Raw genomic sequence first — 144179 nt, 5'->3', positions numbered from 1 at the left:
GAATTAACCAGAAAACTCAATATAGTCAGGTATTTTGTACCCTGGGAAATTTAGGTTGTTCAGATTTTGCCATCTATGGAGTTGCTTAGCTGTGATATTGTCAAAATGTTTTGATGATAATGTAATTACCTGGGTACAGTAGGCACATTTAGCTCCCATAATTTCATATTCAGGTTTACATGTCATATCGTACTTAAACTCCAGATCAATATCAAAGGAAAATGTGAGATTATTGGGGATACAGTCCTTGAGATGCTTTTTCTCTAGCAGTGAAGCCATTTCACTTCCACCAAGCCTATTCAGTAGCATTTCCAAAAGTGTGTTCTTCAGACCACTGGGACCCATAGATACTCCAAGAAAAGAGGCATTCCATTGTAAAATAAATTTGGAAAATACACTGCAAGTTAGAGTTCCCTCTTGGAGACTCACAATGTTATGCATAAATAAGTCTCTGAGGCATTCTGCTGAAATGAAATATTTCACAACTGTTGAACATTGTTTAATCCTGAGTTTCCCCCACAGTTCACATTTTGGAAAATGCTGTGTACATGTACCTATTAGCATCGGGAAGGACAAATTCAGTGATGAAGCTGTGGATAGAACTGTAAGAAACAGAGCTCTGAGTAGCGTGATCAGAGGTGACATTGCTCAAGAAAGACAACATTTTCATGCTTTGAAGCTGTGAAGGGCTATAGACAGGTCTAAAAAGAACAAAAGTTGTGAAGAGGTGTATATTAATCTTTACCACCAGAGTTATGTCCATGCATAACAACACAGCCATTTGTATTATACTTGATCATTTATAAGGCAATTATGTATGTATATAAACTTTTACTTTATCTTCATATTAACCCCAAGATATAAAGTGTTACTCCATTATGAAAATGAGAAATATGAATGTCTGAGTGTTTAATGACTGGACCGAAAACAAGAGGACACACAGCAAGGAAAAGATGAAGGTGAGATACTCTGCAAAAGAAAAAAAACAGGTGATCTTCAAATAAGTTTGGAGAGGCACAATACACAATAGACCACTGAACATTCTAAAATATCACCAGTAGAAAAACTCACCTTCGATTTCACCTGGCATTTGCCAAACCTCTTTGCCTGCAAGACCCTTTTTAAAAGTTACTTTTTCCCATATTAATTGCCTACCAACTTTCTGTGGAATGCAACTTAGAGAATGGCTGTTCATTTTCATGAACATTGCTTTCTTACCGGCCAAAGACAAGAATCATCATGGCCACAGACGTCACATAAATCATGGCTTGTTAGCCCACACTACATAAAAATCTATGAGAATTCCTGGAACTGGATTAAAGTTTACCTTTGTGGTTTATATAAAGGACTTATCAGTCCTTGCTAAGTAATTAGCATCAACCTGATCTCCCTCCCAACTGCAATTTGCCCAAATTATTCGGGTGTGACTAAGCTCATAGAGGTTTCTGTTGTAAGTCCTTTCCAAGAACTGAGCCATGTTGGCAGCTACCATGGGTTGCTTCAAGTATTTGGAATCTTATATACCTTCTGAAAAATAAATGGGAAGCATGGGCCAAACCTTAAAAATGAATATTCCAAATGAAAACAAACTGATAACCATACCCAGATGTTAATTCAGTGAATGCATCTCATGTGATGCCATTGTAACAGCAAATTCCAAGTTTTGGGGAGGCTTCAAGTCTTCCTGACTCCAGTTAAAAGTCATGTGCCCTTTGTTGGGGAGGAGCTGTCTTTCAGGTGCCATATTTCATTAGATCAGTCTCCAAGCAGACTATGAGGAGGATAATTCCACACTGAAAGATAATTCCAGGAATGGTACCCAATAGTGTACTGTGCAAAAGCAAATACAACAAGGCATATAAGCCACAAACTAAACCCTGAAAGCATTTTTTGGGGAGAAAAAGTTAATGCTACTTCACTTCTTTTGATTCAAACTTTCCTTTAATTCATATTCATTCTAAGTGACTGAACAGAATAGCAGTAACTCGGAAGGAATGTTCACATGTCTGATCTTTTAAGTACTTTTTTCAAGCTTTACTGAGATATAATTGACATATAACACTAGGTGTATAACATGTTGATTTGATACACTTATACATTATGAAATGATGACCACAGTAGCGTTAGTTAACACCTCTATCACCTCACATAATCACCATTTTTTTTCCTGTGGTGAGAACTTTTAAGATCTGCTCTCTTAGCAACTTTCAACTATATAATACAGTATTGTTAACTATAATCACCAAGTTGTACATTAGATCCCTAGAACTTATTCACTGAATACAAAATTGTGTAAGTTCAAGTCGTACAATGTGATGATTTGATACACATATATATTGTAAAATGTTTTCCACAATAAGGTTGGTTAACACATCCATCACCTCACATAATTACCATTTTGTCGTTGTTACTATGGTGATAATATTAAAGCTCTACCATCATAGCAACTTTCAAGAACCCAATCTAGTGACCATGCTTTACCCTTAGGTCTCTGGAACTTATTAATTTTATAACAAAGGGTATAAGTTTATACTTTTTGACCAACATCTCTACATTTTCCTAATCTCTCAGCCCCTGGAAACCACCATTCTGCTCTCCGTTTCTATGAGTTCAATGATTTTAGATTTCACATATAAGAGATCATACAGTATTTGTCTTTCTCTGTCTTACTTATTTCACTTAGCATAATACCCTCTATGTCCATACATATTGTCACAAATGGAAAAATTTCCTTCTTTCTCATGGCTGTGCATCTTCTTTATACACCATTCATCCTTTGACAGACACTTGTATTGCTTTCATATCTTGACTATTGTAAATAATACTGCAGTGAACGTGGGAGTGCAGATATCTCTTCAAGATAGAGATTTCACTTCCTTTCAATTTATACCTAGAAGTAGGATTACTGGATCATATGGCAGTTCTATTTTCAATTTTTGAGGAACTGTCATACTGATTTTCATAGTGGTTGCACCAATTTACATTTCCACAAATGGTACACAAGGGTTCCCTTTTCTCCACATCTTCACCAGCATTTGTTATCTCTTCTCTTTTGGACAGTAACCATTCTAGCAGGTATGAGGTGATATCTCATTGTGGTTTTGCTCTGCATTTCCCTGATGATTCGTTATGTTCAGCACCTTTTCATGTGTCTGTTGGCCATTTGTACACCTTCTTTGGAAATATGTCTACTAAAGTCCTCTGCCCATTTTTTAATTGGATTGTCTGATTTTTTTTCTCTTGAGTTGTCTGAGTTTATTATATATTTTGGATATTAACCGCTCACCAGATACATGATTTACAAATATTTTCTGTCATTCTGTAGGTTGCCTTTTCATTTTATTTTTCCTTTTGCTATATGGAAGTTTTCTAGGTTGATGTAGTCTCACCTGATAATTTTTGCTTTTGCTGCTTGTACTTTTGGTGTCATATCTAAAATATCATTGCCAAGATAAATGTCAAGGCGATTTTTTCCCCTTTTTTTTCTTGGAGTTTTATAGTTTGAGGTCCTATGTTTAAGTCCTTAAAACATCTTGAGATACTTTTTGTGAGTGGTGTAAGATAGAGGTCCAATTTCACTTTTTTGCATGGGAATATCCAGTTTTTCCAGCACCATCTATTGAAGAGACTGTTCTTTCCCCCATTGTATATTCTTAGCTCCCTTGTCAATTATCAGTTGTGTATATGCAAGGGAACTGTGTGTGCCAGGGTTTATTTCTAGGCTCTCTATTCTGTTCTATTGGTCTATGTTTTTATGCCAGTGCCATACTGTTTTGATTACTATAGCTTTGTAGTATAGTTTGAAATTAGCACGTGTGATGCCTCAGCTTTCTTCTTTCTCAGAATTGCTTTGGCTTTCAGATTCTTTTGTAGTTCTATATGAATTTTAGATTTTTTTTCCTATTTGTGTGAAAACTACCACTGGAATTTTGATAGGGATTGCACTGAATTTGTAGACTGCTTTTAATAGTATGGACAATTTAACATTAATTCTTCCAATTCATGAACATGGGATATCTTTCTACTTATTTGTGTCTTCTTCAATTTGTTTCACCAATGTCTTACAGCTTAGTTCTTTGGTTAAACTTATTCCTAAGTATTTTATTGTTTTTAGTGCTATTGTAAATGGAATTGTTTTCTTTCTTTTTCAGAAACTTCAGTGTTAGTGTATAAAAATGTAACTAAAAAAAAACTAAAAAAAAAAAAAAAAAAAAAGGGCTTCCCTGGTGGCGCAGTGGTTGAGAGTCCGCCTGCCGATGCAGGGGACACGGGTTCGTGCCCCGGTCCGGGAAGATTCCACGTGCCGCATAGCGGCTGGGCCCGTGAGCCACGGCCGCTGGGCCTGCGCGTCCGGAGCCTGTGCTCCGCAACGGGAGAGGCCGCGGCAGTGAGAGGCCCGCGTACCGCAAAAAAAAAAAAAGAAAAAAAGAAAAAAAAATGTAACTGATTTTCATGTGTTGATTTTATACCCTGAAACTTTACTCAATTTGTTTATTGGTTTTAACAGTTTTTTGGTGGAGTTTTTAGGATTTGGTATACATAAGATCATGTCATCAGCAGAGACAATTTTACTTCTTCCTTTCTGAATCTGATTTGGGTGCCCTGGAAGCTGCAGAGGTGGTGGCTGTCAGCATGCACTCCTGTACTGGATCTCCCCGTGGGTATGGACACAGCAGTGGAGGCTGGTGTCAGGAGTCAGGCCAGGGGTACACAGCCAGAGAGGCTAGCTTCAAGCTCACGCATGGTGGTAGAGTCAGTCACAGGGTTTCTAAGCTTGCATTTTGCACTCCTAAAGCTGCAGAGGCCTGGGCATGCCGGCTGCTGGTGGGGATCCTGGGCTCTTGTGGGGGTAGGAGCCCTGGAGGGAGTGGGGAGCAATTCATTGGCTGCTGTCTGCTAAGGCAGGTACTTGGGGGGTGAAAACCCATTGAAATCTGAAGGGGGGCGCTGCAGGAACTGTGCTGACCTTTGCTTTCTTCAGTGGTGTAAGCTGCTGGGCTCCTCTGCAAAGTAGGTCACTGGGGACGACAGTTGCTCCTACTGTGTGGCTGATAATGGTAGCCCTGCTCTCTCCCTCGTTCCTATTGTTTCTATCTCAGCTTTGCTTGTCTCAGGGTGGGGTGAAACCCAAGACAGTTCCTTGAAAGGCTGGAGAAGCTACTGGATCTCTCTGCCCGCACTGTCCCCACAAGGGGAACTCTTTGCAGCTGGGGAGTTCCTTCTGGGCGCTGAGCAATGTTGGCCTGGGGGGTGGGGTGATGCAGGCAAAATGATGCTGTTCTTCCTCACTCTTCCTTCCCTTTATGTGTGGTAATTTTTAGCTGTTTTGTTCCTCTGTGTTTCTGAGGTTTCTTAAGTGGACCCTGAGCTCTCCTGGAGCTGCTTTTGCTTGTGGATAGCTGTCTCATTGTTGATCTTTGTGGGGGCACTGTAGGCTGAGGTTTACTACTTTGCCATCTTGGTGATGTCACCACTTAAATATTTTAAAATAAAAATCCATAGACCTATAATTTCTTCTGTTTTCTTAGCTTTGTCTCCCCTATATAACTGACAAAGATAGAATGGCACTTTATTATAAAGTCCCTCAACTTTTGTGAGCCTCAGTTTTTGCAAACCTAAAATGAGAGGATTGGACCAGAAGCATTTAAAGCCCCCTTGTTTTATAATGTTAGTGTAGTACCTGGCCGTGGTGGGTACTGGATAAATACTCATTGAATAATTCCAGTTATTCAATCACATATTCTGACCTCTACCAAGTACAATAGTTCTGCCATCTAGCAGATCCAGGCTAATGCCATGGCTCCACAATTTATTAGTTCTGTGAACTTGAGCAAATTATCCTCTCCAAGTCTCCGTGGATATATATGTTATACATTAACAAATGCCCACACCATTATGTTAGTAGAGGGTGAGGTGAGGCATCCTCCACAGCCCTCAGTGCAATGCTCCATCCAGAGCAAGCACGCAACAAATAGTTACAGCTATTATCATGTTAATAGGTACTTATGAGAAATAATTGTCCCTAAAGGCTCTGTGGGAATTCTCTGAAAGTTTTGCAAGAATAGTTCTCTTTATGGATGCTTTTCTGCCTCACATGGCATCCATTACCCTGGGGAATGTGTTCGCAGTCAGAAACTTCTGACATCTCCATGTTCGTGGTACCTAGAAAATCATTTGCCTCATTATGAATGCTCCCAAGTTCTTCATCTCCACCTTGCCTTCTTCATCTCCACACACTGTCTCTGCCCCACTTTCACCTGATCAACTCCTGTGCATCCCAGTCTTGACAGCTTTGTATCTTGCCCTTTCCTGACGACGGCACTTTACCTCTCTCCTGGCTCTGAGTCTGAATGTGAGCTACTTGACCATTATGATTTTGACTATATTATTTACTACCTAAGCACATAATAGGTATACAACAAATATTTGTTAAATAAACAGATTAACAGTGTATCCACTGCTATTCTTTATTTTAGGAAAGTTTGGTCCTAGACGTTTTAAAATACAAAGACAGCCACCAGGTCTAAGCTCTTAGAGAAATTCATGGATGTGGATTATCCAAAGATCACAAGGTTGACTCAGAGATTAATTTTTTAATTTAGTCTTTCCATTTTCCCACTCTTTTCTCCAGCTTCTATTGGATATGGCACAGTGATAGTTCTGTCTGATTAACACACAGCCTATCTGTTTTATCTTTCCATTAAAGAACCTGAGGTTGGATAAGCATTTGAGCTCCAAAGCTTGCCTTCTCTGTTGTAAAGTGACACAGAGGAAATCTAGAAGTCGTTAAGTAATCACTTAGGTGAAACTTATGTTGATTTGGTACCATTTGTACAATTTGTTAACAGTCAGGAAGACTGAATGTGCTTGTCTGCAGAAAGTAGCTGAAGTAAACTGCAAGACTAATTTGTTTTAAAACACAGAATCTTCCTTTGCTTTAAGAAGAAGAGATTTCACCTGTCTTTAGGTCAGACTTTATTGGTTGTTAAGGCTGATGATTTCTGAGAAAGAGGACCATCTCTTTTAATATCTGTGTCTAATAAATCTCCATTCTTTGGAAATTACATTAGGAAGTCAATTTATCTGAAAGCTAATTCCAAAGGAACATGTTTTGGCTTGGTTCATCTTTAATATAATAAATAACCTAAAAAGAATATTACCTCTACTAATGTCTTGTTTTCAGATGCTTTTACCTGGATATATAATACGCAAATAGAGTTTATCAAAACCACTAACATGGTTAAGATAATGTTTATGCAGTGGTGAAACTTAATTTAAGCTAGAGGTCTGTGCAGCAGTCTGAATGGCATTGCGAACTTAGAAATAAGAGGAGGGGTCTTGTCAAGGAACAAGGTCACTTATTCGCTCTTTGTTAAGCAGCTACTTTGTGTTGGATATGGCACTATGCTCATGATATACAATTCATTCATTCACTTATACATTTCCTCAAAAGTTATGCATTGAGGGCTTCCCTGGTGGTGCAGTGGTTGAGAGTCCGCCTGCCGATGCAGGGGACATGGGTTTGTGCCCCCTTCCGGGAAGATCCCACATGCCGCGGAGCGGCTGGGCCCGTGAGCCATGGCTGCTGAGCCTGCGCGTCCAGAGCCTGTGCTCTGCAACGGGAGAGGCCACAACAGTGAGAGGCCTGCGTACCGCAAAAAAAAAAAAAAAAAGTTATGCATTGAATATAGAGGTTCTATGTGCAATTCTAGATGCTGGGAATAAATAAGTCACATGTGGTCCCTGCCATCAGGAAACTTATGTGATGGAGGGAGATGGAAAATATAGATGTGTAAGAACCTATGTGCTACAGAGTAGATCGTCAAAGAGCAACATGAAGACAAAAGCTAATCTTTCAACAAAAAATATGTAAGTAGAAGTCACTTAAAGCAAAAACAATAGTAATGTCTTATGGGGGGCTTATAACATTTGTAAAAATAAAATATTAGAAAACAATAGCACAAAAGCAGGAGGAAGGTAAATGAGATTAAACTGTTTTTGCATTATTCATGAAGTGGTGAAAATATTAATTTAAGGTAGATTGTACTTAGTCAAGAATGAGATGCACGTTATAATCTTTAATTTAATACAAAATGCTTAACTGAAAGCTAACAGAAGAGAGAAAATGGAATACCGAAAAATACTCGATTCATTAAACAGGAGTTTAGAAAGCAGGAACAAAGGAGCAACAACAAAATAAATGGTGGTTAACTGAAACAAAAAGCAATATAGTAGACTTATACTCAAATATGTTAGTAATTACATTAAACATTAGTGGACTAAATACTTTGATTGAGAGACCAAGATTGCCAGACTAGATTTTAAAAATTATCCCAAATATTTCCTGTTTGTAATTTACACATTAAATATAAAGACACAGGGTGAAAGGAAAAGGACGGTAAAAATATACTATGCTGACACTGACCAGGAGAAAGCTGGTATGGCTATGCCTATCAGAGAAAGTACACTTTAAGACAAGGCATATTACTAGAGCTATAAAGAAGAGCATTTCATAATGATACAAGGGCCAATTCAACAGGAATGTATGTATCTAATAATATATACTTAAAATATATAAAACAAAATAAAAGAACTATACAAATCCACAATTATAGATGTAGATTTTAAAATACCTCTCTCAGTAACTGCTAAAATAAGAAGACAAAAAGCCAGTATTCCAAAACTGTAGGAAACATATTCTTTATAAATGCCCATGGTGGAACAGTCACCAAAATAGACCATATGCTGGAACAAAAAGCAAGTTTAAACCAATTACAAAGGAAGAGGGGAAAGCGGAGTAGGGTGAGGGTGGGGCGGGGGGAGGAGGAGGAGGAGGAAAGAGAAAGAAAAAGAAAGAAAACATTATTTACCAAAATTGCCCAATTAGAAAGTGCCAGCCTAAATAATCCTATGTATATTAAAGTAGTTGAATCTGTAATTTAAAATATTCTCACAAACTCCAAGTCAAAACAACTTTGCTGATGAATTCTTAAATATATTTTAGGAAGGAATAATACCAATCTTAACTGTAATCTTTTAGAAAACATAGGAAGAGGGAACACTTCCCAACTTACTTTATGAAGATAGTGTAACAATGAGACCACAAGCTGACAAGGAGATAAAAGAAAGGAAAACTATAGGCCAACATAGCTCATAAACATAGAGAAAAAATCCTAAACAGAATATATATATATATATATATATATATATATATATATATATATATATATATATATATATATATATATATACCATGCTCATACATCAAAAGTTAAATACGGTTATTAAGTCATTTCTCCCCAACTGATATATAGATTCAATGCAATCCTAATCAAAATCCCAACAGAGGTTTTTTGTTTTTGTTTTGGTAGAAATGTACAAGTTGAAGCTAAAATTTATATGGAAATGCAAAAGACTTAGAATCCCAAGGGAGTCTGAAGAACAGAATTGGAGGACTTGTACAGTACCGAATTTTAAAACTTATGAAACTATAAAACTATTGTAATGAATTCAGTAATGTATTGACAGAAGATAATCAAATATACCAAAGGAACAGAATAGAGAGTCCAGAAACAGACTGTCATGTAGAAGGTCAACTGATTTTTAGCAAAGGTACCTCTGCAACCAGTGGGGAAATGACAGTCTTTTCAATAAATTGTAATGAAGCAATTATATATATATATATATATATATAAAACTTTGACTTGTAGTTCACTCCATACACAAAAAATATACTTGAAATGGATCACAGACTTAAGCATGGAAAGTAAAACAAGAAATCTCCCAGAAAAGAAGCATAGAAAAATATCTTTATGAAGTTCAAAAATTCACAAAGTTAATTGATAGTGATAGAAGTTGGAAAGCAGTTACCTTTAAGGAGACTGTGGTTTGGGAGGGGGCAGGGGACCCTCTGGGGTGCTGGAGTGTTTGTTCCAGATTGTGATCTCATGGTTGTAAGCATCTATGTGTATATACCACTCATCACCCTGTACACTTAGATTAGGTAACTTTACTCAATAAACAAGTAGAAATAAAAATTACCAAATGCAGCAAAAAATAAATCTCCATGGAAATGAGAAATTATTTTGATATGTGTTTTCCTCTTCCCACCGCCCACTCCCACACTCCCACCCAAGGTGGACCCTTGTCAGTTCCTTTTCTCTAGACTGACCAAAACACTTTAAAAAAGGATTTAAGGTACTAAGTCTAAGTTTCTGTGAGATTTCCCCTTGGTTCTAACTCTAAATAAACTCAAAAAATGTTCTCAGATAATCTAGTGACTTGGGAAAAACCCAAAATTATATCAACATTGATGAGAGAGCTCCTTGAATAAAATATTGACATCAAACCAAGGCAAAATTGCTTGGGAGTTAAGTCACCGAGACATATTCTGGGAGTTACATAGGCACTAGGCTAAGCCCAGGGAAAGCCATAAAGATGAGCTGTGGCCTCTTCCTTGTAGGGGTTCACATTCTAAGAACAACAACCAAGGTTTATATAGCACTTCTTGTGAGCAAGGGATTATTCTAAGTCCTTTACCTGTATTGATTTACTTCATTTTCCCAAGAACCTAATATGGTGGGTCATCAACCCCCATTTTACAGATTACAGTACTGAAGTACTGAGGGGTGAAGTAATTGATCTAAGATCCCACCGCTAAAAAAGGGGTAGGGCTAGGGTTTGAACCCTGGCAGGCTGGTGCTAATCCATGTTTGTTACTCCCTTTTGTCCTGTATCAGAGTGAGTGCTTCCTCTCCCTGAGGGTTGGGTAGGAGTATTTTGGGGGATAAGGACCCCTCCTTGAACTCCTTCAACGCCCAAGAGCAGCCCATGCTGAGGGCCCTGTGTAGCCAGGAAAGGGCTGCCATCTCTCCCCTCTCTGGACTGGTCTGCAGGGTTGGGCTCTGGGTCCATATTCAACCTCTAAAATGGGGGGACGAACCCGCGTCCCCTGCATCGGCAGACGGACTCTCAACCACTGCATCACCAGGGAAGCCCTTGACAGCCTTTTTTAATTCCTTCGGTATTTTCAGTATCTCCTTTTTGAAATTGGTGTCTTTTAGACTGAAGAAGTCTGTTTCATTGTTTGTTCTTTCAGGGGAATTCTCTTGGTCTTTTAACTGGGAATGGTTCCTCTGCTTCTTCATCTTGCTTATATTTCTCTTACTCTGTGAGTTTAGGAGAAACAGTTATCTACTGTAGCATTGGAGGGCTATTTATATGTGGGAGCATCGCTGTGTAGCTTGTGTGGGTTTAATGTTTTTGGTGCGAGGGCTGTTTTTAGTATGGATGTCTGCCGCCTCTTTCCTCAGTGTGTGCTGGCCATTATCCCCTTGATGGGGGTTGTGCAGATGTGGCGGCTGGCACCCTCCCCCAGAGCCTATGATGGCGGTGGCTCACGCCTGCCCTCAGAGCCCACAGTGGTGGTGGTGGCTGGCTCACACTACCGGAGCCCACCTCTGCAGAGCTCATGTAGGCGGTATACCGTCCCCTGAGAGTGCACACATGCAGGGAAAGAGGCTGCATTGGCGGTTCCCACCCCTCCCCTTGTGTGCCCCCCAACAATGGTGTCTCACCTCTATGGCGGGCCTGGGCTTCCTCCTTGTACACTGTTGGCTGTGGCAGCACCCACACTCCAGCCCTTCAGGCTGTCTCCATGCAGCCAACACCAGTCCTTTCCCTTAGTCCGACTTCCAAGCCCAAGCTTCAGCACCCAGCTCCTCCCTGCCCTGCCCCGCACTGGCAGACACAAGTCTCAGGCCTGGGAGTGCTGGGCAGCACTGACTGTGTAGTTCTCCCTCTGCTCTGGCTGCAGCAAACTAGTTGCTGCACTCTGCTCCAAGGCTCTGAAGCTCCCCCCTCCATCCCAGCTGATCTCCCCACCAGTGAGGGGACTCCCCAGGGTGCAGGAACCTTTCCTTTTTCACAGCTCCCTCCCAGGGACTCAGGTCCCATCTCGATTCCTTTCTCTTTTTTTTCTTTTTTCTTTTGTCCTACTCAGTTACATGGACATTTTCTTGCCGTTTCAGAAGTCTGAGGTCTTCTGCCAGCGTTCAGTAGATATTCTCTGAGAACCATTCCATAAGTAGGTCTATTTTTTATGTATTTGTGGGAGGAAGTGAGCTCCATGTTCTACTACTCTACCATCTTGATCACTTCCCCTATATAGTTTACTTATACTAATTCTCATAACAATTCTGTGAGGTAGGCATTATTTTTCCATTTTAAGGTTAGAAATCTGAATCTTGAAGAAGTTTCATGATGTGCCTGGGACCAAGCTGCAAGTAACAAAAGTGGGGCCTGGGTTTCAGACTTTTCACTGCTGTGTCATGAAGAACAAACTGAATCTCACGCAAAACCCTCCATCAGGCCTACCCTGTGTTATCAGTCTTATCTCCCGTCACCTCCCCAGAGTTGACTCAACAGGACCACCAGGATTCCCTCCCCATGTGCCCACGACTTGGCTCTGCTATTGTTCCTCCTGAGAACCACCCCTGGCCTGGCTTCCCATCTTACCCACCCATCCCCAGAGGCCCAAGTCAAATGTCTCCACATCACGAAGCCACCCCTTCTTTCTCCATCCTCCACTGGTGTGATCGTGCTTCTCTCTCACATTTAGTGTGATCCTCTTTTATAACACGTATTATATTCTGCCTCAAATGAGAGAAGTCCTGATGCACATCTTTGTACCTCATCCCTCTTTACCTTCCCGATGAGGCACAGTAACAGCAAACACATATAGGGCTTACTTATTGGGTATCTGAGAATAGTCTAAACAGTGTACATGTATTCAGTAGCTGAATCCTTATATTAACTCCATAAGGTATATGCCATGGCACAGAGAGGGCAGGAAATTTGCCTGGGGTCCCAAAACCCACATGTAGCAGTGTCAGGGTTAGACAATCCAGCACCAGTGCCTGGCCAGGAACCAACAAGCCAGGCTGCCTACACATAGCAGGATCTCAAGAAGTGTTTTCTGAGTCAAAGAACGAATGAATACACAACAAAATGAATTCAAGGCAACAAATTTAGTGTGAAATTAACCAAGCCAGTCATAGTTTGGGGCTTATTTGACATCCAGTTGCCTCAAATTCATGGCATTATAAAGAATTTTTTTGTATTCATCAGTCACTTTTTTCATTCATCCAACAAATATTCTCTACAGACTATGTGCCAGGCCCAGGGCTAAAAGCACATGAGTTTTTGCTCTTGACAGCCCACAACCATCCATGAGAAGAGCTTGCAGGTGCCCACCATTTGCACTGGGGGAGAGGGTTGTATAGAAATGTGCTATCGGGACTTTGTACGTGGCTTTCGTTCTGCAGTGAACCATGACTGAAGCAGCGGTTCAATCCAGGGTGATTCTCCCCTCCCCGGTTGACACTTTTGGTGTCATAACTAGGGGTGGGGTGATACTGCATCAGGTGGGTAGAGTCTATGGATGCTGCCAAGCATCCTGCGGTGCCCAGGACAGGCCCCATGACAAAGACTTACACTGCCCCAAATGTCATTAGTGCCAAGGTTGAGAAACCCTGTACCAAAAATGTAAAGACAATGCCCTGTGCCAAAAGTCAAAGATGCATCTAGTATATAAATAAATCCTGGAAACCTAATACCGAGTACAGTGATTACAGACAACAAAATTGCATTATAAACATTAAACTTGTTAAGATACTAGACCTTAATTGTTCCCAACACTAGAAGAAATGCTAACTATATGACATGATAGGGGTATTAGGCAATGCTACAACTGCAATGTAAATGCAGCAAATCAGTATGTTGTACACTTTGAAGTTACACAGTGTTGTGTCTCAAATATAACTCAATTTTTAAAAATCGAAGATGAACAAAAAAGCTCACATTTAGTGGGCGCCTCTCGGACCCCTCAGGGAAAAGACCTGTGTAATTTTGAGAAAAATAAAAACTACAGCACTGATAAGGAAATAAGCAAAGCATATATAGCAAAATAAAATCAAGTTCAAAATAAGCCTTGAATCGGTAGTACTGGCAAATTAATCTAATTACCGGGAATTTGGCCAATGCCATCTGCAGTGCCTGTGTGCTGGCAAGAGGAAGATTCCGTTTCCAGCCTACCCCAGAAATACCCTTAGGAAGATGTTAGTCAGTGATGTTAGTCAGTGATCCTGCGTGCCATGGGGCTGAGGTTCTAGAATGAGAAACTGCTTCATCTGAGGTAAAATATGACTTCTAAACCTGAGGTGTACAGGACACCTGGCTCAGAACATCCAACAGGGGACGCGGGTTCGTGCCCCGGACTGAGAAGATCCCACATGCTGTGGAGCGGCTGGGCCCGTGAGCCATGGCTGCTGAGCCTACATGTCCGGAGCCTGTGCTCTGCAATGGGAGAGGCCACAACAGTGAGAGGCCTGCGCACAGGAAAAAAAAAAAGGCTATCAACAGAAATGCAGAGTACTGTAAAAAGGAACTAGAAACTCTAAAGAGGAGCCAAGAAAAATTAGAAAACTCATTTGCTGAGATGAAAGCAGAGCTAAAGGCAATGAATAGCAGAATAAATAATGCAGAAGAACGAATAAGTGATCTGGAAAATAGAATAATGGAAATCACTCAATCAGAACAGCAGACAGAAAGACAAATGAAAAAAAAAGATGAAAGCAATAAGAGGCCTGTAGGATAATATAAAGTGTGCCAATCTACGCATAATAGGGATTCCAGAAGGAGAAGAAAGAGAAAAGGGGATTGAAAATGTATTTAAAGAAATTATGGCTGAGAAATTCCCAAACATAATGAAGGAAACAGATATCCAGGTGCAGGATGCACAGAGAGTCCCAAACAAGATGAATCCAAACAGACCTACATCAAGACATAGTATAATAAAAATGGCAAAAGCTAAAGAGAGGATTTTCAAGGCAGCAAGAGAAAAAGAGTTAATTACAAGGGAACCCCCACCAGGCTATCAGCTAATTTCTCTACAGAAACATTGCAGCAAGGTAGCAGGACACAAGATTAACATACAGAAATTGGTTGCATTTCTTTACATTAACAATAAAATATCAGAAAGGAAACCTAAAAAAACAATACCTTATAAAATCACACATACACACACACACACAAAGAAAACCTCAGGAATAAACCTGACCAAGGAGATGAAAGACATGTGCTGAGAACTATAAAATATTAATAAAGGAAACTGAAGATGATTTGAATAAATGGAAAGATATCCCCTGCTCTTGGATTGGAAGAATGCATATTTTTGAAATGGCCATACTACCCAAAGCATTCTACAGATTCAATGTGATCCCTATCAAATTACCCAAGACATTTTTCACAGAACTAGAATGAATCATCCTAAAATTGATATGCAACCATAAAAGACCCAGAATTGCCAAAGCAATCTGAGGAAAAAGAGTAAAGCAGGAGGCAGAACCCTCCCAGACTTCAGACAATACTACAAAGCTGCAGTAATCAAAACAGAATGGTATTAGCATAAAAACAGACATATGGATCAATAGAACAGAATAGAGAGCCCAGAAATAAACCCATACACCTACAGTCAATTAATCTTCAACAAAGGAGTCAAGAATATACAATGGGAAAAAGATAGTCTCTTCAGCAAGTGGTGCTGGGAAAGTTGAACAGCCGCATGTAAATCCTGAAGTTAGAACATGCACAAAAATAAACTCAAAATGGCTTAAAGACTTAAACATAAGACATGACACTGTAAAACTCCTAGAAGAGATCATAGGCATAACATTCTTTGACATAAATCTTACCAATGTTTTCTTAGGTCAGTCTCCCAAGGCAATAGAAATAAAAACAAAAATAAACAAATGGGACCTAATCAAACTTACAAGCTTTTGCACAGCAAAGGAAACCATAAACAAAACAAAAAGACAACCTATGGAATGGGAGAAAATATTTTCAAACGGTGCAACTGACAAGGGCTTAATTTCCAAAATATACAAACAGCTCATACAACTCAACAACAAAAAACCAAACTACCCAATTGAAAAATGGTCAGAAGACCTTAATATAAACATTTCTCCAAAGAAGACACACAGTTGGCCAATAGGCACATGAGAAAATGCTTAACATGGTTAATTGTTAGAGAAATGCAAATCAAAACTACAGTGAGGTACCTCCTCACACCAGTCAGAATGGCCATTACTAAAAAGTCTACAAATAACAAATGCTGGCGAGGTTGTGGAGAAAGGGAACCTTCCAACACTGTTGGTGGGAATGTAAGTTGGTGTAGCCACTGTGGAAAACATTATGGAGGTTCCTCAAAAAACTAAAAAGAGAATTACCATATGATCTAGCAATCCTACTCCTGGGCATATATCCAGACAAAACTGTAATTCAAAAAGACACATACACCCCGATGTTCATAGCAGCACTATTCACAATAGCCAAGACATGGAAACAACCTAAATGTCCATCAACAGGTGAATAGATAAAGAAGATGTGGTACATATATACAATGGAATACTACTCGGCCATAAAAAGAATGAAATAATGCCATTTGCGGCAACATGGATGGACCCAGAGATTATCATACTAAGTGAAGTAAGTCAGAAAGAGAAAGACAAATACCATATGATATCACTTATATGTGGAATCTAAAGTATGACACAAATGAACATATCTACAAAACAGAAACAGACATAGAGAACAGACTTTTGGTTGCCAAGGGGGAAGGGGGCTGGGGGAGGGATGGAGTGGGAGTTTGGGATTAGCAGATGCAAATTATTATATATAGAATGGACAAACAACAAGGTCCTACTGTATAGCACAGGGAACTATATTCAATATCCTGTTATAAACCAAAATGGAAAAGAAGATAAAAAAGAATGTATAAAAAAAGAATATAAAGGGCCTAGCACAGGGTCTGTAAGCAGCATTAATTATTACTATTCTACAATAGGGTCTGGATTGGAAAAGAAAAGAAAGAGACGAGAGAGGCAGAAGTATTCAGGAGGAGACAATGCCAGCTGACTTACGTGGGTCTCTCCCAAGCCTTGTTGCTAACAGAGCTAGTGGTGATGGCTGGAACAGGAGACCGGATGACACTTACTTAACAAAACAAAGTATGCTGACTGAGTACCTCATGCTAGGCACCTCTGTACACAGGGGATTAAATAAGTAGGGTCCAGGCCCTGCCTTCAAGGAACCCACATTTCAGTAGGGGAGACAGACCTGACAATTAGAAATAATGATTCTGTAGGCCATTCTGCCTCACCCTCTGTGAGTGCTATATAAACACAGGAAGGTGGGGTGGGCTCAGGAGAGGGCTGGGATGTGGGCAAAATCTAGGTACCGTTGAGCTGACATTTTTGGCTCAGCTGTCATATGGCTCAGTCACTGGGGGGAGGGAGAACATTGAAAAAAAGACCATCGACAAGAGATAATGAAAAGAAATCGAAATCTTTCCCACCTTCTGTCCCCAAAGACCAAGGTGAACAGGGGAGAGAGGGTGGAGGGGCGTGTGGTACTTTTATAAAGCACAGGAAGGTTTTTTTTTAAATTGGAGTCTAGGTGATTTACAATGTTGCATTACTTTCTGCTGGAAAGCACAGTGAATCAGTTATACATATACATAGATCCACTCTTTTTTAGATTCTTTTCCCATATAGGTCATTATAAAGTATTGAGTAGAGTTCCCTGTGCTATACAGTTGGTCCTTATTAGTTATCTGTTTTATATATAGTAGTGAGGAACATTTCTGTAAACTTCTTTTCCCTCCTCGTATCCACATCCAAGTTCTCTACTACTTCTCTTTCCTGACTCTGACCTCATCTCCAAAATGGGCCCCTCTAAACCCAGCTGATGCACTCTCTTCCCTCCTGTACTTCCCCAGCGCAGCCCTTGTCACATGGGCTGGTTTCACCTCCCATGAGTCTTTCATGTGCTTTCGTTCTCACCACTGCCCAGATGTGATACCAGCAACGGCCCAGAGCTGATCAAGCCAGTCAGTATCATTGCTAGTTGGGAAGGTGGCCAAGGAGAGTGGAAGGATGACCTAGAATTCTCCTTAGAGGTAGAGACAATGAAAGAGGCTACAAATATGTATTGACTAGTGATTTTTGATACTGTTTTAAAGAATGATTGAGTGACTTTTAAAAGAGAGAAATTTGAATTTTCCACATTAGCTACCTTTTTGGATGATATGTATTGACACAGCACAAGGGAGCTGCCTGCCTCTGATTGAACTGTAAGATGGTACCAGCACTTTCTTCTGTTATTACACTGACAATGACCTCTGGACAGAGATGGCCAGGAATCCACCTGCAGTGGAAGAAAGTTTGGGTTTATCAATGCGTTCAACGAAGGCAAACTTCACTCCATGGGGAACTGTGGGGCATCTCAGTAAGTGGAGATTAGAAAGAATTTCTTACAGGGTTTGGGCTGGTGGTAGGTGATTTTGGTGAGGGTTCAAGGAAGCAGGGTTTTATTCTGGATCAGATGCTGTCAGAAAGCAGAGGTAACTATGATTGGGTGGAATTTTCTCTAGAAGGCACAGAAACATACCTCCCAGGGCTTCAGTCACTATCCTGCTAGCGCCTTGGTGCATAAAGCCAGGGTCTGAAAACAGCAGAGGAAAGAGTCTCTCAACTCGCTTATTTTTGGAGGTCCTTTAGCTAACCCTCATTTCATCTCTAGTTCTATAACTAGAAAGTTAAATGGAGTTATTTTCTTAGTCGCAATGAGACTTGTCCCACAATGAAGCCTTTCTTATTTTTAATTTTTATGGAGTCTTTCCTATTTTTAATTTTTAAAAGTCATCCCAGAGGGGCTTCCCTGGTGGTGCAGTGGTTGAGAGTCCGCCTGCCGATGCAGAGAACGCGGGTTCGTGCCCTGGTCCGGGAAGATCCCACATGCCGCGGAGCGGCTGGGCCCGTGAGCCATGGCCGCTGAGCCTGCGCGTCCAGAGCCTGTGCTCCGCAGAGGGAGAGGCCACAACAGTGAGAGGTCCGCGTACTGAAAAAAAAAAAAAGTCATCCCAGAAAGTGATAGATGGTCTTCCTGGGCTTGGCCACAGTTTGCCTCCAGATGCAATTTCATGGCTTACTGGGTAGGTTTGTGGTCGGCAGGACAGTAAATGAATCGCTGTAGCAGGCTGTGACTGTTCTGTTACCTTGGGCACAGTCTCCTCTTAATGTTCCATGGAAAACATTTTCCTCTGTCATCTCAGCACATCTCCCTTTGAGTTAAATATTTGTTTGTGAAATTCCCCTTTTGCACTTACTCTATTTGTGATACTGATTCTTTATTTTATTTTATTTTATTTTTTTGCGGTACGCGGGCCTCTCACTGTTGTGGCCTCTCCCGCTGCAGGGCACAGGCTCCGGACGCGCAGGCTCAGTGGCCATGGCCCACGGGCCCAGCCACTCCGCGGCATGTGGGATTTTTCCGGACCGGGGCACGAACCCGTGTCCCCTGCATCGGCAGGTGAACTCTCAACCACTGCGCCACCAGGGAAGCCCCTATGATACAGATTCTTTAAACACCAGACTGCCAGCTTCATCTCCTCACCATACGGTCGTCCTTTAAGGAAAATACACGAGGCTTTCCACAAATAGCCTGTAATGCGTGGTGTGCACTGCACAATTCTTGACCTCCTCTTGAACTCAACGACCAGCGTGACTGTATGCCTTTGCCAAGGTTACCGCGCACAACTCTGTTATTCCATGGCTCAGGGCTGCTGGGGGACGGTGATTCTCAAGGAGGGTTCAGTGCATCTGTCACCTCGTGTCCCCAGAGGATCAGTCAGACATAGCTCTCTCAAGGGTTCAGAGCCTTCCCTGGGCTCATGAGTGGACTTACAGACAGAGGGCAACAGAATCTCTTAAACTTATGTTTATGCGTTTATCATTTGAAGGACGCTAAATGCTTTTGTATCTTTTAAATAACAGACTGAGAATATTTCATAATTCTCTTATCATTAGGCTTTTGACCAATAAATCTACCCCATGTGATACCAGATGATTCCTTCTGGCCTTGGAATGAGATTCCTTTCTAAAACGGTAAGGATTGCAGTTGCAACCAGGTCCTTGATGAAGTCTGCGGGTCCGAGCGGCTTGGCACCCGTGCTTGGCTTTCTAGCGTCCTTTGGGTTTTGTAACTGAAGCCAGAGCTTATCTAGCATCCAGATTTCAGAGAAATAGAAACAGCCTCCAAGCAGCGGAAGGAGCAGAGGGGTGAGGCTTCAGTGCTCTGAGGGCTCTGACGGCCCCTCCAGAGTTAAGGCAAGAGACCGAACGGACCATGGTCAGATCACATACACAGATGGAACTCTGATCCTCAATCTGCCATTGAGGACTGGACCAATGAGGACCATTCCAGAAGGCCCGCCGATGCTCTAATGGCCCCTCCAAGGTGAAGGGATTCTATCAGCCCCAAGGAAGCAGTAGGACTTCTCAGTTTAGAGTCATTTCCAACGGCAACCCCGGAACCTTGTACACAAGGAAGATATTCTCCCAATAGGCCTTATCGGGGCGGGGGAGGGGGTGGTTGTAGTGCAGAGGGCGTCGGCAAACGTGCGCATGCTCCGTCCTCGGAGCATCCGGGGAACACCCTAGTACTGAGCGTCGGAAAGGATACCTTTAAACGAAAATACAACCCCCCCGCACTAAAAGTTCCCTGTGTGATCTAGCAGGGTCAGTCTAAAGAAGTCGTCATGCTAACCAACCATGCCTCTATCACACTGGGTAAATGTTTTAGTAATTAAAGTGAACCTGGGAGAATGGAACTTGTACAGAATCAGCAATTTTGACAAAAGTTTTGCTGTGTGGAGGCATCCGAGGGGTAAGAACAGTACTAAAGTAGATTAATTATTTTAGATTACTAGTTTGAACTGACGCAGAGAAGGACAGGTTTTCCCCTGAAGAGAGGACGCTTATTTTTTCTCCTTTGCCAGCTGTGCCCATCCCCACAGGACGAGCCCCTAGAGGGGTTAGGTCCCTCTTCAATCACCAACCAACTTTGCCCCTTGGGCAAGTTGCCTCTCTGGGCCTGGGTTTTCTCATCTTTAAACGTGGTGAAATAGTACTAATAGGTAACATTTATCGAACGCTTGCTCTTTGCCAGGCAGTTTTAAGCATATCATATCTATTAACTTACAGAAGCCTGACAACAAAGTTAACTTCACTTTGCTTTTCCAAGATGTATGTATGTGTGTGTTTAATCTTGAAATTTTAAATAATTTTACTAACATCGAGGAACTGATGTATGTATTCAAGTGAAAACAAATGTACTATGCCCTGCACATAATGAATCTGCGTGTGATAAATGGGTGTAAGAAGTACTGTGATGTTCCTTGTTGTTCGCTGGATTTATAGTGAGTGGAAATCTTACTTGAGAAATACTTCAAAGAAGCCTGATTTTTTCCCATTGTGAATTAATAAACTTTCCCCATACTGTTGAGTAGTAACCTGTCTCAATGTATTAGTTTTTGGGTCTTGCTCCTTCAAAAAGTTATTTAAACCTCCTTGCATACTTAATGCAGCACAGAGAAAAACTAAGCTGTTTGCTAATGATGGGCCCATAACCAGTTGGAAATATGTAAAACAGTTATATTGTGTTTATGAAGATGTTAGTGACAGGAGGACAGGGATTTTGTCCATTTCTTTTCCCACTGCTGTGCTCCCATAGTTTAGAACAGTGTCTGGCACATTGTAGGCAATGAACATTTATTGAACGAATGAATGAATGAATGGGACAGCAGACAGGAATGCACACTCTGTCTTTGTAGAATTGCTTTAAGCAGAGCTGCAAGAAGCTTAAGTCTGTTTTTTTTTATCAAATGAATTAATGCAAATGAATGAACGAATGTTGTTTATCGAGTGAATGCCCATTAAAGAATTTTGAAAATTGTGAAACACTATAGAAATAGAGGGTGTCACTTTTATTTCCTGCTGGGTAAGTGGTTGGAAAAAAAGGTTCTATAGGGAACAGTATCCGGCTAAGTTTGTTCTGAGTTTATTTAAGGAAAATAATCAGAGCACTGTATTCTATTTGAAAATTGAAAAGGGTCCAGGAAGTAAAATGTGAGGAAAATCTGGCTTCTCTGATCGTTTGCTGAGTGTGTGGCAGATGTCTTTGTAATTCAGCATAATTGTTTTTCCACCCAAAGCCAATGCTAATCTTTTAACAGCTTCTTACCACATTAGACTCAGTCTTTCACTCTATCAATTCCATCTGAAGAGTCAGTTTCATCTGTTTGAAAGAAAGCAGAATGACATTCACCCAGATGCTCCAGGAAGTGCAGGGAAGCTAGTTAGGTCACAGTCCTCTATTCCTAACTTGATGCATTGAATGTTATCCCAGCAACTAGCTGAAACCCATGACGTCCCAATACCACCTCTGACTGTTGGGCCCCTACTCCATGGTTTTTAAAAAAATTTATTTTATTGAAGTATAGTTGATTTACAATGTTGTGTTAATTTCTGCTGTACAGCAAAGTGATTCAGTTTTATATATATATATATTTTTCATATTCTTTTCCATTATGTTTTATCAGCATATTGAATATAGTTCCCTGTGGTATACAGTAGGACCTTGTTGTTTATCCATTCTATACATAATAGTTTGTGAGCCTTGTTGCCAGTGTCAACAAGTTGATCCAGTTCTCTGTAGACACCCCCACCATGTTCAGTAGTCCACTTAAAGAAGCATACATTGTAGATCTCAATGTTGATAATACACAACTGGTGATTAAGTTGTTTATTGCCCTTTTCCACCGGTGATTGTAAAATGTGATTTATTTAGAATTGAAATCTCTTAAGCAAACTCTGTGAAGTTCTCTTGGTTGGGGAGAACTCTATCCTTTTGTTACATTTGCTTTTTTTCTTTTTAAATTTATGCCTCCCTACTTTATCCTTAATTCTATCACTTCTGGATAGTTCTTTTTAAAAAAAGTATTAATTGTCACTTTTTTTTCTTTAAGCCCTCAACATGAATGGAAGTAATTAATCAAATGGTTATTGCCCACAAGCTCACTCTGCAGGAGTGCTACTTGACGTCATTGGTAATTATTATAACTTAGTTTCCCAACTTTTCCCAAAGATATATCTTGAGATTTTTTTCAAGAAATCTGGCCCTATTTCAGATGATGTTAAGGGAAATTTTATGAGTGTTGTGGCCTAGGGATGTTTTCCCCTTTGGTTTAGCTACTTATTATACCCTGGTGGTGGGATTGTGAAAATACTAGCAAAGAACAAAGACTCAAAGAGGAATATCCCCTGGGTAAAGGTCCTCTGGATTACCCTCTGAACACGTCAGGCTGCTGTCTGCTGCAAGGATCAGAAAACCCCAACCTAATTGTCTCGAAGAATAAGGGAATTCCTTAATTCACATCACAAGGTGTCCTGAGGGAGGGCAGGTTTCAGACACTGTTTGTTAGGTTCTGTCTGTGACACTCTTGGCCCCACCATCCATTGAGGGTAACAAGAGCCTACAACAATCCTAGGCATCACCTCCAGACATTGCCCAGAGAAAATGTGGGTCTTTTTTTCTGTATGTCTTTTGAAGAGCACGTCTTCCCATGCAAACTCCAGCAGACGTCTCTTGGTGAGTGAGTGGCCAAAATTGCATGATAAGACCATTCCTAAAGCAATCAATAGCAAGGGGACGGGATTGCCATGGAAGGTTGGTGAAGCCTTTGGCTTTCTGGCAGAAGCAGATTATTCCGATAAAATTGGGGTTTAGTGTAGGCAACCAAGAGCTTCAGCTGTGCCCTTGGAGGACCATCAAGGGAAGAGAAGAAATTTAAATAGAGTTCTTGACGTGTTCCAGGTGTATGTGTGTAGGTCTGAAAGAGACAAAACAGTCTGTTAAACATTTGAAGTTGAGGAGCATTAGGCAAGACACTAAAACACTGGGATTACAGAGCTGAAGTAAATGTATATCTTGGTCCTGCCATCCAGGAGAGAGTTCTAACTCTAAAAGGTTTGGTAGCCTCAATTCATCTTTCAGTTAGCAAACCAGTAAATAAGACAAGTAGAGAAAGAGCTTCGGGGGAAGGGGGTGCTAATGACATTAGTGTAAATAGAGCTTCTGAATGGATGGAAGATTTCATTTATTTTTCCAATTGCCCTTCCCCACTATTTAAAAAGTATTATTAAATACCCTCTTGCAAATTATCCTGTCCTGGGTACTGAGATAGATCAGTTAAAAGATGACTGATGGAATTAAAAATGCACTTCTACTTTGCCTCTGATTAATGGCTTGTTGGCTGCGAGGTGGGCTGGCTGGGTTCTGACCCATAATTCTGAAGGTCATGGTGATTACAGGTATGGGGTGGCTTACAGCCCTCTCCTCTAAATGGCTGTTACAGAAGTACCTCTTAAGTGCTAAACCATTTGACATGCCTTTTATCATATCCTTATGACTCTGCATGTGACTAATATGTGCTTTTTCTGATTTTATTCTTACTTATTTTTTAATTCCTTTGGGAGTCTTTGTTTTTATTTAATGTGGAAAAACATTAAAGGAAGCTTCTTAACTAATAGTGAAAAATAATTTCACAGTATATTCCTGCTTACAAGGGCTTTTATTGAAAAGAGCAAAGAAACTGAGAGGGCTTTGGTGAAATTCAATTGACTACAGGCTCAAGTATGGAAAGTAGTACTTTCTGAGGTAGCGTTTTACCTTTTTCAAAGTATAATTGGGGAGGAGAGGGTAGTTTTGCAATTGACCAGTTCTAGAAAGGCTGAAAAATAAAAAAAAAATTCTTCTCTGTTGTGCGTCTGGCAAAATCTTACTTAATTTCTTTCTTTTAGGTAGGGATGCCTGCCAACGTGCAAAAAAGAGCACCTTAAATATTCTTCTGCATTTTATAACTAATGTGATTTGGCATCCCTTGATTTTGGCAGCAGGTTATGTGAATTGCAGATGACCAAAGAGAGCGATTGGTGGCTTACTCAACAGCCAGTTAATGTACAACTGTGAAAACTCACTGGTTCAAAGCCACTCCGGACTAGAACTTCACCTAATGCTTCTTAATTTAGTGGGTTTTTTTGTCTGTGTGTGTCTTTAATATGTCTCACAACCCTAACATGGACCCTTGCAAATGACTCAAAATCTGGGGAAAATGCTAAGAGCAAACATTCATGTACCAGATTCCATGGGGCCTTCATCATTTTTAATGTGAAAAGAATCTGGTTTTGGTTTCTTTCATCTTTTATGGCCAAATTGGGTCCAGAAGATGAAACCATGCACCAACACTTTCTGACTCAACAGCATTGGTAATGGAGAGGAAATGCGTAGAGATCAGATCTGTGTGATCAGATGTCCAAGGTAGAGGTGAATTGTTTTCCTTCATTCTTGAAACAAAGAGAGGAACACTGTCTTCAGGTCTCAGAACCACTGAGGGCAGGAAATAACTTCAGAGGCTCAGAGTCTGGCTGTCTTTGAGATCTGCTTGGAAGGGTGACCTGCATGAGAAGGTGTAATGGCATACCCCATGCCCACAGTCCCCACCAAGGAAGGCCCCTTGGGGGAGCAGTAAAGCCCTTTCAGGTGTCTGCGTATTTATTACCTTTCCTTCAAAGGAAGCGTTCTTTTTCTTTTGCGGTACGTGGGCCTCTTACTGTTGTGGCCTCTCCCATTACGGAGCACAGGCTCCGGACGTGCAGGCTCAGTGGCCATGGCTCACGGGCCCAGCCGCTCGGCGGCATGTGGGATCTTCCCAGACCGGGGCACGAACCCGTGTCCCCTGCATCGGCAGGCGGACTCTCAACCACTGCGCCACCAGGGAAGCCCAAAGGAAGGGTTCTTAAATTGTGATATGTGGATGTCCAGAAGATCCATAAATGGGCTTCAGGAAGTCTGTGGAACTCTCTGGAATTTTGAGTTCATTTTTTCTTGGTAGAGAGATCTTCATTTACATCAGATTCTGAAAGGAGTCCCTGTTCATTCTCAAAATAAAGACATAGTCAAGACATTCTGAGCTTCTGTTTTAAGGTTTCTCTCTTCTTGTGTAAAGTTGAATATTGAATAGTGGCTAGAATTAAGTGAATTCTGAATATATATATGTATACACACATACATGTGTGTATATATTTATCTATTTATGTTTCTTTTAAAAATTTATATTTTAATCAAAGTTGTACCTATTTTCAAAGTCAAACAGCTCCACAATGTTCATTATAAAAATAAAGCACTGCCTCTCACCCCCCCCATCTCTGCTTCACAGGGGCAAGGACTTTCAACTTTCTTAGCTATTTCTTTTGGAGTTTACCTCCATATTTCTAAATAAAATGACTATACTGCGAGTCTTGGTTTTCGCAGTGTTAGCTGTTACCTATTGACGGTCCACTTACAGAAGAGGATATAGGTGTTATAGCTCTCCCCACCCCCAGATAGGCAGGGGTCTTGCAGGTGTTTGCACACACAAGTATACACACACTCGCACAACCACCCACCCCCATTCCTCCAATATACTTATAGAACAATATTTGGTTAGCTCAATATTCTTTGCTTCCATTATTATTCCCATGTAAATTTTATTCATACCTGGGTCACATAGTATACTGTGATCACATTTCTTATTTTGTACAAATTTGTTTCTCTTGGAGCTAATAAATTTGTTAGTGTTCGAGAAAAACATCCTCAAAATAATTTTTTAGTGTGTTTTTTTCTAATTTATCCCCAAAACTCGCTTCCAGAGACATGGATCTTCTCTCAAAATGTCCTTACCTATCACGTCGTCCATCACGATTATCATTTCTTGGAGAAAAGCTCCCAGAGCCTGTGTCCATGGCCAATCTCTGGGTCTGTTGCCCTTGGGTCTGTTTTCGTCATCACCTTGCACTCCTCTCATCTCTCTTCTGATTGGACCACCTACTGGACAGAGTTAGGCTTTCCATTATCTTGGTTTGCTCCCTTGGTTTATTATAACATATTTTTTGATAATGTTCCAAGAAAAGTTGCATGCATAATAAATGTTTTGAGAGTTTGCATGTTTGAAAATATTTTAATCCTGCCCTTACAATTGTTAGGCTTATTTTAGAATTCCAGGTTTAAAATGATTTTCCTTCAGTACTTTTGAAAATATATAAACAACAGTACTTTATTGATTAAGAAGTTTAGTAGATATACATTTGTGTAAAATAAGTAGTTTCCAACGTACATTTTTATAGGTAGATATTAGTAATATCTTGGTAAAATAATGTAATATAATGAACAAAATCATTTTTCTAAATCTAGGCAGCAAAACAATGACATAAAAACTATAGCTTCCTTCACCCTCATAAACATGATTAAATGTTAACTTCTGCTGAGTAGTAATTTTACTGGAGCATCACAAGGCTTAGTTTATAGTGGTCATTTACAAATAGATAAAACAATTTAGTATAATTAACAAATGTCAAAATAATTTTAAAAATTGACCTATGTAATCTACTGAAGTCATAGAATACTTCCTCTTGTAAGAACATGCATAATAACTCAAATATAACATATTGATATAGTTCCTAAAGGTAAATGCTAAAAAGTTCCTTAAAAGGAAACCATATCACATTTGACCATTCATAGTTACTCGAGGAAAAATGTGCAGTATTAATGAGAAACGTGAGTATTTTTGAAGTAGTATACCTTCAAAGCTAATATTTTTAACTTATCCTTTTTTTAGTTTTGGTTTGACCAAATATAAAACAAAACTCCCACCCTCTCCTTAAATTGAACTTCTTTTCAATCTCTATACCTCCCATTGATGAAAATGCAAATCAAATAAACCAACACCCACTGCTGTCTTTACTCCCATTAGTTCCCTTATCATATCAATTTTGGGGGACTAACTTGAAAATATCAGTAGAAATGTTGAAAGAAAGCAAACACTTCGAATTTCAACTCCCATATTAGTGTACTACACAGTAAGGTACACTAAAAAGGAAAAAGGCCACATTTTGCCCACAGTAGGTGAACATCAGTACCTTTGACCTTTGGCACCTGAAATCTACTGGCGTTGATTTCAGATACATCTTATTCTTGGACAACATATGGAAAAATTTGTATTACTCAGAATGAAGGAAATAACAGCGGATGACAACGGGTGTGACCATCCAAACACGACACAGTGATCACTACTAATCTCATTCCATCAGAAAACTATCCAAAAAGGGAACAAAGTCCCTTTTTGTAGGTACCAGGGCTCCATTTGGCCAAACCCAGAAGAGCATCCTGGGTCTGGGATCTTGAAGACTAACCCCCAAATGAACCTAATGAATAATGCTGAGACTGATCTTTAAAATGGTTTTGCAACAGGCCTATTAAGGCTTTTAAAATTCTTTTAAAAGAGAGAACATTATATTCAAATTTAGTTAATGAAAATATAGTTTACTGACTCTCTCATTTTGTAGGTAAGAATCCTAATTTAAAATCCAATAATTGGAGCTTATAAGCTATTTTGACTTTTTTCTGTAACACAATGTAACCAATATTAACTTTCGAGGAATAAACATTTTAGAAGATTATAAACTAAAAATGGCTTAGAATGAGTTTACTCCAATTGCTTTAACTTTTAAAATTATTTGGCATCAGAATCCAGAGTACTTTTAAAATTACCCCATGGAAGCCTCTTTTTTTTTCTCCAAAGCTATTTAAGTATGATTTTTCTCATTATATTGTTTTCCATTGTTTTACTTGGTAAGCAGATAAGTGTATAGGTAAATTATCTGTGTTGAATGGTAACTGCAAGCTGGCTTTAAGTGTTGTGCTCAAACTTACACAGTAAGAACCAAGAAAGAGACAAAGTGGGACTGCATGCTCAGTGATGGCCTCATCCCAGGTCCCATCAGCTAGTCTTTCTGTATCAGTAGATAGACATCTTGCCACTCAAAAACAACTTAAAATGAATTTTTTTTAATTAAAAAATTTTTTTTAAATTTTTAATTGAAGTATAGTTGATTTATAATGTATTAGTTTCAGGTGTACAGCAAAGTGATTCAGTTATATATATATATAGATATAGATATAGATATCTATATATATTCTTTTTTGGATTTTTTTCCATTATATTACAAAATAATGAATACAGAGCAAGAAAAAGACATTGAAGAACTAAAGAAGCAGCCAAGTCTCCTCTCTCAGGTCAAAGGGGTTAAGGATGACCTGAAAGATGGGGGTGTGCCCATCTAGCTTTAATAGGCTCTATAGATATGGAAGTGGACTTAAACTCTTTAAGCTAAATAGTAAACTGAAATGTAAATTTTCAATCTTTATTAGGGTATAGACAGTATAACTCTTAATTGTATTTAGTAAGCCTGTACAAGCCTGTACAAGTCTTGTTGTTTATCTATTTTATATACAGTAGTGTTTATATGTTAATCCCAAACTCCTAATTTATCCCTCCCCCACCCTGTTTCCCCCTTGGTAACCATAAGTTTGTCTTCTATGTCTGTGAATCTATACCTGTTTTGTAAATAAGTTCATTTGTATCATTTTTTTAGATTCCACATATAAACAATGTCATATGGTATCTGTCTTTCTCTGTCTGACTTAATGAATTTCTTTTCTTGATATAAATCAATAGTTCTAATCAACGATTAGCTAGTTAGGTCTATTGACCTCAAAGAAGTTAATTATTAATGATACTGTCTGAGCAGTTATTGAAAACCAATTCCAGCATTCATGGTTAAATAGGAAGAAAAATGAAAAGAAATTTACAGCACAATTAAAAAACATAACAATGATGAATAATGTTAAAGTACTTTTTTAGAAAAAAAAGATGCTTTTATCTTTCATCTAAAAATGAAAGCAAAATTAAATTCCACAGGAACTGTTAAAAGGATGAACATTCTTCCAACAACTGCATGAATAACAACATTCCTGCTCTGGCGGTTCCCTTACACAGATGCTCAGGAGCACAACCATCTCCGTTTCCACCCTGCATTTGCTTTTGCATCTGTGTCTGCATTCATGAAATTCACTTGCATTCATCTCTTGCATGCAACTAGCATTTCCAGCAAGGTGTGGTCTTTATTCAGATCCTTGCTTTTTTGTTGTTTCTCTTAAGGCTTTCATAGTGAAAGTCCTGGGTTAGCCCCTTGAGGTCTGCGGGTGGGCGATGAGTTCTGTGCTCAGCTACTGTCATGTTGTCCTGGGATCTTCATGCCCACAAAGCCCCACGGAGAGCAATGACTTCTAACCCCTCGCCATACATGTCTATCTGCACAAATTGGAATCCGAGACTCAAGGGAGCCTAGTCTGATCTTTAAACTCTTCATCTTCATCTGATTCTTCTCCTAGGAAGTGGTAAACTTTGATGTTATGTTTTTCAATTTTATCAAGAATCTATTTCTTCAATGGCGATCATTTTATCACTAAGGTTGTCAACTTTTGCAATTACAGATACAATAGTTCATGTGTATTATCTTCATAAATTTAGCTTCAAGTAATTTAAGTTCATGATCAGAAGATGAAAGTATAAAAACAACAATGCATCGTGTTCTCTGTGATATGACCGTCTGTTCAATACATGTTCATCACACAGATAACATTTGAACTGCTCATCAATGTAAGAGATAATATTCAACCCTGCAGTTGGCTATATCACCATATCTTGGTGTAACCACTGCTGTAAGTCACAGTTTGACCCCTTCTCTCTCTTTGATCTTAACTCTTTAAGCCTCGATTTGGAAAGTTTTTTCAATTGTCTCTGTTCCATGTAAAATTATTTTGTGTTGGAGATCAGTCAGGGGTAGTCTATGAGCATGGATTTTTAATCGTCAGTATGAACTAAAAAAGCACTTTCACTGGACTTGATTGGGAAGATTTACAAATGCAAAATAGTCAAAAAATTCTGGATTAGTAAGTAAACTGAGCAGCCTGCTTGAACATCTTTTAAAAAGTTTGGTGGGTCAGCAGAGAAGTCAAAGAGTGGATGCCAACTGACTGAGCCACAGACCCCACTGGCATCTGTGGTCATGCTTTCAAAAATATTAAAATAACAGATTTATTGAGATATAACTCACACATCCATTTAAAGTACACAATCAAGTGGTTTTTAGTATATTCATAGGGTTGTGTGGTCATGACCACTATCTAATTCCTGAATATTTCCATTACCCTCAAAAGAAATCTTGAATCATTCACAGTCATTTGCCACTTCCCCCAGCCCCTAGCAAACACTAATCATCCTTACGTTTGTATGAATTTGCCTATTCTGGACATTTCATGTAAATGGAATCATAAAATATGTGCTTCTTTTCTGACTGGCTTCTTTCACTTAGCATATGTTAGCAAAGGTTCATTCATGTTGTAGTATCAATAATTCTTTCCTTTTTATGGCTAAATAATATTCCATTGTGAGGATATTGCAATTTTGTTTACTCATTTATCATTTAATAAACATTTGAATTGTTTCCACTTTGGGGCTATTACAGATAGTGCTTCTATGAACATTCAAGTACACGTTTTTATGTGGATGTATGTTTTCAGTTCTTTTGGGTCTATGCCTAGGAGTGAAATTGCAGGTCATATGGAAACTCCATGTTTAGCAGTTTGAGGACCCACCAAACTGTTTTCCAAAGGGGTTGTACCATTTTACAGTCCTGCCAATAATGTATGTGGGTTCCATTTTCTCCACAGCCTTGCTAACACTTGTTATGGTCTTTTTCATTATAGCTAACCTAGTGGATGTGAAGTGGTATCTCAAGTAGTTTTGATTTGCATCCCCTAATGACTAATGATGTTGGGCATCTTTTCATGTACTTATTTTCAAATTTGTACATCTTCTTTGGAGAAATGCCTATTTAAATTCTTTGCTGGTATTTTAATTGGGTTATATGTCTTTATATTGTTGAATTGTAGAAATTCTTTTTATATTTTGAGCACGTCTCTTATCAGTTATATGATTTGCAAATATTTTCTCCATTCTGCGAGTTGTTTCCTCAGAATTTTGAAGGCACTTCTTCATTGTCTTCTGGGGTCAAGTTTGCTATTGAGGAGCCCAGTGCCATTGTAATTCTTTTTTTTTAATGGATTGAATTTTTTTTTAATTCTTGATGCTTTTTATGTGATATGTTCTCTCTTTCTCTCTCCTCCCCCACCTTCTCTCTCTCTCTCTCTTCCTCTCAGCTTTTAGGACTTTCATTTTGTCTCTAGTATATACTAATTTTTGGATAATGTACATTAATGGTGGTAATAAAAAATCCATTGCGTTTGGAGACAAATATTTTTATTACAGTAATTTCCAAATATATGCAAAAGTAAAGATAATAGTATAATGAATGTCTACATACAATCATGTTTAATCATATAGATTAAACAAGTACAACATTTTGCCTGTCATGTTTTATCCATCCCCTTCTTTTAAATTTTTTTGTGGAATATTTTAAGGGTAATGCAAGATATCCATTATTTCACCCATAAATTCTTTAATATGCCTCTCTAAGAGATGAGTTTTCTTTTAACATATTTATGATTTCATTATTACCTGTATAAAACTAAATAATACTGCCTTAATATTATCCAATTTTCCATTCATATTTGCATTTCTTCTAATGATCAAAATTTTTACTTACAACTGGATAACATAGCTTATTCAATCATTCTCCTATTGATAAACATCTGGATTGTCATCAGTCTTTTATTACTACAAATAACTCTATAATAATTATCCTTGTGCGTATGTCATTTGGCATATTTGCAAGTATCTCTTTTGGATACAGCCCTGGAGTGGGATTGCTTGGTCTAATGGTAAATGTATATATATTTTGTTGGATATAGACCAATATCTTTACATGAGTGTTGTGTAATTTTGTATTCCCTTGATGCAAAAATTATTCTGGAAACACATGTCCTTCAATTCTGGGAAATTTATTGAATTCTTTCTTTGATCATCTTCTCCTTCTCTTCTCTTATCTCATTTTCTGGAATTCCCAGTATTGGGTATTTTCCTTTCTATCCAGCTCATTTTATTTTGTCATCTTTTCTCTCCTATTTCCTGTCTCTTTTTTTTCCTGGGAAAATTTTCTCCACTCGATCTTCAAATTTGTCTACTAGATTTTAATTCCATCAGTCATATTTTAACTTTCAACAGCATTTTGATTCCATTTTCTAGATGTTTTCTTTTGTTCTCATTTTGGTGATTCAACTTAATTTCAATCAACCATTTTCATTCAACAAATATTAATTGAGCATCAGTTATTATGTCCTAGGTATTATTCTCGGCACTACAGAATTGGCAATGAATAAACAAACAAAATCTCTGTCTTAAGGAGCTTACAATCGAAAAGGAGCTCACAATCAAAAACATTCAATGTGTCAATCAGGTAGTGATAAGTCTCTGAAGAAAAATGCAGAGTCAAGGAAGGCTGAGAGTGACTGGCAAGAGGGGAAGTCAAAACAGGTTTCAAAGGCAAGGTGAGATTTGTGAATAGACTAGAAAGAAGTGAGGAAGTAAGATGTGATATTGGGGAAGAGTTTTTCAGGCAGAGGAAACTGAAAGTACAAATGTCTTGAGGTGGGGATATGGGAAATTTAAGGAAAGTCAAGGAGACCAGTGTGGCTGGATCGGGATGAGTAAGGGGGTGAGTGATCAGAGGTGAAGTCAGAGAGGAATCAGGGGTGTGAAATCATGGAGGATTTTGAGTACAGGGAAGGCATGGTCTGACTTTTACACTTGGAAATTATTGCTCTGAACAGACTTGTGGTTGCCAAGGGGGAGGAGAGGTAGGGGAGGGAAGGACTGGGAGTTTGCAATTAGCTGTTCAACATATTATATAAGGATGGATAAACAACAAGGTTTTATTGTATAGCACAGGGAACTATATTCAATATCCTGTGATAAACCATAATGGAAAAGAATATGAAAAAGAATGTATATATATATATATATATATATATGTGTAACTGAATCACTGTGCTGTACACCTGAAACTAACACAACATTGGAAATCAACTATACTTCAATTTAAAAAAAAAAAACCTAAAAAAACAAAAAACTATGGCTCTGACTGCCTGGTGGAGAAGGGACAATAGGAGAGCAATGGTGAAATAGAAGGAATGCTTGGGAGGCTGTTGCAATAGTGCAGGTAAGAGTTGATGGTAAATTGGACCCGACTAATAGAGCAAGAAGTGGCCAGATTCTGAATATACTTCAGAGGAAGAGCTGACAATAGTTGCTGAGGAAATTGAGGGCTCAAGAATGGATCCAAGGTTTTAGGACCAAGCATAGGAAGGGAATTGTTGCCATTTACTGTGACGAGGACGATATAGGAAGAGCCAGGTTGAGAGGGAGATAAAAAACTCGGTTTCAATCATGTTAAGTTTGAAATACATATTAGAGATCCAAGTACATTTATCAATAAGGCAGTTGGATAGATGAGTCTGGATTTCAAAGGAAAGGTCTGGACTAGAGATATAAATTAGGAGTGATCAATAGCCCATGCCATTTAGCGAGAAGGAAAGAAAAGAGCTCATGCCATTTAGAGAGAAGGAAAGAAAAGAGCTCCAAGGACTGCATCCTGGACATTCCAACATTCAGAGATTGGGAAGGTGAGGAGGAACCAGTAAAGGAGACTGATGAGGAGTGGTTGGCAAGGTTAGGAGGAAAACTAAGAGAGAGTCCTAGAAACCAAGAGAAGAATGCTCCTGGGGAGAGGGAGGGATTAACTGTGTCAATGCTGCAATTAGAGGGAGTAAAATGAGGACTGAGTACTATTTCACTGACAACAGAAAAAGCTGTTCTGATTGAGTAACAAGGGCCAAAGTCTAACTGTAGTGGATTCAAGGGAGGATGAAGGAAAAGAATTGGACACAACTAGTATAGATGCTGTTTTGTGAGTTTGCTGAAAGGGTGGCAGAACGATGCAGTGACCGCTAGGGACAGATAGGAGTTCAAGCGTGTTTGTACCTCCTCTCCCTCTCCCCCTGACCCACCCTCATTTTTAATTTGAGGGAAAATTGATGATGCAGAATAGAGAGAGGGCAGTTGCAGCACATCTGTTCTTGAGTAAGTGGGGGTGTGGAATTCATAAATACGGAAGGAATTGGCCTTGGAGTGGAGCTAGGACCACTCATCCGTTTTTCATGAGCGTAAAGGCAGAGTGGATGGGCACAGATGCAGGAGGCCAGGAGATTTGGTGGTAGTAGCTTGTAGACACCTTCTTCTGACTATATCTCTTTATTTGATGAAATAAGAAGCAAGGACATCAATTGAGGATAAGGATGGGGATGGAGATGTTGTAAGTTTGAGGAGAAAGGAAAATGTGTGAAATTTTTATTTATTTATTTATTGGAGTATCATTGATTTATAATATTGTGTCACTTTCTGGTGTGCAGCAAAGTGATTCAGTTATACATAAATATATACACATTCTTTTATATTTTCTTTTAAATTATGGTTTATTACAAGATATTGAATACAGTTCTCTGTGCTATACAGTAAGACCTTGTTGTTTATCCATTCTATATATAATAGTTTGCACCTGCTAATCAATCCCAAACTCCCAATCCATTCATCCCCCACCACCCCACCCCTTGGAAACCACAAGTCTGTTCTCTGTGTCTGTGAGTCTGTTTCTGTTTCATAGATAAGTGCATTTGTGTTGTCTTTTAGATTCCACATATAAGCAATATCATGTGATATTTGTCTTTCTCTATCTGACTTACTTCACTTAGTATGATAATCTCTACGTCCATCCATGTTGCTGCAAATGGCATTGTTCCATTCTTTTTAACGGTTGAGTAATATTACACTGTATATAAGTGTCATATCTTCTTCTTCTTTTTTATTTAACATCATTATTGTAGTATAATTGCTTTACAATGGTGTGTTAGTTTCTGCTTTATAACAAAGTGAATCAGTTATACATATACATATATCCCTATACCTCTTCCCTCTTGTGTCTCCCTCCCTCCCACCCTCCCTATCCCACCCCTCTAGGTGGTCACAAAGCACTGAGCTGATCTCCCTGTGCTATGCAGCTGCTTCCCACTAGCTATCTATTTCACATTTGGTAGTGTATATATGTCCATGCCACTCTCTCACTTTGTCCCAGCTTACACTACCCCCTCCCCATAACTTCAAGTCCATTCTCTAGTAGGTCTGTGTCTTTATTCCCATCTTGCCCCTAGGTTCTCCAAGACCTTTTTTTTTTTAGATTCCATATATATCTGTTAGCATATGGTATTTGTTTTTCTCTTTCTGACTTACTTCACTCTGTATGACAGACTCTAGTTCCATCCATCTCACTACAAATAACTCAATTTTGTTTCTTTTTACGACTGAGTAATATTCTATTGTATATATAAGCCTCATCTTCTTTATCCATTCATCTGTTGGTGGACACTTAGGTTGCTTCTGTGTCCTGGCTATTGTAAATAGAGCTGCAATGAACATTGTGGTACTGGATACTTTTTGAATTATGGTTTTCTCAGGGTATATGCCCAGTAGTGGGATTGCTGGGCCATATGGTAGTTCTATTTTTAATTTTTTAAGTACCCTCCGTACTGTTCTCCATCATGGCTGTATCAATTTACATTCCCACCAACAGTGCAAGAGGGTTCCCTTTTCTCCACACCCTCTCCAGTATTTATTGTTTGTAGATTTTTTTGATGATGACCATTCTGACTGGTGTGAGATGATATCTCATTGTAGTTTTGATTTGCATTTCTCTAATGATTAATGATGTTGAGCATTCCTTCATGTGTTTGTTGGCAGTCTGTATATCTTCTTTGGTGAAATGTCTATTTAGGTCTTCTGCCCATTTTTGGATTGGGTTGTTTGTTTTCTTGATATTGAACTGCATGAGCTGCTTGTAAATTTTGGAGATGAATCCTTTGTCAGTTGTTTCATTTGCAAATATTTTCTCCCATTCTGAGGGTTGTCTTTTCATCTTGTTCATGGTTTTCTTTGCTTTGCAAAAATTTTTAAGTTTCATTAGGTCCCATTTGTTTATTTGTGTTTTTATCTCCATTTCTCTAGGAGGTGGGTCAAAAAGGATCTTGCTGTGATTTATGTCATGGAGTGTTCTGCCTATGTTTTCCTCTAAGAGTTTAATAGTGTCTGGCCTTACATTTAGGTCTTTAATCCATTTTGAGTTTATTTTTGTGTATGGTGTTAGGGAGTATTCTAATTTCATTCTTTTACATGTAGCTGTCCAGTTTTCCCAGCACCACATATTGAAGAGGCTGTCTTTTCTCCACTGTATATTCTTGACTCTTTTATCAAAGATAAGGTGACCATATGTGTGTGTGTTTATCTCTGGTCTTTCTATCCTGTTCCACTGGTCTATAATTCTGTTTTTGTGCCAGTACCATACTTTCTTGATTACTGTAGCTTTGTAGTATATTCTGAAGTCCAGGAACCTGATTCCTCCAGCTCCATTTTTCTTTCTCAAGATTGCTTTGGCTATTCAGGGTCTTTTGTGTTCCCATACAAATTGTGAAATTTTTGTTCTAGTTCTGTGAAAAATGCCAGTGGTAGTTTGATAGGGATTGCATTGAATCTGTAGATTGCTTTAGGTAGCATAGTCATTTTCAAAATGTTGATTCTTCCAATCCAAGAACATGGTATATCTCTCCATCTATTTGTATCATCTTTAATTTGTTTAATCACTGTCTTATAATTTTATGCATACAGGTCTTTTGTCTTCTTAGGTAGATTTATTCCTAGATATTTTATTCTTTTAGCGGCAATGATAAATGGGAGTGTTTCTGTAATTTCACTTTCAGATATTTCCTCATTAGTGTATAGGAAAACAAGAGATTTCTGTTCATTAATTTTGTATCCTGCTACTTTACCAAATTCATTGATTAGCTCTAGTAGTTTTCTGGTAGTGTCTTTAGGATTCTGTATGCATAGTATCATGTCATCTGTAAACAGTGACAGCTTTACTTCTTCTTTTCCAACTTGGATTCCTGTTATTTCTTTTTCTTCTCTGATTGCTGTGGCTAAAACTTCCAAAACTATGTTGAATAAGAGTGGTGAGAGTGGGCAAACTTGTCTTCTTTCTGGACTTATTGGAAATGGTTTCAGTTTTTCACCATTGAGGATGATGTTGGCTGTGGGTTTGTCATATATCACCTTTATTATGTTGAGGTAAGTTCCCTCTATGCCTACTTTCTGGAGGGTTTTTATCATAAATGGGTGTAAAATTTTGTCAAAAGGTTTTTCTGCATCTACTGAGATGACCATATGGTTTTTCACCTTCAATTTGTTAATATGGTGTATCACATTGATTGATTTACATTTACAGAAGAATCCTTGCATTCCTGGGATAAACCCCACTTGATCATGGTGTATGATCCTTTTAATGTGCTGTTGGATTCTGTTTGCTAGTATTTTGTTGAGGATTTTTGCATCTATGTTCATCAGTGATATTGGCCTGTAGTTTTCTTTCTTTGTGACATCTTTGTCTGGTTTTGGTATCAGGGTGATGGTGGCCTGGTAGAATGAGTTTGGGAGTGTTCCTCCCTCTGCTATATTTTGGAAAAGTTTGAGAAGGATAGGTGTTAGCTCTTCTCCAAATGTTTGATAGAATTCACCTGTGAAGCCATCTGGTCCTGGGCTTTTGTTTGTTGGAAGATTTTTAATCACAGTTCCAATTTCAGTGCTTCTGATTGGACTGTTCATATTTTCTATTTGTTCCTGGTTCAGTCTCGGAAGGTTGTGCATTTCTAAGAATTTGTCCATTTCTTCCAGGTTGTCCATTTTATTGGCATATAGTTGCTTGTAGTAATCTTTCATGATCCTTTGTATTTCTGCAGTGTCAGTTTTTACTTCTCCTTTTTCATTTCTAAATCTATTGATTTGAGTCTTCTCCCTTTTTTCCTGGCGAGTCTGGCTACTGGTTTATCAATTTTGCTTATCTTCTCAAAGAACCAGCTTTTAGTTTTATTGATCTTTGCTAGTTTCCTTCATTTCTTTTTCATTTATTTCTGATCTGATCTTTATGATTCCTTTCCTTCTGCTAACTTTGGGGTTTTTTTGTTCTTCTTTCTCTAATTGCTTTAGGTGTAAAGTTAGGTTGTTTATTTGAGATGTTTCTTGTTTCTTAATGTAGGATTGTATTGCTCTAAACTTTCCTCTTAGAACTGCTTTTGCTGCATTCCATAGGTTTTGGGTCATCCTGTTTTCATTGTCATTTTTTTCTACATATTTTTTGGTTTCCTCTTTGATTTCTTCAGTGATCTCTTGGTTATTAAGTAGTGTATTGTTTAGCCTCCATGTGTTTGTGTTTTTTACAGATTTTTTCCTGTGATTGATATCTGGTCTCATAGCATTGTGGTTGGAAAAGATACTTGATACAATGTCAATTTTCTTAAATTTACCAAGGCTTGATTTGTGACCCAAGATATGATCTATCCCGGAGGATGTTCCATGAGCACTTGAGAAGAAAGTGTATTCTGTTGTTTTTGGATGGAATGTCCTATAAATATCAATTAAATACATCTTTTTTAATGTATCATTTAAGGCTTGTGTGTCCTTATTTATTTTCATTTTGGATGATGTGTCCATTGGTGAAAGTGGGGTGTTAAAGTCCCCTACTATTGTGTTACTGTTGATTGCCCCTGTTATTGCCCTTAGTATTTGCCTTATGTATTGAGGTGCTCCTATGTTGGGTGCATAAATATTTACAGTTGTTATGTCTTCTTCTTGGATCAATCCCTTGATCATTATGTAGTGTCCTTCTTTGTGTTTTGTAATAGTTTTTGTTTTAAAGTCTATTTTGTCTGATATTAGAATTGCTACTCCAGCTTTCTTTTGATTTCCATTTGCATGGAATATCTTTTTCCATCCCCTCACTTTCAGTCTGTATGTTTCTCTAAGTCTGAAGTGGGTCTCTTGTAGACAGCATATATACGGGTCTTGTTTTTGTATCCATTCAGCCCATCTATGTCTTTTGGTGGGAGCATTTAATCCATTTACATTTAAGGTAATTATTGATATGTATGTTCCTATTACCATTTTCTTAATTGTTTTGGGTTTGTTATTCTAGGTGTTTTCCTTCTCTTGTGTTTCCTGCCTAGAGAAGTTCCTTTAGTATTTGTTGTAAAGCTGGTTTGGTGGTGCTGAATTCTCTTAGCTTTTGCTTCTCTGTAAAGATTTTAATTTCTCTGTCAAATCTGAATGAGATCCTTGATGGGTAGAGTAATCTTGCTTGTAGGTTTTTCTCCTTCATCACTTTAAATATGTCCTTCCACTCCCTTCTGGCTTGGGGTGTTTCCACTGAAAGATCAGCTGTTAACCTTATGGGGATTCCCTTGTATGTTATTTGTTGTTTTTCCGTTGCTGCTTTTAATATTTTTTCTTTGTACTTAATTTTTGATAGCTTGATTAATATGTGTGTTAGCATGCTTCCCCCTGGATTTATCCTGTATGGGACTCTCTGTGCTTCCTGGACTTGATTAACTATTTCCTTTCCAATATTAGGGAAGTTTTCAACCATAATCTCTTCAAATATTTTTTCAGTCCCTTTCTTTTTTTCCTCTTCTTCTGGGATGCTTATAATTCAAATGTTCGTGCATTAATTGTTGTCCCAGAGGTCTCTGAGACTGTCCTCAATTCTTTTCATTTTTTTTTCTTTATTCTTCTCTGCAGTAGTTATTTCCACTATTTTATCTTCCAGGTCACTTACCCGTTCTTCTGCTTCAGTTATTCTGCTATTGATCCCTTCTAGAGAATTTTTAATTTCATTTATTGTGTTGTTCATCACTGTTTGTTTGCTCATTAATTCTTCTAGGTCTTGTTAAACGTTTCCTGTATCTTCTCCATTCTATTTCCAGGATTTTGGATCCTCTTTACTATCATTATTCTGAATTCTTTTTCAGGTAGACTGCCTATTTCCTCTTCATTTGTTAGGTCTGGTCAGTTTTTCCCTTGTTCCTTCATCTGCTGTGTGTTTCTCTGTCTTCTCATTTTGCTTACCTTACTGTGTTTGGGGTCTCCTTTTCATAGGTTGCAGGTTCGTAGGTCCCGTTGTTTTCGGTGTCTGCCCCCAGTGGCTAAGGTTGGTTCAGTGGGTTGTGTAGGCTTCCTGCTGGAGGGGACTAGTGCCCATGTTGTGGTGGATGAGGCTGGATCTTGCCTTTCTGGTGGGCAGGTCCACATCTGGTGGTGTGTTTTGGGGTGTCTCTGGCCTTATTATGATTTTAGGCAGCCTCTCTGCTAATGGGTGGGGTTGTGTTCCTGTCTTGCTAGTTGTTTGGCATAGGGTGTCCAGCACTGGAGCTTGCTAATCATTGAGTGGAGCTGGGTCTTGGTGTTGAGATGGAGATCTCTGGGAGGTTTTTGCCATTTGATATTTCGTGGAGCTGGGAGGTCTCTTGTGGATCAATTTCCTGAACTTGTCTCTCCCACCTCAGAAGCACAGCCCAGACACCTGGCTGGAGCACCAAGAGCCTTTTAGAAGCTCTGAGGTCTTCTTGTACTCACACATTTTATAATAAAGGACAGGGACTTCCCTGCAGTCCAGTGCTTTGGAATTCGCGGTTTCAGTGCAGGTGGTGTGAATTCAATCCCTAGTCGGGGAACTAGGGTCCCCCATGCTGTGCGGTGTGGCATGGCTGTAGGTAGGAGTCCTCAGTTCCTTGTCACATGGATGTCTCCTTAGGGCTGCTTGAGTGTCCTCATGACATGGCAGCTGGCTCACCCCAGGATGAGTGATCTGGCCTGCAGTCCCCAGAACTGTCATGGCTTCGGCTGCTGGGGCCCCTCCAGAGCTGGCAGCCTCAGTGAGGCCACCCTCCCCTCGGGCTCTGGGCAGTTCAGTGATGGTGGAGGGAAGAGACCCCAAGCCAAGAGTTCCAGCTCTGTGGAAATGCAGGCTCCATTCTCCATATCTTCTTTATCCATTCATCTGTTGATGGACATTTAGGTTGTTTCCATGTCTTGGCTATTATAAACAGTGCTGCTATGAACATAGGGGTGCATGTATCTTTTTGAATTAGAGGTTTATCTTGGTATATTCCCAGGAAGGGGATTGCTGGATCATATGGTAACTTTATTTTTAGTTTTTTGAGGAACCTCCTTACTATTTTCCATAGTAGCTGCACCAATTTACATTCTTACCAACAGTGTACAAGGGTTTGAAAAGGTGAAATATTAACCTAGGAAAGTAGGCGAGGAAAAGGAAGAAAGAAGGGTGTTCGTTCCGCTAATCAGCACTAAAGGCCCAAGTGTGGTTACTGATACCAAATTTAAATAAGGTCAGTCAGCCTGGTTACCTCATTTTCTTCCAGCCATGGTCAACTGCATAGGTGCACATGTGGAATGAGTGGAAATGGGGTTTGGCTGAGAGAGCTGGCAAAGTGAGAGAGCAGGGCATGGATGCAGAGTTGTGATGAAGTGTTCTGGGGGCAGGGGAGCTGAGGAAATTGTTGCTTGGAGGAGGGAAACTTAAGGAGCCAAGCAGCCAGGGTGTTGGGTAGACGATCTCCATACTGACATGCCAAATGTTACAGCTGGTTTAGTGCTGGAGAAAGGGACCACAAGCCAGGTGCTAAGATCTTCATGGAATGAGGGGAAGTGACCTTGAGATAGTCTAATAAAGGTGGTGGCTGACGGAGTGTGAACACTTGAGCTTCAGAGGAACTTCAGAGAGGTGTTAGGCAGGAGCAGACAGAAATGGAAATGGTTAGGAGGCCCCGTGGTGCAGGGGATGTGGGAGGGAAAACGGATACCACCTGCATCAGGCATGTGGAAAGCTATAGCTTTAGGAGAAGCCAGGTCTCTTTGAGGGTCAGAAAGTGAAGGGAATTTTCAGAGAAGAAATTGACGATGTAGGGGTTTTGCTGGTGATGGAATTTGTATCTAATCCCTTATTCCAGAGGTCAGAGTGGAGGTTCACAGCTAGGAAACAAAGGGTGGGAGAAGCAGTTTAGGGAATTCAATGCCATTGGGCTGAGTTTCTTGTGCTGTTCTTCTCAGTGACTGAGGGACACAGGCTCAGGCCTAACAGTAGTGGAATGTCGGTGGAGGGGGGGATAGTTTCTGCCATGAGCACAAGAGCTCTATGGGATCCCCTAAGGTGCATGGAAGGTGGTGCCAATCGTTCATGTGGGATCTCTCCAGAAAGGGATGTTCTTACAGGCAGCACAGGATGCTCTGAGGGACCTCTGTTCACTCAAGCCAGTGGCTCTGCCCAGGCCAGGGAGAAGCAGCCACTGGAAGGGGCTCAGGCTCCTTCCACCTCTTGGACAGCATCTCTTCCTATCACTATGAGTATGTCATTTACAGTGTGGCTTGTTGTTGTTTGTTTGTTTCTGTTCCCTACACTGTCTGTGTTCCTCAAGGTTCTTTTATCCTGTTTGTTTTGAACTCTGTTTGTAGGACCTGAGGCAAGAGTACCCATGGAAGCCCACATACTACATTTCTATCAACATAAAAAGCATAAATAGAGCTAACAAATTGCTAATAAAATATGTTCTAGACTTGTGGTTGCCAAGAGGGAGGGGGTGGAAGAAGGATGGATTAGGAGTTTGGGATTAGCAGATGCAAACTATTTTATATAGAATGGATAAACAACAAGGTCCTACTGTGTAGCACAGGGAACTATCTTCAATATCCTGTGATAAACCATAACGGAAAAGAATATTAAAAAGAATATATATGTATATATATATACATATATATGTATATATATATGTATATATACATATATATATAAATATATATGTGTGTGTGTATATATATATATATATATATATAAACTGAATCAATTTTGCTATACAGCAGAAATGAACACAACATTGTAAATCAACTATACGTCGATAAAAGAAATTTTTAAAATATTTTCTATTCTTCTACCTGACTACTATACCTTCATAATAACTTGGAAATCCAGGGTCAAATTTAAGGTGGTAGTCATATTGCAATATATGACTGTATCTAATGAACACATACACCTTAAACATACACAGTGTCAATTCTATCTCATTAAAAAAATCAAATTTAGAATTCTTGAGGAAGGATGCACCTTTCAGTATGCACCTCTCCTGAGGCCCACATGTTTTCAGTGTCTCTCTTTCAACGCCTCCAGAGACGACACCTCCTGTCTTTTACCCGAGTGCTGTAAGGCCAGCCCCCAGGCTACTCTGGGTTGGAAGGCAGGTCTAGATGTCTATTTCTCTGCCTAACTTTTGTCAGATTTTTCTTTTTGATTCCCCACCTAAACTCCACTCGAAGCCCTTAGCGTTCATCCATTCTGCCTTGATTTGATTTGCTTCTGGATCCCATACCCCTTGCCGGCCCAGTTTTCACCTTTCACAAGTCTTATCCATCTGCTTCCCAGCTTCCAAGATCTTTCTGCTGTCATCTCTTCTATGATTCTCTTTGTACTACCATGTTTATTCTTAAAATTATTTTTTCTTACTGTCATTTTAGTGGGCTTTTGGAAGATAGATGAGATAAATATGTTGCCTCAATTGTGACTGGAATTATTAACCCTTCTTTTTCATTGGTGCTGACCCTCTTACTGGCATGATGACTATGGTGAGCTACTGCATTGGTATGTGTGATGACAGCATACCATTTGAAAAGAGAAATACTTGGAGTCTCTATGTTTCAACACAGTGCAAGTTTTCAAATGTTTTTCACTGACCTAATTTCTTGACTGAATCATTTCGTTTATTTAAGCACAATAGTTGAATAAGAGGGCTGAGAGTCAGATCAGGTTTGGAGGAATGCTTGATTCTCCAAACTGTCTACAGAGTTTAGTGGATATTTATTTTGTGTACCTCCCACAATATACCACCATTTTCTGGCAATCAGTTTGATCTTTCCATGGGAAATACCCCTCCCAACTCTCTGTCAAAGTGTTTGGATGGGCTTGGATTCAGGAGATTTACATGACCAGACTTGTTCAATGGACAGGTTTCACACTCTGGCCACAGGGGTTGGTTCAGGGATAAGCACCTGATCCAAACCAGTCCAATGTAGCGAGAGATTGAGACTGAGGCCTGAAGATACTGCTTGTACCTATAGCCCTTATGTCATCAGTACCTGAAAATCTGCCCTTGGAGTTTCTGGTTATTTGAACCAATGAATTTTCACTTGGTTAAATTTGTTTGTTTTGGGTTTCTGCTTTGTGCAACCACAGGGGTTACAACCAAAATGGAATATATACAAGGCTTTGTGAGAGAGAGAGAGAGAGAGAGAGAGAGAGAGAGTGTGTGTGTGTGTGTGTGTGTGTGAGAGAGAGAGAGAGAGAGAATTCCAAGAAATCATTGATCCTTCTCACTTTCTTAAATATAAATATAATGCCATTGTGCTTGTAGAAATAAGTAAAGCTAAATTGTTCATGTGAATATTGACTTTTTTATGTGTGAATAAAACAAGAAAGCACAATGCTAGAGGTATGACTCTTTGATAAAGTTCCTTTCAGAGTCTTTGAGGATGATTTCATCTAACACTAATGGCTCACAGGGGGATTTCAGAGGATAGGAAAAAAATGAACCTTACATGATCCCACCAGATGTGGGATAAGGGAATAATTTTAGAATTTAAATAACAAGAAGTGCCTCTGGTGTGCTTCTAATGTTTCAGTATATGCAAATTAGATTTTATATAATGCATCTCATACTGTGGCCAACAACGGAGCAAAATTGAACTTTAATTGAAAGCAGAGCTAGAGGAAAGCTGGACTGGAAAGCACAATCTTCAGTTCCAACAAAAGTCATTTACACTGCATATCAAGACTAGGCCATACTTTCAAACAAAATAAGAAATAGATCAATAGAAAGGAATTCATTCCAAAGAATGGAAGCAGATTGAGAGGCACAGTGTAAAATCTTGTATATTTGGTAATCATTCATACATAAGAGAAATTGTTATGCACGATTTAAAAAATTGTCCACAGCAAAGCAGTTAATAGGCAAAGGAGTAAAATAATGCTATATTGAGAAGCACAACTGCTATGAAATACTGTCAGAACAGACATCATTTTGACATGGATCCTGTTATTTTTTAAATTACATTTTCTCCAGTTTTTGCATTAGATATCAGCTGGAATCATAATCCAAACAAACATAACACTGAAACCTAATTATAGGATTATAGAATGCTTCCCCTCCCCTCATACCTCACTACTATTGATACATTGCTAAATGTCTATTTACAACAGTTGCTTTTACCCAGTACATCATTCTAGGCTATCAAGGAAAAATTACAAGACATACCAAAAGGCAAAAAAACACACTTTAAAGAGACAGAACAAGCATCAGAACCAGACTCAGATAAAGGAGAGATGCTGGAATGATCACAGTGGGGATTTAAAACAACTATGATTAATATATTAAGAACTCTAATGGATAAAGTAGACAGCATATAAAAACAAAAGGACAATGTAAGAAGAAAGATGGGAATTCTAAGACAAAAACCAAAAAGAAATGATTGAGATAGAAAACATTGTGACTGGAATGAAGAATGCCTTTAATGGACTTTTAGTAGACTGGACATAGCTGAGGGAAGAATCTCTGAGCTTGAGGATGTCTCAATAGAATGCCCCAAAACCAAAAAGCAAAGAGAACAAAGGCTGGGGATAAAACCAGAATATCCAAGAACAATGGAACAACTACAAAAGGTTTAACATATGAGAATGGGAGTACTAGAAGGAGAAGAGACAGGAACAGAAGAAATATTTGAAACAGTAATGACTGAGAATTTCCCCAAATTAATGTCAGACACCAAACCACAGATCTAAGAATCTTAGAGAACACCAAGCAGGGTAAATGCAGAAACTAACAAACCCCTCAAACTCCCCAAACCTACAACTAGGCATATATTTTCAAACTACAGAAAATTGAAGATTAAGGAAAACTCCTGAAAGAAGCCAGAGGGGGAAAATATTTTATCTATAAAGCAGCAAAGATAAGAATTACATCTGACTTCTCCTCAGAAACCATGCAAGCAAGAAGAGACTAGAATGAAATATTTAAGTTGTTGAGAGATACCCGTCACCAACCAACCTAGAATTCAGTGCCCTGTGAAGTCATCCTTCAAAAGTGAAGGAGATATAAAGACTTTCACAGAAAAACAAAAATTGAGGGAATTTATTGCCAGTGGACCTGTCTTGCAAGAAATGTTAAAAGTTCTTTTAGAGAGAAGGAAAACGTTATAGGTCAGAAACTTAGATCTATACAAAGAAAGAACATCAAAGAAGGAATAAGTGAAAGTAAACTATAAAACTTATTTTTCTTATTCTTAAATTATCTAACAGTTAACAGTTTCCCCCCAAATAATAGCAATGAAACCAAAAGCTGCTGCTCTGAAAAGATCAATAAGATTGATAAACCTCTAGCTTGGCTAACTAATAAAATAAAGTGAAAACTCAAATTGTCAATAACAGAAATGAAAGATGGCACATCACTACAGATACTGTGGGCACTAAAATGATAATAAAGAAAGACTAGGAACAATTCTATGCCCACAATTTTGATAACCTAAATAAATCAATTCCTTGAACAACACAGTCTGCCAGAACTCACACAAGAAGAAATAAACCATCTGAGTAGACCTATATATATTAAAGAAATTGACTCAATAATTAATAACCTTCTAAAATAGAAAGCACCAGTCTCAACTGGATTAACTGGTAAATTCTACCAAACATTTAAGGAAGAAATTATACCAATTCTCTAAACTTTTTTTTCAGTAGAAGCAGAGGGCATACTTCTTAATGCATTCTATGAGGGCAGCATTACCCTTCTATCAAAACCACACAAAAGCATTACAAGAAAAGAAAACTAATATCTCTCATGAACATAGATGCAAATATCCTCAATAAAATACTAACAAGTCAAATCCAACAATGTATACAAAGAACTATATACAAAAACCAAGTAAGATTTATCCCAAGTATGCAAGGCTAGTTCAACACTTAAAATTAATTTATGTAATCTGTCACAGCAACAGGCTAAAGAAGAAAAATCACATGATAATATCATTAGAATTAAAAAGAGCATGTGACAAAATCCAACACCTATTCATGATTAAAAACTCTCAGTAAACTAGGAACTAGAACTTCCTCAACTTGATTAAAAAATCTACAAAAAGTCTACAGCTCATGTTATAATTAAAGGAGAGAAACTCAAAGCTTTCAGCAACACATTGGAAGTGTTAGCTAATGCAATAAGAAAAGAAAAGGAAATAAAAGGTATACAAATTAGGAAGGAAGAAATGGAACTGTTTGTTTGCAGAGGACATGATTGACTATGGAGAAAATCTGAAAGAACAAAAAAAAAAAACCTCCTGGAACTAATAAGTTACTATAGCAAGTTTGTTGGATACAAGTTTAATATACAAAAGTCAATTGCTTTCCTAGATACGAGCAATGGACTAATCACAATAATGTAAAAACACAATACCATGTATATTAGCACTCCAAAATGTAAAATACTTAAGTACAAATCTAACAAGATCTATATGAGTAAAACTATAAAATCCTGATGAAATAAATCAGAAAAACTAAATAAATGGATATAAATTCCATGTTCATGGAGAGGAAAACTCAATACTGTCAAAGTGTAAGTTCTTTCCAACTTGACGTATACATTCAATGCCTTCCTAATCAAAATTCCAGCAAGTTATAATGTGGAGATTAATAAACTGATTCTAAAGTTTATATGGACAAGCAAAAGACTCAGAATAGCCAACACAATATTGACGGACAAGAACAAAGTTGGAGGATTGACACTATCTGACTTCAAAGCTTACTATAAAGCTAAAATATAATCAAGACAGTGTAGTGTTCACAAAAGAATAGACAGATAGATTAATGGAACAGAATAGAAAGTGCAGAAATAGACCCACATGATTACAGTCAACTTGTTTTTGGCAAAGGAATGAAGGCAGTACACTAGAGAAAAAGTAGTCTTTTCAGCAAATGGAGCTGGAACAACTGGACATCACATGAGTGTAGACACAGATGATACACCCTCCACGAAAGCTAACTCAAAATGGGTCACAGACCTAAATGTATGATGCAAAACTATAAAACAGTTAGAAGATAGCATAGAAAATCTGAATGACCTTGGAATTGACACAGACTTTTTAGATACAATACCAAAGGTATGGTCCATGAAAGAAATAATCAGTAAGCTGAATTTCATTAAAAGTAAAAACTTCTGTTTTGTAAAAGATACTGTCAAGAGAATGAAAACACAAGGCACAGACTGGGAAAAAAGACACATCTGATAAAGAACTCTTATCCAAAATATAGGAAGAACTCTTAAAAGTCAACAATTAAAAAAAAAACCCCTGATTAAAAAACGGGCCAAAGACCTCACCAAAGAAGATATATAAATGGCAAATAAGCATATCAAAAGATGCTTCATATCCTGTATCATTAGGGAAATGCAAATTAAAACAAAAAGCAGAGAGAACAACACACCTATAAGAAAGGTCAAAATCCAGAACCCTGACAACACCAAATGCTGGTGAGGATGTGAAGCAACAGGGACTTTTATTCATTACTCATGGAAATGCAAAGTGATACAGTCACTTTGGAAGACAGTTTCTCAAAAAACTAAACATGGCTTATCATATGATCCAGCAGTCATGTTCCTTGATATACAGCCAAAGGAGGTGAGAATTTATATTCACACAAAAACCTGCACACAGATGTTAAAACATCTTTATTCATAAATGCCAAAACTTGGAAGCAACTAAAATGTTCTTCAATTAGGTAAATGAATAAATAAACTCTGGTACATTCAGGTAATGGAATATTAATTACTGCTAAAAAGAAATGAGTTATCAGGCCAGGAAAAGACATGGAGGAAATTTTAATAAATATTACTAAGTGAAAGAAACCATTCTGAAAAGGCTACATACTGTTTGATTTCATCTATATGATATTCCAGAAAACACAAACCCATGGGGACAGCAAAAGGATCAGTAGTTGCCAGTGGTTGGTGGGAGGAATGGAGAAAAGGCAGAGCACAGAGGAGTTTTAAGGCAGAGAAACTATTCTGTCTGATACTATAATGGCGGATACATGTCATTACACTCTGAATATACTCTGTATGATATTATAATGATGGTTATATATTATTACACATTTGTGCAAACGTATAGAAGGTACAACACCAAGGGTGAGCCCTAGTATAAACTATAGACTCTGAGTGATTATGATGCGTCAGTGTAGGTACATCAATATAACAAATGTACCTCCCAAGTGTTGATAATGGGAGAGGCAGTGCTTGTGGGAGCACATGGGAAATCTCTGTGTCTTCTGCTTAATTTTGTAAAATTTCATAAAAACTAAAGTTTCTTTTAAAGTATCTAGGCCACTTTTGCAGTAGATAGTCTAAACCTTAAAAATACATATCCCTTTCACCCAGAAATTCTATGTTTCTGAAATTATCAAAAGAAAACAGAAAACTGTAATCATAGAGTTATCTATATAACAAAGTAAATGGTTTAAATATCTGACATTGAGTGACTGGAAATTGGTTAAATAAATTATGATAAATCCACAATGCAACTCTTAAAATCATGCTGTTAAATTATTCACTGATACAGGAAAATACTCATGACTTGTTAGGTCCATTCCAACAAATGTTTACTGCCACAGAATGTATGCATTTTCTTTAATAGGTATATTTCAAGAATGAGATGGGCTATACTGCACACAATAGAAACAGATGATTAGTGTTAAAAGATTTTCACAACCTTTCTCAGAAGTGATTCATACTTCCCTTTTTAGTTATTCAACTATTCATTTAGTTGCTAAATTCCCTGGGGTTTAAAAACATGCTCAGAAACTCTTTGACGTTCCTCTGAGAAGATGGATTCCAGTTTGCCCTCTCCGTGTATATGGGCTGGTTCTAGTGACTCGATTCTAAAAAGTGTAATGTGGTGGAAGTGATGCTGTGTGCTTTCAAGGCCAAGTCATAAAAGTGACACAGTGTCCCCCCAACCCCAGGCAGTACACAAGCTTTAGGAACCCTAAGTTGACATGTAAGAAGTCCAGCTCACCTGAAGCTACCATGCTGGAGACAACATGAGGGCAGAGCACATAGAAAACAAGAGGTGCCTGGGAACATCCAATTGTTCAGTCTCAGGTCTTAGTCTTCCAGCCCAGGCACCTGGCGTGCAAACCAGGTGGCCTTCAGATAATGCCACCCCAGCCTTTGAGCTGTCCCAGCTGGTGCTAAGTGGAGCACAGACAAGCTGTCCCCATCAAGCCCTGTCCAAATTGCAGATTTGTGAGTAAAATAAATATTGATGTTTTTAAAGCTACTAAGTTTGGAGGTGGTTTGTTATGCAGACTTAGATAACTGGAACAAACCCTCACCAGCCAGGCAGGTTACAAATGTATGAACAAATGTACAAAGGTATGATCAATCTTTCTCTCATGAACGACTTTAGAAGTACACAAAACAAAAACCTGTTGCCAGGATTATATTTGGGTGGTGGAATTAGGCAGAATTTTTGGCTATTTCCTTGTACTTTTCTGTGATATACAGATTAACTGAAATTAGTAATATAGTTATTACTTCTATCATTAGAGACAGTCAACAAATGAATAGATGAATAAATAAATAGGGAAGGATGAATCACTTCTGAAAAGGCAGTGATAACCTTTTAACACTAATCACCTGTTAATAGGGTGACACAGTATAGCCCATCTTATCCTTGAAATGGGCTTATTAAAAGGTACATCTTCAGTGACAGTCACAGTCTGAACTCTCTGGCTTCATAGAGCTGAATCTCAGCTTAGGAACCACGGCCTGGGAGGAGAGAAACACAACTCCAGGTGGCCTCCTAGTAACTTGCATCCACAGGAACTGCCATTAAACCTATTTTCATCAATATTTGTGTGCACTGAAAAAAAAATAGCTGTTCTGACTCTGGGGGTTCTGGGTATTTATGATCATGTTATTTATCCTTCATATAATGACTCATGGAACAGAGAAGTCCACAACACTCAGATGGGTGTCTTATTTACACCAGCTTAAGCTGGTCATTGGTCTAAAGTGCATTCCCCAATGTACCAATTCCAGGAGAAGATTGTGGAAAGAGAATAATTAGTCTTATCTACACACAGTTCAGATGCTCCTCACACAGAGGAGAAAATATGAAAATAGTGTAGCTTCTTGGCTATTTGTGCTGGGATTGTGTAGAGCATTTGGTTGGTGATGACATTTGCTTTCTATTTCCACAACAAATAAGGCAGTCAAACGTGTTGGGGAAGCTGCTTTTAGTAAAAAGTAATTAACATTTTCATCCCCAGGGAAAGATGTCATGGTCACAAGAGGTCTAGAAGAATGGGGCAGTGCTTGTAGTAACCTGTGAAAGTGTGTTGCATATTATTACTATGTGAGGATGAGGACAAAATGTAGACAAGAGTATGAAATTTATCCTTGCTTTCAGAACTCTGGAACACCGTCCATTTTAATAATGCTTGAGGCAAGGGTGAGCTGGTTTCCCAGCACAACTATAAATAGCTTGTTCTTTAGTCCAAGTTCAAGCTGCAAAGGTATTCTTTGGGCATTCTCTGACCAGCTGTGCCCATCCTCTCAACGTTACAGCAATTTCCTCCCCTTTCATTTCCTTATATTGTGAAAATACTTGCTGTAGTGTGACACCAAGTGTTCTGGAGAATGACAGCATTCACTTTCACTTATTTAGTGACTACTATGTGCCAGATACTAAGTGTCTTGTGCATATTAAATATTTACTTAATCCTCCTTATAGCCTTGTGTGGTAGAAAACACCATTATCCCCATTTTATAGATGAAAAAACTAAAGCAAAGAGAAAACACGCCTAAGACCACCCAGCTAGTATGCAGCAGAGCTAGGATTATAAAGAATGAAATGATAAATATGCTATCATATGTTCAGCACTTATTATGTAGCAAGCTCTGTGCTAAACACTTAAGGTGTGTTAAGAAAAATTATCCCAAACTTGGAAATAAGGCAAAATGATGACAGCATGTCTTTTCATGCTGGAATATTGTCTAACAGGACTACCTAAAGATTATCTAATTCTCTAGACATACATCTTTGTTTGACTTCCCATTTACTATTGATTCAGGCCCAGGAGGAATTAGATGCCAACTTGTAGCAGACTGATACATTTCAAATAATTTTTGGGTGGCAGAAATGCAAATAATTTCCATAGAAAAGATAACCCCAAGTATTAAGTTTTATTACTCTATAGGACATACCAGTCTAAAAATAATTTAGCAATCTTATTCTAGCACTTTTTTTCATTTATTATGTGTATCAGTCTCTCACATATGCCTTTGAATCAGCTTTGTGACCCTACTGGTTTCCTCATTAGTGAGTTAAATAACTGTGTCTCCCATTCAGTATAGGTTTGAAAGATAGTCATGTTTTCAACATTTGGAGAATTATACAATCTAACTGCCACCAAATCCAGTGAAGTAGATGATGTGGTTTTCCCTGTTTTACAAAGAACCTGAGGATTGAAGAGGTCAAATAGCAGGTCTAAGGTTTTACCTTAATAAGGAAAGGAGCTGGAGCACAGATCTAGGGCTGCCTGATTCCACAGACTGGGTTTGAATCTATGTGTTCAGTTCCCTGTTTCTGAGATGTTGGTGGCAGGGCCTTGCTCTATTCATTTATATAAAAGAGCCTGCCATCATAGACACTTGGTAAATGTTTGTACAAAAATAAATTCCAGAAATAATCTTAAGTCTTTTTGGAACAAAATAGAGTATAAATTAAAAAAAAAAAAAAGAAAACCATCCATCTCCAGAGGTGATCTAAAGCTACTGCTTTGAAACTCTCATTTCAGCTAATGGCTTAAAATGTTCTAATTGTCATATTTTTCTTTAAGGTTATTTGGAGTTGGGAAAGTTAGTCATACTTAGGATAATGTTCTTACTAAGATAAGGTTCTTACTGAGTTCTTACTAAGGGTGAGAACTATCTGGTCACTAAGTCCCAGCTTGCAGTCCTTTCTCTTGACTCTAGTGTAGTAACAATCTCTCCACTGGAAAATGAGGTGTTTTCTCTTCTTTTTATTTTTCAATGTTTGGACTTGCCTGTTGTTCTCTCCTAAATGCTTTTGAACCTGTAACTAGTTGCCTATCATATTACTGTTCTCAGATTTTAAACAAATCCCTGGGTGACTCTTATACACACTCAGTAACTGGCTTGATTAAAACTCTGAAGACCTCGGCTCCAGTCCTTCATTTTCTGAACAAATTACTACTCAATTTTGTGTTTCAATTTTCTTATTTATTTAAAACAGGAATAATGGCATTTGCCTTGAATCAAATGATGTTGACCAAACCTCCATGAAAGTTGGTAAGACAAGGTCCTGAAATCTCTCAGGAGGGATGTGCCTGGGGGTCAGGCTTAGGTCACCTCTGGAAGGCAGAATTGAATTGCTGGGTTTAGCAAAAGGAATTAGCAGGAAGTGATGAACTATTATTATAGGAATCCACAAAAGGGATTCAACAGTGTATTTGGCTGGTAGAAGAAAAAAATCAACAGACTTGAATCTGAATCAATAGAGACTATGCATCTGAAAAACAGGGAAAAATATGAAAAATGAACAGATTTTCAGAGTAATGTATTGCATCAAAATATGTGTAATGGGAATACACAATACACAAAATATGTGTAATGGGAATACACCTCTCCAAAAGGAGAGGACAGAGAAGAGGCAGAAAAAAATATTCAAAGAAATGGTGACTGAAAAATTTCCAAATTTGATAAAAACAAAACATTAACTTACTCTTAAAAAAGTTCAATAAGCCCCAAGAAATTTAAAACCAAATATATCCACACTCAGAAGCATCATAGTTAAACAAAGAGAGAGAAAATCTTGAAAGCAGCAAGAAAAAAGTGACTCTACAAATAGAAGTGAATTCCATAAGGTTAACAGCTGACTTTTTGTCAGAAACAGTGGCATCTGGAAGAAAGTGGGATAATATATTCAATGAATCTTATTGATGACTGAATATTTTTATCATTCCCTGTGTTGCCTTTGCTTAAATTGTGGGTAGCGATGTACTGGAAAAAAACTTGTCAACCAAGAACCCTATATCTAGCAAAATATCTTTCAAAAATGAAGGCAAAATAAAGATTTCCAGATAAGCAAAAACTGAGAGAATTCACTGCTAGCATACTTGGCTTATAAGAAATACTAAAGGAAGTTCTTGATGCTGAAAATATTTTAAGCAAGGGAGTAGTTCAATTTCACATAGAAAAACAACATATATGGTAAAGGTAATTATGTGGATAGCTACAAAAGAAAGTATAATTATATATTTCTTTTTTTTTTTTTTGCGGTACACAGGCCTCTCACTGCTGGGGCCTCTCCTGTTGTGGAGCACAGGCTCCAGACGCGCAGGCTCAGCAGCCATGGCTCACGGGCCTAGCCGCTCCGCGGCATATGGGATCTTCCCAGACCGGGGTACGAACCCGTGTCCCCTGCATTGGCAGGCGGACTCTCAACCACTGCGCCACCAGGGAAGCCCTATATATTTCTTTTTGAAACTGGTTTAAAAATTGCACAGAACAATATCTATGAAATTATACTGTTGGACCTATAACATATAGAGGTATAATTTATTTGACAATAACAGTACAGAGGAGTGGGGGAGAGGAAATGAAACTATATCTGAGTAAGAAAGTGAAGCCAGCTGGTAACTCAAATTCACAGAAAGAAATGAAGAGAATGAGAACTGGTAAATAAGTCAGTTAATATAAAGACACTATAAATATATTTTTATCTTTAGACATAAGACTATATAAAATAATAACTATAGCACTGTATTCTTTGCATTTGTAACATACATAGGTTTAATGTATCTGACAATAGTAACACAGCAAATTAGGGAATGGGAATAGAGCTATATTGGAGCAAAGTTTCTGTATATTATGGGAATTAAGTTAGTATAAATCTGAAGTAAATTCTAATAAGTTAAAATATTACTGACCCTTGAGCAAGCACTAATAAAATAACTCAAAAAAAACCTTAGGGATTCCCTGGTGGCGCAGTGGTTGAGAGTCCACCTCCTGATGCAGGGGACACGGGTTCGTGCCCCGGTCCAGGAAGATCCCACATGCCGTGGAGTGGCTGAGCCCGTGAGCCATGGCTGCTGAGCCCGCGCGTCTGGAGTCTGTGCTCCGCAACGGGAGAGGCCACAACAGTGAGAGGCCCGCATACTGCAAAAAAAAAAAAAAACCTTAAAAATCATTAAAGGAATTTAAATCATGTGCCAGAAAATGTCCACTTAATGCGAAAAGAACACAGTGAAGGAAAAATGGAGGAACAGAAATGACCTGAGACACACAGAAACTATAAAGCAAAATGAGACATAAATCCAGCGACAGGCAGACCTTGTTTTATTGTGCTTTGCTCTATTGCACTTTACAGATGTTGCTTTTTTTTTTTTTTTTTTTTTTTTTTACAAATCAGAGGTTTGAGGCAACCCTGCATTGAGCAAGCCTATTGGTGCCATTTTTCCAACAGCACTTGCTTATTTTGTGTCTCTGTGTCACATTTTGGTGATTATCACAATATTTCAAGCTTTTAAATTATTATTATATTTGTTATGGTGATCTGTGATCAGTGATTTTTGATGTTACTATTGTAATTGTTTTGGACGCCATGAACCACACTCTTGTAAGACCATGAACTTAATTAATGTTGTGTGTGTTCTAATTGCTCCTCTGAAGGCCATTTTCCTGTCTCTCTCCCTCTCCTTGGGCATCCCTATTGCCTGAGACACAAAAATATTGAAACCAGGCCAATTAATAGCCCTGCAATGGCTTCTAAGTGTCCAAATGGAAGGAAGAGTCATGTGTCTCTCACTTTAAATCAAAGGCTAGAAGTGATTTAGCATGTCAAAAGCCGAGATAGGCAGAAAGCTCCTCCTCTTGTACCAATGAGTTAGCCAAGTTGTGAATGTAAGGGAAAAGTTCTTGAAGGAAATTAAAGGTGCTACTCCACTGAATACACAATTAATAAGAAAGTAAAACAAGCTTATTGCTTTTATGAAGAAAGTTTTGGTGTCTGGATAGAAGATCAAATAAGCCACAACATTCCCTTAAGCCAAATCCTAATCCACAGCAAGGCCCTAACTCTCTTCAGTTCTAAGATGATTGATAGAGGTGAGGAAGCTACAGAAGGAAAGACTGAAGCTAGCAGAAGTTGGTTCATGAGGTTTAGGGAAAAAGCCATACCCATAACATAAAAGTGCAAAGTGAAGCAGCAAGTGCTGATGTAGAAGCTGCAGCAAGTTATCCAGAAGATCTAGCTAAGATAATTAATGAAGGTGACTACACTAAACAACAGGTTTTCTATGTAGATGAAATGGCCTTCTATTGGAAGAAGATGCCATCTAGGTCTTTCATAGCTGGAGAGGAGGGGTCAACGCCTGCCTTCAAAGCTTCAGAGGACAGGCTGACTCTCTTGTTAGGAGCTAATGCAAGTGGTGACTTTAAGTTGAAGCCAGTACTCATTTACCATTCTGAAAATCTTAGGACCCGTAAGAATTATGCTAAATCTACTCTGCCTGTGCTCTCTAAATGGAACAACAATGCCTAGATGACAGCACATCTGTTTACAACATGGTTTACTGAATATTTTAAACCCATCGTTGAGACCTACCGTTTAGAAAAAAGATTCCTTTCAAAATACTACTGTTTATTGACAATACACCTGGTTACCTAAGAGCTCTGATGGAGCTGTACAATGAGATTCATGTTGGTTTCAGGTCTGCTAATGCAACATTCATACTGCAGCCCATGAATCAAGGAGTAATTTCAACTTTCAAAGCCTTATTGCTTAAGAAATACATTGTGTAAGACTATAGCTACCATAGATAGTGATTCCTCTGATGGATCTGAAGTAAATTGAAAACATTCTGGAAAGGATTTGCCATTCTAGATGACATGAACACTTTTGATTCATGGGAAGAGGCCAAAATATCAAAAAATCTTAACAGGAGTTTAGAAGATGCTGATTCCAATCTTCATGGATGACTGTGAGGTGTTCAAGACTTCAGTGGAAGAAGTAACTGCAGATGTGGTGAAAACAGCAAGAGAACTAGAGTTAAAAGTGGAGCCTGAAGATGTGACTGAATTGCTGCAATCCCAGGATAGAATTTGAACAGATGAGTAGTTGCTTCTTACGGATGAGCAAAGAAAGGGTTTTTCAAAAAATGGACCTATTCCTAGTGCAGATGCTGTGAGAATTGTTGAAATGACAGCAAAGGATTTAGAATATTACATAAACTTAGTTGATAAAGCAGCAGCAGGTTTTGAGAGGATTGACTCCAATATTGAAAGCCGTTCTATTGTGGGTAAAACAGCATTGCATGATACAGAGAAATCATTCATGAAAGGAAGTCAATTGATGTGGCAAACTTCATCGTTGTCTTATTTTTAAGAAATTGCCACAGTCACCCAACCTTCAGCAACCACCACCCTGACCAGTCAGCAGCCACCAACATCCAGGTGAGACCCTCTACCAGCAAAAATATTATGACTTGCTGAAGGCTCTTGGGTGATGGTTAGCAATTTTTAGCAATTAGGTATCTTTAAATTAAGCTATGTACATTGCTGATTTAGACACAATGCATTGCACACTTAATAGACTACAGTACTGTGTAAACATAACATTTTTATGCACTGGGAAACTAAAAAATTCCCGTGACTCTGTTTATTGTGATATTCACTTTATTGTGGTGGTCTAGAACTGGACCTGTGATATGTTTGAGGAATGCCTGTATGTCAATAATATGTGAAATATGAAGGAATAAAACAATCAAATCAAAAGGTAGTAATTATCAAACTGGTTAAAAAAAAGAAGATCCAACTATCTGCTGTCTAAAAGAGACATGCTTCAGATCCAAAGAAACAACTAAGTTGAAATAAAAGGATGGTGCATGTTTTTTGGACACCAAATACATGTTATTTCTCATATCAATTCTCCAATTCTCTCATACCAACTGGATGTCCAACAATTCAATCCTATTCTGACACTACCTGTCTGAAGTTAGCATCTTTTCCCAAAAGTTAAAGGGTTTAGATCCCAAAGCGGCTTCCACTTCAAACACCAGCCGAAGTGGGGTTCCCAGGCAACCCACACATCTGCCCAGCTGACAACAAATTTGAAGTTTCCACTGATCAGCACCCTCACCACCCCAGTTTCAATAATTTGCTAGAACAACTCATAAAACTCAAGAAAGTGCTCTACTTACTATTATAGTTTATTATAAAGAACGTCAATGAACTGCCAGAAGAAGAGGTAGATAGAGTGGGGTCTGGAAGTGTCCCAAGCACAAGAGCCTCTTGGGTGTACCACCCTCCTTGCATGTGGATGTAGTCCCCAACTCAGAGGTTCTCCAAACCCCGTCATTTAGGGGTTTTATGGCCATTTCATTGTGTATGCATGATTGATTAAATCATGGGCATGCGTGATTGGACTCAGTCTCCAGCTCCACTCCTCTCATCAGGGTTTGGGGGTTAGGGCTGAAATTCCCAACCCTCTAATCATATGGCTGGTTTTCTGGCAACCAGCCCCCATCCTGAAGCTATTTAGGTACCACTCCCCCCTCCCCTCACCAACCTGAATCATTCCATTAGCATAAAAAAGATGGTTAAGTTCCAAGTGTTTTAGGAGCTCTGTGCCAGGAACCAGGGACAAAGACCAGATATTTATATTTTTATTACACCACAGATGGAAAAAGATATTTCATGCAAGAAGCAACCATAAGAGAGCTGGCATATCTATACTAAGATGAGACAAAATAGACTTGAAGACAAAATGTGGCTAGAGACAAAGGACATTTTATCCTGCAAAGAGGAGTTGGTGGCTGGGAAGAAAGGGAGAGTCAGAAGTTAGGATGCTTGCTTCCCCTATAGGATGGTTCAGGAACTTGGCCAGCCCCAGTATGAGCAGTGCCCATTAAGGCAAAAATGTTCCAGGTATATGATCTGGGGAAGGTCAGATAAGGAAGAAGACATTGCCTCTAATACCTTTCCTCACCAACCTCACAGTTCAGCCTGTAACTTTAATCCTGGCCTCCCTGTGAACCCTCAGTGGAGATGATTTCCTGATCATGCTGAGTCATAAAAAAATGCACATTTTATATCTTATTAGGAATAAGATTGAGAGAATATAAACTACTTGGTCAGATGGTAGTTCAATTTAATGGTTGACTGGAATTGTGTGCCTTGAAGATGACTAAGCTGAGGAAAAGAAATGAACAATCATGAATGAATGGGAGAAAAGCACTTGAGAAAATGAAAGCTATTTTAATATAGCTTATGGAGGGCAAAATTCTTTCATTCTTTTGCTATCTTAATGACATAGTGATAATAAAACCAAAGGATGCATCGATCTTTCAAAAAAGATGTTTTATTATGAGTGTGTGGGTTTTAGTGCATAATGTTATATAAAATATTATATCATGTGTTCACCATACCACTATCAAATGGGATTTAGTTAGCATTAACACAGATGATAAATTTATCACTTCTGTGTTTTTAAAGTAGGTGCAGTTCTTGCTTGTTGAGATTACACCATACAAATCTATTTTATGAATTAGATTCATTCCTAAATTGTGAAGAGAAGATTGTATAATGAACAATTTCCTGGTGATTCATGCACAGCTCTGAAGAAGCATTCATTTTGGCTCCAATCAAGTCAGGTCTAAGGTAAGTTTGGAAGAATGACAACTTTGGCATTTTTCTGTAAGAATGGAGAAAACCAGAACCCAAATCACAGAAATTGCACATTATAAAATCTGTGACTCCCAATGTAACCTTGGCCTTTCTTATCAGGGAATTATGCTACTTTAAAATGAAACTTTTATGTCTTTAATTGGGAATTGGAGCATTGGCTTATTTCCATTGTGCAAACTTTAAAATAATTCCCATTAAAATCTGTATTCCTGTTTTGATAGGACAGTAGGCTTAATCAGGGTGACAAATCTTTGGCACTTGGTTGGTGTAATATTATGTAAAACATGATGACTGATATTTAGAGGCTACATTGGTTTAAATTAATTACTTCAGTTAATTAGCAATTAATTTTAAATAAATTGAATTGTTTCCATTTAACATGTGTCCTGTCTCAGCTGTCCCTGCACTGAGAAAGCCTTATTCTCAGAAGCAGTTAATATATGACTGCAACATTTTATGGAGCTCTGAGTAAATTTCACCTCATAGGCCTCCTTGATATTTGCAAGGCAGAGTCCCTCTGAGAAGAAATGTCAGTGCCGGGTGCATTCAGGGTGCCTGGCCCTGCCCTCCCATTTTACAGATGAGGATCGTGGGGCCCTTTGAGTCTCCCTTTCCTTTAACCCCCAAGTTAACTGGTCCCTAACATCTGACAATTTTGCTTTCTGAATTTTTCTCTGGTTGGTTTCCTCTTCTCTTTCCCCATTCCCATGGTTTATCCATGGCTCCATCAGATTTAATCTGTAAATCTGGTTTTCCTATTTTCTTTTCACTTCCTTTAATATTTCCTTCACATCCTCCAAATTCAGTTATTTATAAAGCAAATCTTGAAAAGAGACTCAGCATCATCGTTAGTCGTTAAGGAAATGCAAAATCAAAACCACAGTAAGACACCACCAGACACCCACAACATAATACACACACACCAACAAAAACAGAGAAGAACAAGTGCTGATGAGGATGTGGAGAGATTGCAGCCCTTATACATTGCTGGTAGGAATGTCAAACAGTGAAGCTATTGTGGAAAACAAGCTGGTGGATTCTTCAAATTTAAATAGAGTTACGATATAACCCAGCTATTCCAGTCCTAAGAATATACTCAAAAGAACTAAAAACAGGCACTCAAACAACACAAATATTCATAGCACCACTCTTTACATTAGCTAAAAGTGGAAATAATCCAAATGCTCATCAAAGGATGAACAGTTAGACAAAATGCGGCATATCCATAAAATGGGATATTTATGACTCAACCATGAAAACCAGTGATGTACTGATACAGGCAACAACATGCATGAACCTGAAAAACATGCTATCTGAAAGAAGCCACAGAAGATAACCGATTGTATGATTCCATTTATATGCACTATTTAGAATAGGTAAATCTATAGACACAGAAATAAGATTAATGGTTGCCAGAAGCTGGGGCGGGGGGAATGACTGCTTCTTGGGTACAGAGTTTTCTTTTTAGGTGATTCAAATGTTTTGGAACTTGATATACATGGTGGTTGTACAACATTGTGAATGTACTAAATGCCAGTGAATTGTGCACTTTAAAATGGTAATTTTATGTTACAGGAATTTCACCTCAATAAAAAAATTTTTTTACGTGGATGAAGGAGGCAGAAAAGGTCAGAGTGATGCCAGCGTGAGAAGGACTTGACTCGCCTTTGCTGGCTTTGAAGATGGAGGAAGGAGTCATGCGGTAAAGAAGCTGGAAAAGGCAAAGAAATGGATTCTCCTCTAGAAATTCCAGAAGGAACTCAGCCCTGCCACACCTTGACTTTAGCCCAGTAAGACCTGTGTCAGACTTGTGACCTGCAAGATAATGCATCTGTGTTGTTTAAGCTGCTAAAAAAGGCCATGTTAAATTCCCTTCCTTGGCACCCTCATAGCATCCCGGATGTGTGGCTTTCCTTGCAGTTGGCTCTGGGCTGATTATGTGTAGCTTGTGGTCAAGGCATACCTTTAAACCCCAAGGCCTATACCACACTCTCCCAAAATTCCTGCATAGATAGTGCTTATAAAAGTTTGTTGAATGTATCAATGGAAAAAATTTAGTCCAGAGAGGTGAAGTGGCTTATAGGGAATTATTAAGAGCTGGGAGTGAGTCTTCTTTCCAGGCTGGTGCTGTTATAAGCTGCCTAATGCAATTCAGCAAGAAGGACTTTCCTGCAATTGTATCACATATTTCTATTCAGGATGTGTTTTTTGTGGACCAGGACACTCTAGGAAAGTATTACCTTTTCTCTCTATGCTCCCTTTCCCCATTGTTCCACAAGTGTGGATGTTTGTTTTGGCTTAGAGAAAGTTTTTGTAATTAGGGCGGAAGCAGAAGTTGCCAGTGAGATATCTCTCTTTCTGGCTTTTGTGTTTTCTAACGCCTCAGATTTGACAGGTTTATGCTGAGCTCTTTTAAGGACAATCTGAGGAAGAGAGATTTTTTTTCCCTTAGATCACAGGAGAGAAATGGGGTGCGTGTGGTGGTTGCACCTTAGGCCCTGTACCTACTTCTGGTGCAGAAGAAAAGAGCAAAGAGATTCTGTTTAAGGAAGCAGGTGGCCTCACCCATGAGGACATCAGGGTGCCGTGAGAAACTGACCACCATAAGGTCCTGACATTTTGGATCCTGGTGTGACTGCATGCTAGAGGGGTTTTGGAAGGATGGATGCCACACAGATTGGCAGAAAAGGGGCTAGGAATTGTATTTCATTTAATCTAAGGGAAAACATTTTAAAATGAATATTTCTTGCATCTTTGAATTTGTGGACTAAGATCCATACTCACATGTGGATAAATGGAATAAAAGTATCAAGCTACTCAGAGGTGGTCTAAAAGATCCTCCTGCTCTCTAATAAGAAGTCCTGTTCTGAGACTTCCCTGGTGGTCCAGTGGTTAAGACTTGGCGTTTCCACTGCAGGGGGCACAGGTTTGATCCCTGGTCAGGAAACTAAGATGCCCACATTCTGAGCAGCCAAAAAACAAAACCTGCTTCAACATCTGAAATGATCCCATTGTAGCTTTTTAAAAATTATGATGATCCTAAAATTACTGAAGGAGGCAATGGTGCAACTGGAAGGATGATTAAATAGGAAGTCAAACACTTGGGCTGTTCCCAGGAACAGGACCAGATGATGAAGGCAGTAGCTGGCCTTCGAAGGTGACCCTTCGGGTGGGTGCTTCTTCGGCCCATTTCCTCTGCCAGGCTCTGAAATAAGGTCAGTGTTGGCAGGCTTCTTGGGTCCTTCTCAAAATCTGTGTGAGGATCTTGGATGGGTATCAAGAGACCTATTCTGCCTCTGGATACCTCGGTTAGAAGGGTGGGGAATGAATGTGATAATAAAGCATGGAGTAGTTGATCAAACCATCCATCACCTACGAGAACAGGGCTCCAAGGAACAGTAATGGGAGGAAGAGGAGCAGGAAGTTGCTGGAGAGGTTAGGACCATGGGTACTATTTGAGGTGGGGCTGGGGGCCACGTGGGGAAATGTGTGGCCACACACAGGCTGTTCAGAACCAACATGGGAGCACCAGCCCCTTGAGTCAAGGAGGGGTTATGCCCTAGTCAGCTTGGGCTGCCACAGCAAAACACTGCAGGCTAGGGGCTTCAACAATAGACATTTATGTCCTCACAGTTCTGGAAGGCTGAAGTCAAGGTCAAGGTGCCAGCATGCTAGGTACTGGTGAGAGCTCTCCTCCTAGCTGCAGATGGCCCATCTTGATGCATAATCACATGACCTTTTCTCCCTGTGTGAGTGGAGAAAGCCAGAGAGTGAGAGCAAGCCAGCTTTTCCTCTTCTTATAAAGCCACCAATCCTGTTGGATTAGGATCCCACCCTTATGACCTTATTTAACTGTAATTCCCCCTTAAAAGCCCTAGCTCTAAATACAGTCACATTGGGGATTAGGCCTTCAATATATGAATTTGGGGAGGACACAATTCAGTCTATAGCAGGCAGAAAGAGAAGGAGGATGGTGAAGGGGGAGCAGAGAACCTATTCTCCAACCCTTCCTCCGGTGACACCTGCTTCTTCAGAAGACTGTCTTCTTTAAGAACAAGGGCAAATCCACTTGGTTTGTCTATAGAATTATGGGAATGTGGAGAAAATACAGTGCTTTTGTTCATGTGAAAGACAAATAATTCGTAAAAATCAATAGTGAATTAGAAGGGAGGACTTGAGTATTCCAAGGCACTGAAGTTCACAAATGTGGGATTAATCACCAACATACCGTGAATCCAGTGGTACCAAATCATACATGATAAAGCTCACAAGCCCTGAAGGCGTGGCCTGCTCATTGACCTACTGGTGGTAAACTTGACTGCTGGTCAAACCAGATGCTTTTACAGTCTCCTTTTTACAGTTCCATATCCAGGTCATCAGGAATAATTTGCAAGTAGGTCACAGATTCATATCTGTTGCTGAAGTCAAATTACTGGCCAAGAGGACTGTGGGCCAGGGGAAGTTTTGCCTAGTCCATTGTGTAAGGGTGTTGCTATCAGAGTCTGAAAATAGGCCACCAGCTGAGATTTGACAAGCTGAGGTGCTGGAACTGTGATTCCAATTTGGAGTCATTTGTCACTTGCAACTTCATTAAAATACAACTTGCGGACTCTCTTAGCTGAAAATTGACAAAATACTCCTCACTTTGCCAGAAGGTAGGTCTTCATTCTTTTGAGGGAAGATGATTACTAAAAGCAATATTTGTAGCTTATGTTGGGTGAAGGTAAATGTGACACCACAAATAGGATAATATTCCTACTGTAAATTATGTAGAAATGGAATTAAAAGCTTTTATTCATTTCATGCATGTAATTGAGGTCATAGACTCATGCTGTCCCCAAATAAATATTTCAAGGGCAAAAGTGAAATAGTACCCTGGGAGTCTAATTGCTCCTCTTTGAAATAACTGTCATATAATCTCTCTTTACCTCTCTATTAGGTGGGCTTTATTTGAGTGGATGGAGAGATGGCTTGTTTCTGTTTGGGCAGAGGTCTGCAGACCAGATGACGGGTAATACCGGGACTCAGGTGTTTATAACTCATTCATTTTCCCGCTTTTAATTAAATTGCAATAACCAGAGGCCTATAGTAACTATAACTTCATAAATTAACCACATAAAAATAAAACAATCCTTGCCAAAAAAAAAATAAGCAAGATGAAAAGACAAATGACAAGCTAGACACAATTATTGCAACTTATGTCACAAAGAGCTAATTTCTTGAATGCCTACATCATTCAAGGTAGTTAATGTTCTAAAAAGTCACTGTGAACACCATCTTAGCAAATCCTGAGCCATTGCTCCTGGGGAAACACAGGAGTCGTTTCCTGATAGCTTTTGGTCACAACATTTTTGTCAACCAATCAATATATAAGCTAACCTGTTTTATGTGTGTTTCTGTTTAAAAACACCTTATTTAATATACTCACAGCCAACAGCATTATAACTCACGCCTGAATGAAGCTTGTCAAACACACACATTTTATCCATAGGGCACTTCACAGCCGTCTTGCTCTAAGGAACACTAGACAGACCTTAGCACTGCATTTGGGGGGCCATTTTAAATAGCCAAATCACCAACTAAAAAACACAAAGATGTAAAAGTGCGGCATTAAGTAGACCATGAAAAGGACATTTTTTATTGTATGGGAGCTGAAACAAGAAGGCAGGGCACAGCCTTGCTTGACCTCAGCTGTGCACATTGGGTGACAGATTTTTCCCCTCTGTGCGTATCTGTGAATGAACACAAAAGCACGTTGAGTATTGATTTGGGGATTACAAAAAACTTTTAACAAGGGGATGAATTCACCAATCTGGAATTCATAAGTGAGATCTATTATATATATAAAGAGTTTATAAAAATCAATAAGAAAAAGACCAGCTGCCCAATAGAAAATGGGCAAAGGCCATGAAGAGAGTAGGAAACACAAATGACTCCTAAATGTATGAAAAGGTGCTCAATATCTCTCATATTAAAAGAAATGCAAATTAAATTAAAATTACATTGAGATGTCATTTTTAAATCTGTCAGATTAGTGAGGATGGAAATTTTTGTTAAAATACTGTGCTAGAGAGGCTGTGAGGGCATAAGTACTCTCGTATTCTGCCTGTGGGGGTGTAAAATGATATGATATTAAATACGAGATCACTTGTTCCTTCACCTGCCAATTCCATTTCCAAGAATTCATTCCATAGATGTATTTGTATCTGTGCAAAATGACACACATACAATGCTATTCACTGCAGCATTGTTTATAAAGGGAAAAGTCTTGATAATCTAAATCAATAACTCTCTGGTTAAAGGAATGGAACTTACGTTGAAATGCTGGTTTATGCCCTTCTGCATATAAAGATTCCCATATTACTCTTATAAAGGAAAATTCTCTTCCCTTTCCCTTCTTCCTTTCTGGTTACTGTCATATCTTATTATTCTACCTTCTTTTCTCACCCAAGATGCCTGAACACAGGTCTCTGCATCCTGCCTCCTTCCTCCTTTCCCTCCTTACTGGGGAATTCCCAGGCCCCTGGGATCCACAGTCCTGCTCTTTGGAAACTGCTCTGACAGAGGTAATCAATGTCTCCTCTGATGTTGCAGTCAATGGATGAGTTTCAACCATTATCTTAAAAGATTTCTTCTTAGCGTCACACTCTTAACTAGTCCATTCTTTCCTCTTAAGGTCCCCACTTCTGCTACGTGGGCGGCATGACTCCACTGTTTCACTCCTACTTCTTGGTTACCCCTTGTCAGCCCCCATTTTTCCTTTAATCCATTAAACACTCGTGTTCTGGGGAATACACCAGCTCCCCACAGCTCTTCTCATCCCAGTTTTTTCCTTTGAAAATCAATTCAAAGAGTTTTGACAAATGTCTACACTCATGAATCCACCACTACAGTCCGGAAGCAGAACCATCCAACAATGTTTCTATTGCTGCGTATTCCTCCATCTGATCCGTGACTCCAGCAACCAGTGAAATTCACGTTTGGTCACTACTAATGTTTGTGATTTCTAGAACTTTATATCAGTAGAATCATACACTATGCACTCTTTTGTTTCTGTCTACTTTCACCCAATATAATGTTTTGATTTATATTGTTTTTGTGTATCAGTAGTTGGTTTCTTTTTATGGTGGAGAACTACTTCATTGTATGGATATGCCACATTTTGTTTCTCCGTACATCTCCTGATGGCCATTTACGTTTTCTAAAGCCTGTTAGGATATTTTTTTCAAATCTTGTTCTTAGTGCCATCTGCTAATCTTTTCATTCATCTTTTGTCATTTACTATATTACTTGGATATGTAGTTACTTTATGTGCTACAAAAAAACCAAAAATATGATGAAAAATATATAAAGGACATGTATAATTACTTAGGAATAAATTTTTTCTAGTTTTTAATGATTTGAGGAATACCTCGTTTTATTGCACTTTGCTTTACTGGACTTCACAGATAATTGCGGTTTTTCACAAATTGAAGGTTTACGGCAACTCTCTGTTAGGCAAGTCAACCAGTGCCATATTTCCAACAGCATTTGCTTAGTTTGTGTCTCTGTGTCACATTTTGGTAATTCTCACAATATTTCAAACTTTTTAATTATTATTATATTTGTTATGGTGATCTGTGATCAGTGATCTTTGTTGTTACTACTTCAACTCACTGAAGGCTTAGATGATGGTTAGCACTTTAAAGCAATAAAGTATTTTTTAAGTAAGCCATGTACATTTTTTTTAGACATAATGCTATTGCACACTTAATAGACTACAGTGTAGTGTAAACAGCTTTTATATACACTAGGAAACCTAAAAATTCTTGTAACACGCTTTATTGTGATATTTGCTTTATTGAGGTGGTCTGGAATCTAAACCATGATATTTCCAAGGTATGCTTGTATTTCCCAAAGGAAATTGCTTCAATTAAGAATGTGTAATCTTTTCCTCCAGAGGTCACTTTTATCTCTGGGTTATTTTGTCACTTTGATGGCAGCAACAATGAAGATTTCTGTAGAAATACATGCTGACATATAAGTAAACCAGAAGCCTCTGACAAAGCTCTTCCTTGATTCGAAGAAATGGTACAAAACATTTACAGGAATTTCAGTTATAAAGGTTTATAAATGAAGTGTATGGTTGTCTGTTACCCAATTGAAATGTAAGCTCTTGGAGACTTTTATTAGTTTTTTTTTTAACCAATTGAAATGTAAGCTCTTGGAGACTTTCATTAGTTTTTTTTAAGTGACAATCATCTCTTCTCACCCTGTTGTTGTTTCCTAAACAACCTTGGCTACTTTCCTAGCTTTATTAACTACCGACATGTGAACAGTTCCTAAACCTCATCTCCAGCGGTGAATCCTCTACCCCATGCATATATTAATATTTTATGTCTCCACTTGGGTGCAATATAGGAACACGTCTGAACTGAATACAACGCCTCTAATATCCTCAGTTCCATTATTGTTCTCTTCCTGTGTTTGAATTTATCCATTTGCGCACACCCCCAACTCACCCTAAGCCACATGTGGTCAATCGTTAAGTCTTTCCAAGAATGTTCTGACTTTGCATCAGTCATGGTCCCAGCAGGAAACTGATGGCTTGCTCACATGGTGTAATTAAAGGGTGTAAAAACCACTGTGTAAAGGAGCAGTTCCCCTTGGTTTGGGGAAACCAACAAGGATGGAGCCATGCACAGCAGAGAGCACCTTCCACCCTGGTCCTGAAGGGTACAGAGAGGGGGCAGTGAACAGGACCCCCAGAAAGTGGGGGGACAGAGGAGACTGCCCGATAGGGGCTGTGATGTCCTGGGGAGGGAAGCAGGGAAGCAAATTCTCAGACCTCACTTCATTTTCTCTCTTCTCTTGGTGCCTCCTACAGGAAGAAACCACTGGAAGCAAGCAGACAGGGGTCAGTGGATGTAGTCCGATAGCTCAGGCTTCTAGGTCAGTGAGCAAAGTGGAGCGGCCTGGAGAGCAGACCTGGAGAGCCAGACAGAAAACATCCAGCACAGACTCCTTCTGCAGGGATGCAGCAGACAGCTGTTACTATTTATATTAGGGTTTTACTGACCTTGATGTAATTAGTGCATGTTGCCTTTCTCATTCTTTCTATCCTATTCTCTTTGGTTCTGGTTTTCTCCCACTTTTCTTCTAAACTGGCTTTCTGCCTCCGACTAGCACATACTTCCCAAGAGTTTTAGCATCCACTCGGCATGTGGCAGGGGTCCTGCTCTCTGGGGCACAGTGGCACTATGTGTTGGTTGAAGCTGTATATTTCCCTCAGCAAAGGTCGGTTTCCTGGCAAACTTCCACCAGGGGAGTTATCTTCCCATAAGACTCTTGAGAATATCCCTATATTGTTGGTGACCTGAAATGGATAGATAATCAGGAAAGGGGGAGGTGAGGATTTTGTTTAGAAGCTGTGATTTCCTAATAATGTCTCGGTGTGACTAAACATCTTGTCTACAAACTTTCATCAATTTGGAGACAAGAAAACATAATATATCTTATTTTGAGAAATTCCACACAAAAGAGCCCTTCTGCTTATCGTATTTCTTCGTTTCTTCACTTTAAGGTGTCCTATTATGTTCTTCTGAGGAGGTGCAACTAGCAAACAAGACCTCTCCTTTCAATTCTTTGCAGTCTGGTATTTGTGAGTTTTAAAAGACTGGTAAATAATTCGGGAATATTCTATAGAAAAGGAGACCGTTTATCACACACAGCTATTTCCTTGGGGAAATGTCACCTCCTCCATCCACAAGGTCCTTGTCAGGACATCTTTCATGAGCTCCACGGTCAACTTCCCGAGGCTGGGACAGTCATAAAGTCTCATTCCTCTCATGACATGATTGGGGGAGGGGTGGCTTATGACCCCCCCCCCCCCCAAGGACCAATAAGATCCTTCCCTGGATTGATAGAAACTCTTAAAAGAAAGAAGTTCCTTTTCATCTGGGGTTGTTCAGCTGGGTTGGTGTGACTCTGGAGCAGCTGTTTGCAATCAGGCTCTTATTTGCAAGCAGTAGAAACCCACTCTGGATAATTTAAGCAGAAAAGACATTTAGGAAAATGTCACTGGGTATCAGAAAGAATCCCTAGGATGGCTGGAGAATCAGGTACTGTTGCCAATAACTGGGAATATGGCCCCCAATTATGCCCCAGGACAGGTCCGGTGAGGACACCATTGCCACTGCGGCTGAGCCCCAAGGTCTCCAGACTGCAGAGCCGACACTGAGCACAGGACCCCAAGACCACCAGAAATGTGAGCTCCTCAGGGAGAAGCCCACTCCATGTTCCTGCTCTTCTTTCTTCTCTCTTTCTTTGCTTTTTCTGTGTCTAGTTCCAAATGTAGGACGGCTGTGTTTGGTCAGTGTCACCTGGGTTACATGCCTGAGCCCCAGCTGCAAAGGCGTTTGGGAAATGAAGCATCTGACATCATCAGTTTCTGCAAAGGGAGGGCATGTGCCCCGCTGAGACTCAGGACGTGGGAAGGTCCCTAAAGTGAGAGGAGTTCCAGATGCTATGGAACAAAAGTCACGGGACAAGCAGTCTGCAGAACTCAGCCTAGGTAGAGAGGGAAGAAGAGCCAAGAAATAGAGAGACAGACAAAACCCAGATGACATGATTGAAGCCTCTGACTCTAGATGTGCTTCAGCCTTTAAAAAAAAAACAACAAACCCTGGCCTATTTATGTTAGCCGATGAATTCTTCTTTTGGCCTAAGTTACAAACTCCCTTTTGAGTTGAGCATCTGTCACTCGTCAACAAGAACCTCCTGCCGTATATGGTGCTGCTTTCTTATTAGTGTCGAAATCATATTCTTGCCTCTTTATTGGGGCATTTTTCCTGAGTTTCCTCTGCCAGCACCTTCTGAATACACTTGATTTCTTGGCCTATGGGCAGGCCTGGGGGGAGGAGGAGGGAAATTACCCTGCCCGCCAGCCAGCCCCCTTGTGGGGGTGTCTGCCTCATCTGGGGACATGCTCCCTCCCATTCAATCCCCCAGCTTTTCTCTCACTTTTCTTCAGTCTCCCGGAGCTGCCACTGGAGGCTGTCAGCCAGCTGCACTGATGGGAGACTCCTCCTTGAAGGGAGACCCAGCAGCACCTGTCCCGGTGAGGGTGCATGGAATTGTGGATGTCTTTCTTGCTGCCTCATGAGGACACCTGACCCAGCAGTGATGCTAACGCAGAGGACAGAAGCCCCTTGGTGAGTTGAATGAAGAGCATTAAGGACAGTGTTTGAGGTCCTGGATCCAGCCATGCTTGAAATCCATTCTTGGGCTCTTCTGTTGCATTAACCAATAAAGTCTTTCCTTTTCCTTAAAAAAAAAAAAAAGAATATTATTCTCAGCTGGCGAGCCTGTGAGAGCCATGCTCTGTGTCCAGTTGCAGGATCAAGATGCCCAGTTTGTCTCTAAAATGTGTGGGTTTGTTCAGGGGTCTGTCTGTAAGCACAGGACCAGGAGTCAGATCCTTCCCCTCCAGGAACTGGCATATCTGGGCCCTGTGGAACTAGTTTTTGAGTGTAGGATGCACCCCAAAGATTTATCTTCTGGAGGAGTGCATGTCTTGGAGCTGTGCCCTCAGACTCCAGGGCAGACCTCTTGCTGCAGTTCCCCCTTCATCCTCTGGTCCCCCTACTTCTTGGGCTTGCCCTGGTCACAAGGGACCTTGTAACAGGGAAGAGCTAAATCAGACTCCACGTTGGATCTGTTTCTTTGACTTTAACCTTTGCTTTTCGTTGCTTTTGTTATTATAATCATACATAATGGCCTGCCTCAGGGAACCCTGCCCACCTGTTAGTGCCTGCAAGAAAAAAGAAACTAACACATCCTCTCACAGAGGCTTGTCATTCCAGGAGATGTTTTGTTTTGCAAAAGGTCATTCCTTTTACTTTACTTCCTCACCACCTCTCCCTCTCTGATTCTATGAAAGAAACTGGCATCCAGACCCAGATAAGATGGTTTTTCAGAGACACTAGTCTGCCATCTTCTCAGTCTGCTGGCTTTCTGAATAAAGTCGTATTCCTTGCCTCAACACCTCATCTCCGATTCACTGGCCTGTCATGCAGCGAGGGGAGCAAGCTTGGATTCGGTAACAGTGTCACCTCAGCTTCACAGAGCAGGATGGGGGTGAGGGCTGGACACTCCTTCCTGTCTGTGTGATGCCTTCCCTTCTCTGATGGCACTGGGGGTGAGGCCTTGAGACCTTTGGTCCAGGAGAAGTGGGTGAAAGGTAAAGGAATTTAGGGAACAAAACGGGGGAAGTCTAATATCTCCTTGGCCTTCCAGAATGTAGACCTTCCTCCTGGATGCCTGAGACACCCTGTGGAGAGCCTGGCTCCCTCATCCCATCTACCTGGGAGGCTGGAGAGCAGATTCTGTACATATCCAGCATGTCTGGGGTTTCTGAGAACTGGCCCCTCAACCCCAACTGTCCCTTCCTAGGGAACTGTGATAAATTTCGGACTGCCAGGAGCTGGCGAACGGGCAGAAGAGGGAAGGACAGGGTAAACCTAAGCTGGGCTGGCCTCTCCTCACTCGCTGGACCCCGAGGCACCTGAGCCCTGCCACACATGTGAGCTGATGAGGCCTTTTGTTGTCAGGAAGCAGCTGGTGGGCTATGATGCAGCCGAGCCAAAGCCAAACGACTCTTAAGACATCCCTTAGCACAGGGAACTCTGTTCAATACTCTGTAATAACCTCAATGGGAAAGGAACTTGAAAAAGAATAGGTAGATGTATATGTATAACTGAATCACTTTGCTGTACACCTGAAACTAACACAACATTGTTAATCAACTATACTCCAATATAAAATAAAAATTAAAAAAATTAAATAAAATAAAAAGAAAAGACATCCCTTATCTTACCCCACCTTGGCGTCCGCTTTTAGACTCTAAATCCTTTCTCTGTTTTTGTATTTGCAGTGAATCTACTGAGTAAATAGCAGATGCTAAGAACTGAGTGATGATATGTTTTTAACTCTTCAAACATGGGGATGGCATCTAACTTCTCTCAAAGCCTCCAAACTCTGGGCTATCACACACTTGTTGGCTGCATTTCCCTTTGAACCTAGAAAGTTTTCAGCAGAGGTCGTGGTCAGCAGGTGGTGTGGAGCCCGCAGAAAGTGAAAGCAGGTTTTGACAACGACCTTTCCATTCTTTTTCTTTTTTACATTTTTTTTAAATTGGGGTATAGTTGTTTTACAATGTTGTGTTCGTTTCTACTGTACATCGAAGTGGAGTTCCCTGTGCTACACAGCAGGTTCTTATTAGTTATATATTTTATACATATTAGTGTATATATGTCAATCCCAATCTCCCAGTTCATCCTCCCACCCCCGCTTTCCCCCTGACCTTTCCATTCTCTAAGACTTTTCCTTTGCCCATAAAAAAATTGTAGATTAACCTGATAGCAATATGTAAATCAGCTGTCTGCTTCCTCTCATTTTCATCCATTGCTCTGCAAAACCCATCCTTCCTCTGGAAATGGAAGGAACTGATGTAATTGTTCTCTGCCGAGGACAATGTAGGGATTTGGGCTCCTTGCCAAGTATGTTTCCTGCCAGGCCCACTCCTTCACTCGGTTTCGGTTTAATTATGAGCGATTGTTTGGGCTGTGATGTGAAGAAATATTAAAGAATGGAACAAAAAGAAGAGCAGAGTTCAGAATATCCTGCTGTAACTGATTCATGGTTTGGCAAGAACTCTTCACTAGATTTTATGCTTCAGCCTTGTGATGGGATCCTAGGGAGCAACCTTGCCATATAAGCACATAAAGCCCAATTCTCTGGTTTATTTTGAAAAGGGCCAAGGGGAAGCATTTGAGAAATGCAGGAATAACATCAGCCAGCCACGGGGTGAAGTTCTGTGTTAGTCATGGGCAGTGCCCTCCTCCGAGGGACTGAGGTTATTTCAGACTGGACATTCGCACCACCTATATTTAGCTGGTGTGTCACATTTTACTACTTAGTTTTCATATATTTGACAAATCTCCCATTTTGCAGGAAGGCTCTGATCAGTTCTCATGGTTTGTGCTCAGGGAGGGACGTGGAGCTGAGCCCTGGGAGGAAGGTGGGGACAGAGGCTTTTATTCCAGATCTGGGGCTGAATCAGGCAGCCCCGAAGCAGAAGCATCAAGTGACCCCTGATGGGAGAGGGGATGTGGGGCGAGACAGTCTGAGGTCAGACCACAGGGGCATTTATTATTTCTGTTTGTTGATTAATAAAGTAAAAGACTGTGAATGAAACATGTCACCTGCCATATCAGTAAACAAAGGATGTTGCAGCCATCAAGCCATCACATTATAGCCACCCCCACAGTAAGCCCTGAGAGGGAAATCAGGATGGACACAGGATGCCCGACATCAAACCCTCAGACACTGTAGCTGCCCCCTCCCCAAAGGTGCACCTGGGGGGACTCAGGATGAGAAGGCACAGGATACTGGCCCCAGATAGCTGAGGTACGTACCAAAGGAATGATTTCAGTGAGCCCAAACTCTTGCGTCTTCCCAAACATAGAAAAGCGCTAAGTTCCTTAACTTGAGATGTCTGGTTTCCTTTAATTAACAGTCATCTTTTGATGTTCCGACTACCTGATTTTTGTTGCAAAAACTCCTGTATGTTCTGGCTCATCCTACCTCTTCGGAGCCGTCCCTCAGAGCTATTGGAGAGGCTGCCTCCCGGGCTTGAGGTCCTTAGAAAGTCCTCCAAATAAAATGTAATTCTCAACTTTTAGGTTGTGCCTTCTTTTTGGTTAACGAGGCAAATACAGAAAAGCATAAAAAGAAATTTCAAATTGCCTTGTCCCCCACCGCCTGGAGATAACACCTGCAAACTTCAAGGCTTTCTCTGTGCATAGATTTGTGAATAATTACAAACATTTAACTAAACTGTTTTGTAAAATACTTTTTCAATTAAAATATATCATGAGCATCTCCTTTGTTATTCATTCAAAGGAGGCAAGCTTTAGTGAGTGGAGATGATTGAATTTAATAGCTGTACAAGCACTCTGAGAGTTAGGTTTTGTGTAAATGTATATTGTGTTTTTATTTATTTTTAACTTTATTTTATATTGGAGTATAGTTGATTAACAGTGTTGTAATAGTTTCAGATTGTGGTTGTTTAAATTGTGTATTTGAAGATCACTGAGGTTGAGCAAATTTTTTTCGTATTTATGGCCATTTATGTAATTCTTTGGTGAACTACCTAGTCATATCTTTGTCCATATTTCTATTGGGGGAGCTTGGATTCATCTTAATCGATTGGAAAGATCTCTCTCTGTTTAACATATTAACACATATTTTGCAGTTTTTTGCCTTCTTATTTTGTTCAGTGTTTTTATTTTTTTATTTTTTTTTTTTATTTTTTTTTTTTTTTTGCGGTACGCGGGCCTCTCACTGCTGTGGCCTCTCCCGTTGCGGAGCACAGGCTCCGGATGTTCAGGCTCAGCGGCCATGTCTCACGGGCCCAGCCACTCCGCGGCACGTGGGATCTTCCCAGACTGGGGCACGAACCCGCGTCCCCTGCATCGGCAGGCGGACTCTCAACCACTGCGCCACCAGGGAAGCCCAGTGTTTTTATTTTTAATTAGGAAGATTTACAACTGTATGCGGTCACATACATTGGATTTTTTTTTTTTTTCCTTTATCTTTTCTTCTGCTTTTATGCCCAGAAAAGCTCTGGGCCCTGAGAGTGTGTACTTTTCACCCACTTTCTTCCAGTTTTTCCACAGACACAATTTTACATTCAACTCCCTCTTACATCTGGAATTCCTTTTGCTGTGTGATATCAGGATGGCTTTGAATTGTCCTTGCCTTTGTGGAATATTCTTTTCTGTCTTGAATTGATTTACATCTGTTCTCATACCATGACCACAGTGGTTGAACTCTTATAAATTTATAATGTGCTTTCATATCTGAGGAGAAGTATTCCCTCTGTTTTACTATTGTTTTGGAATTTGCTTGACTGTTTATGCCAGTTGAGCTTCTTTTGATAAATTTTGTCAAATTTCCTTTGGAAAATTTTCCTCTTCAGGAACATAATGTTTCTCTCCATTCCTTATATTCTTCCTTGATATTTTTGTAGTTTTTCTCACCCACATCTTAACACAGGTAGTCTGTGGGGAAAAAACAAACAAAAAATTAATTTAGTGTTAAAAAAAACCAGCTTTGGGTACAATAGAATGCAATAGCTGATAATTTCTTATTCTACAGGCCACTTATGCGCTATTGAGGTATTCTGAGCCCTCGTAGAGAAGAATGATTTCTAATATCTGAATATGGCACAGCAGGAGTTTTAAAGGATTTTTCTTTTTACCAAATGTGTCAAACAAGATCAGATATTTAAAGCCCTCTATACTTCATTGTGTTTACTGGAAAATTTTAATAAGCTTTCATGTTATGATCTTACATATCCAGTGAGAAAATGAAGATAATCCTTCTATTAACGGATTATCCCTTCTTCACAAAGCCATCAATGATTAAAATAATTTTTTAACTTAAAGAATGTTTCAATTGAATCAAAGTGTCTAGTAAATAAATATGACTGAAGCAACTGCTTCTTGATGTTCAGCTCAATAGATATTCTGGAGTTATAATTAGTGCTTGCTTGCATTGACTTCTAAGCGATTTGTACTCAACCTGGTTTGTTTCCAAAGATGGAAGAAAATACTGTGCTGCCCATTCTACAGCAAGGGATGTACAAGATTTGTACTAGAGGATGTTGACATGCTTCCACCCAAATAGTTACAGGTAAGTGAAATGAATGGTAAACCAGCACATATTTGAAGACTATTGTGGGGGATGAGAATCAGGTACCATTGAGAATTTGTCTTCCTCAGCACTGTTGAGAATAGGAACAGGAAATGCCCCAGGTGACACTTGCTGTTAGGGAATTAATGTTAGGAAGAGACCTTGAAGCTTTGTTCCCAAGAAATATAAACAAACTTTCCCTGGCAGGTGAAGGCAGATCATTCTGAAACAAAGGAAGGTGTGAATGAACTTTGATGGGAGTGAGAAGAGAGTATGGAGTGAGAACCTGGTTCCAAGTATGACCACTGGGACTCTTAATCATGTGACAAAGTGGTTGCTGCCCTGCATGTCCGCTTCCACATCTTCACCTAGAGTCCTTTCAGCCACAGAAAAATCAGACCATTTAGTCTTTAGCTTTTTCCACTGCCACGAGTAAAGTTGTACCAACGTGCATCTCATCATCCATCTAAAATCACTGTAAAAATGACATTTTAGGGGCTTCCCTGGTGGCGCAGTGGTTGGGAGTCTGCCTGCCGATGCAGAGAGCGCGGGTTCGTGCCCCGGTCCGGGAGGATCCCTCGTGCCGCGGAGCGGCTGGGCCCGTGGGCCGTGGCCGCTGGGCCTGCGCGTCCGGAGCCTGTGCTCCGCAACGGGAGAGGCCACAGCAGTGAGAGGCCCGCATACAGCAAAAAAAAAAAAACAAAAAACAAACAAACAAAAAATGACATTTTAAGGCTTCCCTGGTGGCGCAGTGGTTGAGAGTCCACCTGCCGATGCAGGGGACACGGGTTCGTGCCCCGGTCTGGGAGGATCCCACATGCCGCGGAGCGGCTGCGCCCGTGAGCCATGGCCGCTGGGCCTGCGCGTCCGGAGCCTGTGCTCCGCAACAGGAGAGGCCACAACAGTGAGAGGCCCGTGTACCGCAAAAAAGAAAAAAAAAAAAAAATGACATTTTATCTCTTTGTGATGAATCTACATACCTACAGGACGTCCCTTTAGTGTCTATAGATGCAGAGATTTCAAATTTGATTTTTATCTAGTCCATGAATCATAAATTATAGTTAAACAAATAAGGGAATAATTGTAAAGGGTGAGTTTCTTCTAAAATTATTGATCTTAATGTTTAGAGTCATTTATAAAGTATGAAAATACAAATACTCTGCACATACCAGCCCACCCTCACCTTGTTGAGTCATAGGAGAGATGGTTGAGCAGTTCCTGATCAGAGTACTGAGATTAGTACAAATTTGAAATGCTTGATTTCACTGAATAGTGTTTTAGCTAAAGCAATTATACTCAAATGCTCATGGGTATTATGATACACAGTTAAGAATTATTTCACTCCCAAGTAGTAGAGAACTGGATGAATGGGCTTACATAGTGAGGACATTTATTATCTCATATAACAAGAGGTCCAGAGGAGATGCCTCAGAGCAGGCTGGTTCCCTGGCTTCATGCCCTGGAGTCTTCCTCTCTGCTCTGGCCTCAGTGTGTTGGGAGGGGTTGAGCATCTCCCCTCACTGTCTCAAAGCATCATTTCCAGACACAAAATTATCCTGTGGAAGAATATGACTGTTTTCTCTTATTTCTGTTTTTTGAGAGGGTGGAAAATGTTTCCAGAAGTCCCCAGAAGACTTGCCCTCACATCGCATTGGCCAGATCCAGGCCATGTACCTACCCCTAAATGAATCACTGACCAGGGAAGTAATATGACCATTGTGGGTTTAGGCTAATCAGGGTTTACACTCTGAATTACATGGGGGATGAACAAGCAGACGAAATTGGGGTTATACCAGCAAGAAGGAAGGAAGAGGCTGTTGACTGGACAACCAGCATTAGAAAGTGATTTCCCATATACCACACATGCAGGATAATCAAGGAATAATGGCATTTTCAATCAGTTTTAAATATTTTAATATTGACTGAAGTAAAAAGGGAAAGCTACTAAAATTACATGTTTCTGATGTGCCGTTAAAATTTGTATTTATTTGGGAGCTCACAGAGACCTTACATCTTGAAATTTTAAGTTCCTAATCTAGGTGTATCTTTGAGAAATTATATTTTTTTGCTAAGTAAATTAAGGTAGAGTGTATACAAGTGCATTTTTAACAGTACAAAGAACACCCCCAGACCTTAGAAGTGCCTTTAGTCCGTCGTGGTTCTCCTTCTAAGCACAAATTGGCCCAGTGGGAATGAAACCTCTTACAAACTATTGCTTCCTCAATTGCTAAACTCACTGTGCTCTTTTTCTTGCCATGAAACAATTTTCCACTCATGGTACTGTGGAAACACTCATCTGGAAGAAACCTGCGTTTGTCCCTTTGAGAGGTGCTGGTCTCGAGTTCAAACCAATTCCCATCAACCTAATTGCTCCTGCCCCATGGCCTCAGGAGTAAAGAATTTTCCCTTTGTTTGCAACCTGATGGAGGGGCAGGGCTCCCAAGATGTATTGTTTGCAAGAGAAGAGAGAAATATGACTATACAGGACATCCTCTTCTTGGTTTAGTTGCTTTTCTGGCACTGCTGGGTTCTACATTTGGATGTTGCTGCATTTTACAAAACATATTTCTTTTCAAATGGGAGCAGCCCATGCTCACTCAGCTTCTGAGCCATTGACATGATCTCAACCAGACACACGTCAGATTTTCCTGTTGTAAGACTTGGCCTTCAAAGCTAAAAGCCTGCCCCTGCACAGGCCCAGAAGTCTCCTCGATTTGCAGAGGAGGTGTCATGGGAGAAATGAGCCTGCACAGGCTCAGCTGTGGAAGGCTAGGCTGTACTCAGGGTTTCATCTGTGAGTCAGACTGTCCCACCTTTTAGTCCTTTTTCATTTCCACATTTCCTCCTATTGCAGTTTTCCTATCTTTCATCCTTTTTAAAAAATCCCTTTCATTCTATCCAAATGTAATCTCAGAAAAGGAATCCAATAAACTCAATAACATACAAAGTAAATGCTACAAGGTTAGAAACACATTTGCATTCATCCTTCCCTTGAATTTTCTATTGAGACAAACCTTTAAGTCAAAGGATACATTTCCAATTGTGACATTTTTGTCTTCAAAAAAAGGCAGTAGAAAGCTTTTCTTTCTTTCCTGTTTTCTTGTTTTTCTTATTTGAGGAGTTGGAATTTTTCCTGGGCACCCTGAAATCCTCCCATATACTGAGGTGTCTTCCGAGTATGAGAGAGGGGGCTGTGAGGAAGTGAAAACAGACTGGGAAATAAATGATTGTTAAGATGATGTAAAGGTTCAGAGTCCAATCCTCAGATCAATGAAACTGCTCTATGGCAACCCAGCTCCCCACCCTCCCCACCTGTGAGGCTTTGACAAATGAGGACCATGAGAGCATTTTACTGCCACGTTGGGACTCATGGGCTTATAACTTTGGGTGATCCTTTGACTTTATTAGCAAACTAGACTATTGGGGATAAAGTTTAGATTAGGAATATGTTAGAAAATCCTAAACACTGTATTTATGTCTTACCTACAGCCAAAGTAGAGTGGTGGCAGCTTACATTAAAGAAGATGTGGTACATATATACAATGGAATATTACTCAGCCATAAAGAAGTATGAAACAATGCCATTTGCAGCAATGTGGATGGACTTAGAGATTATCATACTAAGTGAGGTAAGCCAGACAGAGAAAGGAAAATACCATATGATATCACTTATATGTGGAATCTAAAGTATGACACAACGAACTTATTTACAAAACAGAAATAAACTCACAGACATAGAAAACAAACTTATGGTTACCAAAGGGGAAGGAGAGGGGAGTGATAAATTGGGAGTTTGGGATTAAAATATACACACTACTATATATAAAATAGATAACCAACAAGGACCTACTGTATAGCACAGGGAACTATACTCAATATCTTGTAATAACCTATAATGGAAGAGAATGTAAAAAAGAATATATATATTTGTATATATATGTATAACCGAATCACTTTGCTCTACACCTGAAACTAACACAACATTGTAAATCAACTATATTTCAACAAAAATTAAAACAAATCTCAAGCAATAAAATAGCAAAACCATTAAAACAAGAGAAAAAAAAGATTCAAGAAAAAGAAGTTAAAGCGTAAGAGTTGTTTTATACCAGAAAATTATTTATATTAAACTATTCTTTGGAGCATAAAAATTAGTGCTGACCTTAGACTCAAGAAGCAGGTAAGGGGTATACAGTTCTCATGATCTTCCTTGATAATCCATCAAGAGGGAAAAAGAAAGCCTAGCTCTCAACTCAGGAAGGAATCTATCATGTAGGATTTTATATGGGGAACTGAACATACAGAAGAAAAGATGATTTATTCCTGGAGAGTCATTTTTGTCAAATGTGGATAGCTATTTAAAATATTAAGAGATTTGGAAAGTTTGGGGACAAAGAGTTTTATGGTGAGCTGCAATTGGTTTTTCCTGATAGATTTGACTCCTGAGATTAAAGGAGGTAACGGAATCTCTTTTTTTGCGATACGCGGGCCTCTCGCTGCCGTGGCCTCTCCCGCTGCGGAGCACAGACTCCGGACGCACAGGCTCAGCAGCCATGGCTCACGGGCACAGCCGCTCCGCGGCATGTGGGATCCTCCCAGACCGGGGCACGAACCTGCGTCCCCTGCATCAGCAGGCGGACTCTCAACCACTGCGCCACCAGGGAAGCCCCTAACGGGATCTATTTTAAGAACCTCAAAAAATGTTTTCTGGAATGTTGCCCAGGCGCAAGGTTCTGGAGAGATGCCCCGAGCACCCCGGCATCCTCTCTTGGGGAAAAGGATTTTACACAACCCCATGGGGCTGTTCAAGTATTCAATTTGCCAGCGACTCAGAAACAAAAATGGAATCAAATGCTTTCTTGAAACTTATATAGTCCCTCTCGTATAAGCCTGAAAAGGTGCCCAATAATAGCTATGGTAAACAATTGTGCCCTGGGCATGAGAGAGCAGACCGCTTGGATTTCTGAATCTTTTTTTTCTGGGCTCTTGAAAGAGAGAGATAACGTCTAGCAAATTGGGTAGAGTAAGTTCAGAGCTGCTTTTGCTGTGTAATCTTTACTCAGGGAAAGCAAATTGTAGCCCCAAAGCCATCCAAGAGAAACTGAGAGGCACCCAGCTCAACTGTCTGAGAACTGGGCAAGGCTTGTGATGGGAAAGCAATGCAGCACAAAGCCCTTTCACCTGCTACCCTGTGATGCAGATGGTTTGCTATGGACCGAGATAAGTTGGATTTATGGGAGGGGTCTCCCCAAAGGGTCTAGCACACAATCCCCTCTCCTGGTCAAACAGGAAAGTCATTCATCTGTAAACAACATCCAGGAGAAAATGGCCCTTGAAGATGGTATCTGGGCAAAAGCATTGTGTGCTGGTGAAAGAAACTCCTTGTTTCCATAGAGGTGGAGGAATCATTGAGGCTTCTAATTCTCGTCTGCCTCTTTTCTGAAAGGTCACTGCCTAGATTTTCTCATTTACAGCACCTGACACGGCTACTTCTGCCAGGATTCATTAGTACCATCTCGATGATTCCCTTTGCCAATTAGAAAGAATTTCACCTTAATGAGGGTCTGGGACACTAAACGACTCAACATTGCCAGCTCAAGTGACAACTGGGAGAGACATGCACATTGTCAAAGACATAGATGTTTGTTTTTCCCAATCTAATGAAATCATACAGCCTCATTATGCTCATAATGCATTTATCTTGGCAGCCAACCAAGGGAATGCTTGTTGATTACATCAGCCATCAACTCAGATGTTCAATACAAGCTCCGAGTTAGGCCAGGTCAGTACAGTTCAAAAGATCTGCACTGGCCAGTAATTACCTTCCTTTTGATCTAATTACTGTTCTGACTTGTCAACTACTAGGATATGGGCATTGCTTTTAAATCAGAGATTCTCACATTCCTGCTATAGTTCTCATCCTGGGAGGGCATAGCCCCCCGCCACCGCCACCCCCAGGGTGTCTGGAAATGTGGGGGGGTGCATTTTGGATTGTCCCAATCAGATTTTAGTAGACAGGGATCAAGGATGCTAACAATATCGGAACATGTAGGACAGACCCATCCAAGGAAGGACTGCATCACCCAAAATGTCTCAGGTGAGAAATATTGCCTGACATCTACCTCTCAGACTTGGGTTGGGTCCTCTTAGGGTCCACTTATGTCCATGTGAAGCAAATCTCCTGAAATACACAACCAACTGGTAATGGCACAGGTGACCAAATTCAAAACATCTCTCACAGTGAACTATGGTACAACAGAAGTCACCTTGTATAAAGCCACAAAGACACATATTTAAGTCTCTCATATTTGCCAGTGGTGTGACTTCTGCCAAATGTCTTAACGGCTACAAGCCTTGGTTTCTAGGTCAGTAAAATGAAGGTATAAAAACCTACCTCACATGGCTGTGAGCATTAAAATAGATGATGAGTGTGTGATCACATGATATCTATCATGTCTATATGGCCTGAGGCTTCTGCTCTCTGGGACACTGACTTAGAAAAAAGAGACCTCAGCCTGGTCCCCAGAAGGTCAAGGGTCTCACAAAGCACACATTCATTTATTAGTTTGGGAAGACAATCTGTCCCTCCACTCAGGGCTGCACATAACAGGGGTCGCCATTCATATCTCATGAAAGAATTCTCCAAGAAGTTACCACCAGGGCTAGTCTCCTCTGGCCTTTGGTCTTGCCTGGCCCTGGTAGAGATTCAGGGCAGAGAAGTTTCAATGGAACAGGGAGAGAGGCAGAGCTGTAACAAGCCCTAAGGACTCAAGGGCAATGCAGGGCAGGTGCTTTCTGATAGGCACTGATCTGGCATCTTTGTCCAAACATACAGACACCCAGGGTCTTGCACAACCACAAGGGAAGGGCTGGGACTGAGGGGTGGATCCACGCAGATCAAGTCTAAAAGCGGCAATGGAGGGCCGGCCCCCAATGGAAAGGACAGAAAAGTGTCTTGTGGGGGGTGAATAGGAGGAGGAACAGTTCCTTCAAGGAAAGGCCCCCATGGGCTGCAATAGAGTGAACTCCAAACCTGGCCACCATTAAACACAGGGCCGTTGCTACTTTGAATAGATTTAGTAACAATCCCAATGTTTTAAACCATTCAATCCTTTACAGATCTGTTACTTATGTTGGTCTATTTATACCAAAGGGGAAAGCTGGGGAGGAGGGATAAATTAGGAATTTGGGAGTAACATATACACACTACTGTATGTAAAATAATCAACAAGGACCTACTATATAGCACAGGTAATCTACTCAATATTCTGTAATAACCTATATGGGAAAAAAAATCTGAAAAAGAATATATATATATATATATATATAAAATGTATATATATGTATGTATAACTGAATCACTTTGCTGTACACCTGAAACTAACACAACATTTCAAGTCAACCACACTTCAGTGAAAAATAAATAAATAAAAATAAGTAAATAATTGTAGAATTTTAAATGATTGGTTAGAATAACAAAATAACTTATTATTTTATTTAAAATTACAAAACAGTACTTATTTATTGTAGAAAATTTAGAAAACAGTTAAGCAAAAATAAGAACATTTAAAGCACTTAAAGTCCCACGGAGAGAGAACCATGATGAACATTTCAGTGAATTTCCTCCAGGTGTTATTACTGACATAGAAATAATAAAAGAAAAAGACTAACATCACACTTTAGATGCTTTCTTCTTTTTTCACTTGCAAGACCAAATCTTTCTAGTTGGGCTGGTCATCTGGTGAGTTCAGAGGGTGCTTCTGTGTGGTGTGAGATGGTGAACAGGTCAGGGGGCGGGGTGGGAGAGGGTTTCCAGGGGAAAGTGCTCATTGTGTGCCATTGACCTGGAGACCTGATTCACATCCGCCTGGGGACCAGGAGGCGGCTGTTCCTGATGGGAGGCCAAGTGGCCGGGGAGCCAAATGAAAAGGTTACGTCTGCTTGAAAACAACACTCAGGGCCCTCCTGGAAGAACCCTGGCCTCCAGCTTTGCTTCCTGGTTCGGGCTTCAGTAGAGCTGGGACTTTCAGAGGCTTCAAAAAGATATCAGTGGTCTTTGTGTTGTTTATGTTGGGGCAAAGCACATCCCCCACCCCCACCCCCCACCCCCGCCCCAAGCAGCTTCTTTTTCTCCCTGTAACAACCTTGTATGAACATTTTCCCCAAGCATTGGGAGATCTACATCATTTCAAATGGATGCCTGGTCGTCCACTGAATGTATTAGAATAAGGGAAAAGAATTTCCTATTGTCGAGCATTTAGCTTGTTTCCAACTCTCGACTTGTTTTCAAATAGTGTTTGTCATGTTAAAACACAGTTTAACATGTTTGTCATGTTAAAAATAAAGTTAAGCAAATAATTGTGTAACCTGAAAACAAAATTATGATTAATAAACACCCTGGTTATTCATGTATGAGACAGAGCACAAACTAGAAGAAACACCAGAGATGGACACGCCCCTGGCTGTGCTTTTGAAGGACGTAGTTTAATCTCTTTTTGTTTACACTGTAGGACATTGAGAGGTAGCAGAGCTAAACTACTTGTTCCAATCACATGACAAGTGAATGAAAACTACAAGTTTCTGACGTTCTGTCTTGTATCCTTTATCTGGTTAACGTTTAAATTCAATCGTGTTAGATGTAATAATTAAATAAATAAGAAAAGAAGAAGATGGGAGTTGCTGCTAATAATTCCAGCATTAGGGACTTCCCTGGTGGTGCAGTGGTTAAGAATCCATCTGTCAATGCAGGGGACACGGGTTCGAGCCCTGGTCCGGGGAGATCCCACATGCTACGGAGCAACTAAGCCTGTACACCACAACTACTGAGCCTGCGTTCTAGAGCCCGTGAGCCACAACTACTGAGCCCCCATGACACAACTACTGAAGCCCTTGCACCTAGAGCCTGTGCTCTGCAACAAGAGAAGCCACTGCAAGGAAAAGCTGGCACACCACAATGAAGAGTAGCCCCTGCTTGCGACAGCTAGAGAAAGCTCACGTGCAGCAACGAAGACCCAGCACAGCCAAAAATAAAAAATAAATTTAAAAAAAGGTTTTAAAAAAATTCCAGCATTCTATCTACCCAAGGCCTATAGAAATATTTTTTTGTTATTCAAATATATTTCCATTTATTTCCAAGGAATGGTGCCCTGAAAAAGTACCATGGGTATTTGTTCTCTTCAACCCACACCATTTTTAAAATTAAATAAATAAATAAATAAATAATTCTAACAACTTTATTGGAATATAATTGCTTTACAATGTTGTGTTAGTTCCTGCTGTATAACAAAGAGAATCAGCTATATGTATACATATATCCCCATATCCCCTCCCTCTTGCATCACCCTCCCACCCTCCCTATCCCACCCCTCTAGGTGGTCACACAGCACCGAGCTGATCTCCCTGCGGACCCACACCATTTTAATTTTAAACCTTTTCAATGCCTTTTATATTCGTGCAGCCAACTTTTTGCCAAGACAGTTTCACCTGTCCCATTTCCTGGTCCTGTCTCCTGTGATTTAATTTTGTTTCTGTGAACTCTGGCTGCCAGGTCACTTAGGTTAGTGTTCAGGTTCAGAGCACTTACTGTGTCAGGGATTTCTTTTTTAATTTAATAAAAGAGGCTTTTTCACATCTTTCATCAGGTTTGCAATAATCTCAGGCACATCCCTAAAGGTACAGCCTCTGTTCTCCCTTACATTGTGGTTTGAATCTCACTGTTGTGACACCAAAGTAGTCCAGGCACATTCCTAAAGTTGCAGCCTCTGTTCTCCCTTACATTGTGGTTTGAATCCCACTGTTGTGACACCAAAGTAGTCCAGGCATCTCCCTGTGTGACCCGGAAGAATGCTGGGCCTGATGCAGGAAGCATTCTCCCCCCTCCCTGCCCTCTGTGCCCATCACTGGTGTCTGTGAGGACCTCCAATTCCAGGAGGATGACCTAGAATCCTATCAAAAAATCAGAGCTGCAATACCCCTTCCTGTCATTCTTTTAAGGATAATTGATAGACATTCTTTTATTTGTGATGATTTATTCGCAGCAAAAATAAAATTATTATTCAGTGGTGTTCTGGGCACATCACATCTCTCTAGTTTTTTGTTGGTCAGTTTGCAGTGATGTTATACTCAGAGAGAACCACAGATTAGATTAAGGAAGAGTTCCGTTTCCCTTGATGTGGGACTCAGATGGGACTTCAGAGGCGCCGGCAGTTCTTTGTCTTGCTTCTCAGACTCACATAATGGAACGTAGATCTTAGAAAGGATCCCTCTGCCCAAATCACCCGGTTTAATTTAATAGGCTGCTTCATTAGGACTGGGAGACTTTATCTTCCATCCTGCATTAACATGTCCATTCCAAGCAGTATGGAAAAATGGGACATGACTCAGGAAGAAAAATTTGAGGATGTGCTCAGACATAGCTTTTAGAAAAATCAATGACACATGTTGTAATACATCATATTTTCAGGGTTTAAAAACATAACTTTATTAATTAATATAATAAAAGGCTTACAAGACATAAACAGAAAAAACAAACACCCTGATTCCGTGAGCTCAGCTGGTGAACCAAGAGCAGAAGTATTATGAGGCTCTTTGCTGCCCTCTGGCGGTTGATCATCTCTATAACACAGACCTGGCTCTGGCTATTTGAACTAGCTTTCAGAAACTATTATCAGGGAAATTCTTCTACAGAGTAATTTTGATGTGGAATGAGCTGGTACATTCTATAATAACTTTTGGCAGAAAATTATACTTTGGAATTGATAATCAATTAAACTTCTTATTAAATTCTATGAAAGTTGTAATAAAAATTATTTAGTATATTATAGGTAGAAACTTAATATTGAAAGACTATAAAATGTGGTTTGCTTTAGGTAAACTTCTGTTAAATAGAATTCTTCTGACATTCATAAGGGAAAATACTCCATATTGCACTGTTGTATAAAATAGAGCTTCCACCCATATTTCCATTTGGCCATAACAGGTGTTTTCCATTGGCCATAACAGGTATGCAATTTAAAATATTATTAATAAATGTCACTTCTTTTCCCAGAATATTTGGAGATATTAGATATTTTCTTTTCTTCTTTAAATTGTATTCTTTGAGTATCTTTCCTGACATGGGGCCATGTTTGGGAGAATTTCATACTCTTATGGTGTTCCTTTCTTCCAAATTCCTTTAAATTTCAGTGAGACGATATCAAAAGTGCTAGAATCTTAAAGACATACCAGGCTGAGTTATGGGCATGTAAGCCAGTGGGTTAGAGCTGTTTTGCTTTCTAGTTCTCTTGTCTTGCCTCCTAATGCTGTTGGGCTCCCTACCACATAGACCTGATAACCTGGGAGAGAGGGTAAGGAAGGATGTGGTTCAAATCACACTTTGGGGTCATCATTATTCTAGGGTTCAAATTCACAAATGAAATCAATAACTTTAAAAGGACATTGATGTGTAAGTTATAATCTAGCATCATCTGTCCCACACTTGATTTGGGGGATTTTTTACATAATAAATTTACAGATGATCTTCGAATGTTGCCTCTTGATTCAACCAGATTTGACAACCATAAAGTCCTAACAACAACTTCTACAGTTTGTTGAGAACCAACTAAATTCTGAGGTACTCTTGTGGCCTCCTCTGTACTGTATTCCCTCAAATCAAAAACAAAGGTGACATACACCATCATTTTGTGTATCACCAAGGAAGGAAAAAATGTGCAATTAAAGTATTACTAAACACGTTATTATCACATAGAGTTTTTGTTGTGTAAATGTAGAAAGAGTTGTTTTGGACTTAACTAAACGTTGGTTTACTTCATCACATATCGCTCTTGTGCTTATCTAAGAAGGAAAGTACAAGCAAATTCAATGGGTTAAAGAATCCTAAAAGTTTTGTTTTCTTTGATTTTTTGCATTCAGAGTTTATTGAATCACTTCTCACTAAGAGCTGTCGAGGTTCTTGCTTCTCTAACCATTATAGTCTTCTGTACCTTTGAGAATGTAGGTGACACAGCATTTCTTCCAAGTTGCTTCCTTATGACCCCTGGGATTTCCTTCCCCAATGCTGACACCTTTTCCGCTAGGTTTGGTTTGGTGTTTTCTTAAGTGTCAGCAGAAGGTTTTCAGGCAACAACCAGGACCCACACTCCTTCCTTGAACAATTCTGCAATGGTCTTTGACTGGAAGTTAAGTTGCCAGTCGTGCGAGGAGGGTTAACAGCAAGTTTGCGCGTGGACAGACCGTGACATCAGGATTGTGACTGCTCCCTTTCTGATGGTGACCTAAGATGCTGTAGATTGAGATGCATTCCCATTCTGGAGGTGCTCAGATGTGGGGGAAACATGCTTTTCCAAATCAGTGAAGTGTGGTGTGGTACCCTTTAATCCTGATTATAACCCTGGGAGGTAGGGATTGTTTTCTCTGATTTACAGATGATTCTGTGAAGCTATAGCCCTGAAGGAAGATTCCAGAACACAGAGAACAGACTCTATAAAGAGGGATGGTTGCCTTGAAGTAACTAGAAGAAACAAAAAGTGGTTGGACCAGTTCATGTCACCTGACATCATATACCCTGTTTTCAAAGAAACATGTTTATTATGAATGATGTGTTCAGAGGACCCAGAAAAGAATTTCACATGATATTGCAGAATTTGCAAAAGCTCTGATAAAATGTAAATGGCCTTTGATTGTGACTTCCGAAAAGCAAATAAAGAGATGTTCTATAACATTTTTGCATCGTATCCTGAAGCAAAATCATTGAAGCTGCAGTGACTGCTTCAGGATCATGAGACTGGGCTGTTGACGTTATATTTGTAAATGGGCAGCAAGGCTGCTCCCTGGAGAAATTTTAATCATCTTCAGCAAAGATACAAAAGCCTCTTCAGAAGTGTACAATAAATGCTGGAGAGGGTGTGGAGAAAAGGGAACCCTCTTACACTGTTGGTGGGAATGTAAATTGGTATAGCCACTGTGGAAAACAGTATGGAGGTTCCTCAAAAAACTAAAAATAGGGTTGCCATATGATCCAGCAATCCCACTCCTGGGCATATATCCAGACAATAATTTGAAAAGATATGTGCACCCCTATATTCATAGCAGCACTATTCACAATAGCCAAGACATGTAAAAAACCTAAATGTCCATGGCAGATGAATGGATAAAGAAGATGTGGTATATATATACAATGGAATAAATACTACTCAGCCATAAAAAAGAATGAAATAATGCCATTTGCAGCAACATGGATGAACCTAGAGATTATCATACTAAGTGAAGTAAGTCAAAAAGAGAAAGACAAATACCATATGATATCACTCATGTGGAATCTAAAATATGACACAAATGAACATATCTGTGAAACAGAAACAGACTCACAGACACAGAGAGCAGACGTGTGGTTGCCAAGGGGGAAGGGGGCTGGGGGAGGGATGGAGTGGGAGTTTGGGATTAGCAGATGCAAATTATTATGTATAGAATGGATAAACAACAAGGTCCTACTGTATAGCACAGGGAACTATATTCAATATCCTGTGATAAATCATAATGGAAAAGAATATGAAAAAGAATATATAATATACATACACATATAAATGAATCACTTTGCTATACAGCAGAAATGAAACACAACATTAAAAACCAACTATACTTCAATAAAATTTTTTAAAAAGGAAAAAAAAAGTGGTTCATAGCAGGACTTGGTGGCTAAGGAAACCATCCTATTGAAACAAGAATGTGTCAACAAATTTTCTGAGGTGGCTCCAAGGCACTGCTTGAGGAATGTAAGCTGCTAGCAAGCTGTCAACATTTGGCCTCAGAAGATACCTTTTATGAAGAAATCACGTCATTACTCCACAGGGTAGTCATTGTTTTAAGTGGGCCACACTCCATGCAGCTCAGCCCTTTCTCGTTATTGTGAAGACATTGTGTAGAAGTGATATCTTTTTATACCCTGGGGGACATTCGGTAGTGTCTATGGACAATTTTGACTTTCACATCTGGTGGTGGTGCTGGTGGTGCTATTGGCATCTAGTGGGTGGAAAACAGGGAGGCTGCTGACTATCCTACTGTAACCGAGCAGGACCCTATGGGGCCTTCCCAGGATAGACTGCTCTCCCCATGTCCTCTGACTGCCTCTGGTTTGTAGAAAAGCTGTAGTCTCCCAGGCTTCCTCTGAGTCACAAAAGACTGCTCAAGAATTAATGATTGAAAGGATGTGAACAGGTAGTGACAAATCAGCAGTTGGGCCAGGAGAACTGGTAAGAATTTAAACAGTAAGTCGGTCATATGACAGTCACAGAATCTTTAGTTCCTCCCTGAATTACCTAGTATGGGATGCATATTTCCTGAGTTGCTCTACAGAGGCTAAAACCCCCACCAGATGGAAGCTAACTACTTGATGATCATGAGTACATAGCTCCCAGACCTACTGGAGCTTGAGGATTGATGATGTTAACCCCTGTGACACGGCCCTGTGACCTCACCATCAACCAATCAGAGAATTGTGCATGAGCTGATCACACACCCTGTGACTCCCCTCCCTCACCCGGCCTTTAAAAATGTTTATGTAAAACCCATTGGGGCGGGGCTTCCCTGGTGGTGCAGTGGTTAAGAATCCTCCTGCCAATTCAGGGGACACGGGTTTGAGCTCTGGTCCAGGGAGGTACCACATGCCGTGGAGCAACTAAGCCCGTGTGCCACAACTGCTGAGTCTGCGTGCAGCAACTACTGAAGCCCGAATGCCTAGAGCCCGTGCTCTGCAACAAGGGAAGCCACTGCAATGAGAAGCCCACGCACAGCAACGAAGAGTAGCCCCTGCTCACCGCAACTAGAGAAAGCCTGCGTGCAGCAACGAAGACCCAACACAGTCAAAAATAAAAATAAATAAAATAAATAAATTTATATAAAAAAAAAAACAACCATGGGGGAGTTCGGGTCCTTAGAGCATGAGTTGCCCCATTATCCTTGATGGGCCCTGCAACAAACCTTCTCTGCTCACTGTGTGTTGGGCACATGAACTTGTGTTGGACAACAGTACAAGTCATAAGACAGCCTCACAACACAGAATTATCAGGCCCCAAATGTCGATGGTGCTGAGGCTGAGATTCTCTGGTCTGGCCCCTAATTGTCCGTCAGCTCCCACAGTTAGCATCCCTTCTGCAAAGCCCATCTGGGTGTCTCTCCTGTTAGCACACTGTGCTCACTATCTTCACAGAGCTAACACAGTTCTAAAATCAACTACATTTCTTTACCTCTCTTCACCTTATTCTTTAAGTTCCTTGAGGACAGGACTGTAATTTGGTCACTGTTGTGTCCTCAGACACTGGTACTGTGCCTGAGTGTATTAAATTGTTACTAATCCACGACAGAAATCCAATTAGAGCTCTCTTAGGCAAAATAAAGAATCTCAGGAAATGAAAACCCCATCCTCAGCGAGGTCAGGGATATAGCTGGAGTTCAGGATGTGGACTGAAAAAAATGCACAACCTCAAAGTTGAGAATTATGTTTTATTTGGGGACCTTACTGCGGACTATAGCCTGGCATACAGCCTCTTGGATATCTGTGAGGGTTTGGTCCAAAGAGGTAAGGGAGGACCCAAGATATATAGGGTTTTTTGCTGGGAAAAAAACCCCATATAGTCAAACATCAAAGATTACTGCTAATCACAAAAAAACCCCCAAGGTATCTCAAGTTAATGATTTTAGTGCCTTTCTATATATGGGAAGATGCAAGAGTCTGGGCTCATTGAAATTATTCCTTAGGTATGTATCTTAACTATCTAAGGCAAGTATCTTGTTTTTCTCCATCCCGAATCAAAGGAGTTGTGTCGGGTCATGTACAGAATGAGAGGGTCCCTCCCTCAGATTTCAGCCACATCCTCGAGTCCCCAGCTCCCCACTGACTGGTTATTCTGTCCAGAAAGATGAGATTTTCTTAGAGTTTTATCCTCCTGTGGGTTATGCAGTTACAAGTGACCGGGCCGGCCCTTAGGAGAGGCTGCAAGAGACAAGAGGAAGGGAAAAAATAATGTGAATTTCTCCCACCCTCTTTTCACAATAGTTTTTCCTGTATCTCTCTTAGCATCAGTCACTCTGCTACAGAAATATCTGTGAAAGTGAATATATTCACTTTCTTTTGCAGTGGCCTCCAGGAGTACAATAAAAGCCCCAGAGGCATTTAGCAGAGCTGCCAAAGTTGCATAGCGCATCGGCTCTTTACATAGAACTGGGTGGCTGGTTATTTGTGTAGAATCTATGACTCCTGCTAGGATGTCAGCTTCACTCCTGTGCTGTCACAGCTGTGTCTCTAACAGGTGGCACATGGCTGGGCACAGGGTGGGTATTAGATAAATATTTGTTGTCATCTGTTCCAGTGACAGACTTCAGCACCCTAACCATTTAAAGTTGAACTACAGAAAATTATTATTATTTTTTATGTGTTCCATTTTGATGCAGTCTATTTATTATCAAAGATTGTGTAACGTGTGTTTCATGGCCAATCTCAGACTGTGTCATTCTTTTTAAAATTTTTTTACTTTTATATTGGAGTATGGTTGATTTACAATGTTGTGTTAGTTTCAGGTGTATAACACAGTGATTCAGTTTTATATATATATATATATATTCTTTTTCAGAATTTTTTCCCATATAGTTTATTACAGAGTATTGAGTAGAGTTCCCTGCGCTATACAATAGGTCCTTAGTAGTTATCTATTTTATATAGAGTAGTGTGTATATGTTAAACCCAGTCTCCTAATTTATCCCTCTCTCCCTTCCCCTGTTTTCTATGTCTGTGAGTCTGTTTCTGACTATAGAAAATTACATTTCTGAAGTTTAAAAATTTATTAATGAGCTAATATAGCATTAGGCAAGTGTCTCTGTTATCCAAGACAGAAACGGGGACCTGGGCTGGCTGGCTGGCTGGGCACCCCTGATGTGAGGACTCAATGGGAACGTCCCCTCCTTCCCCCCACCTGGCCGCATGCTGGCCTCTCTGGTCCAAAGCCCCAGGTTTGGGGCTTGTAGAAAGTAAACCCAGCTGGTGGGGACTGTTGGAATACAATTCTGGTCTATACACAGCCATGTTTACAACCTCTTCTTCTAGATTGCTAATTGAGTCATCTGGAGGAGAGCAATGAAATCTTAAAGCTCTTTGAGGAAGGTCCAGAAAACAAACTAAAGTGAAACATCAGCAGTGTTCTGGTTGGGTAATATTTCCCTGAAATGTATTTAGCTTGCCTTCTGTTTTTTCATTCAGTACATATTGCTTGTGCCTATTTTGTGAGAGGCAACATGTAGCGCACTGTGAGGGATAAAAAGAAGTACTTATTTAAAAAGCTATGGCCACTGCTCCAAGGCCAGCTAGTGTTCTGCCAGCTAAGTGCTCTGAGAGGCTGACAGCCCTTTCTCCACCACCGTTTCTGCCCCTTCTCAGGGCCCTTCCACCCGCCCACGTCTCCTTCTCAGGCAGTCTTATCCCTGCTAAGTCGGTGGTGGGCCATGGAACACTGGGCGTGCTGTCCCTTGCCCCCCAATTTGGAGTGGATCAGAAGTGTGTCCTGGATCCTAGCTGGACAGTTTGATTCCTTTCCTGATGATTTTGAATTGGGAACAAGTTCTGAATTTGGCAAAGCTTCCATGCCGATGTGCGCTCAGATGGGAAACTGCCTTTTTTTTTTTTTTTTTGCCGTACGTGGGCCTCTCACTGTTGTGGCCTCTCCCGTTGCGGAGCACAGGCTCCGGACGCGCAGGCTCAGCGGCCATGGCTCACGGGCCCAGCCGCTCCGCGGCATGTGGGACCTTCCCGGACCGGGACACGAAGCCGTGTCCCCTGCATCGGCAGGCGGACTCTCAACCACTGCGCCACCAGGGAAGCCCGGAAACTGCCATTTTGAGCAGACTCTTGGGGCCAGTGGCTAATTAGTAAAGAAAGTGTATTATCTACACAGCAGAACAAAAGGGAGAAGAGAAGGGAGAGGGGATCTGAGGAAAGAGTCCAAGTCGGCCTCTGAGAGATGGAGAGAGAATTCTGCTTGGTTCCTAATGTCCCCCACAGGCCAGTTATGCTTCTGTCCTTGGATTCCAGAAGATGCCGGATTCCTTATGGTTAAAACTCCTGTTAGTGCCAACTTGAGTGGTTTTCTGGGTTGTTTTCTTTTAACAATGAAATTCTTCTTGATTAAAATGAAAAAAAAAAAAAAGAAATACAAGCTAAATAGAAGTATAAACAGTAATGTAAAAGAAGAACCAGCCAATCATTGTGACTGGTTAATTCAGAAGATGGGCATATTAATTTTACATCTTCTCTAAATTATCGCTCAGCTCCCCCTCCCCACATTTCTAAGAATGAAAGTTGAAAAGCAGTGTCCTGAAATGTTCAATTATTTTATCTCTGATGGATGACTTAAAAAAATTTAATTATGTAGGAATATCTTTCGCCACTTTGGTGATAGCCCTTAGCAGCTCCAATGTCCTTGGTCAAAAACCACTTGCTGGCAAGAATGCAACTTGAGATAATTATGGCTTTGTGCACTGAGTTTATTTTCTGAAGGTTATTTTGATTTATGATGACTCAGCTCCTCAGTCTATGTGGTTAACTTTTGGGGGGGTGGGCCGGGGGATTGGTCTTCATGTATTACCAAGCTCTGTCTTCAAAAAGCATGAAATTAAAGGAACCATAGTTCCTTTTCTTACCTCAATTCGTTTAACTTTCTCTGGGTGTTTAACATGAAGGTTCTCAACAAGAGAGCTCCTGTCTTACTAAACTGATAATTATCAAGGTAGTGGGTTATTGTCTAGGCTTATTTATTTATTTTTTTAGTGCCCTAGCCAAGGATTAGAAATAGTCCTTTTAATTTGTCTTCTTCAGTATCTCTTCTTTGACTTTCTCTGCTTTAGGACATTTTTTCTCCTGAAGGAACCCTGCAGATGAAAAGTCTATTTGCCCTTCCTCTCTTAGTGATAGAGGCATGTGTAGCATCTTTATCTTCTGACCTAGCCAGTCTAAACTTTTATGTTGAATATTTATCTCTTACCTTGCTCCATTTTCTGAAAATTCAATGAAAACACCGGTCCCTTTTGCCTTTCTGAAATTATAGATACATTGTGTCATAATACTTGTAGTAAATTCTGGTTCAAACAAAAGTCTCCAAAAGAAGAAATTACAGAGTTGTAAAAGACCACCCCCTGTCATCCCACAGCAGGGAAGTTTTCCTGTTATCTAATCCCAGGGTGTTCAGAGGGCGGCTGGCCCAGCCTGTTTTGTCAGGGAGCCCATACTTTTTTTCCTCCGCCTTTCTCACTTTTTCTTTTTCTTTCCTTTTGTTTTTGGTTTTCCTACTTAAAAAAAAATTTTTTTTATATTGGAGTATAGTTCATTTACAATATTGTGTTAGTTTCCGTTACACAGCAAAGTGAATCAGTTATACGTATACATATATCTATTCTTTTCCAGAATCTTTTCCCATGTAGGTTATTACACAGTACTGAGTATATGTTAATCCCAACCTTCCTCACCTTTCTGACTGCCCTTCTTGGTCCTCTTCAATAATCAACACTTTCTGCCTCCCAGCGAGTTGTTCTTTCGCACTGGCCTCTCTCACTGCCCTGGAATTCAACCCAGCTCAAACTTCCCATGCTAAAAAATGATCTCTCCATTCTCATTTTACCAGAAATCTTACATTGGTTGGAAAAATTTCAGATGACTGCAATGTTTCCCAGGTGATTCTGATACTGATCAGGGTTCTTGGCCTCCTTAATCAAAAGAAATTGATTACAGGCCAGACAAGAAATTCAGGCAAGGCTTTATTGGGGCCCCTGCTGCCCCAGGGGGGAGCGAAAACAAGTAACAGGTGCCCTTGCTCATTCCCCAAGAGGGGGTGAGCTCGTTCCTTATATGGGGTGAGGGTAGGGGTGTGTCCAGGGGTTGGGCCGGAGGCATGACTTGGGTGGTTTGCCCACCCCCTGGAGGTGTTGTGTGCAGGGGGCATTCAGAGTACCCTGCTTTTGCTCCCGGTACCTTGCTTTTGCTCCCGGCTCTTCAGAAGTGGCCATTTGGTTTTTTGGGTCATTTTCTATCTTGTTGTCCATAATTTGCCCCAACTGCACATGCACGCAGTTATCTTTAGTCCCTTACAGCTTCTTTGTATTTTGTTGCTCGAAGAGACATTTGTGAGGTGCAAGCATTGCAGCAAAGGGTCCCAGGTCCCAGGCTGTCTCACCTATGAGCAGCCCACGTTGGGAGCACTTCTGTAAACTGTAGTGTTTGAAGGCTGGACAATAGGACTTAGGGAGAGACTCCATCACACAGGAGAGGGAGATGGGGGGGAGCAGGGCAAAGAGGTCAGACAGGGGTGATTTGACTCCCTCCCTAGGGTGCAGCCCTGGCACAAGGGTGGGCAGGGGGCAGTGGGAACACCCAGAAAGGCTGAGTGTGAGGATGCCTGGTGTGGGACTTAGTCATAGCTTCTCAGATGGTTCATTGGAGAATGCCAAGCCTCATAGGGGAGACTTGTACTCAAGGTGATGCTGAGCCTGGGGCCACCTGGGTGCTATTTTAGAAATGTCCAGGAATGGGATTAAGTGGGTGGGCCAGAAGGAAACCCCGCAGAGCCCCTCACCCTTCAGTTTGGTGCAGCAAAGGCAGCTGGGAGTTCCAGGGACACAGGGGGTTACAGAGGGGGCAATAAAATAAATTGAGTGGAGAGGCCTGAAGGGACTCCCTCAACTGAGGTTGAGTGCAAGGACCCCCTGCTGGGAGCTCTGCAGGATCACTGAACATGACAGTAGGTAGTATCATGGTCCCCAAGAGACCAAGAGGACAGGGCTCTCTCTGGGCAGCATGCCAGCAAAACCTGGAGGGTGGATCTTGTCTGAATCCTCCTGCTACCCCGAGGATAGGAATGCCTCCCCTCCATCCAGCCACAACTCTGAGAAGCCCTCCCTGGGAGTTGGAATTGGAGTTGAATTAATATTCACCCCAAACCCATTTAGACCAGCACACTCTATTTTAAGCCTGAAGATACTGAATTATTTTTCATTGTCGTATGTATGTTTTTCTTCTGCCATCAGTGAAAGCAGGAATGAGAGGGCCAGATGAGAACAGTTATAGATAATAAAGAAAATTATGTTTCTTATATGTTTGGGCTGAGTTATGTAAATGTGTAAGATGATATTGGGTTGGTCAAAAAGTTCAATCTTACGGGAAAACCCTAACGAACTTGTTGGCCAACCCAATACAAATAATATAATGAACTCAGATATTGACCAAGTCGAGCTAGATCATTTCCCAGTACTATTTCACATAAAGTAGCTTTTAGCACAATGGAATAGTACTCAGTCATGGAAAAGAAACTGCTGATGCATGTAACAACATGAATGAAATTCAAAAGCAAGCAACGAGAGAGTACATGACCCCAAAGTACATGCTGTATCAATCCCTGAATATGAATTTGAGCCACAGTTAAAACAGGAAGTGGGGACAGAATCAGAACAGTGGTGACCACTGGGGTGGGGGTGGTGATATTGACTGGAAATGCATGAGGGGGCTTTCTGTGGTGGCGGGTGTGTTCCATGTGTTGGTCATGGTGGGGGACATATAGATGGATCATATGTAAATGCCATTGAGTTGTCCATGTAAGAGCTGGGTATTTTATTGTATATAAACTATAATTCAAATAGTACTGAATGAAGTAGGAGGTAGATAAAGAAAACAGATCTACTCATTTTTCTCCCAAAGACTTGGGTTAAATTGTTGAAATCTAAAGCTAAGTGTTGAAAAGTAAATGGTGCTGGATAAAAATATATGTGGTGCTTGAATCTGCCCAGGATTGACTCAGTCAGTCAAAGAGAAGACAGGGGTTAGGCATGAGCCATCAGGAAAATGTGTTTTCACCAAAAGCCCCTGTACCTCCTCTGACATCTTCTCTCTCCCTTGGAAATTTTTAGATGCCATTATGTTACCACAGCATTTTTCCAAAACTCTCCTCCTGGAATTGATTTGTCTAAAGACACACTGGCTCCTTTAAAATCAAAACCAAGCTGTCAGCACATCCTAATGGCATTTTTTGGAGGGAAGACTGGGGATATAAGTGGTCCTGGAAGATGCAGGGATCATGCCTGTGTATGTTCTGAATCCTTTGGAAATTTGCTCCTTTTCATTGTGGTGCCATGGAGACAGTATTGGATTCAACATCACAGAGATATAAGTTCAGAACCTGAATCCGCTGTTTCCTTTCATGGTGATCTTGGGAAAGTTGCTTGGTCTTTTAGAAACTTAGTTTCTTCATCTGTCAAAAGGAGGACAGATTGTGCTATGAAGATTAAATTGCGTCATATATAAGTGTTTGGCATATGACAAACTCTCCACAAATGAGTACTCATTATTATTGTTATTATAGGATTGCAAAAGACCACCTACCCAATAGCACCATCAGTCATGGACCTTAGTGCACACAGTTGGGCTCTTTTGCAGTTTTCTTCCTTTCTCTACTCCCAACTCAAATGCTAGTTGCCTGACGTGAGGGCTGCATATAGCATTTTATCTCCCTTGTTACTTTATAAGGTGCTTAAAGGAAAAGTCCCTTTTCTGTTCACCTGTGCACCCCACAGAAGGTCCAGCCCAGTGATTTATATAGGTAAACAACTAATGTTTGTTAACTTGAAAGATTCTTTAAAAATACTCATGTTTTAGCAGAAAAAATATTCTATTAATATATTTGCAATGTTTTACACAGTAACCTCTATTAGTTTATCATATCAACTTCTTAACACGAGAGAGCATCTCCCGAAGTTATGAAGAAGATAACTCCAACAGAGACTTCATGGGAGGGGATGGTAGTGTCTGGGACTGATACTAACCCTGTGTCTTAGTCATCTATTGCTCTGTAAAAACCTCCCCCAAACTCAGTGGCTTAACACAGCAATAAATCATTTATTATCCTTCACAGACAGTGAGAACCGAGAATTTGGGAGCAGCTTGGCTGCATGGTTCTGACTTGGGTTCCTCATGAAGTTACAGTTAAGTGTCAGAGGTGGGCTGCCGTCATCTGAAAGTTGGACCGGGGCTGAAGTTCCACTTTCAAGGTGCTCATGGCCATCAAGTTGCTCCTGGCTGTCAGTGGGAGGTCTTAGTTCCTCTCCATGTGGGCCTCTCCACAGGGCTGCTTGGGCATTCTCACATCATGGCCACTGGCTTCCCAGAGGGAGCATTTCAAGAAACCCAGCAGAAGCTGCAATGCTTTTATGCTCTAGCCTTGGGAGCCATGCAACATCATTTCTGCCAGATTCTACTGGTCACGGTGTGAATGCCAGCTACCCAAGGGCTTGGATACCAGGAAGTGTGGATCACTTGAGCCAGCTTGGTGGTGGGTGCCAGATTCTGGCACAGGAGTTAGGTAGCTCCTATTCCATACACTTCCTGCAGGATGGTGGGACCTTCTACGTTTGATACCACTTGCAGGACTGCTGTGTTGTACAACTACAGGGCCTTGGTTGGCATCCGAGCATGAGTGCCCTCTTGAGCTGTGTAACAGAGCAGCCCACTGGAGAGCCCTTGTAAGGCCAGCTTTGGAGGGGCTTCTGAACTGGAATAAAGGGGCTAGATATTAAAAAAGAAAAGGGCAATATTAGAAATACCCTTCAGTGGAGTAAGCTTCCTGAGGGAGGACTTTTTTTTGTTCTCAGCTGTATCCCCAGAGTCAGAACCAGTAACTGGAATATGGTCGATTTTCAAAAATATATGTAGGATAAATGAATGAATGAGTTTGGAATTTGCTTAATAATTGATCTCTAGTACAACTTATTATAAAAAAACTATGGGAATATTAGTCTGTTATATAAATATACATACAATAACACATTCTTAACCATTAATGTTCAGAAAAGCTTGTTTTGTAGTTAGATAAATATTACTTAATTTTTTACTTAAGTATCTGAAGAATTTAGTTTTATGAATTTTTTACATAGCATTTTCTTGTGAAACGTTTCTTTTCTTTTCCTTATTTGTATAGCACCATCATGGAAGAAAATAGAAAAAATTGTAATTTTGTTGGAAACATTAATTCTGGAAACAGAATTTTTGTTTTCATTTTAACAGTAAGTTTTAAGAAATTATTACTATTATATGATGACGGGCATACTGTGGGAAAAGGTGCTTTGGTGACACACACAAGAAAGATAATTAACTCAGTTGCTTCATGCCAAAGACTATAGGAAAAATAATTTTTGTATCCCTATAATATTGAGTAATGTATTTTGTTTGAATAACTTGAGCCGCAAAATTAAAATGTAGGAGAACTTTGACGGCAAATTTGAACTCTGAAATTGGAGCTACTCTTCACAATGAAAACTGGCTGAAATCAACAGTCCAATGTGATTGTCTCTCAACTTCTCTTTGGTTTATGATTAGTTATTGTTGTGAAGGTGACTTTGCTCCTGAAGTGGACAGAAGCATCTGAGATGGGCCAGAGAAACCCCCACCTCCATCCCAGCAAAGCTGTAAAGAGCCGCGGGCAAAAGCAGGTGAACAACACTCCCCCGATGAGAAAGAATAGAATGTGGTTAAAGGTAGAGTTAAGCTTCAGCATTTAAATTGTGATGGAAGTTGACAGTTATTGCTTCCATATGCAAGAAAAATGCATTTTTCAAAAGCTTGGTATTAATTATTATCGGGGGGTTCTGGAGGTTATTATAACAGACTAGGAAGGCAGGGGTAAGTCTCAGGTCTTCCCTGGCATTGGTGACCCACCACTCCTCAAGGCAGAAGGCACAATAGGACTCCCAGGATTGTGGATCTTCTCAAAGACCAGATACAGACATTTAGCAACTTACCTGCCTTGTCTCTCTGGGCGGCCCCCATGGTGATTACTTTCAAAGGAAATCCTTCCTCTCAGCCTTGGGGATGCTTCACAGGTGGGTCCACAAGAGTGCAAATGTCACTTTCCTGGGGCTGTCTTGAGAAGACATCCCAGGCTCTGTCCCTGGACAGACAAGGGAGTCCCTCCTGTGGCAATTTCTGCCTTAAAACTTCATTTGAATTGCCAGCTCTGGGTTGTCAGCAGTGGGTCCCACAGTCCCGAGCTTCAAGAGAACCTCTTTCCTGCTGAGGAACTGATTAGGGTCCCAGGAAGGTTCTAACTGGAAACGTTCTCCAGGATTCCTGCTCCACACGGTTGAGAGCTAAGAACAGTAACCCCAGGGGTGCAGACCTCTCAGTATGATGTGTTGGCAAAATTATGCCCGTGGAAGAATGGAGATTCAGATGATGGTGCCACTAGTCTCATTAAATTGCAGGAGACTTGGCTTTACAAAATTTCTTTTTTTAAATTTAAAGCTTTTTATTTACTTATTTATTACTATTCTTTAAAAAAATTTTATTTTATATTGAAGTATAGTTGATTTCCAGTTTGTTGTCTCAGTTTCAGTTGTACAGCAAAGTGATACAATTATACATACACATATATCCATCCTTTTTCAAATCCTTTTCCCATTTAGGTTATTACAGAATACTGAGTAGAATTCCCTATGCTATATAGTAGGTCCTTGTTGATTATCTATTTTATGTATAGTAGTGTGTATGTGCTAATCCAAACTCCTAATTTATCACCCTCCCCCCACCTTCCTCTTTGGTAACCATAAGTTTGTTTTCTAAGTCTGTGAGTCTGTTTTTGTTTTGTAAATAACTTCATTTGTATTTGTTAAGATTCCACATTTAAGTGATATGTGATATTTGTCTTTCTCTGTCTGACTTACTTCTACAAAGTTTCTGTGTCTCCATTTCCTTTTCTGCTAAAAGGAGACAATAATGCTAATTCTAAATTTCTGTTTTCTACCCATAGTATTTAGTGGCCAAGCCACATTAGAGTGTTTTCCCATCTGTAAAATGGAAGTAGAAGATACATATGCCGGATGGTAAAATTTTAATACATGTGAAATATTTTATAGAGGGTAATGCAAGGTACATGCACTGATTTTGTCTCATCAGGGCAAGTCAGCTTAATCCTCTTCCCCCAGGATTCCTCTGCTTGCTCCCGTGGAGCAGTTGACTAGAGGATGCATGGCTAAGTTTCATCCTCAGGTCAATGGAATTAATAATACAGATGTTAGGATGAGCTGAAGTAAAATAACCAACACTGAAGTGGTCTAGATGGAGCTCAATTCTGCAGTAAAAATAATCCAGGATGTTTAAAGCAGTTTTTCTAACACAAACCATGTACATACATGTTTGGAATCAAACTTTTATTTTTCCTGAAGTTTGCTTGCTCCTGACTTACCCTCTCCTTCCCCAAGTTAAGGCAGAAAACAAGTTTTTTTTTTAAAGTATTTATTTGCAAAAACTAGAACCTCAAATTAGAACACATGTGCAGAACTTCCAAACCAGAGTCCAACATAACTTTGTTTAACATTATAAACAGTGGAACTTGGGCTTCCCTGGTGGCGCAGTGGTTGAGAGTCTGCCTACCGATGCAGGAGACACGGGTTCGTGCCCCGGTCCGGGAAGATCCCACATGCCGCGGAGCGACTGGGCCCGTGAGCCATGGCCGCTGAGCCTGTGCGTCCGGAGCCTATGCTCCACAACGGGAGAGGCAAAAACAGTGGAACTCTGTCATATGTTATTTGGAGCAGGGGAGGAAGAATGACCATTTTAAAAGTCAGGCACTGTTAATGACACTTCAGGGGAAGAGATTAGCATTAGAGTGAATGTGAGACTGTGATTTTAAGTTGGTGAGAAGTAGATGGGACTTCTTAATTTTAATACCTACAAATGATCCCAAACCAATGGGGTCTCTCCAAAATAAAGTTAGAAGTTGATAAAAGCAGCACATGGAGAAAAAGAAAACTATTTTATGTTTGTATTTCACTGAATTTAGACACATCAATAAGTTGGTTACACAAGCAGCATCTCATTTTATCCTCAAAGACATTATCCTCGTGTCCATTTCACAGACATTAAATCTGAGGGATGGAGAGAGGCATGGCAGGGCATGGGATGGTGGTTGAGAACAGGAATTAGGAGTCACAAAGTTGAAGCATTTTGATACTCGTAATTCTCAGTATGGTGTAATTTTCACACCTGCTTGTTTCAGTCCTGCCTGTTTATGGGCAGGACTCCTTGAAGAAATCATTTATTTTCAGAGGAATATATTGTTAAAACCAAAATTCAACTGAGTCCATTTTAAAGATCTTATTGGCTTTGTTCAAAGCTTCATGAATCTGTCAGCCTCCAGTCCAGCAGATGGAAAAGAGCTCGGTGGAGCTCTGTACAAAATAAAAGACTTTTATAGGCCGAAGGGAGGGGAAACAAGAAACTTACACTGGACAAAAGAGCAGAGAGGTTTTGGCAACGTCACTTCCCTTTAGGGGATGGCAGGGTCTGTCAGGAGGATTACGTCACTGGAGCTGATCAAGTGATGTCTGATTGGTTGGTTTAAGATTCCATTTCTGGGAGAGCCAAAATTGTAGTGAAGTCTCAGTTTGTTAGCAAAGGGCTTAGCATACACGACTCTATTTTGGGCCTGTTGTCTTATTTTTAACAGTACCGTTCCACCCTCCAGCCTTGTAGGGTAGAAACGAGGGCTGGAAGATCTTGGAACATCTCAGACCTTCAATCAGTGGTTGTAGCTGTAACTGCAATTGTTATTATTATTTTTTTAATTTCAATAAGTTTTACTCAAAAGTATGTGAACTATAACACATTAACTATTATAATATACATACTCGTTTAGGATAAACTCAAAAGAAATACATGCTTAAAGTACATGACATGTGAGACAGTGTTACGTGTACTATCAAATTTTCACATAAATGTTAATGCTATGTTATTTTTATTATTAATGTAGTAGAGCCCTCGAGAAACTCATTCTAAATAACAAAGAGGTTCACTGCCCAGGACATTTTGAAAACTGTGGACATCCAGTATTGCCATGCCCACTCATGGTTGTTATCTTGGTAGGTCAAAAAAAAAAAATTCAGGAAAAGTGAGTTTGTCCAGCACATTTGAAAGAGAAGGTGAAATAAGACAAATCTCTTGGAAGAGCTAAGATCGAGCTCAGAACAGTCCTACCAAACAATTAAGGAAGCAGAGGAGGACACATGTAGATTTAAACGTGGAAAAAGGCATAGAAAGTATTGATATTTACTTGGTCCAAACAAAGCAACTGAGGCCATCTTGGTTTTGCCAAAATAATTGGATGAATAATGATCCATCCATTGTTTTGGACTAGACAGAACCAAATAACTGGGTTGTCAGGCTTCTTTCTCCCATGTTGACCAAAGTACTGGCAATGAGCAGACACAACCTCAATCACAGGGAGGGCTACCAAGGAAGATCGCTTTACAGATACTTTTATTGGTTCTAGCTAACGATAATGGTGGTAACTTGAATCTGTAGTGCTCCTTACAAAGTATCCTCACATGCGTGATCTCATTTGGTTGAGACTGATCTCAATTTGTGTTTTTCAGTAATTCACTGTTACCTAGCCTTGAGGGAGAAATGGTCACTGGGAAAAGTCATTAATCTTGGAAATGTAAACAATCCCTGAGGCTTCTTCAGGGCTCTGAGGGAAAAAAAAAATCTTTAATAGAACATTTTCCTCTCATGTTTATCCTCCTGCCATTTTTTTTTTTTTTTTTTTTGCGGTACGCGGGCCTCTCACTGTTGTGGCCTTTCCCGTTGCGGAGCACAGGCTCCGGACGCGCAGGCTCAGCGGCCATGGCTCACGGGCCCAGCCGCTCCGCGGCATGTGGGATCTTCCCGGACCGGGGCACGAACCTGTGTCTCCTGTATCAGCAGGCGGACTCTCAACCACTGCGCCACCAGGGAAGCCCCCTCCTGCCATTTTAATTTCTTTTTTTAAAACTTTTTTAATGACTTTTGCATATTATTTATTTATTACTTTTTGGCTGTGTGGCATGTGGGATCTTAGTTCTCCGACAAGAGATCAAACCCGTGCCCCTTGCGGTAGAAGCGGGGAGTCTTAACCATTGGATCGCCAGGGAATTCCCTGACATTTTAATTTTTTAAAATCTCACAAAGTGAATAGAATCCACACAGATTAATTCAAGAAAACTGGAAACTTTTTGTATCTTTCTGCATAACTAGAGAATCTGACTGCCCGGGTTGGAACCCAGCCTTTATCCTTTTCTAGATGTGGGAGTTTGAGCAAGTTACTTAGCTGCCTTGAGCCTCAGTGTTCTTATCTTAAAATGATATGAATTGAAATGAATTCATGGCAGGGAATTCCCTGGAGGTCCAGTGGTTAGGACACGGCACTTTCACTGCCGAGGGCCGAGGTTCATTCCCTGGTTGGGGAAATAAGATCCTGCAAGCCTTGAGGCACAGGCAAAAACAGAAAAAAAAAAAAAAAAAAAATTCACGGTGTATCCCAGTGGTTCTCAAACTTTGGCAGCATCAGAATCAGCTGGAGGGTGAGTCAGTCAGTAGAGGGGAGAACAGAGAATTTGCATTTCTAACATGTCCTCAGGTGAGACTGATGCACTTTGAGAACTAATTATGTAACTATAGTGCCTATCAGAGGACCTGGCACACTGCGAGCATCTGATAGATGTTAGCTGTCATCCTGTTTTCCTCCTTCTCATCATCATTGCCATCACTATCATCAAATAGATAATGAAAGGAATCAATAGCAAGGCTGTCCCCAAACTCTCATGGTTAAGATAATACAATTATTATTTTATTATTAGGCTTCCGGAATGGAGGCATCTTCCAGCGTTCCTGAGCGATTACCATGGAACAGACTAGACCAGGTATCCTGGCAGGCCTCCGCTGTGGGCAGCTCGCTTGGCTTATCCGTACAGCCGTAGAAATAAACCAAGACCAACCAAATGAGAAAAGCAAAGGCTATTTATTCTGATCCCGTGAAAGCAAAGGAGTCAGCCATCATCACCTGCATTTTGGCAGAGACTTAAAGGCAGACAGAGGAGTGGGCAAGCTTCAGTGTGGAAAAAAAGAAAGGTTTCAGGTGTGCCCTGATTGAGGCTGGGGCATGGGGAAGCTGTAGGGGGACTCGCTAGAAGCAGGGCATCCTGTGATTGTTTAGGGTGTGTATTTGTTTTTCTCTGGTTGGTCCGAGGTTGTAAGCTGTCAGTTCTTAAACAAGTCCTGGCCATTTGGGGCTGATTGTTACAGAAGTTATTGTTTAGCTTCCTGCATTGTCCCTAGCGATAGCAGTCTGGCTTTTCCTGCAAGTCTGACTTAAAGCAGTCTGGCTTCCTGGGCTGTTGATTGTAGATAAGGGCGTGGCTTCCTGGGCAGACTGCTGCAGGTTGTGGGTCAAGATCAGTTTTATCTATGGACTGGTTATTATCCTTTTTATCTTCAGTAGAAGATGCAGAGACACTACAGGGAGAGGAAGTCTTGACTGCGCTGACTAGTGACCCAACCCATGTGGGGCTCGTAATCTTTATCACAACTCACAGAATAGCTCACTTTTGAATCAGTTACTGGCGAGCCTAATTGGCATTACTCTATCCAAGGAAATGACCCATTCCTTGCACACTGGGCTGAACCTACCAAAACCAGGGAACAGATTCTATCATTTAATAAATTATAAGCTGATGCCACACAACAAGCTTCTCATTGGCCATGCAGACATTCTTTCATGGGCAACAACACAACCCCATTCTAATTTACATTTAACTTATGATTGTCTTGCTCTGTACAGCTCCTTGAAGCCACCACACCAGGGTCTAGAAGTAATAATGCCATTGTAACTCAAAATTATTGTGTTTTCCTTGTGTGCCAGGCTAATGGGTACAAAAGTGCTTTACATATGGCATTTCACTTTATCTCCATAGCAATGACGTAAGGTGGTCAATGGTTCTATCACTCATTTCCAATGAGTGTGAGGGTGGGTTTCTCCACACTAACAATTCTAGGAACGACAGCTGGGTGTCCTACAATTTAACTCAATTCTGACGCGTCTGCCATGTTATATCCACAGATTAAGGGCTCAGTCCTATAAGACTGCTTTTCCACGCCCACTTCTATCGCCAGTTGAAAGCCCAGGTTGTTACCTGTGTTTCTGACAGACTGACTATAAATCAGATGTTCCCTGACCCCCTCTCTTGGGGGCAACTATTTTGCTAGAGCAACTCCCAGAACTCAGAGAAACATTTTACTTACTAGATTACTGGTTTATTATAACAGGTTGTAACTCAGGGACAGGCAGATGGAAGAGATGCAGAGGGAAAGGTGTGGGGAAAGGGTGCAGATATTCCATGCCATCTCCAGGCATCACTCTCTTCCCAAATCTTCATGTGTTCACCAACCAGAAGCTCTCCATATCCTGTCCTTTTGGGTTTTTATGGAGGCTTCATTGCATACGCATGATTGATTAAATCATTGGCCGTTGGTGATTGATTCAACCTTCTGCCCTTCTCTCCCCCTGGAGGTCAGGGGATGGGCTGAAAGTTCCAGCCTTCTAATCACATGGTTGGTTCTTCTGGCAACCAGCCCCCATCCTTAGGTGCCTCCCCAAAGTCATCTCATTCCTATAACAAAAGACACTTATATCACCCTCATCACAAGGGTTTAGGAGCTCTGTGCAAGAAACAGAGATGAAGACCAAAGATGTGTTTCTTATTATTAATCACAATGTCACAGGTGGGTAGTATCTTTGTCATGCTAATGAGTTTCTGATTTAGCCAGGCTGAGATTATTTAAATTCTTAAAGTTCACAGGTGATGGCAATGCTGCTAGGGGGAGTGGGGGGGATTGACAACTTTGAGACCCAGAGCAAATGGACAAGTATGTACATAATCAGAAATTGTGATTAATGCTGCAAACAACAGAGAAGATCCAAATTTGACTGTCAGAGAAAGACCTTTCTGAATAAGCGACTTTCTGTCTACTCCCTCTTTCTGCAGCCTTTTGAGATATGATGACTCTTTGCTGAAACTGGGCTCTCAGAATATAGTGATGATTCTGTGGCACTTTTAAAAAATGTTTCTGAAAGGCTAACTCACAGCAGGGAATCATGAAACCAGGGAATTTAAAACTGGAGGCTACATCTGAATGTTCTCAGGACTCACAGACCCAAGTAGTTTCTCTTCTCCAGAGTTGTCTTTACATTCATCGTCTTAAATCTCTCTGTAGTGTTTGGCCCTGAGGACTAACCATCTGGAAGCTCTCCACCATTGGATTTCATGCACTTGGCTGGTTGTCTTTTATTTATTTTACTTTTTTCTCTCTCTTCTTTATGCCCTATTCCCTAACAGTGGATGCCCACTAAGATATGCTCTAAGTTCTCGGTTCCGGCGTACATGAACTAAACTCATTTTCCATTTGTATGATTTTAAATAAAGTCTTTCAGATCTCCATTCCCAGATCTACATTTTACATCCCATCTGCCCCACACTCCAAGCACAGGGTGTCTTCATCACCTACACCTACCATGTGGAATCTGGAAGAGGGGAAGAGGCTGGAGACCCAGGAAGCAAATCACACGATTGATAGAGGAAGACCCCTGATGAAATGAGAGGAGTTGGGATTTAAAATGTGAGTAGAGAGATTATCATTGGACCAGAGGAAGTTCAACTTTTTACCTAGATGAGTATGGAAGAAGAGAAGGCCAGGGCGAATTGAGGATACGTTTGTAAGTGTGAGGAGGGGGTTGAAGCTGTGAGATCTCATATTTTTCAGTGAATTATGACTCAAAGTCTTCTGACACTGAAGGTGAAGATGGCAGGGAATAAAGCTTGAAAAGAGAAGGAGAATTAGACCTTAACTGGCAAAATCTACAAGAATTGCTGAGCACAAATAGTTATCTAGTAAATACCTACTGAGTTATTCATACCATGACTATATTTTTATGATGACGTTTTGAATTAGAATTAATGTTTAGCTTATCACCTAAAGTTGCTCTGGGAAATAGCATTTGATTTAATGTCAGTAAATTTTTTTAAAAAAGATTCCCCTTTGATTACAGGTTACCTTTCAAGGTCCTTTATATTTTTGTTCCAACTTATCTCTCTAACATTAATTTTGACTACTCCTCAACGTGAGTCTTTTCTTTACCATAGGGTTTACTCTTTTATTTCTCCCCAGTGCCTTTCTGTCTACATAATTTATTTACGTATTTTCCTGGGTGGAATTCATTAATTTATGAGCTAATTTATATCAATTTCACTCATTCAAAAATGACAATTTAGTACCTGCGATGTGCCAAACATTTGATAGGTAGGAAGACTAGAAATAATAATAGATAATTCCTGACCCCAGGGAGTTCACATTGTATCCGGGAGATGGAAGTAAAACAAAGAAATAGCATGCAATAAGTACCCTGAAGCACAGTGGTTGAGAGAGTGAGATTTTAATTGTGCCTTGAAGAATGAGCAGGAACTTTCCTAGCAGGGAGAGAGGGCGGTTGGGGAGGGTTGCTCAGGAAAAGGTATGTTGGTCAAAGGTCAGTAACATGAAAACATCAGCTATGTGGAGAGCACTGTGGGGCTGTGGACGGTGTGGGGAGGGGAGCAAAAGAGGAGTCATCTGATACTGGGCTGGAGAGAGAGGAAGAGGCACTGTTGTGGAGGCCCTTGTGAGAAAAGGAGCCAAATAGACACTTTAAGGAAGACAAGAGCATGACGTCCGGGCTATGTAAGTCTGGCAGGAGTGTATAAGGTGATTTAGAAGAGGAGAGCCTGAAAGCATGGCAGTTGAGTGGCTATCATAATAGTTTATGTTAGAGGTTGGCAAAGCTGCTCTGTGAAGGACCAGGCAGTAAATGTTCTTGACCCAGTGGACCTCATGTGGGCTCTTTTACTACTCCACTCTGTTGTTGTGTGGTCAAGGCAGCTGTAGACAGTTCATAAATGAATGGGCAGGGCTGTGTTCAATTACAAATGGCAAGGTAGGGGGGGAGATGAGGTGTAGGAGAGAGTGTCTTAAGTTAATTCTATGAGTTCTAACTTAAGAGACTAGCTGATTATGACACCATTTACTGAAATAGAAAACACGAAGATGCAAACTAGTTTACATAGGATGGATAAGCAACAAGGTCCTACTGTATAGGTCAGGGAACTGTATACAGTATCCTGTGATAAACCATAATGGAAAAGAATATGAATAAGAATATATATGTGTATAACTGAGTCACTTTGCTGTACAGCAGAAATTAACAGAATGCTGTAAATCAACTATACTTCAATTAAAAAAAAAAAAGAAAGAAAACACCAAGGAGAAGGATCAGGTTTTTGTGGGAAACCCATCACTTGTTTTTACCAAGCGTGAAAAGGGTAGGGTGGGAGGAATTGGGAGATTGAGTTTGACACATATACACTATTGATACTATGTATAAAATAGACAACTGAGGGGAATATAATGTATAGCACAGTGAACTCTACTTAATGCACTGTGGTGTCCTAAATGGGAGGGAAATACATTTAGGATTGAGAAGGTTGAAATAGGAGTATACTATTTTAAGATTCTTACATGATTTAAGTGGTATATCATTTGAAAGTAGATGATAATAAGTTAAAGGGGTGCACTACAAACACTAGAGCAATGACTAAAGTAATTTTAAAAGCATTTAGCTAATAAACAACAAAAAGGAAAATGGAACCAAAAGAAAATACTCAATCAACTTTTTTGTTAAAGGCAGAAAAAGAGTAAGATAGGAACAAAGAATAGATGGGACAAAGAGGACATAATAATTCTAAAAGTTTATGTACCTAATAACGGAGCTTCAAAATAGAACTGATAGAACTACAAGGAGAAACAGACAAATCCACAATTATAATTGGAGAATTTAATACCTACCTATTAATAATTGATAGTACAAATAAACAGAAAGGATAGGAAAGATTTTAATAAGACTATCAACTAACTTGACCAAAATGACATGTAAAGAACACTCTATCCAACAATAGCAGGATATACATTATTTTCAAGTGCATACAGAACATTTGCCAATATAGATCATATTCAGGGCCATAAAAGAAGTCTCAACAACTTTAAAAGCATTCAAAGTATGTTATCTAACCACAATGGAATTAAATTATAAAACAATAACATAATATCTCTCAAAAATCCTTAAATATTTAGAAATGAAACAACACACTTTTAAATAACCCATGGGTCAAAATAAAAATCAAAACTGTAATTAAGTAGCATTGTGAACTAAATGAAAATAAAAACATAGCATAACAAAATTCATGGGATGCTGCCAAAGCAGTACTCAGTGGTGAAATTCATAGCACTAAATGCATATACTAGAAAAGAAGGAAAGTCTGAAATCTGTGACCTCAGCTTCTACCTTAAGAAACTAAAAAAGAAGAGCAAAGCAAACCCACATTAAGTAAAACTAGGGAAATAATAAATGTCAGAGCAGAAATCAGTGAAATAGAAAACTACGAAGCAATGAAAAAAATGAATGAAAACCAAAACTAGTTCTTTGAGAAGTTTAATAAAATGGATAAAGTTTTAGCCAGACTGATAAAGAAAAAAAGGAAAGGAGACACATATGGCCAATGTTAAGAATAAGAGATGTGACATCACTATAGATGCTACAGAGTACATATATCAAAATGATAATAAAGAGATATTATGACCAATTTTATGCTAATAAATTCAATACCTTGGATGAAATGGACAGCTTCTCTGAAACATACTACTAAAGGTCACTCAAGAAGAAACAGATATCCTGAATAGCCTTATATCTTCTAAAGTATTGAATTTATAGTTAAAAACCTACTTACATTGAAAACTTCAGATCTAGGTGGTTTCACAAATAAATTATAGAAAACTTTTAAGGAAGAAATAATACCTAATTTTACCCAATTTTTTCGAGAATGCAGAAGAGGGTTAATACATCCCAATTCTTCCATTCACCCAACTCACCCAGAATTACCCTGATACCAAAACGAGATGAAGATATTACAAGAAAAGAAAACTACAAACTAATATTCCTTATAGACATAGAAGTAAACATTGTATAGAAAATTTTAGCGAATTAAATGCAACAATTTATAAAAAAGATAATGCATCATGGCTATGTGGTTCAACATTAGAAAACCAATGTAACTCACCAAATTAATAAACTAAAAAAGGAAAACCGTATTATCATCTCAGATGCAGAAAAAAGTATTTGAAAATATATAACTTCCATTCCTGATAAAAATTTTTGAAAAAATAGGACTGGAATGAAATTCTCTGAATCTGATAAGATGCATCTATAAAAAGCAGTTAACATTTCTCTACTATTAAGTAGAGAAATGTTGAATGATTTACCCCTAAGATCAGTCATAAGCCAAGGGTGTTCACTTTCACTACTTTATTCAAAATTGGACTGTTCTTGCATTGTAAGTCATCTAGATTGGAACCACAAGTCTGTTCTCTATGTCTGTGGGTCTGTTTCTGTTTTGTGGATTAGTTTACTTGGCATACACAAAAAATTTATTAAATATTTTTAATATTAATTATTTAATATTATTTAAGTTTTAATACTGAAACTTGAAATGGCAGTAGATACACATCATTTAGTCATGGTAGTGATGGGTAATAGCTCTCATTGTTGAGCCTGTACTATGTGGCTGATGCTATTATGAGCAATTTGTAGATGGATGTTGCTTTTCTCATTTTAAAGCTGAGATTAGATAGGTTCCATCACTTGCTCTAGCTCACATGGCTGGGATCTGAACCCAAGCTTATTCTGGCCCTAAACCTAGGCTCTGAACTATATGACCCTTCTTTTTTGAAATTGTCTCCATGAAGCCAGACTCTTGCTGCTGCTGGGGATTTGGATTAGGCCAGCCCAGTAATCAAGGTGCAGCAGCTGTCCCCCCAACAAACACATGCTGTGGGCTCAGTGAGCAGAGTTTGTTGGTTAGTATTTTTCTCCCTACTTTACCATTTGATAGCATGATTTTCAGTTGTATATTTAAAAATAGTAGGTGGGAAAACATATTTGAATAGTAGAGATCAATATTTACAAAGTAACTCCTTTCTCTCAAGAATTTGAAAACTTTTTAAGGAAATAATTCTAAACTTTTTAGAGTTGTCATCAATGCTGCAAGATGATTTTGTTAGATAGGATTGAAAGTGTTTCTGCCTTTGGTATGTTTGCAAACGTACAGCTCTCATCACACTGAAGGAAGTTTGGTTGTTCTGTGACTCATATTAATGCTTCAATATGACTTGCCATTCATTCAACAATATTTCCTGGGCTGAAGAATTTGTAAAACATGACAAGAAGAGTCTCTATGTGATTTTTTTTAAGTGCAAAAGACAGATCTATAATCAGCAAATTGTTGATGAATTGTAGCACCTGTGAGTTGTCTAGAGTAGGTGAAGTACTTTATTATGCTGTACTACTCTTGTGATTGGGAATGTCTTAAAACTAATGGCAAATGAAAAGAAAATTATACACTGATTTTGGTCATACAAAATTATTCTGTGTTGTACGTAGTGTTCAGTATGCATATTGTCATATCAAATTTGAATTGGGTTAGATCAAAAAATACTTGAATTGGGCTTCCCTGGTGGTGCAGTGGTTGAGAGTCCACCTGCCGATGCAGGGGACACAGGTTCGTGCCCCAGTCCGGGAAGATCCCACATGCCGTGGAGCAGCTGGGCCCGTGAGCCATGGCCGCTGAGCCTGCCCGTCCGGAGCCTGTGCTCCGCAACGGGAGAGGCCATAACAGTGAGAGGCCTGTGTACCGCAAAGAAAAAAAAAAAAAAAAAAAAAAAAAAAATATATATATATATATATATATATATATATATATATATATATATATATATATATACTTGAGTTTCTCATTGAAAATAACTCAAATTTTAAAGAATAGTTGACCTTAAAATTATTTGCAGCTGTTACTGTGAAGACAAGTTTATATACTTGGTTTATATAACTATCAATTTTTTGGACTCATTTAATGAAAGATCTAGAAATAATTCATGAATTGTTTTGGGGGTAGGTAAATCATGAACCCTTTAAAATACGAACATTAACATGTTTGTTCCTAAAGGCAGAACATGAGCTACACTTTGAATCAGAATGCCAAGTGTCTGCAGGTACTCAATTAATTATTTTCCATATTTGATGTTGAAATTGGGGGTTAGGAGAGAAAAAAGAGTTTTCACACGTAGAAGATAAAGAGGAGCATTTTGCGAAGTTTGATCCCGAGCAGAGCCTAGTCTGTGCTGAGAAAGGCATGAGGCTGTCTTTTTAGATAAGAAGTCATTAAAGCTCATGGCTTAGGCTGAGCAGTTTGTAGAGGATGGAGGATCTAATGAGAAAATGTTCTGGATTTTGGTGGAGGAAGGGGTTCTGCGGTCTGGAAAGCAATGAATCTGCTTAATTTAGACAAAGCAGGACTTAAAGACATTACATGAAGTTAGGGCTGCTAGCAAAGATGACTCATACTACTTCTTCAGTCACTTTCTGAAAATCATGTGATGATTATGAGTCATAGAAAATGAATTATCAGTGTAATGATGTGACTAGAACTAGGAAGTAGGTTGGACAAATTTCTGTATTGTTAACAACCACTGTGTTGAGTTTCCAGGTGCCCGGTGGAAGTAACATTGGGGATAGATTTAAGTGTGCTTGTCTAGTCTCTATTAGCACTAAAACAGACCTCTGTTGCATACCATCACTTCTGATCTGGTCAGGTAGAAATGAATATGTGCTTTTAACTGAACAGATGAGTTGAATCAATAGTTATTTTATTAAGGGTTTTTCAGAATTTCTTCTCTAATTTAATCAAAGTAGTTACTTTGTTGTTAATAAATGTTTTGAAGGATTCTAAGAATTGTTTCAACTGATCATCAGGTAAGATTATCAGCCAGCAAGGAAAACAGGGCTATCATTTTGATTTGTGATGCTATAATGTGATAATTGTGATGCAGTATCACTAAATTACAATTAGATTAGCTTTTAGAATCTTTCCTCTGGCAAGATTTGAGAGCTTAATTAAATTAGGAAGAAGGCAGTTTTATGCAAGGGAAAAACAATGGGTATGCTAGAACTATGGATACATGGCAGCTGTTGCCGTTATGTTCTGACTTGGAGAATTGGGATTATTCTGTTGCTTCTAACTCAATGCATTTTTATAATTTCCCAAGCTGTTCAAATTAGTATATGTGAATTACAAATTATATTTTTAATATAATAAATGTAAACTAATTGAAGAATCCAATTATTCAAAGTTACTGTCATTGGTTACTTCCAGAAAGACCAAAAGGGTTTCAAGACTTAATTATCTTTTCATGTCTTATATATGCACTTAATTAAAATGTGTGAAGAACTTCAATCATGAAAGACAAAATATCTAATTAAATATGATATTAAAATAGAACCATGCATTTCCCCAGATTGCTCTTGCTTTTTGTTACAGTTTTTTTTTTTTTTTTTTTTTTTTTTTGTGGTACGTGGGCCTCTCACTGCTATGGCCTCTCCCGTTGCGGAGCAGAGGCTCCGGACATGCAGGCTCAGCGGCCATGGCTCACGGGCCCAGCTGCTCCGTGGCATGTGGGATCTTCCCGGACTGGGGCACGAACCCCTGTCCCCTGCATTGGCAGGCGGACTCTCAACCACTGCGCCACCAGGGAAGCCCTTGTTACAGTTTTTCATCAGTTATCACAACTAATATTCATTCGATGTCTGTTGGGAGAATGACACAGTCACATAGGGGTTCTAAATTATTGTAGCAATGTGTTAGAGTTGGGTGGGGCACAGTTCCATGGCTGTCTAGATGTGGTGGGGCGTTGGTTCTGTCTTGTTTTCCCTTTCCAGGTGTGGGGGTGGCCTCTGTTCCATGCCACTTTTCTGGCCAGGTATCTTAGGACCCACTTGCACCTCCAGTTCAGGGCCAGTGGATGGAGAGATTGCCCTCTTAGAGGGTTGCTAAGCGATGCGTTGTCCTCACTTTGCCCCAGTCTATGGACCAGATGCTGACTGTTTGGGTTAAAGGAGAAAACCCTTAATTCATGATCATTTAATCTCTGAGGGTTTCCTCCTTTAACCCAAACAGTCAGTGTTCAGTTCCTGCAGCTGTGAGGAAAGTGCCAGGCCCTTGGACTAGGGCAGGAAAAAAAGGGATCATGGGCTGAGACGGGGAGCAGAATGAGGACAGGAGATTTCCAGCCACCATGGCACAAGCCCAAATCATTGTCCAATTGCCCTTCTCCTGCAGTCGAGCGAGCAGCCCAAGGATCAGCTTGAATTGTCTGTCAGGAATTACACTCACCTGTGCCTCAATGCATTGCTGAAGTTTCACCTGGCACCTTGGCTTAAATATACACAAAGGGTCAAACCTTTCATCTATAGCCAACTACATGATTGTACAGAGAATCCAATAAGAGGAAACTAAATGGAACACCTGGTAAATTTCAGGTTTCTAAGAATCAGGGATAGAAACTGCTATGAAGCAGCACCTGGGAACAGCAGTATGGTGCTTTTCAAGAACTTTGCTGGGGCTGAGATCTACTTGCAAGCTCACAAGTTAGCCTGCCACAGTTTTGGTGATGGCAGCAGGCACAACTTCCGAGTCAGAGACAAAGGACTTTATTATTCATAGCACAGCAAGCAGCAAGTTCGAGTTAGATCCCATTGCCCAAAGTTCCATGGAACCAATGTGTTGGGTCCAGATTGTGCCTATACACGTGGTAGGTCTCATTACAGGAGAGAAACCCTGAACTTAGGGACTCCAAACTTTTTCTAATAGACAACTAGCATGCCTGCTCCTTGTCATGGAGGCAGATACCATCTCTAATTCCTAGGACTGATCAGTATATAAATATCTTTGAAAATAGTCTGGGTGCTCCCCTGGTGGCGCAGTGGTTGAGAGTCCGCCTGCCGATGCAGGGGACACGGGTTCGTGCCCCGGTCCGGGAAGATCCCACATGCCGTGGAGCGGCTGGGCCCGTGAGCCATGGCCGCTGGGCCTGCCCGTCCAGAGCCTGTGCTCCGCAACGGGAGAGGCCACAACAGTGAGAGGCCCGCGTACCGCAAAAAACAAAAACAACAAACAAACAAAAAAAGAAAATAGTCTGGAACAAAGGGCAATCAATGCCTCTGCTCATAACATGCAGGCACATGAGAGACCCATGGAGAACTGAGTCCCAACTATGTCACGATGATGACCTGTGTTTAACTAGAAGTTTTGCAGTTTCTATCAGTTCTGTACTGCTAATGGATGAGCCATTTAATGTGCAGTCTATAAAATGTGGTTTTCTCATCTGTAAAATTTAGTCTTCTTTCAGCTAATATTTATTGAATGCTCCCTGCATCAGAGCACTATTCTAGCACTTGGAATAAAGCAATAAATAAAGCAGACAAAAAATCCCTGCTCTTGTGGAGGTTATATTTCACTGGGTGTATATTGATAATTCTAAAAACCCAAAAATATAGAGTGAGTCATAGATATTCACGTGCTGGAAAAAAAATAAAACAAAGCAGAGAAGATGGAGAATCCTGGGTGGAGTGTTGGGTGAGAGTGCATTGCCTTTTAGAAAAGTTAACAAACTTTTAAGGGTTTTCTAAGGTGACAATTGAGTAGAAATCTGAAAGAAATGAAGGTACAAGCCATGTGGATATTAAAGGAAAGAGATTTCCAGGTAAAGAAAACAGAAAATGTGAAACCCAGAGACAGGTTGGTGATTGGTGAGCTGTAGAAATCATAAGGCAGTAGGGAGGATGTTTGGCTGGAGTGGATGGAGTGAGGGGAAAAGAAGTACAAGAAAATGTTAGAGAGAGAGAAAAAGAGAGACAGAGAGAGAGAAAGGGGGAGAGAGAGGGGGGAGGGAGAAAAGGGGAGAGAGAGAGAGAGAGAGACAGAGCGCGAGCGAGAGAGGATGAACTGTTTTCACTGAAGTATTTTTGGGGCAGAAGAGAACTAGAGAGATTGAGCTGGAGAGATAAGAGGGGCTGGTCAGAAAATGCAGTGTTTGGAATTGAGATTATGGAGAGATTCATATTTGTAATGGCAAACTTGCCACTGGTGTGGCCTTGGGAATAGAGGGCTGAGAGAGGAGGAAGGACATTGTCCACTGAGGGGAGGCGGGAGGTCAAGGAATGAAGAGTCTGAAGTATTGGAAGAGTCATCCACATGGATTTTGAAATTTCTCCAGGTTATGACAGGAGTAACTGGTGTGTAAGGAACTAAAATCTTCTCACAATGAAGAGGAATTGCTGAGGGGTCTGTTGCTTACTAGTACAAGGAGGCATTGCTGTGCAACAGGGGGTTACAACAGGAAGCCAGGGTGTTTTGGGAGAATTAAAGATATGGAAGGTTAGGAAACATTTTGCCAGGCACATAGTAAGTGCTCAATAAATCACTTTTGAACTTCCATTTCTTAGATGTAAAGAGCTTGGAACTCATTACTCCATCCTTGCAACAAAAGAAAGCTGAACAATCAGAAATCAATGGCTTTTCTTGATCCATCAGATAATGGAGGTTGTGGGATGAACCACCACCCTGAGATCTGGAGAGAGATGAATTCAGACAGTCATGACTGGGATCTGCTTACCTGGAGCAGGTGCCGCTAGAACCGTGAGGGTAGGAACCCTTAAATGATCATTTTGATGAGTTCCAGGAGGTGGAGTGTGGGCTAGAATAAAAGTGAGAAACATCTGGGGGCTGCAGTCTTCATCTCCTAGATGACATTCTGGAGAAGTAAATGGCCTCCATGAATAGACTGGGCTTGAAATTTGGACAGTCAGTAACCCAGTCTGCTGCTCAGAACTCTTCATGTTAAATCTCTCGGTATTTTTATAAAACTATAATTCAGAAAAAGAATAACCTGCTTGAAAATGCAAGCATGTAATAAAGGTATCATTTGACTCCATCGCAGTTCAAGGACATGCTCATGCAGTGGCAATAGGGGAACAGGTTAGGGACCATGTGCAAAACAAAAACTGGTTCTAGTGACATGGCGATTCCTATGGGTGCGCTTTTAAGCTCTTTTTTCAGAGGGAAGGGAAAATGACTCAATTGACCTAACTCAGATAATTGACAAGATCCCTGTGTAAGAACAGAAGTGAGGAGGATGGGGGGAGGGGGGAGGGAGGAAGAAGAGGGAGGAAGGGGAGAAAGGGATAGAGGGAGGGAGAGAAATCTCAAACGAAGGTAGGGACAGCTCTTCGAGGACTAAGAATGGTAGTTTGGGAGTGGGAAAGATTCAACCCAACCCAGATCTAAAGATGGGCCTTTTAAATGGCCCCTGAGGAGAAGGAATCAGAGACCATCACTCTGCATTTTCCTCTCATATCTATTCCTCCCATCAACTGGATGATTCTCTCCACAATTCTGAATTAAAATTTCAGAATGAGAGCACCTCATTGGTGCAACCATGCACCCTTGGCCACGCTTGTGTAGAGCTTTTGTATCAAGCTGTCTCCAGGCTGGTTGGCCTGGCTGTGGGTTATCTGTTCTCCTGGGATCCAACCAAGAAGTGGGGGGCGGGGGGGTAGGCTGAGGAGGGAGAGCTGTCACAGGTGGAGGACATAGGCTCCCTGCACAGGGAATAGCTCAGAGCCCTTTGTGAAACAATAGCCCTTAAAAAGGAACAGAATGGAGCTGTTCTGTATTGTATAATCAGACATCAGGAGGAAAAGAAAATAAGTCAATTTTTCGAATTTATAATTCAGGCACTTGCCTTGTTTATAGGCAGTCAAAATGTCTACAACATTTATCATGCGAGCATTAAATAATTCCCAGCTGGGGGCTTCCCTGGTGGCACAGTGGTTGAGAGTCTCCCTGCCGATGCAGGGGACGCGGTTCGTGCCCTGGTCCGTGAGGATCCCACATGCCGCGGAGCGGCTGGGCCCGTGAGCCATGGCCGCTGAGCCTGTGCTCTGCAACGCGAGAGGCCACAGCAGTGAGAGGCCCGCGTACTGAGAAAAAAATAAAAAAACTTAAAAAAAAAATTCCCAGCTGCACTGATTTTTTTTTTTTTTTTTTTTTTTTTTTTAGTTATATAGTCTGTGTTTTCAGTGACACCCCATAATACAGCTAGTGCTCAGATATTCCGGTGATTACATCATGTGTACAGGTGAGATGCCAAGTACCAAAAATCTCTATCACTGTACTGCCCTCTAGTGGTTTACTCTTGGGTTTACAGTTAAAGCCCTGCGCTGTTGTAGAAAGCAACCTTCTGCCCTAATTCCAAGCTATAAAGGAAACTCTGTTTTGTCCCATTTAAAGACTGCACCAAGAGCCATAATATCACAATATCTATCTAGTTCTTACCCTAAGAAAATCACAAACTAGGCCCATCAAACTCCAGTGGAAGATCCTGCATTGGATACCAGGGAAGCTGTGTGTTTTGAACCTTAATGCTGGTCGATGTTGTTAGAATAAAATAACGTAAGGAATGGAACAAAGTTTAAGACCATTGAATCCAATCCAATCATTTTACAATGAGAAAGCAAGTTCTAAGATTTAAATATCTTGGTCTACTGCAGACAATTTACAATAGAATTTAGCTTAGAATCCAAGTTTCCTGCCTCCCAGGCAGGGAATCTTTCTTTTACAGAACCCACATCATACAGTCACACTTATTCAATGGGAAGACAGCCCAAGATGGAGGTTCAAGATGTTATCAAGAAAAAAGGTGTGGAGGGCTTCCGGGAAGATGGTGGAAGACTAAGACGCGGAGATCATCTTCCTCCCCACAGATACACCAGAAATACATCTACACGTGGAACAACTCCTACAAAGCACTTACTGAACGCTGGGAGAAGACCTCAGACCTCCCAAAAGCCAGGTGGATGAAAGGTTCTTGGTGCTGCAACCAGGAGTCTGTGCTGTGCCTCTGAGGTGGGAGAGCCAACTTCAGGACACTGGTCCACAAGGGACCTCCCAGCTCCACATAATAACAAATGGCGAAAATCTCCCAGAGATCTCCATCTCAACACCAGCACCCAGCTTCACTCAACGACCAGCAAGCTACAGTGCTGGACATCCTATGCCAAACAACTAGCAAGACAGGAACACAACCCCACCCATTAGCAGAGAGGCTGCCTAAAATCATAATAAGTCCACAGACACCCCAAAACACACCACCAGACGTGGACCTGCCCACCAGAAAGACAAGATCCAGCCTCATCCACCAGAACACAGGCACTAGTCCCCTCCACCAGGAAGCCTACCCAACCCATTGAACCAACCTTAGCTACTGGGGACAGACACCAGAAACAACGGGAACTATGAACCTGCAGCCTGCAAAAAGGAGACCCCAAACACAGTAAGATAATCAAAATGAGAAGACAGAAAAACACACAGCAGATAAAGGAGCAAGATAAAAACCCACCAGACCTAACAAATGAAGAGGAAATAGGCAGTCTACCTGAAAAAGAATTCAGAATAATGATAGTAAAGATGATCCAAAATCTTGGAAATAGAATAGACAAAGTGCAAGGAACATTTAACAAGGACCTAGAAGAACTAATGATGAAACAAACAATGATGAACAACACAATAAATGAAATGAAAAATACTCTAGATGGGATCAATAGCAGAATAACTGAGGCAGAAGAACAGATAAGTGACCTGGAAGATAAAATAGTGCAAATAACTACTGCAGAGCAGAATAAAGAAAAAACAATGAAAAGAACTGAGGACAGTCTCAGAGACCTTTGGGACAACATTAAATGCACTAACATTCAAATTATAGGGGTTCCAGAAGAAGAAGAGAAAAAGAAAGGGACTGAGAAAATATTTGAAGAGATTATAGTTGAAAACTTCCCTAATATGGGAAAGGAAATAGTTAATCAAGTCCAGGAAGCACAGAGACTCCCATACAGGATAAATCCAAGAAGAAATATGCCAAGATACATATTAATCAAACTGTCAAAAATTAAATACAAAGAAAGCATATTAAAAGCAGCAAGAGAAAAACAACAAATAACACACAAGGGAATCCCCATAAGGTTAACAGCTGATCTTTCAGCAGAAACTCTGCAAGCCAGAAGGGAGTGGCAGGACATACTGAAAGTGATGAAGGAGAAAAACCTGCAACCAAGATTACTCTACCCATCTAGGATCTCATTCAGATTTGATGGAGAAATTAAAACCTTTACAGACAAGCAAAAGCTGAGAGTTCAGCACCACCAAACCAGCTCTACAACAACTGGTAAAGGAGTTCTCTAGGCAAGAAACACAAGAGAAGGAAAAGACCTACAATAACGAACCCAAAACAATTAAGAAAATGGGAATAGGAACATACATATCGATAATTACCTTAAATGTAAATGGACTAAATGCTCCCACCAAAAGACACAGATTGGCTGAATGGATACAAAAACAAGACCCATATATATACTGTCTACAAGAGACCCACTTCACACTTAGAGACACACACAGACTGAAAGTAAGGGGATGGAAAAAGATATTTCATGCAAATGGAAGCCAAAAGAAAGCTGGAGTAGCAATTCTCATTTCAGACAAAATAGACTTAAAAATAAAGACTATTAGGGCTTCCCTCATGGCGCAGTGGTTGAGAGTCTGCCTGCCGATGCAGGCGACATGGGTTCGTGCCCCGGTCCGGGAAGATCCCACATGCAGCGGAGCGGCTGGGCCCGTGAGCCCTGGCTGCTGAGCCTGCGCATCCGGAGCCTGTGCTCCGCAACGGGAGAGGCCGCAACAGTGAGAGGCCCGCGTACTGCAAAAAAAAAAAATAAAAAAAAAAAATAAAGACTATTAGAATAGACAAAGAAGGACACTACGTAATGATCAAGAGATTGATCCAAGAAGAAGATATAACAATTGTAAATATTTATGCCCCCAACATAGGAGCACCTCAATACATAAGGCAAATACTAACAGCCATAAAAGGGGAAATCAACAGTAACACATTCATAGTAGGGGACTTTAACAACTCACTTTCACCAACAGACAGATCATCCAAAATGAAAATAAATAAGGAAACACAAGCTTTAAATGATACATTAAACAAGATGGACTTAATTGATATTTATAGGACATTCCATCCAAAAACAACAGAATACACTTTCTTCTCAAGTGCTCATGGCACATTCTCCAGGATAGATCATATCTTGGGTCACAAATCAAGCCTTGGTAAATTTAAGAAAATTGAAATTGTATCTAGTATCTTTTCTGACCACAATGCTATGAGACTAGATATGAATTACAGGAAAAGATCTGTAAAAAATACAAACACATGGAGGCTAAACAATACACTACTTAATAACGAAGTGATCACTGAAGAAATCAAAGAGGAAATCAAAAAAATCCCTAGAAACAAATGACAGTGGAGACATGCCGACCCAAAACCTATGGGATGCAGCAAAAGCAGTTCTAAGAGGGAGGTTTATAGCAATAAAATCCTACCTTAAGAAACAGAAAACATCTCAAATAAACAACCGAACCTTGCACGTAAAGCAATTAGAGAAAGAACAAAAAACCCCGAAAGTTAGAAAAAGGAAAGAAATCATAAATATCAGATCAGAAATAAATGAAAAAGAAATGAAGGAAATGATAGCAAAGATCAATAAAACTAAAAGCTGGTTCTTTGAGAAGATAAACAAAATTGATAAACCATTAGCCAGACTCATCAAGAAAAAAAGGGAGAAGACTCCAATCAATAGAATTAGAAATGAAAAAGGAGAAGTAACAACTGGCACTGCAGAAATACAAAGGATCATGAGAGATTACTACAAGCAACTCTATGCCAATAAAATGGACAACCTGGAAGAAATGGACAAATTCTTAGAAATGCACAACCTGCCAAGACTGAATCAAGAAGAAATAGAAAATATGAACAGACCAATCACAGGCACTGAAATTGAAACTGTGATTAAAAATCTTCCAACAAATAAAGCCCAGGACCAGATGGTTTCACAGGCGAATTCTATCAAACATTTAGAGAAGACCTAACACCTATCCTTCTGAAACTCTTCCAAAATATAGCAGAGGGAGGAACACTCGCAAACTCATTCTACGAGGCCACCATCACCCTGATACCAAAACCAGACAAGAATGTCACAAAGAAAGAAAACTACAGGCCAATATCACTGATGAACATAGATGCAAAAATCCTCAACAAAATACTAGCAAACAGAATCCAACAGCACATTAAAAGGATCATACACCATGATCAAGTGGGGTTTATTCCAGGAATGCAAGGATTCTTCAATATACACAAATCAATCAACGTGATACACCATATTAACAAATTGAAGAATAAAAACCATATGATCATCTCAATAGATGGAGAGAAAGCTTTCAACAAAATTCAACACCCATTTATGATAAAACTCTGCAGAAAGTAGGCATAGAGGGAACTTTCCTCAACATAATAAAGGCCATATATGATAAACCCACAGCCAACATCGTCCTCAATGGTGAAAAACTGAAAGCATTTCCACTAAGATCAGGAACAAGACAAGGTTGCCCAGTCTCACCATTGTTATTCAACATAGTTTTGGAAGTTTTAGCCACAACAGAGAAGAAAAGGAAATAAAAGGAATTCAAATTGGAAAAGAAGAAGTAAAGCTGTCACTGCTTTGCAGATGACATGATATTATACATAGAGAAGCCTAAAGATGCTACTAGAAAACTACTAGAGCTAATCAATGAATTTGGTAAAGTAGCAGGATACAAAATTAATGCACAGAAATCTTTTGCATTCCTATACACTAATGATGAAAAATCTGAAAGTGAAGTCAAGAAAACACTCCCATTTAGCATTGCAAAAAAAAGAATAAAGTATCTATGAATAAACCTACCTAAGGAGACAAAAGACCTGTATACATAAAATTATAAGACAGTGATTAAACAAATTAAAGATGATACAAATAGATGGAGAGATATACCATGTTCTTGAATTGGAAGAATCAACATTGTGAAAATGACTCTACTACCCAAAGCAATCTACAGGTTCAATGCAATCCCTATCAAACTATCACTGGTATTTTTCACATAACTAGAACAAAAAATTTCACATAACTAGAACAAAAAATTTCACAATTTGTATGGAAACACAAAAGACCCCGAATAGCCAAAGCAATCTTGAGAATCAGGCTCCCTGACTTCAGACTATACTACAAAGCTACAATAATCAAGACAGTATGGTACTGGCACAAAAACAGAAAGATAGATCAATGGAACAGGATAGAAAGCCCAGAGATAAACCCATGCACATATGGTCAGCTTACCTTTGATAATGGAGGCAAGAATATACAGTGGAGTAAAGACAGCCTCTTCAATAAGAGGTGCTCGGAAAACTGGACAGGTACATGTAAAAGTATGAAAATAGAACACTCCCTAACACCATACACAAAAATAAACTCAAAATGGATTAAAGACCTAAATGTAAGGCCAGACACTATAAAACTCTTAGAAGAAAATATAGGCAGAACACTCTATGACATAAATCACAGCAAGATCCTTTTTGACCCACCTCCTAGAGAAATGGAAATAAAAACTAAAGTTAACAAATGGGACCTAGTGAAACTTCAAAGCTTTTGCACAGCAAAGGAAACCATAAACAAGACCAAAAGACAACCCTCAGAATGGGAGAAAATATTTGCAAATGAAGCAACTGACAAAGGATTAATCTCCAAAATTTATAAGCAGCTCATGCAACTTAATAACAAAAAAACAAACAACCCAATCCAAAAATGCGCAGAAGACCTAAATAGACATTTCTCCAAAGAAGATATGCAGACTCCCAACAAACATATGAAAGAATGCTCAACATCACTAATCATTAGAGAAATGCAAATCAAAACTACAATGACATATCATCTCACATCAGTCGGAATGGCCATCATCAAAAAATCTAGAAACAATAAATGCTGGAGAGGGTGTGGAGAAAAGGGAACCCTCTTGCACTGTTGGTGGGAATGTAAATTGATACAGCCACTGTGGAGAGGAATTTCCTTAAAAATCTACAAATAGAACTACCATATGACCCAGCAATCTCACTACTGGGCATATACCCAGAGCAAACCATAATTCAAAAAGAGTCATGTACCAAAATGTTCATTGCAGCTCTATTTACAATAGCCCAGAGATGGAAAGAACCTAAGTGTCCATCATTGGATGAATGGTAAAGAAGATGTGGCACATATATACAATGGAATATTACTCAACCGTTAAAAGAAATGAAATTGAGCTATTTGTAGTGAGGTGGATAGACCTAGAGTTTGTCATACAGAGTGAAGTAAGTCAGAAAGAGAGAGACAAATACCGTATGCTAACACATATATATGGAATTTAAGAAAAAAAACATGTCATGAAGAACCTAGGGGTAAGACAGGAATAGAGACACAGACCTACTAGAGAATGGACTTGAGGATATGGGGAGGGGGAAGGGTAAGCTGTGACAAAGCGAGAGAGAGGCATGGACATATATACACTACCAAACGTAAGTTAGATAGCTAGTGGGAAGCAGCCATATAGCACAGGGAGATCAGCTCTGTGCTTTGTGACCACCTGGATGGGTGGGATAGGGAGGGTTGGAGGGAGGTAGACGCTAGAGGGAGGAGATATGGGAACATATGTATATGTATAACTGATTCATTTTGTTGTAAAGCAGAAACTAACACCCCAGTGTAAAGCAATTATAGTCCAATAAAGATGTTAAAAAAAAAACTTAGCGGCATAGAGCAACATCATTTATTAGCTCAACATTCTGTAGGTCAGCAAGAAAAATAAGAAAAAAGGTGTGATACATTAGAAAAGAAAATGCATCCATTCGTTGTTTTAAGGGAGGGGAGGATATATGCTCTTTCTCTTTAAGGAAAATAATGCAGTTTAAAAACATTACCTTCTTTATTGATTCCAGAGCATTTTCTGGGCAAAGCAGGAGAGGAGGAGAAAATAGACTGAATAGGGTAGAGGCAAGAGGGGAGGGTCTATAAGAATTCCCCTCTACATGTTTCTGACCTCAGGTGCTCTTTCTTAATCAATGAATAGATTACAAATGTGAGTTGGCTGGGGCAACCATTCCCTTCTATCAGGGATTTGAATGGCTATGTTATGGACTGAATTTTATCCCCTTGTCCCAATTCCTATGTAGAAGCTGTAACCCCCAGTTGACTGTATTTGGAGATAGGCCTTTAAGGAGCTAATTAAGGTTAATTGAGGTTATAAGGATGGGTGGTCATAAGGGTGGGTTCTTAAGAGAAGAAGGAGAGAGAGAGAGAGAGAGATCTATTTCTCTGTCATGCAATGACATGGCTAGAAGGCGCCATATGCAACCCTGAAAGAGTTCTCATTGGAACTTGACCATGTTGGCACCCTGTTATCATTATTTCATTAATTTTACAAATTTTGGAAACTAAGGCTCAGAAGTTAACTTACCATCCTTGTAAGGAGTGGAACTGCTAATCATACCAAGGTCTGTGTGATTCTGAAGTCCGAGATCATTCCTTCTGTGCTGTACTTTGGTCATGTTAGCTCTTTAGCAGCTGCCTCCAAGCTGCAACCTCTGCCCTGCTCCACCTTGAGTAATCCTGAGAAACCAATGGAGATTCACTAAACTTGGTGTAGTAGTCATAACAATTAAAGACATGTGCTGTGGGGCTAGTCTTCCCAGTATTAATGGCTATGGATTCCACTCACTCATTTCTCTGATGCTTTTGCCAGTGTGGACCAAGCCTCCTTGAAGAGCTCTCTTCCTGTGGTGTCCATGATACCAATTTCTGTTGGCTGCCTTTCTTCCTGACTCTTCCTTCCTTGCCCCTTCAAGGGCGTTCTTTCCTCGACATGCACGTTAGCAAAATTGATGTGCCCTAATTGTGTCTATCTATTGTTCTTTTCTTTTAACAATCTCATGTACTATGTGTTGTTGGGTTTTTACTACCATCCATATTCTCCCAAGTAGCTTTCTCTTTCTTTCTTTTCTGTATTGAAGTCTCTCCTGAGTTTCAGATCCATGTATCAAGTATATGCTGGATATTTCTATCTGAATCACTAATGGATACTTCAATACTAATTATACATCTGAACTTAGAAGTTTTCATTCATTAAGTGTTCTTACTCAAACTCATCCTTCCCTAACCCAGAAATATCAACAACTTCCCAGTCACCCCAGCAAGAAAGCTGTGGACAAGTCCCAATGTTTTTCTTCTACCCACTCTTCTTTATCCAATCAATCATCAATTTCTATTTATCACCTAAATAACCACAAACTCCGTCCCTTCTCCCCTTCCCTACTGCCATTACTCTAGTTCACAACCTCTGCATTGCTGGCTTGCATTAACCTTCTAACTCATCTCTCTGCTTCCATTACTGATCCACTTAAATCTTTCCTACCACAGACAGACTGAATAATCTAAAATGCAAATATGACCAGTTGGAAAGGAGAACATTCAGTCTCTAAAACAAAGTGCATAGGGTCCTTATAATATAGTTGCTGCCTTTCTTTCCAGCCTCATTTCCAGTCACCTTTATATCATACACCATATTCCAGGTTTGCTAAATTTTTTATAGTTCTTTGTTTATATAAGTTCTGTTAGTTCTTTATGCTCTTTTCTCTGTCCATAACTCACTACCCCTCCAAACCCTCAGCTCTAACCCTCACTCAGCAAGAATGATGCCTATAATTACCTATCTTTTTCAATACTCTGTTGAGGTGTCATCCCCTCCAAGAAGCCTTCCTGATATCACATTAGGCTGGGTGCCCTTTCTTTGTGCTAACAGAATCCTGAACACATTCCTCTGCCCTTGGACCTATCACTTCATCTGTCTTCTCTATTCACTCCTCAAGGGGAGTGGAATCAGAATTCAGCCCAATGCTTAATAGGTCCTAATAAACATTTGTTAAACTGAAGTATTTTAAGGGCAAGGGTTTTTTTGTCAAATTTTTCAGTTTCAATATCTTCTGGGCCACTGTTTATTTTTACAGATATATGCATATAGGTATCCCCCACTTTTTAAAAGTTCTTGTTACACCACTTGACTTTTATGAAAGCCCTATATTAGTACCTGTGTTCACCAGTCAGAAGAAATCTAAAGAGGATTTTTACTTTGGGAAAAAATGTGAAAATCGAAAATAACATTCAGCATTTGTTTTGCAACAGCCATTATAGAGGCAGTGTGCACCCCAAACAGTCAAAGTGGTACCACCAAGCTCCTTCCTGGGGACCCACACTCAGCATCTCAGCATCAAGCTGTCAGAGCTTTGAACTGTCTGTGAGCATCTGTGCTTGATCTCGATTTATTTTGTGTATCCTTAGCAAGGTGTGTCCCAAGGTATCAAAAACACCCAAGAAATCCGGTTAGTGTAAAACTAGAGATAATTACGAGTTTGGATAGTAGTAAACAAAATCAAGACATTGTACATGCTTGAAATTGCCTGCATTTACCATTCATACTATTTACACAAGAGAAGAACATTGAAAGTTGCCAAGCTTCCTATTGGTTTTGCTAGTATCAAAGTGGCCTCCTTTAATCAGCATCCAGTAATGGAAAAAATGGAAAGTCTATTGCTTGAGTGGGTTGACAGGTATCCAAAGTGTGGTGTCCTGTTATCTTATACTTAAGGAGAAATCAATCAGTCTTTTAATAAACTGAAAAAGAAAGCCCTGGACAATGGTGGGGAAAGTGTTGTGAGTGAAAAAGGTAGTTAGGATGGTTTGATTGGTTTTTGAGGAGAGGGAAGCTTTATGGCTTAAAGCTTCCTGGAGGGAGTGTTTCAGCTGATACAGAAGCTGCCAGGAAGTCCACAGAAGAACTGAAGAAAATAATTACAGAAGGTAGTTACTCATCTAAACAAGTTTTTAAACTGTGATGGAACTGCAATTTATTGGAAAAAGTTGCCAAACAAGACATTTATTTTGATATATGAAAAGCAGTCTCTGGACACAGGCATCCAAGAACAGGTGTGAAGCTGAGTCCGGCCTCTGTACCCCAACACCGAATTAAATCTCAGAGACAGAGTTTTGGGTGAAGTAGAAAAGAATAGCTTTATTGCTTTGCCAGGCAAAGGGGGCCACAGAATGCTAATACCCTCAAAAACTGTGTGTCACAACCTAGAGTGGGTAGTGAGGAGTTTTATAGTAAGGGTCCAAAGAGGAGGGTGGGCATGGTCAGCTCGTGGACACTCTTCTGATTGGTTGGTGGTGAGGTAATTGGGAGTCAGCATCAACAACCTTCTGGTTCCAACCAGTCTGGGGTCTACGTGCTTGTGGGCAGCATACAGTTAACTTCTCCCACCTGGTGGGGGTTTCAGTATCTGCAAAACAGCCCAAAGATATTGTTACGTGTATCCCTTGAGGGAGAACCAGGACCCTGCCCCAAGGCTGCACTATTGTTTCTTGACTGCTCCTCCCTTGTCTCCACATCCTCTCCCTTCCCTGGTTAGCAACTGTTTGAACCTGCCCTTTGGGACCCAGGGAAGGTCATGGAGGCTGAATGAAGCCTATTTCCTGTAATCAAGAAAATGGGGGACACAGAAAGGCTTTTGTGTTCTGGAGCCCCACAGGGTTCTGCTCAGTTTCAGGTTTACCCTGATGTCTATTATCAATGCCACTTGTGATGCTGCCCTTAGGCATTTACTAGTGTGCCATTCAGAAAATCTGAGGGCATTTAAAGACATTGGTAAGAATACACTTTTCTGTTGTGTTTTGTTCACATTCAAGCAATTGGAATATCCAAGTGATTGTTTCTGAGTACAAGTGACCCTTGAACAACATGAGATTGAACTGCAGGGGTCCACTTTTAAGCAGGTGTTTTCAATAAATACTACAGTACTATACAATCCATAGTTGACTCCATGGATGCAGAACCATAGATATGAAGGTTATACTGCAAAGTTATACTTGGATTTTGACTGGGCAGGGTGGGTGTCCCCACCCCCATGGTCATTAAAGTGACCACTGTACCTGAGTGAACACACTAGCCCTTTTGTTGAAAAATACCATAGAGAAAATGACCTTGATAATAGATGTCTTCTGATTGTCAAAATTGTGCTGTTCCTCCACTTGGCATGACCAAGCATGACGATAACATTTGTGTTGTGTTCTTACTGCAGAATATGAGGTTGTTGCTGCAGCCAAGACCTAACAGCCATGATTAAGGCTCACTATTTGCAAACTGAAATGCATTTTTTTGTTAAGTGCCATTGAGAGACAGGGCAACTCTGAAACATCTTTACGAGAGATCTGAAAAGAAGACAATATAAAATGGGCAGTCACCAATCTTGGAGATGCTCTTGGTAGGCTAACAGTCTCCATGAGACATGACTTTTGGAGGAAACTATCCCAAGCAGTGAATGATTTTAAATGCTTCGAACCAGCAACATTAAATAGGACAATAGTGACTTTGGCTACTGAGGCTAGGTTTGTGGACGTCAGTGATGATGATGTTGAAGAGGTTTTGGCATCCCATGACCACGGAATGACAGAGGAAGAGTGGATGAAGTTGCAAGAGGAAAGGACACAAACTGAAACCAAAAACAATAGTGGACATCCAGAAAGTGAAGTCTTCCAGGGGCAGAACGAGAAGCACTGCGTGCGATTTCGCCAGGATCGACGGTGATGCAAGGATTGCATCCCTTTGAAAGGGCGTGCAGATTCAGGGAGGTTTGCAAGATGTTTTTAGTGCATGCAAAGGATTGCGTGCTAGGAAAATGCGTGGCACTAAACAGGGAAGCATTCTATCCTGTGTCAAGCCTTCCACACCAGCCACTGCAGACAACGAACCTCGAACTTTGACATCAAGTCAAGAGACAAAGAAAGTGCAGATGTGAGTGACCTGCCTGCCCTGAGGGGTTCAGACAACCCTGAGATGAGATGTTAATAGATGACCCCCTTCCTGTCTTTCCTACACTCCCATCTCCTGTACCTCCCGCCACCCCAACCTCTGATGAGTAAGCCTCACACACCGCCATCAGCACCGCTCAGCCTCCCAGCCTGCTAGCTGTGCTCTGGATGCTGGTGAGTGAAACCACACTGCACGTACATTATTTCTACTTGGTACAGGCTGTGTCTTTATCATATCATTTCTGCTTTTACTATATGGTAGTGTTATTTTATGTTTTATGTGCTATTTGGTATGATTCGGTAGGTTATTTTGGGGGTTTGGGAATGCTCAAACACTTTTTCATATAAATTAATAGTAGTTTCTTCTTTATTTTATACCATTTCTGCTTACAAAAGTTTTTAGGAACGCTCTACTTTTGGGAAACCAATATATATATACATATATATATATTATCTGTATATGTATATATTAATTACAATTATTAATTATATAAGACAATTATATTAATTATAATGCAATTACTTTGTTATTCTATTATCAATATAATTATAATATACTAATTATATAATTATAATACAATTATTAATTATATTAATATACATACATATATATGTAGATGTACATGTAATATACATTTATAATATATAATGTATGTATTGATAGAGCTATAACCACATTAAATAACTGCTGTCTTCAAAAACACAGTAAAACTCTTATAAATATCCAGAGCTATACTACAGATCCAGTTGAAGGAAAATTACTTTGTCAGAGTCCAGTACACTCATGAAAACATGGATTGTAATTTTTCTTTATCCCCATTATAAGGGGTCCCAGCAGCATTCTTCTCAGTGTTCTTTATCCTTTTCATTGTTTATCTGATAAGGAACCAGAGAAGACGTTAAAATAAGGAGGGTGGCACTGCACGGGCCCAAGTGACTCCCTGCCAAGGGGCTCTGATCTGGACCACTCCCATCGTTTTATCAGGAACACATGTTTTCAAACAAATGTTCTAATGTAACAACTCATATCCTGGAACGAGTTTCTACTCACTAATCCAAGAATTGTACTCTCTGGTTTATTCTTTTTACTTGCGATCTTTGTGCTTTTATCTTGGCCAGGAAAAGAGTCATTGTATTTTGTAGAACTGATGCTTGATGGGTTAGCGTTAGGAGTTTTGGAAGTTTTCTTTTTATGGAAATGGTATTTTAAAATAAATGGGCATTTCATTGTGAAACCCATGTCATGTCTTTAAAACACTGATAACTGTTTATTATTCCTGGCTTTTGTGAGTTGAGTCTATTAATTTGCTATGTCTGTGCCAAGGTTCAAAACCCATGTTTTAAATGTCTACTCCTAAAGTGTGCTCATGGGCCAAACAAACAGCTTTCTGGTGAAAGAAAAAAAATTAATGTCTATACTAATATGAACAGATGTTTATATGGTGTATGGTATATTTTAAATATTCTAAAACAATGTAAATATTAGTAATAGTCAATCCACAAATATATTAATGAATACATATTTCTTCATTTGTTCTGGACATACCCCTTAGCATTGGATGGTAGGATTTGTGCCGTAAGACTTACTTAACTAGTCAAACACATTTTTCTGGCTGCAATTATGTATTTGTAAATGGCCTCCAAGTAATTTTTATAGGATTAAAAAGAAAGACCATTCCAATACCAGAATACATACATTTAAATAAAATTACTGGTCAGTAATGGTTCTATTAAATAATTATGGGGCACAGTTTGCACTGTGGTGAGTTGATTTCTACTCTGTGAGCCTCCCTGCTTGTCAGACCTTCACATGCCTTTCTGACATCTTGGATCTTGGATGGATATTGGCATTATCTGGGGAACATTTAAGATATTGATATTCAAACTCTTCTTCTAGAGAGTCTAACCCAGTTGATTTGGATGGGCATTAGTATTTTTAACCCCCCCCCCCCCAGTGCATTTTGATGTGCGGACAGAATTGATAATGAAAGGCTGATTGTGATTAACAAGTAATTGAAGGTTAAATGGAAGCTTCTGCATCTGCCCCACCCCCCTGTTCTCCACCCTGGCTGAGATGGTAAATCAAAAGCATGTCACATCCCAGGAGCATGGTAGAAATTAATGCCACTCTTAGGGATCTAGAGCCAGGTGGCCCAAGAGAATTTTCTGTAATGATGGGAATGTTCTATACCTACTGTGAACTAAGAATGCCACCTGCCATATCAGTAACCAGAGATGTTGTGGCCATCAAGCCATCACATTACAGTCAACCCCCTCCCCACAGTGCCCCCCCACCCCGGGAACTCAGGATGGAAGCAAAGAATACGTGCCAGCTAGCAGTCAACTGCTGCAGCCAACACCCGACGTTGCACCCTGAGGAGACTCAGAATAGGAAAACACAGGATACTGACCCCAGATAGCTGAGAGGCATATCTCAGGAATGACTTCAGTGAGCCCAGACTCTTGCATTTTAGAAACGCTCTAAATTCCTTAACTTGAGATGTCTGGTTTCTTTAATTAACAGTCATCTTTTGATGTTCTGACTACCTGGTCTTTGTTGCAAAAACTCCTGTATATCCTGGCTCCTCCCCTACCTCTTTGGAGCTGTCCCTTAGAGCTATCTGAGAGGCTGTGTCCTGGGCTTACGTCCTCAGATTTGTTCACCGAATAAAACATAACTCTCAACTTTTAGGTTGTGCTTTTTTTTTTTCAGTCAACACTATCCTATCCAACAGAGCACCCATTAGCCACTTGTGGTTGTTGAGTTCTTGACACGTGGCTAGTGCAACTGAGAAAGTGAATTTAAAATTTTATTTTTAAAGTTTAAATTTAAATAGCCTCTTGTGGTTAGCAGCTCTGTACTGGACAGTACAGTTTCTAACGGATGCAGAAGTGGTAAACTCTGTCATATTTCCAAAAAATAGTTCCTGATGTCTCTGGTTAGAAGCAATCTTGTTCCTATCTGTACTTTTCCTATTGCTGCTGTAACAAATTTCCACCAGCATAGTGGCTTAAAAGAATGCAAATTTAGGATTCTAAGTTCTTAGGTCTGGAGATTCTGGAGGTCAGAAGTCCAAAATGGGTCTTACTAGGCTACAAGCAAAGTGTTGTCAGGGCTGTGTGCTTTCTGGAGGCCCTAGGAGTGAATCTGTTTCCTTGCCTCTTCCATCTCCTTGAGGTTATCTGCATTCCTCAGCTTGTGGCCCCTTCATCCCTCTTCGGAGGCAGCAGTGTAGGGTCTTCAGATCTCTCTCTGACTCTGACACTCCCACCTCCCTCTTTCACTTAGCATGACACTTCTGATTACACTGGACCCACTTGGGCAATCCAGAAAATCCCCTCATCTCAAAATCCTTCATTTAATCACAGCTTCACAGTGCCTTTTGCCGTGTAAGATAACATATTCGCAGGTTCCAGGGATTAGACTGTAGATATTTTTGGGGAGCCATTGTTTAACCTATTCCACCAGTGTTTCTTGTCCCACCTTGCCTGATATATAGTTTCTTGTGTGCTTTCCTATCCACTTCCTTGAAAGCAGCAGGTGAGTCTCAATGATTTCAATCGCTGGGTTAAAGCTGTGGCTTTCATACCACAGGTGCTCAAAATATGTTTGCTGGAAAGAATTGATTAAAGAAATAGACATATACATACTACAGTATATAAGATAGATAACTAATAAGAACCTACTGTATAGCACAGGAAACTCTTCTCAGTACTCTGCAATGACCTATATGGGAAAAGAGTCTAAAAAAGAGTGGATATATATATATGTATAACTGATACACTTTGCTGTGCAGTAGAAACTAATGCAACATTGTGAATCAACTATACTCCAATAAAAGTTTTTTAAAAAGAGGATGGAATAGGACAAATAAAAAAATAAAATAAAAGAACAGAGTATTTGATAGATGCTGACTGAGTGAATGAGGCAGCAAGGTGGATCTGATGCAGCAAATTAATTTTGAGAATTTCATGCCTTGAAATATTCACCAATCGATCAATGGACCCACAGAACAGATTTTGGAGCAGTATTCATCACTTGCCAATCAAATACAGACTTAAGAATTCTGCCCTGGTCTGTTCATTTCGGCTAAATATGTATCTTAGGCTAATGCAGGCATGAAAGCCACAGCCTGTTTGCCTGGTTCTCTAGGAATAAAGTCAAGAACAAAGAGGGTGAAGGGATGTCTCCTGATGCATTTCATAATATCACCAGAACATTTAAAGATCAATACCTTATTTGACAAAGGAAATAGTATATGAAAATCTATATGATTACTTTATTAAGGCTTTATGTCTACGGGAACAATTTAGGTTTTTTAAAAAGACAGTCCAGGATAGAAAATGTCCAGTTTGATTATTATATCCACAAAATTTAAACATATACAAAGGTAGAAGGATCATATAAGAGACCCCATGCTTACACAACATCACCTCGCTTAGACAACTGTCTACCCATGGCCCATGTTGTCCTCATCTGTGCTCGTGTCACCTCCTCCACCCCAACCCTATTTTCAAGCAAATCCCAGAATTGTATCTTTTTTTTTTTTTTTGCGGTACGTGGGACTCTCACTGTTGTGGCCTCTCCCATCGCGGAGTACAGGCTCCGGACGCGCAGGCTCAGCGGCCATGGCTCACGGGCCCAGTCGCTCCGCGGCATGTGGGATCTTCCCAGACCCGGGCATGAACCCGTGCCCCCTGCATCGGCAGGTGGACTCTCAACCACTGCACCACCAGGGAAGCCCCCAGAATCGTATCATTTTATCTATAAATTTATTCATTTATAAACACATTTGGGCAGATTTGTTAATGAATTTCCTCTTATTCATGCTGGCTTCCTGCACGTTTTGGCCACTCCATCATCTTGCTGAAATTTACTGTCTTTTCTTTACCTTATATGGAATTTTGTACTAAAAGACAAAACATAGCAACTAAACATAGAAAAGGCTAAGTTGGCCAGGCTTGTTGAATTTTCCTATTATTTTAATTCGTGTTTTAGGAAGTAGCTGACAAAGTGGAAATATATGAGATTGCACATGAGTTAAAACAATATTTGCATTTTTATTTAGGAGAAAGGAAAGGTCTTAACCACAGGGAAAATATGAGTGAAAAACCAAGCTCTGCTCACTTTCATTTCAGAAACATATTAAATGTTAAGGTAAAACATGTATAATCCAGTTTGAGAAGACACATAGAGAGCTCCCAGGATTAGGGGATATTCTGAGGGAAAACTTCTCATAGGAAGAATTAAGTGAAGGCAAAACTAGAAGTGAGAAACAAGATTTTGTTGAAGATGAAAGTTTGGTCAGAAAATATAAAGCTGTATAGAATACAGTTTCATAAAACGTGAAAATACGAAATGTTTCTTTTGGGCACTACAGTCTTCTCTTTTCATATATATCTGTATACAGTGATTGTAAATGGCCTTCCTCAATACATTAAATATGTCAGTAAAAGTGCACATGATCAGGGTTGGCTGGATTGGAGATGATGATAACACCATTGACAGTTGCCTCTGTCTTTCTGCCATTTCTTTCTGTCTTATTATCTTTAACTATCAACCAGAGCTAATTTATTCACTCAATGGACATGAGTCACAGTACTTTATTCGTAAGGATACCAATTAAATACTTGGAGAATGAAGTAAAATCAATTTCTCCTTTTTCAAACCCAAATCTAGCATTCTAAAATTTATCAAGCTGAAATTCCCTGTTATGTCACTGTTCCAAAGCAGAAAGCGTCTATGCACCTGTTCCATTCATAGACTCATAATGATTTTTAGCTGAATAGAATATATGAGGTGATCTGATTCAGCTCCATGTTTGGACCCAGAAGTCTCTGGATTAAATGAATTGCTAAAGGTCACACAGTTAAAAAATGTCAGTTCAGAGACAAGAAACCAACTTTCCTTCCTTCCAGTTGGTATGCCCATCCCAAATATTATAAAAGATGAAGTGACAAATGAAGAAAATTATTTGATTCTGTTAACTATGGTGGTATACGAATCTGTGCTTTAATAAAGTGACTTTGAATAAAAGTTGTTTCAAGAAGTTATGTGAGTTTTAAGGTTCCCTTCAAGCTCTAACATGATGTATTTATAAGAAGAGGTCCTAGTTTGCATTTTTTTCAAAACAAACAACTTTTTATTGAAGTATAGTTTGTTTACAATGTTAGTTTCTGGTATATAGCAAAGTGATTCAGTTATATATATATTCTTTTTCAGAATCTTTTCCAAGAAAAGTTATTATGAGATATTGAATATAGTTCTCTGTGCCATACAGTAAGTCCTTGTTATTGATCTCATTTGTATATAGTAGTTTGTATCTGTTAATCCCAAACTCTTAATTTATCCCTTTCTCCCCTTCCCCTTTGGTAACCATAAGTTTGTTTTCTATGTCTGTGAATCTGTTTCTGTTTTGTAAATAAGTTCATTTGTACTGTTTTTTAGATTCCACATATAAATGATATCATATGGTATTTGTCTTTCTCTGTCTGACTTACTTCACTTAGTATGACAATCTGTAGGTCCATCCATGTTGCTGCAAATGGCATTATTTCATTCTTTTTTAATGGCTGAGTAATATTCCACTGTGTGTGTGTGTGTGTGTGTGTGTGTGTGTGTGTATCACATCTTCTTTATCCATTCATCTCCTAGTTTGCATTTAAAAAAATTGAACACTATATTTTTGCATAAACTAACATAATAAAACTTTGCCAAATATTTACAAAAGATAAAATACAAATAGAGGAAAGAAGAGGGGGTCAGGAGTCTGCTCTGGTCTCTATTTTTTTTTTGATATTAGCGAAGGTGATGATATGTTTATACTTGTGCTAAGAACATCAATCTTCCCACATCCTCAGCTTTTGCTCTGAAGACTTCCTAACCTCCCGGGCTTAATTAAAACTTGGTTCTACCTTGACTCTACTACCTGCCCATCCACCACCTAGACTCAGAGCTGAGTGTGGAGGGGGTTCCCCTTACTCCCCATGACTATGTTTAGATAATTTCTCCTCCATCCCAGACCATACATCCAGCTTCCAATCGCACATGTAGGTTTTTTACAGGTATAGCAAAATCAGCTGTTCCCAATGCCCATCTGTCTCATCCCACTGTGGAATCTACCTGTGTCCTATGTTCACTGTCTCAGAGGACAATGCCCCAAGTTGCAATTGCCCAAGACAAAACCTGGGAACCATACTCGGCCCCTCCCAACTCACCACATTCAGGCAAATTCAAATTCTGCTGATTCTACCAGATAAATATACCTCCAGTCTGTTTGCTGCTCTCCAAACCGATGGCTCATATTGTGTCCAGTCACTGTCATTTCTTTCATGACCTGGGGCCATAGCATCCCTCACCTTTAGACTCGGACCCTCCTAGTCTATGTATCTGCTTGGTGACAATCTCATGCAAGGGAGTTTTTTCTTTTAGCATCCATACTGCTTTCATAATAGAAATTGAACATCAGGACAACCAAAAGATCTGCTCACAGTAACACAACTCTTGGGTGTTAGAACTAGAGATTCTGACTCCTTACTAGGGTTCCATTAACTTCTGGATGGCCCTTCTGCAGGTCTTGAGATGTGTGCATCTCCTAAGGATAAACAGTGCAAAACCGAGGCCTTACCACAGGATAAAATTATAGGAGGCTCTCAACTTTTAAACACTAATATTCAGCTGCTCAAAGGACAAATTCTGAATCATAATAACAATATTTAGATGCCATTAGTCTACAGTGCTGTGATGTTTTGAGAACCATAACTTCATTGTGTATAGCTTGTTTCCACTTTCCAATTTTTATTTTATTATCATTACAAATCATGCTTGTTGTTTAAGGACTTTAATTTTCAAATTGCTACTGAGTTATTCTTTTGTCAGTTATAATGATCAGTTGCCCATGAAGTCAAATAAAAAGAAATTACAATCAATGAAAGAACATAGTAAATATCTTCATTATTCTTGGCTACACTTTTCCCAGGTCAGAATTATTTCACATATGACAGAACATTAACCAAAGTGAAAATATGTATGTTGCCCCACATACAGGGACCTGCCCATTTTTGCAAGGGCATTGGCTACTGCTCACATTCTAAGGTCAGTGAAAAGTAATCTCATGTTTCACCTGATTTAAACTGGAGAGAGTAAACAAAACAATGGAATGAGTAGTGGGGCATTTTGAGATATGCAGGTTTTGGAGGGGACTTATTGAGCCAACTTCAAAGGGCAGAGATTACAGAAACTAGTTTTTACTTATCCAGGGTTTTATTCATTCTGTGTAACTCAAGTTCATTGTAACTTGATCTATGTTCAGTATTTTTAAAAATCAAAGTATGTTGTCATTTTGGCCTATTTTTAACGTCCCCCTCCCTTTAAAATTTAGAAAATATCTGCGTCCGTATTGGATCTCTGTGCGAGGTTAGCAAATGCAGTGAGAAATTGGGCTTCATTAAAATTTAAAACTTCTGCTTTGTAAAGAACACTTTTAAAAGAATGAAAAGGTAAGTCACTGACTGGGAGAAAATCTTTGCAAAGCACATATATGATAAAGAGCTGGTAACCAAAATGTATAGACATCCCTAAAATCTCAACAGTAAGAAAAACAATTTGATTTAAAAAAATGAGCAGAAGGTCTGAACAGACACTTCACCAAAGAAGATAAACATATGAGGAGATGATCAACACCATATGTCATTTAGGGAACTGTAAATTAAAACAACGAGTTGCCACTACATAACTATTAGAAATGGCCAAAATCCAAAAAACTGACAACACCAAATGCTGGTGAGGATGTGGAGCAACAGGAACTCTAATTCATTGATGGCAGTAATGCAAAATGGTACAGCCTCTTTGGAAGACATTTTGACAGTTTCTAACAAAGCTAAACATACTCTTACCACATGATTCAGAAATCAAGTTCCTTCGTATTTACTCAAAGGAGTTGAAAACTTATGTCCACACAAAAACCTGTATGTAGATATTTATAGCAACTTTATTCATAATTGCCAAAACTTGGAAGCAACCAAGATGTTCTTCAATAGGTAATTGTATAAATAAACTGTCATCTATCTGGACAATAGAATATCATTCAGTGATAAAATGAACTATCAAGCCACAAAGACAGAGGGGCCTTAAATGCATATTGCTGTTAAAGAAGCCAATCTAAAAATACTACATGACTACAACTGTATGACATTCTGGAAAAGGACAAACTATGGAAACAGAAGAAGGATCAGTGGTTGCTAGGGATTCAAGGGGAGGGAGGGAGGGATGAATAGGCAGAGTACAGAGGATTTTAGGGCAGTGAAACTCATCTGTATGATACTGTAATGGTAGATACATGGTATTCATTATACATTATCAAACCCATAGACTGTACAACACAAACAATGAACCCTATGTAAACTTTGGACTTCAGTTAGTAATGATGTGTCAGTAATGCATCAATTGTAAGAAATGTATCACATTAATGCAACATGTTAATAATAGGGGGAACTGTATGAATGTGTGTGTGTGTGTGTGTGTGTGTGTGTGTGTGTGTGTGTGTGTATGTGTAGGAGGAGGAGGAGGAGGGGGGTAGATGGAAACTCTGTATTTTCTATTCAATTTTCTGTAAACCTAAAAAGGAAGTGTGTGAAATTACATTTCTTCAGAAGATACATTATGAAATTTTGAATATTATATATTGTTTCCTTTGTAAAACAACTTTGCTGAGGTATAATTGGTATACAAAGAATGGCACATATTTAGTATATACAATTTTGTGAGTTTGGACCCATGCAAACACCTGCAATACCATCACACGGTCAAGATAATAGACATCCAACACTTCCCAATTTCCTTGTGTCCCTTTTTTTTTCTTTGTGGTTAGAACACTTAACATGAGATCTGTCTAGCGCCTTCATAAATATTGAAGTGCACAGAACTGTATAATTAACAATTATAGGCACACTGTTGTACAGCAGATCTCTAGAACTAATTCATCTAGCATGACTGAAACTTTATATCTATTGAACAACTCCTCATTTAATATCCAAAATATATAAGATGTTTAATATCTCCTCATAGAATGGGAGAAAATATTTGCAAACCATATATCTGACAGGCATTTTTTTCTAGACCCTTTAAAAGTTCTTGTGTAGAGTTGATTAATTGATTGAGTAAAAAATTTGACTGAAAGGGCAAAAAAGTTAGGCCATCACACATTTCTGTAAACTCACAAAGATAGCAGAGACTTGCTACTTATTTCAATCTTGCCCTCTTGTATGATTCAATATCAAAATATAAATTGAACTGATAATTTTAGTTAGCTTAGGAAAGTGAAGATAGAAGTTTGGAATGATTATGATTGGTAGAGTAACAAAATAATTTGGGGTCCAGTTTTGGTTCAACTAAATTGCCATTTCAAATCAATTTCCTGGTTTCATTTTAATTGAGTTTGATTTACCACATGCAGTTTTCACCATATGCACTTTGCAGTGCACCGGGTAAATTCCAAAAGAAGCCAGCACATTTCAGCTGATATAGTTCAAGTTCAGTTGAAACTTAACACAGTAGAAGCCTTTTTCCTTTTCATGAAAGTTTTTCATGCCTGAATGTACTTTGTGTAATTAGCCAACTGTTTGGAAATTGTCATCTAACTTTCACTTATTTTAATGAAATTTAAAAATCCAAATAATCTGCTTTTGTGTGTCTTCTCAGTCTTCTTAAATTTTTCTTAATGCTTCTTAGGTTTCTCTGATAATTTTCCTTTTTAAATCCAGAGCAGGATTTCTATGTTTGTTAGTAACTGAATTGGAGCTGCTTAAGGAAATGAGAATATCAGGAGAGTTTTTATGTATAACCTCGTGTTTTATTTCATTAATTATCAAAAATTAATGATAAATTTATAAGATGGTATAACACTGGGGGTTTTTTTCCTTTTAATATAGGACACCTGGTTTCTTCATAATGAATGTATGGTTATTGTGAGTTACACGTTTTTGGTTGTTGTTCTCTGAAGAATATCATATAATATTTTTATCAGTATATTTACCCATCAATTTACTCAAATAAAAGAATTCCAAAATGTCATACGTCATGTATGTCATGTAGTTTAAAGAACTTGAAGATCTCACAATCCATGCCTGATAAAACTTGTGTGGAAAAATTACCCCATACACAAA

At 39.8% G+C, this 144179-nt stretch overlaps 1 pseudogene; it reads right to left on the bottom strand.

Moving 5' to 3' along the window:
- Positions 1-30056: 30056 nt before the first annotated feature.
- On the bottom strand, positions 30057-102181 carry LOC132431908 (septin-2 pseudogene; annotated as a pseudogene).
- Positions 102182-144179: the final 41998 nt, after the last annotated feature.

The sequence above is a fragment of the Delphinus delphis genome, chromosome 10 (assembly GCF_949987515.2).
Source record: "Delphinus delphis chromosome 10, mDelDel1.2, whole genome shotgun sequence".
Taxonomy (NCBI): Eukaryota; Metazoa; Chordata; class Mammalia; order Artiodactyla; family Delphinidae; genus Delphinus; species Delphinus delphis.
This window is presented reverse-complemented; position numbering and strand designations above follow the sequence as displayed.